At 42.8% G+C, this 144,179-nt stretch overlaps 2 protein-coding genes and 2 long non-coding RNA genes across 5 annotated transcripts; 2 read left to right on the top strand and 2 right to left on the bottom strand.

The window, feature by feature from the left end:
* Positions 1-31,152: 31,152 nt before the first annotated feature.
* Positions 31,153-31,434, top strand: smim36 (small integral membrane protein 36). Its single transcript, XM_072242668.1, has one exon. The coding sequence runs from the start codon at positions 31,153-31,155 to the stop codon at positions 31,432-31,434; it is 282 nt and encodes a 93-aa protein (XP_072098769.1).
* A 38,351-nt stretch (positions 31,435-69,785) lies between these two features.
* LOC140187347 (uncharacterized) lies at positions 69,786-79,857 on the bottom strand. Its single transcript, XR_011883071.1, has 3 exons — positions 79,533-79,857; positions 79,281-79,439; positions 69,786-69,988 (listed from the first exon to the last, which is right to left on the bottom strand). It is a non-coding gene; the product is annotated as an uncharacterized lncRNA (long non-coding RNA).
* Positions 79,858-79,933: 76 nt separating this feature from the next.
* LOC140187191 (monocyte to macrophage differentiation factor-like) lies at positions 79,934-136,432 on the top strand. Of its 2 annotated transcripts, none has more exons than XM_072242253.1 (7): positions 79,934-80,049; positions 114,650-114,731; positions 115,769-115,929; positions 121,206-121,280; positions 122,178-122,279; positions 124,928-124,997; positions 132,592-136,432. In XM_072242253.1, the coding sequence occupies exons 1-7, from the start codon at positions 80,018-80,020 to the stop codon at positions 132,793-132,795; spliced, it is 726 nt and encodes a 241-aa protein (XP_072098354.1). In that variant the 5' UTR covers positions 79,934-80,017; the 3' UTR covers positions 132,796-136,432. The 2 variants fall into 2 exon arrangements, with proteins under 2 accessions (XP_072098354.1, XP_072098353.1); XM_072242252.1 differs by lacking the exon at positions 79,934-80,049 and adding an exon at positions 88,281-88,415.
* On the bottom strand, positions 121,229-143,787 carry LOC140187192 (uncharacterized). Its single transcript, XR_011883028.1, has 3 exons — positions 143,577-143,787; positions 125,267-125,391; positions 121,229-121,314 (listed from the first exon to the last, which is right to left on the bottom strand). It is a non-coding gene; the product is annotated as an uncharacterized lncRNA (long non-coding RNA).
* Positions 143,788-144,179: the final 392 nt, after the last annotated feature.

Raw genomic sequence — 144,179 nt, 5'->3', positions numbered from 1 at the left:
TTAAATGGCAGGACCTCCAGGGTTGTGATCTCAAGAACACGACCCATGCCATGTGCTAGTGAGGCTAGAACCAGGAAGGTTATTTAGTTTAATACATGGCCAAGGAGTTGGTGTAGGAGGGAGGGCATAAAATTTTTGGATCATTGGGCTCTCTTTCAGGGAAGGTGGGACCTGTACAGAGGGGACAGTTTGCACCTGAACTGGACAGGGACTAATATACCAGTGGGAAGGTTTGTTAATGCTGCACAGTGGGTTTTAAACTAGAGTTGCAGGGGAATGGGAACCAAAGTGTGAGAACATTTGGAACACAAACAACAGGAATTCTTCAGATGCTGGAAATTCAAGCAACACACATCAAAGTTGCTGGTGAACGCAGCAGGCCAGGCAGCATCTCTAGGAAGAGGTACAGTCGATGTTTCAGGCCGAGACCCTTCGTCAGGACTAACTGAAGGAAGAAGGACGTTTCAGGCCGAGACCCTTCGTCACGACTAACTGAAGGAAGAAGAACAGTTGGAAGACAGGTTGTGAAGGCAGACATTGGTAAGACCTCAGACAAAGTTAGGAATCAAAAGACTGAGCATGGTGTGACAAAAATTGAAGAGGGTGAATACAGGACTGAGGTGTTGTATCTGAATGCGTGCAGTATATGGAAAAAGGTAGATGAACTTGCAGCATTGTTACAGATTGGCAGGTATGATGTTGCGAGCATCACTGAATCATGGCTGAAAGATTATAGCTGGAAAATTAATGTCGAAGGATACACATTGTATCGAAAGGATAGGCAGGATGACAGAGAGGGTGGCGTTACTTTGTTGGTAAAAAATGAAATCAATTATTAGAAGGAGGTGACAGGGGGTTGGAAAGTGTTGAATCATTGTGGATAGAGCTAACGAACTGCAAGGGTAAAAATACCCTGATGGGAGTTGTACACAGACCCCCAAACAGTAGTAAGGATGTTACCTACAAATTACAATGGGAGTTAGAAAATGCATGCCAAAAGGACAACATTACAACAGTAATGGGGGACTTCAATATATAGATAAATTGGGAAAGTCAGGTTGGTGCTGATTACAAGAGGGGGATTTTCTAGAGTGCTTACGAGATAGCTTTTTAGAGCAGCTTGTGGTTGAGCCCACGAGAGGATCAGTGATTCTGTATTGAGTGTTGTGCAATGATTAGAGAATTGATTAGAGAATTTAAGATAAAAGAACGCATTATGAATATGATCAAATTCACCCTGAAATTTGAGAAGGAGAAGCTAAAGTCAGATGTATCAGTATTACAGGGAGTAAAGGAAATTACAACGATAGGAGAGAGGAGTTGGCCAGAATTGATTGGAAAAGAACACTGGCAAGGATGACAGCAGAGCAGTAATGCCTGGAATTTCTGGAAGCAATTCAAAAGGCACAGGTAATATACATCCCAAAGAGGAAGAAGTATTCAAAAGGAAAAATAACAAAACTTCGTAAGAGAAGTCAAGGTCAACATAAAAGCCAAAGAGGGGGCATATAATAGAGCAAACATTAGTGGGCAGTTAAAGGATTGGGAAGCTTTTAAAACCCAACAGAAGGCAACTACTAAACAGGTCATTAAGAGGGTAAAGATGGAATACAAAAGTAAGTTAGCCAATAATATTAAAGAGGATACCGAAAGTCTCTTCAGATATATAAAGTATAAAAGAGAGGTGAGAGTAGATATTGGACCACTGAAAAAATAATGTGAGACAACAAAATACTGGATGAACTGAATGTGTATTTTGTATCAATCTTCACTGTAGAAGACACTAGCAGTATGCTGGAAGTTCCAGGTGTCAGGGGGCATGAAGTATATGAAGATACCATAATTAGAGAGAAGGTTCTTGGAAAACTGGAAGGTCTAAAGATAGATAAGTCACCTGAACTAGATGGTGTACACTCCAGAGATCTGAAAGTGGTGGCTGAAGAGATCGTGGAGCCATTAGTAATGATCTTTCAAGAATCACTAGATTCTAGAATGGTTCCAGAAGACTGGACAATTGTAAATGTCACTCCACTCTTCAAAAAGGGAGAGAGGCAGAGGAAAGGAAACTTTCAGGCCAGTTAGTCTGATCTCAGTGGTTGGGAAGATGTTGGTGTTGATTATTAAGGATGAGGTTTAACATCTGTCAGATGATGCTGAGGATGTTCTACGAGTCTGTGGTGGCCAGTGCTATCGTGTTTGCTGTTGTGTGCTGGGGCAGCAGGCTGAGGGTAGCAGACACCAACAGAATCAACAAACTCATTCGTAAGGCCAGTGATGTTGTGGGGATGGAACTGGACTCTCTGACAGTGGTGAATGAAAAGAGGATGCTGTCCAAGTTGCATGCCATCTTGGACAATGTCTCCCGTCCACTACATAATGGACTGGTTGGGCACAGGAGTACATTCAGCCAGAGACTCATTCCACCGAGATGCAACACTGAGCGTTACAGGAAGTCATTCCTGCCTGTGGCCATCAAACTTTACAACTCCTCCCTTGGAGGGTCTGACACCCTGAGCCAATAGGCTGGTCCTGGACTTATTTCCTGGCATAATTTACATATTACTATTTAATTATTTATGGTGCAACTGTAAAGAAAACCAATTTCCCCTGGGATCAATAAAGTATGACTATGACTATGAGGTCCAAGGTACTTGGAGGCACATGATAAAATAGGTCATAGTCAGCGTGGTTTCCTCAAGAGAAAATCCTGTCTGACAAATCTGTTGGAATTCTTTGAAGTAACAGCAAGACAAAGCAGAATTGGTTGATGTTGTGTACATGGATTTTCAGAAGTCCTTTGTCAAGGTGCCACACATGAGGCTGCTTAACAAGCTACGAGTCCATGGTATTACAGGAAAGATTCCTGTATGAATAAAGCAGTGGCTGACTGGCAGGAGGCAAAGAGCGAGAATAAAAGGAGTCTTTTTTGACTGGCTGCTGGTGAATAGTGATGTTCCGCAGGAGTCTGTGTTGGGACTGATTCTTTTTAAGTTATATCTCAATGATTTGGATGATAGAATTGATGGCTTTGTTGCAAAGTTTGCAGATGATATGAATCTGCAGACAGATTAGGAGAATAGGCAAAGAAATGGCAGACGGAATACACCAAAGTCATATACTTTGGTAGTGGAAGAAATGAAAGGGTTGACTATTTTCTAAATGGAGAGAAAATACAAAAAAACAAGACTTAGGAGTCTTGTGCATCATTCCCTAAAGGTTAAATTGCGGATTGAATCTGTGGTGAGAAGGCAAATGTTATGTTAATATTCATTTCTAGAGGACTGGAATCTAAAAGCAAGGCTTGGTGTTGTTGAAACTTTATAAAGCACTGGTGGGGTCTCACTTGGAGTATTGTGAGCAGGTTTGGGCCCCTCATCTTAGAAAGGACGTGCTGAATCTGGAGAGGGTTCAAAGAAGGTTCACGAAAATTATTCCAGGATTGAATGTCTTGACATACAAAGAGCGTCTGATGGCTCTGAGCTTGTATTCACTGGAATTCAGAAGAATGAGGGGTGACCTCATTGAAACCTATTGAATGGTGATAGATTAGATGTGGAAGACGTCTAAGACCACAGGACACAGCCTCAGAAGAGAGGGGTATCCTTTAGAATGGAGATGAGGAGGAATTTCTTTAGCCAGGTAGTGATGAATCTATGGAATTTTTTGCCACGGACAGCTGTGGAGGCCAAGTCTTTATACATATTTAAGGCAGAGGTTGATAGATTCTTGATGAGTCAGGGCATGAAGGGATGTGGGGGGAAGGCAGGAGTTTGGAATTAATAGGAAAAATAGATCAACCATGATGAAATGGCGGAGCAGATTCAATGGACCAAATGGCCTAATTCTGCTCCTATATCTTATGGTCTTATGAAACAACAAAGATTGATAATATGCTGAAAAAAGAGTAACTGAAATGCAAAGCTCAACAACAGCTGTAGAGAAAATGAAAGCACAATAGCAGCAGTTTAGGAGGTGTTAACAAAAGTCATCAGGAAAGAACTGCAATCCAGCTCGTACATTTTAAGCTCCCTCCACATCTTAAGACCTGTTCATTTCTACTTTCCCCTGATCTGTAAGAAGTCCATTGACTGAAAATATTAACTTGCTTTGTTTCTTCACAGATGCTGTCTGACTTTCTATATATTGCTAGTATTCACAGTAATTTAACTTTACCCTTTTGCTCTGATTTCTCCATTGCTATTGTTTACCTCTCAGAGGCAGTAAGGAAAGATACCACAGCAGAATCACAAAATTTGCAGATGACACCTTAGAAAGTGAAGAGGGTTATCAAAAATTACAAGAGAATTTTGATTACTTTGGCTTAGCAAAAGGCAGTCAGTCCAGGAAAATGCAAGGTGTTGCACTTTGGGAAGTCTAATTACTGTAGGCTTTCACAATGAATGATAGGATCCGGGTAGTGTTGTAAAGCAGAGACCGTGGAGTACAAGTACATAGTTCCCTGAAAGTGACATCATAGGTAGACAGGGTAATGAATGATGTGTTTGGTATGCTGGCTTTATCTGTCATGGTATTGCATATAGGAGTTGAGATGCCTTGTTCTAGTTGTACATGATCCTTCGTAAGACTGGAGTTAGAGGATGTGAAGTTTTGTTCACTATTTTCAGAATGACATTAAGCTGGAAAGAATGCTAAGAAAATATATGAGAATGTTGTCAGGGCTTAACAGCCTGAGTTATAGGAATAAGCTGGATAGGCGAGGACTTTATTCATTTATGCACTGGAGTCTGAGGGTTGACCTTAGAACATAGAACAATATAGCATATGAATAATCCTTTCTGCCCATGATATCTTGGCAGAAAACCATGCCAAATTAAACTAAATCTTTTCTGCCTACACGTGATCCTTATCTCTCCATTCCCTGCATATCCATGTGTCTATCGAAAAGCCTTTTAAATGTAACTGCATCGACCTTTACCCCTGGCAATCTGTTTCATGCACCTAACATCCTCTGTTTAAAAAACACGTCCTTCTTACTTCAGTGGTTGGTAAGTAGATGGAAAAGAACTTGAGAGGCAGGATTTATGAACATTTGGAGAGGCATGATATGATTAGGAATAGTCAACATGGCTTTGTCAAAGGCAGGTCGTGCCTTACAAGCCTGATTGAATCTTTTGCAGATGTGACTAAACACATTGATGAAGGTAGAGCAGTAGATGTAGTGTATATGGATTTCATCAAGGCATTTGATAAGGTACCCCATGCAAGACTTATTGAGAAAGTAAGGAGGCATGGGATCCAAGGGGACATTGCTTTGTGGATCCAGAATTGGCTTGCCCACAGAAGGCAAAGAGTGGTTGTAGACAGGTCATATTCCGCATGGAGGTCAGTAACCAGTGGTGTGCCTCAGGGATCTGTTCCGGGACCCCTTCTCTTCGTGATTTTTATAAGTGACCTGGATGAAGAAGTGAAGGGATGGGTTAGTAAATTTGCTGATGACACAAAGGTTGGGGGTGTTGTGGATAGTGTGGAGAGCTGTCAGAGGTTACAGCGGGACATCAATAGGATGCAAAACTAGGCTGAGAAGTGGCAGATGAAGTTCAACCCAGATAAGTGTGAGGTGGTTCATTTTGGTAGGGCAAATATGATGGCAGAATATAACATTAATGGTAAGACTCTCGGCAGTGTGGAGTATCAGAGGGATTTTGGGGGTCTGAGTCCATAGGACACTCAAAGCTGCTGCGCAGGCTGACTCTGTGGTTAAGAAGGCATATGGTGCATTGGCCTTCATCAACCATGGGATTGAGTTTAAGAACTGAGAGGTAAAGTTACAGCTATATAGGAGCCCGGTCAGACCCCACTTGGAGTACTGTGCTCAGTTCCGGTCACCTCACTACAGGAAGGATGTGGAAACTATAGAAAGGGTGCAGAGGAGATATACAAGGATGTTGCCTGGATTGGGGAGCACTCCTAATGAGAATAGGTTGAGTGAAACTCGACCTTTTCTCCTTGGAGGGGTGGAGGATGAGAAGTGACCTGATAGAGGTGTATAAGATGATGAGAGGCATTGATCGTGCGGATAGTCAGAGGCCTTTTCCCAGGGCTGGAATGGCTAACACGAGAGGGCACAGTTTTAAGATGCTTGGAAGTAGGTACAGAGGAGGTGTCAGGTGTAGGTTTTTTACGCAGAGAGTGGTGAGTGCGTGGAATGGGCTGCCAGTGATGGTGGTGGAGGCGGATACAATAGGGTCTTTTAAGAGACTCCTGGATAGGTACATGGAGCTTAGGAAAAAAGAGGGCTATGGGTAACCCTAGGTAATTTCCAAAGTAAGTACGTGTTTGACACAGCTCTAGGTTTTCTATGTTTCTTTGTTACAAATCTCCCTTAAATTTCCTTTCTCTCATTTTAAAAATATGTGTACTATTATTTAACATTTCCACTTTGGGAAAAGGTCTTTGTCTATCCACAATATCTATGCCTTAGAGAAATGTATAAATGTCTCTGTCTCCCCTCAGCTTCCAACACTCTCGAGAAAATGACCCAAATTTGTCTAAAATCTCCCTGTAGCTCATGCCCTCTTGTTCAGGCAGCAACGTGGTAAACCTCTTCTGTACGCTTTCCAAAATCTTCACATCCTTTTAATGAGGCAGCTTGAAATGCACAGGGTGTGGCCTAACTACAGTTTTATACAGTTGCAACACAACTTCCTGGCTTTTAATCTCAATGCCTTGACTAATGAAAGAAAGCATGCTATTGATCTTCTTTACAACCCTGTTCACCTACTCTCACTTTCAAAGTGATCTGGACTTGGATACCAAGGTCTCTCTGTACACCAATTCTGTTAAAAATCCTGCCATTAACTGTATTCATTCTCCTTACATTTAACAATCCAAGTGAAACACTTTGCACTTACCCAGATTAAACCCCATCTGCTGTGTCTGTGCCCATATTTGCAACTGGTCTACCGTTTATCCTTGTCAAGGCTCATCCCAAGCAGCCGCATAACAAAGGACACCCAGATTCTACAAGCTGTGCTGAGGAACGCACACCGAGACACATATCAGGTGCTGATAACCTACATGAGGAGCTCTCACCACTCAGTATAAGCTCAGTGGTTAGCGCAAACTTGACAGTCTTCCAGCACAAGAAGACGTGTGTGTAAGGGAAGGCTGCCACCTGTTTAATTCTGGCTGCAGGAGTCCATGCTGAACAATGCTCTGAAGCTTGGTGCAGCCAATATAGGTTTCCTGGGGAAGGACTGCAATCTAAAGTCCTATGGCCACTAGCCATTGAGGGGCTAAATCCTGTGATAAAGCCTCCCAGACAGTTGGAGTGTGTATCTACCATGGAGGCAACATGAGTGGCAATGATGCCTTGCATACAATATGTGATAATACTACAATAACTTTATGAATGTGGACTGGATGACACTATGGAGGTAAAGAAGCCCACACAACCCTTTTTTGCATTTCTTATATACATTCTTTAGGAATAAAGTTTATTATTTGAGATAAAATATGATCATATGTGGAGCAAAAATAATTTTGCTAAGGATATAAAATAATCAAAATAAATAAATACATTGAAATAAAAGACATTTGCCTTTTAGAATGGTATAATTTTTAAAAATTGTGTTAAATTTTGTGTCATTCAACCAACCACAGATAATGTAGGCTAGGTCAGATTTTGGCAGCTAAAACAGAAATTGGAGCCAACATACATTGCGTGACAGAAGCTTGTCGTCAGCAGCCTGTTCAGGATGTGTAGGAAGGAGATCCTACCTAAGTAATGATATCACTGTCAAAATAAATAAACACAGGAGTGACTAGTTAGGGCGTGGGCACAGACACATGCTTCTCATTCACTGCACATCACAAATACAGAGATTATTTAACTGCAGTTTGTTCAGTTTCAGGCCCAAGGCTCCAGACTGCACATTAGATATCTTTGGGGAACAATTAAGATGGTTCTCATTGACAAATCTGAATATAGCTTCTCAGAGTAGCAGCAGAATTCTGCTTCCACAAAAGATAGATGAATGAGATCATGAGAGATGCCTTAGCTACAATGCTGCCATTGGGTCTGGTTTCCTTCTCATTTCATTAGTTTAGTGGGTCGGGGAGGGGCAGTAATCCCAGAACCAAAGAATTGGGAACAATTCAAGTACCTGCTGCGGAAAGATTGAGCACATATTTATTTGAGACAGGTTATCTTTTTCCAACTAATCTGAAGGCGATGATTGGCACTGGCTGAAGCTTTGGTCACCATTCTTGCCCGTGACCAGATAGTAGGTTACAAAAGGCTGCTTCATTATTTGTCCTTACTCAATAAGTGCATTTACCAGTAATCAGAATTAGAAAGTTCATCTGATCCTTCACTCTGAAAATCAGCGGCAATGGTACCAATTGTAGAGTGTCTGTCTGGTCAGTTAGAATTGGTCATAATATTTTATCCAAACTGACCCCCAACGTGCTGCTCTGCAAGTCGGTATACTCACTCCTCTGGCCTCCATGTCAGCGACTGTCAATCTTTGCTTCTTCACAAAAATATGATCGCTGCTCAGAGTCCCAACTGCCATTTCAATCCTGCTAAGTAGTACTAGCTAATTACCCTACAAGGATATTGGTCGCTCTCCAGTTCAAATGCAACCCATCTCTCTTGTACAAGTCGCCTCTACCCCAGAAGAGACCCCAATGGTCTAAAAACCTGAATTCCTGTTCCCTCAACCAGCTTTTCAATCAGACTTTCATCTGGCATATTGTTCCATCATCTCACAAAGGAGGTGGTAGTCATGCATCTCAGAACTCCCTCTCTCACTCAGTGTGACATAGAAAGTTCAAAGCACAAAATTGGTTGTGTTCACAGAAACTTGGAGAATATCGGGAGGAGAAGATGGCGGCGCGCCTGCGTGTGCGCAGCCCTCCAGTGAAAAATGATATTGTATCTGTTAAATAGGGGCCGTGGACAATTCTAATTTGATGGAGACGGACGTGAAAGCACAGAGAAACACCTGGAGAAATTTCTGAAACGCCGGTTCACTGCTGTCGTTACTGTGTGGTCGGGAATCTTTCGGAGGGTAGGCCTCAAAATCCCCGGCCTTGCCTGCTTTTGGCAACCAAGAAGGAGGTCGAATCGTTCGGACAGAGATGGCGCTCAGTACTCGGTGTCAGAGAGCTGATCAGAGCTCGAAGTTTTCGGATGACTCAGAGTCGGATTGTGGTCGGCATGGCAGGGAGAGTTTTTCTTCCTTCTCCCGTCTGCGTGAGATGTGGGACATTTGAGAAACTTTGAACTTTACTGTGCTCATGGACTTCTTCATCAAGTTATGGTACTGTTGCACTGTTGTAACTATATGTTATAATTATGTGGCTTTGTCAGTTTTTTCATTCTTGGTCTGTCCTGTGTTTTGTGATATCACACCAGAGGAAATAATGTATCATTTCTTAATGCATGCATTACTAAATGACAATAAAAGAGGACTACGTGTCTTCATAATCATCATCAGATAAACCTAAACCACACTTTCTTATGAACACTTAACATGATAAATAAGATCAAATATATTCTTTCTTAGACACTGTCTGATTTAATCTTCTTAATTATCTAATTTTCTGTATGTGTGTCTTCAAAGTATCACTACTTATTTCCTTAAACCTTTCATAACCCATTCTGATTGCAATTAACACTATTGTTAGTCATTATTTGGAAGCAAAACCCTGGAGAAAGAATAATTTTAAGAATAATGGGAACAGATGACAATTCTTTGGGAAATAAGGGATTATCTCATTCATGTGAAAATAAAATGCAAAGATTAAATTTAGCATTTCCGTGCAGATAGAAGCAAGACTACTGGCAGCTAGCCATCTGCCTTAATGCCTTTCTAATTAACTTTTAGAAACTCAGTTAGGAAGTCTCATAAAAGTTTCACCAATCACTCAGTTATCTTCAACACAATGAAACATTAAAACTACTTGTAACAGTATTACACCTGGCACATCTTTTGTAGAACAAAATATTAAATTCAAAGTTGTCACATAGCAAAAATCTCATTGGTTCAAATGTTTAAACTGAAACAGTAACAATTTATGTCATCAAATAGGAAATTTCCAATAAATAGGCAATTTAAATGTAAATAAGAAAGGAAAGCAGTCATTTCCTGCTATTTTTCCTGACCTTGATAATATTGCTCTCTCTCCCAGAGAAACTAAAGGAATTACAATCCGGGGGTAAGCATCTCTCATTGACAGTATTCATCCTTCACATTGAAGTTACAGTACAGAAGCAAGTTATTTGAACCAATTGGCCTATATCACTGTGTATGCTCCAAACTGGGATCCTCCTACCCTACTTCATCTCATTCTATCAGCATCCTTCACATTTATCTCGTTTCCCTTTAAATGCACTTAAGCTATTTGCCTCAACAACTCCATGCAGTAGCAGGCTGGAAAGGGTCATTGACATTGCCATCATGTGGGATACACCCACCAATAATCACAATGCTTTGTTTGCATTTTGCACTGATCACTCATCTCCAGATCTCTTCACAGTCTTGGTTCAAAAATGGTCAAAAAATTTAATTCCCAGAGTTTAACAGAGTGCATGACTGCTATTTATAGCAAGAGAATATTTGACCGAGTTTGGCAAAAGGAGTCAGAGTAAAACTTAAAATCAATAATAATCCTGGGAAAACGATCCTCTGGCAAGAATTAGAATTTGCTCAAAGGGAGCTAATTGTAATTGTTGAAGGCCAATCATCTCGTTTCAGGACAAAGTGATAGGAAATTTTCAGGACGGTATGTCTTCAGCTTCCTGATCAATAATCAACCTTCCCTTTTAAGATCAGAAGTAAGGTAATTTGCTGAGCATTACAAAGCACAGTTCCATTCACAGGTCCTCAGAACATGGAACAGTCCATGGCTAAGTGCAGGAGAATCTACGCAACACTCAGTCTTGGACTGATAAATTATAGGTAACATTCTGGACACAGAAATAACAAGCAAGCATCACCTCCAACAAGAGGAAGTCAAAATACTTCCCCTTTACATCTAAAGATGTACTCATCTTTGGACATCTTGTCAGCAAGTTTCAGGAAGTCACCACTGAGCAGAATCATTACCTGAGTCACTGTATAAGTAAATGGGCAAAAAAGACAAAGCAGCAGCTAGGAACCCTACATCAAGTGAATCAGTCCTGACTGTCCAAGCCCCCTCTAGCCTCAAAACCTTACTGCTACCTACAGGTCAGCTGTGATGGAACACTCTCCACTTGCCTGGGCGAACACAGGTCCAACAATATTCAGGGAGGTCAATTCCACCAAAGCAAAAAGAGCTCGCTTGATTGGCAGTGAAAGTAGAGGGGAGAGGATAGCAGAATTTTATAAAAAATATCATAATACAGATTTGCTATGGTAAAAATCTTCCTGTATATATCAGATAATAACATATAGTGGACTAGAAATTTGAAGTATCCCAACAATCTTCACATTTATCTGTTGGATCCATTCCAATACCATTCCCACACATGACATTGAAGTTCAGACTACTCCAGCATTGATCTGGTAAGCTGTAGACAACTAATAAACGTCGGCAATAGGATATCTGTGAAGAGGAATCTAAAATTGGGCCAGTGAAATGTATGAGGTAGATTGTTAATATTGTAAAGAGGCATTATTGAAGACAGTTCATCACTAGGTTCCCAAGATGTGAGGAATATGGTTTATCTCTGGGTATTATATTAATAATGTTTTGTATCCACCTATTCTTATATTTCTGTTTCTCATGATTTGCAACCATCAAATTTACATCAATTTTTAAAAATTTCTACATGGGATGTGCAATTATTTTACCTCTAAAGCATAAATCAGTACAAACAAACAGTAGAGTTTTGTTTAGCTTCATGAATCTGCTATTTAATATCTTACCACCAGATGGAATTTTCAAATAACAAGCCTAAGAACACAACAGATACACTAATTGATTTGAAAAAACACATTTTAAAACAGTTTACATTTTAAAGCACAAACATTTCCTGTACATTTATTTTCTTTACTTGTGACAATAATTTTAAAAGAGTTTGTTTTTGATTTAATAAACAATTCAGCACTACTGACCTGACCATTATCTATCTTCAACCACTGGATGGGGTTGGAAAGCCCAGCTGTGATTGAATGGCAGGGCAGACCCAATGAGGTGAATGGCCTAATTCTGCTCTCAGTTCTATGTGGATCAATCCCCAGCTGGTCAGGTGTAATTGTGGAATGACGATTTACTTTCAGCCATGTCTCAGTGTTAACATAGTCAAAAGATGATGGTTTAAGTGTTACTCTGGAGACAAACTAAAAACCTAGGCTGAAATGTCAGCCTATAATAGAGTGAGAGCTGTCAAAGACAACGTCTTTTATATCAGACTGTAAATCGGAGTTTGCTCCCATCAGAAGAAGTGACATTAAAGTTCCCATTGTATTGTTTGAAGTACATGAATTATGACTACCATTAATCCTACAATTAACAACTACAAAATGGATGACCTGGATATGTATTTCATTAACATTTGCTATCCAAATCTAGAGGGGAGGAGAAGATGGCGGCGCGACGCAATGTGCACGGACGCTCCAAAATGATATCGTATTTGTTAAGTAGGGGCCATGCACAATCCTGATTTGATGGAGACAGACATGAGAAGTACAGAGGAATATCTGGAGAAACTTCTCAAGTGCCTGCTTCACTGCCCCTGCTATTGTGCGATCGAGAATCTCCGGAGGGGAAAACCCCAAATCCTCGGCTTTGCCTATTGCCTGTTGCCGGAGCCGGGGTCGAAGCGCCCGGCAGAGATGGTGTTCGGTGCTCAGTGTTGGAGGGCTGGTCGGAGGCTCAAAGTCTTCGGACAGACTCAAGAGTCAGCTGTGGTTGGGTGCTTCCAGGGTGCTGCATCGGCAAGTTTGTGGCGCTGGAGGTTCATGACAGGGAGAGTTTTTTTTCTTTCTTCTACCATCTACATGAGATGATGGGACTTTCGAGAGACTTTGAGACTTTTCTTTACCATGCCCATGGTCTGCTCTTTATCAAATTATGGTATTGTTTTGCACTGTTGTAACTATATGTTATAATTATGTGGTTTTTGTCAGTTTTTCAGTCTTGATTTGTCTTGTGTTTCTGTGATATCATTCTGGAGGAACATTGTATCTTTTCTTAATGCATGCATTACTAAATGACAATAAAAGAGGACTGTGTGTCCTCATAATCTAATCTAATCAAATTGCTCCTACATTTCCTACATCACCAAAGTAATTATAAGACAGAAGAACTAGAACACAGGAATTTCATTTGGCCATGAAACTGATACTAATGTATACAAAATCTCCTCTTGTATATCTCTCCATTACCTTTACATTCACGTGTCCATCTAAAAGACCGTAAGATATAAGAACAGAATTCGACCATCTGTTCATCGAGTCTGCTCTGCCATTTCATCATGGCTGATCCATTTTTCCTCTCTGCACCAATCTCCTGCCTTCCCCCTGTATCCCTTCATGCCCTGACAAATCAAGAATCTATTAACCTCTGCCTTACACAACCTCCACAGCTGCCTGTGGCAAAGAATTCTACAGAGTCACCACTCTCTGGCTAAAGAATTTCCTCCTCATCTCCATCCTAAAAGGATGCCTCTCTATTCTGAGGCTGTGTCCTCCAGTCTTAGATACTACCACCATCTGAAACATCCTCTCCACATCCACTCTGTCAAGGCCTTTCACCATTTGATTGGTTTCAATTAGGTCACCCCTCATTCTACTGAATACCAGTGAATACAGAGCCAGAGCTATCAAATGCTCTTCATGTCACAGGCCATTCAATCCTGGAACAACTTTTATGAACCCTCTTCAAACCCTCTCCAGTTTCTGCACCTCCTTTCGAGGGTAAGTGTCTAAAAACTGCTCATAAGACTCCAAGTGAAGCCTCACCAGTGCTTTATAAAGTCTCAGCATCACATTCTTGCTTTTATATTTTAATCCTCTTGAAATGAATGTAAACATCTCATTTGCCTTCCTCATCATAGACTCAACCTGTAAATTAACTTTCAAGAAATCCTGTACAAGGACTCCCAAGTCCCTCTGCGCATCAGATTTTTGTATTTTCTGTCCATTTAGAAAATAGTTAATGCTTTCACTTCTTTGAGCAAAGTGCATGACCATACAATTCCCAGCATTGTATTCCATCTGCCACTTCTTTGCCCATTCTCCTAATCTGTCTGAGTCCTTCTGTAGCCTCTCTACTTCCTCAAAAATACCTGCCCCTCCACCTATCTTCATATTGTCAGCAAACTTTGCAATAAAGCCACTAATTCCATCATTCAAATCATTGACATATAACATAAAAAGAATTGGTCCCTACGCAGACCCCTGTGGAACACACTAGTCACCGCCAGCCAATCAGAAAAGACTATCTTTAATCCATCTCTTTGCCTCCTGCCAATTAGTCACTGCTTTATCCATGCTAGAATCTTTCCTGTAATACCATGGGCTCATAACTTGTTAACAGCCTCATGTGTGGCACCTTGACAAAGATCTTCTGAAAGTCCAAGTACACAACATCAACCAATTCTCCTTTGTCGATCCTGCTTATTATTTTTCAAAGAATTTTAACAGATTTATCAGGCAAGATTTTCCCTTGAGGAAACCATGCTGACTACGGCCTATTTTATCGTGTACCTCTGCGTACCCTGAGACCTCATCCTTAATAATCGACTCCAACATCTTCAAACCACTGAGGTCAGAGTAACTGGCCTATACTGGCCTCCCACCATCCCACTAGGAATAGGGTTCCCCTTGTCCTCACCTACCACCCCACCAGCCTCCAGGTCCAACATATTATTCTCCGTAACTTCCGCCACCTCCAACGGGATCCCACCACTAAGCACATCTTTCCCTCCCCGCCTCTCTCTGCTTTCCGCAAGGATCGCTCCCTACGCGACTTCCTTGTCCATTCGTCCCCCCATCCCCACCAATCTTCCTCCTGGCACTTATCTTTGTAAGCGGAACAAGTGCTACACATGCCCTTACACTTCCTCCCTTACCACCATTCAGGGCCCCAGACAGTCCTTCCAGGTGAGGCGACACTTCACCTGTGAGTCGACTGGGGTGATATACTGTGTCCAGTGCTCCCGATGAGGCCTTTTATATATTGGCGAGACCCGACGCAGACTGGGAGATCGTTTTGCTGAACACCTACGCTCTGTCCACCAGACAAAGCAGGATCTCCCAGTGGCCACACATTTTAATTCCACGTCCCACTCCCATTCTGATATGTCTATCCATGGCCTCCTCTACTGTAAAGATGAAGCCACACTCATGTTGGAGGAACAACACCTTATATTCCGTCTGGGTAGCCTCCAACCTGATGACATGAACATTAACTTCTCAAACTTCCGCTAATGCCCCACCTCCCCCTCGTACCCCATCCGTTATTTATTTCTCTCTCTCTCTCTCTCTCTCTCTCCTTTTTCTCCCTCTGTTCCTCTCACTATACCCCTTGCCCATCCTCTGGGTTCCCCCCCCCGTCCCCCTCCCGTCCCCCTTTTCTTTCTCCCTAGGCCTCCTGTCCGATGATCCTCTCATATCCCTTTTGCCAATCAACTGTCCAGCTCTTGGCTCCATCCCTCCCCCTCCTGTCTTCTCCTATCATTTTAGATATCCCCCTCCCACTTTCAAATCTCTTACTAGCTCTTCTTTCAGTTAGCCCTCACGAAGGGTCTCGGTCCAAAATGTCGTCCATACCCCTTCCTAGAGATGCTGCCTGGCCTGCTGCATTCACCAGCAACTTTGATGTGTGTTGCTTGAATTTCCAGCATCTGCAGATTTCCTCGTGTTGGCCTATAGTTTCCCTTCTTCTGCCTCTCTCCCTTCTTGAAGAGTAGAGTGATGTTTGCAATATTCCAATCTTCTGGAACCATTCCAGAATCTAGTGATTCTTGAAAGATCATTACTAATGCCTCCATAATCCCTTCAGCCACCTCTTTCAGAACTCTGGGGTGTACGCCATCTGATCCTGGTGATTTATCTACCTTCAGACCTCTCAGTTTCACAAGAAACTTCTCTCTTGTTATGGTAACTTCACACACTTCATAACCCCTATAGTTAGAGCACACAATACTGATAATATACTGCTAATGGAAAGGAAACAAAGAATAGGAATAAGCAATTAATTTCATATTGGGAGACTGCATTCAGTGGGGTCACATAGGAGTTAGCACAGGGTCCCAGCTGCTTACAATCTATATCAATGATTTGGCTGAGGAATCCAATAGGCTCAGGTTTGCTGATTATGTTAAGCTATGTGGAAGTATTGGCTGTTAGGCAAATGAAAAAGGCTTCAGGGGATATAAATAGGTTCAGCCAATGGGCAAAGATATGGTGTAGACTAGGTTAAGGCTGGGGTATTGTGCATTAAACAAAACATTGAAAATGATAGGGAAACACCAGACAGGATTGTGTGAGGAATGTCAGGAAGAGGAGTCAGTAGAATGTGTAGTTTTGTGTTGCAGGAAGTATGGGATACAGAGAGAGATGATGAGAAATAAATTAAGGGAGTTGGGGATGCAGGAATTCACATTAAAAGGGTTGCTGGGCATGGGTGAGAGAGCACAAGTCTAGGTATTTTTAGTGTTTTTAAGGGGTACAGGGGTTTTTTTTATAGAATATGATGAATAAACAGGAATAGGATACTAGGATGGTCAAAGATGGGAGGGTGAAGTGTAGGGGTGTGTGTGTGTGTGTGATTGGGTGAAGGGATTTAGAATGTATGTCTAGTGCACATTCTGGAGCAGAGGGTGGTGGTAATGCACCATTAAGCTAGATGCCAACCACTGTAAAACAAGATACAGACAGACAGACAAAAATATGGTGAATGAAATAGAGTGCAGAGAAAAGCAGGGCCATCTACTTTGGTAGAAAGGCAGAGTATTTTTAAAATGAAAAGAGACTGAAAGGTGTTGACTTTCAGAAAGTCTTGGGTGTCCTTGTACACAAACTAGTGGAAGTTAATTTTCACATACAAATAATTAGAAAGCCAAACTAAACATTATACTTGATTGCAGGAGGGTTTGAGCATAAGAGTGAAGTGGTTTTGCACTGATTAGAAGGTTCACAATGGAAAGTTGGTAAAAGCTGGTCTCTCTAAGTAAGGAAGGATATAAGACCACAAGATCATAAGTTATAGGAGCAGAAGTAGGCCATTCAGCCCATTGAGTCTGCTCTGCCAATCAATCATGCGCTGATCCAATTCTTCCAGTCATCCCCACTCCCCTACCTTCACCCCATACCCTTCAATGCCCTGGCTAATCAAGAACCTATCTATCTCTGCCTTAAATACACCTAATGACTTGGCCTCCACAGCCGCTTGTGGCAACAAATTCCACAGATTTTCCACTCTCTGACTAAATTAATTTCTCTGCACCTCAGTTCTTAATCCTACTACTACTACATTGACTCGGGCCTAGGGGCCTTGCCTCACTACTAGCACCATGTAGTCCAGTACTACCTGTCTAGGGTTGGGTTGTCAGTGACTCAACCGGCACACCCCCGGTGCACTTCGGTTAACCAGGGAGGAGGGTGTGTAGGCACCCAGCAGGACTAAAAACAAAACCTGTCAAAGGGCGAATGAACTCTTTGTGAGTCAACAGCCACCTACTATCTGTGTGAGGAGTGGTACGCCACACATTCTTTCGTTTCGTGCTTTGTAAGGCATGAGGCTCTAAATGGATGTCCTTTAATCCTGAAGTTGTGGTAGATAAAGTGCAGCAAAGATTCACCAAATTGATTAATATGATAATATTTATTGTATCAGTGGAGATTTAGCAACTTAAACCTATCTTGAGTAAGCTCAACAAATCATATGAAATTTTGATGGGGCCTGATAGGGTAGGTGCAGAACTATGGGGTGACTAAAACTTGGGTCACAGATTCAAAATAAAGGGTCAAGATGAGAATGGGTTGAAATTTCTTCAGGATAGAAATTTCCCTGATGACTACATCTGTGGGAAGCACGCCCAGCTTCAGCACCTGACTGACCAGGTTGCACCTGAACTGGAGGGGAACCAATATCCTGGTCAGGAGGTTTGCTGATGCTATTCGGGAGAGTTTAAACCAGTTTTGCAGGGGGCTGGGAACAGGACCCCCAGGTCAGTAAGGGAAGGATTGAACCAGAAGGCAGATGTCAGAAACAGTATTGAAAGGCAAAATCAAAATAACAGGTATGATGGGTCAGATAGTTTGAAGAATGCATATTTTAATGCTAGGATTATTATGGGTAAGGGTGAAGAACTTAGAGCATGGATCTGTACATGGAACTACGATGTTGTAGCTATTACTGAAATGTAGTTGAGAAAGGGGCAGGAATGGGTGATTAATTTACTAAGTTTTTTAAGTTTTAGAAAATATAGTAAAGGGTGGGGGAGTTGTACTACTAATCAGGGACAATATCACAGCTGCACTCAGGGAAGACATAATGGAGGGGTCAGACACTGAGTCCATTTGGGTTGAACTCAGGAATAGGAAGGGTGCAATCACACTGATGGGATTGTATGGACAGACCCCGTCATAGCCACTTAGACATTGAGGAACAGATATGTAATCAGATTAAGGAAACGTGTAAAAATTATGGGATGGTTATCATGGCAGATTTCAACTGCCTTAATATAAACTGGGACCTTCTTAGTGTAAGAGGTTTAGACGGGGCAGAATTTGTTAAGTGTCTCCAGGAAGGTTTCTTAAATCAATATGAGGACAGTTCAATGAGAGGAGGGCCTGCACTGGACCTGGTGTTGGGTAATGAGCCTGGCCAGGTGACTGAGATTTCAGTGGTGAACAGTTAGGGAACAGTAACCACAACTCCTTAACTTTCGGGATAGCTATAGATAAGGTTAGGCGTAGTTCTTGTGAGAGCGTTTTAAATTGGAGTAGGGCAAATATTGAGAGCATTAGGCAGGAACTAAGTGTCAATTGTGAACACCTTTTCTCTGGCAAGTCCGCATCAGACATGTGGAGGGTGTTTAAAGATCAAACTGTACAAAGTACAGGAAAGGTATGTTCCTGTCAGAGGGAAGGACAGGGATGGAAAGGTAAGAGAACCTTGGATGTCCAGAGAGGTGATTAATTTAATCAAGAAGGAAAAGGTTGGGAAGTTGAGATCAAATGAAGCACATGAGGAGTATGAGAAACCAGAAAAGAACCAAGGAATGGTCTGAGGAAAGCCAGGAGGGGCCATGCAAAGTCCTTGGCAAGTAAGATTAAGGTGGATCCCAAGGCATTCTATACACATATCGAGAGCATAAGCATAACTAGGGGGAGGGTGAGACCTCTCAAGGATAAAGGGGGGAACATTTGTTTGGATGCAGAGGATGTGAGTGAGGTACTTAACTGGTACTTTACTTCAGTATTTACCAAGGAAAAGAATATGGAGGACCAGGAGATCAGTGTTGAGTGTATAAATACCTTAGGGTGTTTAGAGGTCAAGGAGAAGAAATGCTGAGCCTCCTAATGAGTATTAAGGTGGATAAGCCCACAGGGCCTGATGGGATTTACGCCAGGTTATTGAAGGAGGCAAGATTGCTGGGCTCTTGACCGGTATCTTAATGTCCTCTGTAGCCACAGGCAAGGTCCTGCCTGGCAAGAGGCTAATATTGTTCCTCTATTTAAGAAGGAAATAAGGGAAAATCCTGGAAGCTATAGACCAGTGAGTCTCACGTCAGTTGTAGGGTAATTTCTGAGAAAATTCTTAGGGATAGGATATATAAGCACTTGGAAATCCATGGCCTGATTAGGGAGAGAGGGCCAGCAAAGCTTTGTGCATGGCAGATCGTGCCTTACCAATTTGACTTAGCTTTTAGAAAGGTGATGAGAGAGATTGATGAGGGTAGAGCAGTGGATGTTGTCTACATGGATTTTAGTAAAACGTTTGACAAAGTCTCTCATGGGGTCTAATCCTGAAGATTAAGATGCATGGGGTTCATGGTGAATCGGCTGTTTGGATTAGCCCATAGAGGGTAGTGGTTAAAGAGACTTATTCGAGCTGGAGGTCTGTAATTAGTAGTGTTCTGCAGGGATTTGTGCTGGGATCACTGCTGTTTGTGATATATATAAATGACCTGGATGAAAATGTAGACGAGTTGGTTTGTAAGTTTGCAGATGTTACCAGAATTTGTGGATAGCGTAAAAGACATGCAAAGAATACAGAATGAATGTTGATCATTTGCAGATATGGGCAGAGAAATGGCAGATGGAGTTTAACCCAGATAAATGTGAAGGGTTGCACCTTGGTAGGGCAAAGCCAAGGAGACAGTACACTGTTAACAGCAAGATTATTAACAGTGTTTCTGAGCAGAGAGATCTTGGGATCCAAGTTCATAGCTCCTTGAAAGTGGCTACACAGGTTGATAAAATGGTTAAGAAAACTTATGGAATGCTTGCTTTTATTTGTCAAGCGGTTATGTTGCAACTTTAAAAAACTCTGGTTTGGCCACATCTGGAGAATTGCATATAATTCTGGTTGCCCCACTAGAGGAAGGATGTTGAGGCTTTGGAGAGGGTGAAGAAGAGGTTTACCAAGATGCTGCCTGGTTTAGAGAGCATGTGCTATCATGAGAGGCCAGATAAACCTGGATTGTTTTCACTGGAGTGCCGGAGGCTGAGGGGAGATCTGATAGAGGTTTACAAGATTATGAGAAGCATAGATAGAGTGGGCAGAGAGTATCTGTCTCCCAGAGTTGAAATGTCTAATACCAGAGGCATGAATTGGAGGTGACAGAGGGTAGCTTCAAGGGGGATGTGAGAGGTAAGTTTTTCACTCAGAGAGCCATGGATGCCCAGAATGCGCAACCTGGTAAATACATTAGAGGCTCTTAAGAGACAGTTGGATCAATCCGGTCATTATGAATACCTACTTTAAAAACCATCCAAGATGCTTGTGGACCTGGAAAAGTCCAGCTGATAACACTAGAAATCAAATTGTCATTATTACTATAAACCAAAGATTTAGAAACTCAGTGACTCAATGCAAAACATATCCAGGTGCAGACCGTAATAGTGACCATAACCCAGTAGTATGTCATGTAAAAGTAAAACTTAAAAAACTAAGGAAGCAAAAACCTGAACAATCCCTTGACTACTTGCAATTAAATAAAAAAGAAAACTGAAGACAAAAATTTACAATTGAAGTAAGGAATAGATTTCAAAGTCTAGAAATACAATCTGTTGAAGATGATAGCAATCATGTAGAAATGAAATTTAACTCTCTAAAGGATGTCTTGTTAGAATCAGCAAAGTCAGTGATTTCTAAAAAAGAAAAAAGCACAAAGAATAAATGGATGACAGATGAAATCAAAAATCTAATGGAAGAAAGGAGACGGAAGAAAGCAAATCCTATAGAATATAAGTCCTTAGATAATAAAGTTAAAAGCTTATGTCTAAAAGCCAAAGAAGAATGGTTAAACCAGGTATGTGAGCAAATAGAAAGAATCCCTATTACTGATCCAAAAAGGTTACATCAACAAATCAAGAACATTACTGGTAAAAAGCTCCTCTGTTCTTCAAGTGGATGTTTGAAAGCGAAGGATGGTACCATTATCATGGAAAAAGATGAGATTATGAACAGATGGACTGAGTATATTCAAGAATTGTTTGAAGACGATCGAGGTGAAAAACCAGAAATTAAGAAAAACATTGAAGGTCCAAGCATTTTTAAATCTGAAGTTCATAATGCAATAAATAAGATGAAGAAAGGAAAGGCAGCAGGTCCTGATGAATTAGTAATAGAACAAATTATCGCCCTTGAAGATTATGGAATTGAAAAACTTACTGATTTAATCAATGACATTTATGAGACTGGAATAATACCAGAAGAGATGAAAGGATCAGTATTTATCACTCTTCCTAAGAAACCTGGAGCAATAGAATGTGAATTACATAGGACCATAAGTTTAGTGAGTCATATCACCAAGATACTTCTAAGAATTTTGATGACAAGAACTAAAAGTAAGATACAAGCTGAAATAGGTAAAGAACAATGTGGTTTTGTGAAAGACAAAGGTACAAGAAACACAATATTGATGTTAAGGATACTAGCAGAACGAGCTATTCAAGTGCAAAAAGATGTGTTTGTTTGTTTTATCAACTACACAAAAGCATTTGATAAAGTGAAGCACAATAAGTTATTTGAAATATTACAGAAAACTCTAGATCTAGATTCGAAAGAGCTCCGCCTAATCAGAAATCTGTACTGGGAACAAACTGCCGCTGTAAGAATAGATGGAGAAGTGAGTCAGTTTACGAAAATCAAGAGAGGCATTGGACAAGGGTGTGTTTTCTCCCCTGATTTATTTAATGTGTACAGTGAAACAATATTACAAAAAATAAGAGACATCTTGGGAATCAAATTTGGCAGTGAAAACATCAATAATTTCAGATATGCAGATGACACTGTGTTAATTGCAAGTACAGAGGAAAAACTACAAAACTTAATTAATATAGTTGTTGCAGAAAGTGCAAAAATGGGTCTATCTATCAATTGCAAACATACAGAATGTATAGTAATATCCAAAAAGAAGGAGAATCCTATCAGCAGGCTGAGAATAAATGGGGAAGACATAAAACAAGTACAGAACTTTCGCTACTTAGGAAGCTGGTGACATCAGATGGCAGGTGTGACATGGACATCAAAAGAAGAATAGGGATGGCGAAAGACACTTTTACAAGAATGAAGAGTATACTGACCAATACAAAACTAGGCATGACAATCCACCTCAGAGTACTGAAATGTTAAGTTTATCCAGTTATGTTATATGGCTCAGAATGTTGGACAATATCTAGTAACATAAGGAAATAAATTGAGCAGCAGAGATGTGGTTTTGAGGAGGATGCAAAGAATATCATGGACGAAATGAATATTTAATGAGGACATCATGAACAGAGCAAACACAAAAAGAAAAATAATGTATGAGGTCATGAAAAGGCAATGTGACTTCATTGGACATGTGATTAGGAAAGAGGAGTTAGAATGCACGGTAATTATGGGAAAGATTGAAGGGAAGAAAGCAAGAGGAAGACAAAGACTAATGATGATGGATACAGCAGCCAGAGAACTGGAAATGAATACCAATGAATTGATCCACTTGACCTGAAACAGGAGTGTGTGCGCCATGGCAGTCAAAGCTCAAACTGGGCACGGCACCTGATGATGATGAGAGAGGAGTTGGCCAAAGTAAGGAAGGAGCTGCTGGCAGGGATGACAGCAGAGCAGCAATGGCTTGCATTTCTGGGAAAAATGAGAAAGGTGCAGAACAGGTGTATTCCAAAAATGAATAAATACACAAATGGCAAAATAGTATAACCATGGCTGACAAGGGAAGTCAAAGCTATTGTAAAAACAAAGTAAAAATTGGTGGGAAGATAGAGGATTGGGAAGTTTTTAAAAACCTACAGAGAGCAACCAGAAGTATCATTAGAAGGGAAAAGATGAAATATAAGGGCAAGCTTGCAAATAATATCAAACTGAGTAGTAAAAGCTTTTTCAAGTATGTAAAAAATAAAAGAAAGATGAGAGTGGATATAGGACTGCTAGAAAATGAGGCAGGAGAAATAATACTGGGGGACAAGGAGATGGCAGATGAACTAAATTTGTATTTTGTATCAGGTTTCACTGTGAAAGACACTAGCAGTATGCCTGATGTTGTGTGTGAAGGAAGAGAAGTGGGTGCAGTTACTAATACTAGGGAGAAGGTGCTCAAAAAGCTGAAAGACCTAAAGGTACATAATTACAGAAGTCTGGAAAATTGCAAATGTCTCTCCACTCTTTAAGAAAGGAGGAGGGCAGCAGAGAGGAAATTATAGACCAGTTATCCTGACCTCAGTGGTTGGGAAGATGTTAGAATCAATTGTTAAGGACAAGGTGATAGAGTATTTGTTAACAAAGGGCAAGATAGGACAAAGTCAGCATGGTTTCCTTCAGGGAAAATCCTGGCTGACAAATCTGTTGGAATTCTCTGAGAAGATTACAAGTAGGATAGATAAAGGGGATGCAGTGGATGTTGTATATTTGGACTTTCAGAAGGCCTTTGACAAGGAGCCACAAGGTACCAAGTTAAGAGCCCATGGTATTGCAGGAAAGTTACACAGATGGTTAGAGCATTGGCTGATTGGAAGAAGGCAGTGAGTGGGAATAAAAGGATCCTTGTCTGGTTGGCTGCCAGTGATTAGTGGTGATCCGCAGGGGTCAGTGTTGGGACCACTTCTTTTAATGCTGTATATCAATGATTTAGATGATGGAATAGATGGCTTTGTTGCCAGGTTTTCAGATAATATAAAGATTGGTGGAGGGGCAGGTAGTGTTGAAGGAACAGGTAGGATACAGAAGGACTTAGACAGATTAGGAGAATGGGCAAGAAAGTTGCAAGTGAAATATAACATTGGAAAACGCATGGTCATACACTTTGGTAATAGAAATGAATTTGCAGACTATCTTCTAAACAGGGAGAAAGTCCAAAAATCTGAGATGCAAAGGTACTTGAGAGTCCTTGTGCAGAACACCCTAAAGGCTAACTTGTAGGTAGAGTCGGTGGTGAGGAAGGCAAATGCCATGTTAGCGTTCATTTCAAGAGGTTTAGAACACAACAGCAGGGATGTGATGCTGAGGCTTTATAAGGCACTGGTGAGGCCTCACCTTGAGTGTTGTAAACAGTTTTGAGCTCCTCATCTTAGAACAGATGTACTGGCATTGGAGAGGGTCCAGAGGATGTTCACAAGGATGATTCCAGGAACGAAAGGGTTATCGTACAAGGAACATTTGATGGCTCTGGGTCTGTATTCACTGGAATTTAGAAGGATGAGGGGGGATCTCATTGAAATCTTTCAAATGTTGAAGGGTCTAGACAGAGTAGATGTGGAAAGGATGTTTCCCATGGTGGGAGAGTCTAGGACAAGAGGGCACAGCCGCAGGATAGAGGGGCGTCCATTCAAAACAGAGATGCGGAGAAATTTCTTTAGCCAGAGGGTGGTGAATTTGTGGAATTTATTACCAGGCCGCAGTGGAGGCCAGGTCGTTGGGTGTACTTAAGGCAGAGATCGATAGGTTCTTGATTGGACATGACATCAAAGGTTATGGGGAGAAGGCCGGGAACTGGGGTTGAGGAGAAGGAAAAAAAGATCAGCCATGATTATATGGCGGAGCAGATTTGATGGGCCAGATGGCCAAATTCTGCTCCTATGTCCTATGGTCTAATTTTTTCTTAAAAATCATGGGAGCCCTGGGATTACATGTACACTAAGGTTTTTACCTTTTGCAAGGCATGTACATATGATGTGGCAGCATAATGATGTATGCCATTTACATATTTTTACATGTATCCCATTATGAATTATGCAACAACAAAGAATGCTTAATCAAACAACATATTTACTATATTACTCAAATATTACTGAAATATTAAATACACAACAATCTTTCCTGTTTAGCTATAAACTCTAACTCAGTATAGAATGTATCTCAACTCACATATATAACATATTGCTCCCTAATCATTTTCTATATATACAGTGCCTATAAAAAGTATTCACCACCCTTGGAAGTTTACGTTTTATTGTTTTACAATATTGAATCATAGTGGATTTAATTTGGCTTTTTTTGACTCTGATCAACAGAAAAAGACTCTTTCATGTCAAGGTGAAAACAGATCTCTGTGAAGTGATTCAAATTAATTACAATTATAAAACATAAAATAATTGATTGCATAAGTATTCACCCCCTTTAATATGATACACAATCATCACTGGTGCAGCCAATTGGTTTTAAAAGTCACATAATTAGTTAAATGGCGATCACCTGTGTGCAGTCAAGGTTTTCAATTGATTGTCATAAAAATACACCAGTATCTGGAGGGTCCAACTGCTGGTGAGTCAGTATCCTGGCAAAAACTACACCATGAAGACAAAGGACACTCCAAGCAACTCCATGAAAAGGTTATTGAAAAGCACAAGTCAGGAGATGGATGCAAGCAAATTTCCAAGTCATTGAATGTCCCTTGGAATACAGTTAAGTCAATCATTGAGAAATAGAAATAATATGACACAGCTGTAAATCTACCTAGAGCAGGCCGTCCTCAAAAATTGACTGACTGTGCAAGAAGGGGACTAGAGAGGGAGGTCACCAAGAGTCCTATGACAACTCCAGAGGAGTTACAAGCTTCAGTGGCTGAGATGGGAGAGACTGTGCAAACAGCAACTGTTGCCCGAGTGCTTCATCAGTCGCAGCTTTATAGGAGTGTGGCAAAGAGAAAGCCACTTTTTTAAAAAAAACTCATCTGTAATTTCAGCTAGAGTCTGCCAGAAGGCATGTGGGAGACTCTAAAGTCAGCTGGAAGGAGGTTCTATGGTCTAATGAAACCAAAATTGAGCATTTTAGCCATCAAGCTAAATGCTATGTTTGGCATAAGCCAAACACTGCACATCATCAAAACACACCATCCCTACTGTGAAGCATGGTGGTGGCTGCATCATGCTGTGGGGATGCTTCACTGCAGCAGGCCCCGGAAGGCTTGTGAAAGTAGAGGGTAAAATGAATGCAGCAAAATTCAGAGAAATCCTGAAGGAAAACTTGATGCAGTCTGCAAGAAAACTGCAACTTGGGAGAAGATGCCTTTTCTAACAAGACAATGACCCCCAGCATAATGCCAAAACTACGGAAGGAATGGCTTAAAAATAACAAGGTTATTGTCCTGAAGTAGCCAGGTCTGAGTCCAGACCTCAATCCAATTTAGAATTTGAGACTGGACTCGAAAACGGCCCATGCAATCTGACAGAATTTGAGCAGTTTTGTAAAGAAGAATGGGGAGTAAATTGCAGTGTCCAGATATGCGAAGCTGACTTGAATACTAAATACTGACTTGAAAGGAGTGGATGATACTTCAATCAATTATTTTCTGTTTTACATTTGTAATTAATTTAAATCACTTTATAGAAATCTGTTTTCACTTTGACATAAATGAGTCTTTTCTGTTGATCAGTGCCAAAACGGCCAAATTAAATCCACTGTGATTCAATGTTGTAAAACAATAAAACATGAAAACTTCCAAGGGGAGGTGAACTGTGTGTGTGTACACAGACATTCATAGCACAGTAAATTTTAATTAGTCTCATTCAGGCTGAAACATTTAATCACTGTGGGGAGTATTTCTTACTCTTGTGGGGTAACATTTTCCTAACAAGGTGAATCACTCTGCTTGACAGGGAGACTTGTGCCTGATTGTTGTATCACCTACACTACTCTGATAGCATCTCCCAAACCTGTGACTTTTGTCAAGGGAAAGGGCAGCAGGGCCAAGAGACATTACCCCCACAGACTGGCAGATACAATAAATGATCGCAACAGACTCTCAGGTAAAGTGCCACCTTACCTGGAAGGACTGCTTGGGGCTCTGAATGGTGCTGGTGTAGGGGCAGCTGCAGAATTTATTTCATTTTTGGGAATCAGTGCCAGGAGTGAGATCACTGGGAAGGAACAAGGGAGTCACATACAGAGTGGTATGGGGTGGAGAGGAAAAGTTGAGCTTAATGGCAGGATCCCATTGGAGATGGGGGAGGTTATGAAGAATGATGTGCTGGATAGAAAGGCTTGTGTGGTGGTAGGTAAGGACAAAGGGAACTCTAACGCTGTTCTAATGGCAGGAGAAGTGGTGAGGGCAGATGTGTGGGAAATATTGGAGATTCAGTTGAGGACAGCAACAATGGTTGTGGAGGGGAAACCCAGTTCTTTGGGGAAAAAAAAGGAGACATCTCAGATGTTCTGGAATTGAAAGGCTCATCATAAGAACAGGTCAGAATCAGGTTTAATATCATATGTTGTGAAATCTGTTGTTATGCAGCAGCAGCAGCACATTGCAATATATAATAATAAAAACTGCAGATTACAGTAAAATACATATTTTAAAGTTAAATTAACTAAGTAGTGCAAGAAGAAATTTTAAAAAAGCAATGAGGTAGTATTCATGGGTTCATTGTCCACTCAGAAATCTGATGGCAGAGTGGAAGAAAGTGTTCCTGAATCATTGAATTTGTGCCTTCAGGCTTCTGTACCTCCTCCCTGAAGGTAGCAATGCGAAGACAACATGTCCTGGGTAATGGGGGTCCTTATTGATGGTTGCATCTTTTTTGAGGCATCGCTCCTTGAAGATGTCCTGGGTGCTGGCGAGATGGAGCAAACTGCGTTCACAACTTCCTGCAGCTTTTTTCGATCCTGTGCAGTGCCCCCCCCCAACCCCATACCAGACAGGATGCAGCCAGTTAGAATGCTTTTCACAGTACATCTGCAGAAATTTGTGAGTATTTTTGGTGACATACAAAATCTCCTCAAACCCCTAATGAAATATAGCTGCTGTCATGCCTCCATTGCAGCTGCATCAATATGTTGGGCCCAGGATAGATCCTCAGAGATGAGGACATCAACTTACCCTTTCTGAAATCCACAATCAATTCTTTGGTCTTACTATCATTTAGTACAAGGTTGTTAATGTGACACCACACAACCAACCAATTGATATATCTCGCACCTGTACACCTTCTCGTCACCATCTGAAATTCTGCCAGCAATAGTTGTGTCATCAGCAAATTTATAGATGGCATTTGAGCTATGCCTAGCCACACAGTCGTGGGTGTAGAGAGAGTAGAGCAGTAGGTTAAGCACACATCCTTAAGGTGGAGATGTTATTTCAGATATGCACAGACTGGTCTCCTGCTGAGGAAGTCAAGTTGTAGATGGAGGTGCAGAGGCCCAGGTTTTGGAGCTTTTAAATCAGAGCAGTAGGAAGGATTGTGTTAAATGCTGAGCTGTAGTCAATAAACAGCAGTCTCACTTAAGTATTAGTATTGTCCAGGTAATCTAAGGCCGTGTGAAGAGCCAGTGAGGCTGTATCTGCTGTAGACCTATTGTAGCGACAGACAAATTGCAATGGGTTCAGTTCCTTACTTAGGCAGGAGTTGATTTGAGCCATAACCCAATCTCTCAAAGCACTTCATCACCATAGATGTGAGTGCGATTGAATGATTATCATTAAGGCACCTCACCCTGCTCTTCTTGGGCACTGGTATGATTGTTGTCCTTTTGAAGCAGGTGGGAACTTATGACTGATGCAGTGCAGGGAAGGAAATAAGGGAAGGAAATAACATTTTTACAAATGACAGGGTGGGAAGAGGTATAATCAAGATAGCTGTGAAAGTCAGTAGGTTCGTAAAAAAAATCAGTAGATAGTCTGTCTCCAGAGATAATATGCGAGTTGTGAAATAAGCTATGATCCACTGCAAGGAGCAGCAGCTGAAAGAATGCAGAGGAATGCAAAAAAAACATAATCTAGGAATTAGATCAGCTCTTTCCTAAATCCATTAATGCCTGCCTTCTTGTTACTTTGTTGCAGTCTAGAACCTTCAGTTTATTTCCTAGCTAATTAACCCACTGATATACTATACTTTTCAATAAAGCTTTTTGAGTTATTTTACTGAATTAGGAATTACACTGTCACTCAATCCTTTCTTCACATACGGACATAGATGGGCTGCCTGATATTTCCGATGAATTATCCTGGATAAATTCAGGAGTCCAAGTATTTTCTGTTCACTCCTGCACTTTTTTTCCTCACAGTTAAAGGAAACTGAATTCAGCCTCAGTCAGATCCTGTGTAGTGGGACAGGATACTCCAGTGGGAGGAGGTGCTTTCTCTAATTATCTCAGATTGGTTTGAGAATCTAGTGTCATTTCCCAGCTCTCTTCCCCATGGGAGTCATTAACATGCTGTTGGAGTCCTGAATGTGAGGACATCTGGAGGAGAGAATTGATTTATAGGTTGTCCAGGAACCGGGCAAAATTTTCCGATCAGATCTGAGCCATACATTTCAGTATTTCTACAGTCCGATCTAGTTTTTCTTTACTTAGTCATCTTCTGCAATCAAGGCATCATTTATTACCTAACCCTAATTATTCTTGAACCACCTTTTCAAATCACTGTAGGTTCAAGTAAATGTACTCCCACAGTGATGTTGAGAGGGAGTTGTAGAACTCCGATCCAGTGACAGAGAAAAACCGCTGATATTTTTCCCAGTCTGGATTGTGTTCAACTTGGAGGGATAGCTGCAGGTGGTGGTATTCCCTTGTCCCTGCTGCCCTTTCCCTTTTCCTTCAGGAAAGTCACAGGTTTGGGAGATGCTGGCAGAGTAGTGTACGTGGTACAACGATCAGCCAAAGTCCCCATCTCTAACCTAAGGGTAAAGAGGAAGGCAGCAACAAAGGAACTGAAGGTGATGAGGCAAAGGCTATTACCTTGGTGTAATCCCTAATCAGTAATGTTCCAGGACTGAACTGAACTGAATTCTTTCTAACAACTAAAACTATATTTGGACTTTATCTAATTCAGATGGAGGGATACAGTCAAGAGCTGGGAATGAGGTTCACTGGTTTGCTCAGGCTCAGTAAGCTGATATGAACTCAGTGAACCAATTTTATTTTCGTCAATAATTCCAACTTCCTTTGTGTTAAGTATTAATCCTACCAGTGAACAATTTCCATTGAGTCCTAGTTTTACTTGGACTCCTCAGTACTGCTTTGATTTCAAGAACTGTCACTCTCAAATCACCAGTGTAAATGAGATCTTTTGTCCACCCTTGGACCATGAATGAAATGAGGTCTGGAGCCCAAGGTGGAATCCATCTCAGGTTCCTCCATGTTTCCCTCTTCACTTTATTTATCTACCACTCGCATTCCACAGACCACTCATCAAAACCAAACACTACAGTAAGCTCCTGAAGGTTACAAAAGCAGAGGACATGCACTTCCCATAGTCCTAAAACACCATCAACAAATGGTCGTAATCTGTTTAACAATGGCTGATGCACTCTCTCTGGATTACATTACAACACTCATTGCGATTATTTAAAATCTTTCTATCCTGATGGATTCTGTCTTTTTAGCTCACAGTAATCAGATTTATGTTTGCTGATGGTATCCTCTTTTGAAAAGACTTAAGTTATTAAACTGAACAGTTTAAATCCCTTCCGTTTACGTTGAGTCAGAGATTAGATAATTTTATCATAAAGTCAGCCTGCTCCTGCTAGTTCAGGTACTTGCGATTACCATGTTCCCAAACTAAGTACTGAAATACAGGGAGAGCAAATGGAGTTTTATTTGGAGATAGACCCTGTAACATTGAACCTGATAATACTTGTTGCAAGTTATGTGATTCTGCTTTTGCTTTTCCTTATTTCATGCATTTTGTATGACTGCAGAGGCAAAGACCCCAGTAAGGAGTATGGTCCTGAAATGGACAAACCCGTCCAATCTCCAATTCAGTTGGTGGTGATGCAGAACACAGTGGATGCTCGCCTCAGTGACAATAAACCTACCAACACCGAAAATAAGAAACAACTACCAGGCTCACGAAGCACTTTGGTCTAGAAGAGAGCAGTAGAGGACAGCATGATGGCAGCCACCAATTTTTCACCTTACTGTGATGAAGGCCAGCAGCTATTTTAAAACAGCTCCTCAGGTAGGTTTCGAAGGTGGCTTACTCTTATGCATCAGAGATAATAGTGATATGGACAAGATGGGCCATAATGTCGTTTATCTGTGCTGTACATTTCCATGCTTCTCTTAGGACTTCATTTAATGAATTAGGTTAACATGCAAGTTTAGCCGTCCCCTGTGTAGAACAAGAGTCATAAAATGCAATGGACTTCTCTACCAGTTAATAGATTCTGTTGTGTTGAGTAAAGGATGAAAATATGTTAGAGGTCCAGGGGAATTCTGTTTTATTCTTTCAATGCTGTTGCAGATTTTGCATTCACTTGATTCATAAGCAAATCCACTGCTTAGTTTGAGCAAATACAGAACCTCTGGCAATACCTTACCTCAGTAATAAACTGAACTGTCAGTCTCCCTGATTTGTGTAAGTCCTGCAGACCACAACCTTCTGACTCAATTAAAACTGAGATGACTTGAACTAATGGCAGAACTGGGCACTATGACTATCAAGGTGAAATACACGTTCAGTCTCAAAAGAAGAGCTGGCACGAGGTAGTAAATCTGTCTACTGCATTTCACCAGTATTCTACTTCAGCTTAGGGCACATATTTCCAGCATTTGTTTTGATGTGAACCACTTCTGAGAGATTTCTTTTCTGTTCCCCCGATTCATTTGCTACCATAATTATAAATATTGAATAAAGTATGTTTGGCTTTATAAGTGTCTCCCCTTTTAATTTTACCTCATTTCCAGGGGGTTTCTGCATTGTGGTTTGAAACCTAGGCTTTTGGATGATATATATTCTGAAAGTTAATGAATGACTGGGAGAAATGCTCCATTTCTAACTTTGACTGTTGTCTTGTTGAGCATTAATTCTTTTTAAAATCCTGATAGAAGTGAAGGGATATAAATCTAACACCATATCTGCTCTCATCATTTCATAGAATAGTTCAATTTATAGCATCAATAATAGCTGCAATCAATATGTCTTGCATTCTGAATGCGGATGATTGAATCTCTCATATTTCCTTACAACATAGAAAGGCCATTTGGTTCATCATTGTTCTCAGAGTAATCCCAACAATTCTATTCCACTACTTATTTCCCCGAAACCTATTCTCCTTCATATGCACATTCGTACTCTTCTGATTTTCCTACCACTCACCTAAGCTAATGGTAATTTACAACAGTAAAATTAACCTGCCGATTGGCATTTGGTATATGGGAGAACACCGAAGCATTCAGAACAAAATCCCATCATCACAAGTACCATGTGCAAAGAACATGAAGACAGCCCCAGAGGTTGGGTTAAGCTCAGGTTGCTGAATTAGTGAGGTAGCAGCTCTACCTCTGTGCCACAGTGACTTTTTAGAAATCAATTCAAAATCCTAAAATATAGTAACAATTTCAACAATACAAAAACATATATTATACTCTATTGCAAATGCAATGTGATGTACACATTACTGCACATATTAAGTGTGTGCGATATTAAGCACAGTGTGCTACATTCAGTTAAAACATACAGAGTATAGAGCAAAAAAACAAGACATTTAACCCACAGTCCATGCTGTCACTTAGGCTCTAGTTGAGTATCTTCCCATCTTCCTGCACTTAAACATCAGTATAACTCTCTATTCTCTTCTCCCACATGTGCTTGTCCAGTCTGCCATTTAATATCATGTGTATTATTCACTTCACTATCCCAGTGGGAGTGAGTTCCATTCTCTGCTTAGCTTCATTCTGAATTAATATTGCTTTTGGTTATTATTTTATGATAATGAATTCCTGTTATGCTTCTTCCCCGCAAATGGTAACATTCTCTTTATGTTCACTCTACCAAAACCCTTCACAGTTTTTAAATCCCTCTGTGGTCACGCTTTTCTTCAAGGTTACGGAGACCCAGACTCTGTATTCTCCTGATATATACTGTATATCTCCAAGCCTCTGGTACTATCCTCTCGAACCCTCTCAAATGCAGCAATGTTTATTTTGGCCAAAAAAGAGTAATCTATGTTTCAATACAGTTTGAGCACAACTCTCTATTTCCTAATTCTTTCCTTTATAAACACTGGTGTTTAGTTTTTTTTTAATGACCTTACTAGTCAGAGTGTAACTTTACATGATCCTGAGATCCCTGTGTTCCTCTATTCCATCTATAGTCAAATTGTAATATGACCTCTTTATTATGCTCAGTAAAACATAATACCTATGATCGTATGGATAGTCAGAGGCTTTTTTTTCCAGGGCTGAAATGGCTAACACAAGAGGGCACAGTTTTAAGGTGCTTGGAAGCAGGTTCAGGGGAGATGTCAGGGGTAAGTTTTTTATGCAGAGAGTGGTGAGTGTGTGGAATAGGCTGCCGGTGACAGTGGTGGAGGCGGATACGATAGGGTCTTTTAAGAGACTCCTGGACAGGTACATGGAGCTCAGAAAAATACAGCGCTATGAGTAACCCTAGGTAATTCCTAAAGTGTTCAGCACAGCATTGCGGGCCAAAGAGCCTGTATTGTGCAGTAGGTTTTCTGTGTTTCTATGTTTCTACCTCACAGCCTCAATTGCCAGTCCTGGATGTTTATTCATGTCCTCCTGTAATTTGTTGCATTGCTCCTCAGTATTGATGGCCCACCCTGTCCAATTTGCAAATATAGCATTTATGTTTTAGATTTGCAGAGCCTAAATCAAAATCAAATCAAGTTTAGTTATCATTCAACCATACATAGGTACAGCTGAACAAGACAGTGTTCATCTGGGGCCAAGGTGCAAAACTTTCCAAATAGCAAGCAAACATTCAAAATAGTGAGTAATATTTAAAATAGCGAGTAACGTAATTCAAAATAGTGAGCAAAGAAGCAAATTCACTCAAAAAAAATTCATATATATATATATATAGACCAAGACGCTAAGCGACAATGTCTGGCAATTGATGGTACAGTTACCCGGTGGTGCACAGATGCATGCGATCCAGCCTGTCATTACTCCGCTCAAACACTGGAGGGCAGCACCGACCGAAGAGGCCAGCCCCCAGATGAGCGCGATTGCCATGTTGTAACGCTTCCATGTCTTCACACCTGATCTGTAGCAGCAGGCAAGCCCGAGGCTTGAGGCCTATTCCTCGCTATACCTGAGCTTATACAGCTCCCGTGTCAACTATTCTGCCAGCAGGCAAGGGTAACAGGCCCGCGGCACTATCACTGTCCAACAGAACTTGTGATCGCAATTGAAATGTCCGAGACAGTCTCCCTCGGTTATACCGCACTAACTTTGATGCTCCCAAGTAGCAGACAGCAACACAGTCTGCAGTGAGGTCAGCTCCTCTGTACCAAAACCGGCTCCTCCGACATCCCGAGAGTTTCGTCTGACATCCTGACCGGCTCTGTTCCTGACATCCCGACCAGTTCCTTCACCAGCATCTTGGTCAGCTCCACCACTGATGCCAGTCCACGTCCTCCAATCAACGAGCAGCTCATTGATGGAGTAGCCCTACGGAGCCCAAAGTTCTTGGAGTAGAATTGCCTTTGGATCATAAAAAAGCAAATCTTACAAAGAAAAAAAACCTTTGGTTGGCTTCTGAGAGGCCACTGCGTTCGCACACGCCACCATGTCACCGGAAATCTAGGTTATTAGCGTAACGGATATTTGTGGATCATCACCCTGTCCCACTGCCAGTGCAAAGAAAACTACATTAAAAAGCCTGGAAAAAGAGTAGGAATAAACAGATGATTTTCAGATCAGGAGACTGTGGTGAATGGCCCCAACTGTTCACAATCTAAATCAACATTTATGGACCACGTGTTACAGATCCAGATTTCCTGATGTACAAAGCTAGGTGGCAGTGCAGGCTATGAGGATGCAGGGAGGCTTCAAGGAGATGGGAACTGGTTAAGTAAATGAGCAATGATATGACAAATGGACTAAAATGTAAAATCATCCTTTTCAATTAAAAAATGTAAGTGGGGAGCAAAATAAACAGTGACAAATGAAAAACGTGGAATTTCAAAAGGCATGTAGTTGTAAACAAAATACTGGAAGTTAACATACAGATAAAGGAAACCATGAGGAAAGAAAATGGTATATTAGCCTTTATTGCAAGAGGATTTGAGTACAATAGTACATGTGCAATGTTTTAATCAAAGAGGGCCCTTGTGAGCCAAAACTAGCAGTATGCTGCGCAGATTTGATCTCACTAACTAAGGAAGGAGAATTTGTAAACAAAGGAGTGGAACAAAGGTTCATCGGATCGTTTTCCATGCCATCTAGACTGATCATGCCATACAGAAAATACATTGGAGTAGGAAAAAGAAAACAGAATGCAGAATATACTGTTGCACATGGAAACAAAACAGCTAAATGGACACTACTAAAATCTTCAGCTCCAGTTTGAAGCTACTCAGAATGTGATAGCATCTTGTCATCTCAGGGATATCACCCATGTGCAAAGGCTAAGTATCATAAGCCTTTAATCTAAATACTATAAATATCTTCAGCAATGTAGCCATATTCTAAACTGCCTTCCATTACACAAAGTGTAATTTAAAGCTCCATTAAGAGGACCAGCTCTTTTACTGTCCACGTATGCCAGCATTTTCTACTTAATCCAAGTCACAACATATGTGTGCAATGGAGAATATTTGTACTTTGGTCCTAATAACCCTTGCTCCTCTAATATGCTAGGCTGAATTTATCATACCATTTCATTATTTTTTAAGTAACGTTAGGCCACACCTGGAGTGTAGCATACAGTTCTGGTTGCTCCATCATAGAAAGAATAGCGCGGCTTTGCAGAGAGTGCAGAAGAGGTTTACCAGGATGATTCTTGGATTGGAGGGCATGTACAGTACTGTAACGAGAGATTGGGCAAACTTGGGTTCTTTTCTCTGGTGGCAGAGGCTGAGGGGAGATCTGATAGAGGTTTATAAAGTTATGAGAAGCATGGATTAGACAGACAGTATCTTTTTCCCAGGGTTGAACTGTCTAAAACCAGAGAGTATGCATTTAAGGAGAGAGGGTGTTATTTCAAAGGAGATGCGAGGGGCAAGTTATTTTACACAGACAGCGGTTGGTTCCTGGAATGCACTGCCTGGGGTAGTGGTAAAGGCAGATGCATTAGAGACTTTTAAGAGACGTTTAGATAGGCACATGAATGTGAAGAAAATGAAAGGATATGGACATTGTATAGGCAGATTGTTGTAGACTGAAGTGTCTGTTCCTGTGCTGTACTCTACGTTCTATATAAATACCACAGCAACATAGAAATTTTATGGCAAAAAGGAAGTCATTTAGCCTATTGTACCTGTGTGAACCAGATTAATATGAACTTCTAGCACCAAAGGTCTTCAACCAGTCATTCAAGTACTTTGGTAATCTGATTAGGGTTTCTCCATTTCTCAGACATGGAGTTCCTGAGCCCTACTATCCTTTGCATAAAGAAAAAAATCTTTCTCTCTCTTGTCATTCTACCAAGTATTTTGATGCCCCTTTTTTGTCCCCTCTGCTACAGGAAATAGGTCATTCTTGTTGACTGCATCTTAGCTGTTTGTAATTTTATTCCTCAATGAAGCCTCTGTTATGAAGAAAACAATCCCTGTTTGGCTAACTTTTCTTCATATCTACTTACATATGTTATAACTGAGGAAATTCCTATTCTGTATGAAGACTCAATGAGTGGGAAAGTAACTCTCAAACATCACAATGACAACAGGTGTCATCAGGAGAAAGCAGGATGCTGAGATAGTTGAATGCTGAATACCTACTGAGTCATGCAGACAATCTCACATCAAAATCTTTAACAGCTCACAGCCAAGATTTTTGTTTCTCTCCATGAATATGCTGGCATGGTGTTCAGTGTTGTCCAAAGTAGCTTTTCACTGACTCAGACAAATCAGTGAGTGGCATTGGCAGAGAGCATGTGACAGAGCAGTCCAATCTGACCTCCCACAGCATCCAAGCATTTTTTCAGCAATAGTCTGTGAGTGACAATCATAATATTTGAATTCCACATCCCATTCCCATCCTGATCTATCATTTTTGGCCTCCTGCACTTACTACGATGAGGGCCAATTCAAGCTTGAGGAACAAAACTCACCTCCTGTCTGGGCATGTTGCAGTTCTGGACGTAAGGTAACTCGGTTTCTCTGTCTGTATCAGAATTGGCCATTTCTACTGTAAACCATCCACCCATGATATTGGCTCCATTTCTGTGGACTGCGGATAATACTTCTAAATATATTTTTAAATATACCTGTTTTGAATTACTCTCACTGCAATCTGCAGTATATAATTTCCTTCTAAGCAATATACTTTTAAATCAACTTAATGATCTACAGATTTCATGATCGTCTGAAGGTCTTAGTGGACCATGGGGGGGAAGGAGGGACGGCTCCAAGCCAGGCTGAAACACAGAGGGATGAGATTTCCTCTACGCAGCATTTTGTTAACAAATGTGCAGTCGCTGGAGAATGAAACTGAGGACCTGAGGGCAATTGCAGTTCAATGTATTGAATTGAACTGCTGCTGCTAAGTTAACAAATTTCATGTCACATGCCAGTGATAATAAACCTGATTCTGAGATTGCTGTATCAGAGAGAAATGAGGGACTGTTGTATTCTATGTCTGAGTGAAACTTGGCTGACTCCCAATTAGAAGGTTCCTTGATTTACCAAATGGACCGAACTGCTGACTCAAAAAAGGCAAAAGCTGGAGGTGTGTGTTTCATGATAAACTCTCGGAGGCGCTCTGATGTGGCAGTTTTGTCGAACACATGTTCTTCCGACCTTGAACACCTAATGGTCAAATGCCACTGGTTCTATTTACCTCAGAAATTCTCCTCCATAATCCTGACCACAGGTTACATACCACCAGCGGCCGACTATAATCAAGCGCTTCAGATACTGCATGATGCCGTTACCAAACAAGAAACACTCCATCCTGACGCATTTCAAATCATAGATGAGGACTTCAACCAGGCTTGTTTGAAGAAATGACTACAAGACCAAAAGGCATAGGAGCAGAATTAGGCCATTCACCCCATCGAGTCCACTCCGCCATTTCATCATAGCTGAGTGCCATTGCTATTACAAAGAAAAAAGTGCTAGGTGAGCTCAACGGTCTTAAGGTGGATAAGTCACCTGGGCCAGATGGACGACATCCCAGAGTCCTGAGAGAAGTTGCTGAAGAGATAACGGATGCATTGGTCATGATCTTTCAAGAATCACTTGATTCTGGCATGGTCCCAGAGGCATGGAAGATTGTAAATGTTACTCCATTCTTTAAGAAGGGAGGAAGGCAAAAGAAAGGAAATTATAGGCCAGTTAGCCTAACCTCAGTGATTGGGAAAGTCCATTATTAAGGATGAGGTTTCAAGGTACTTGAAGACTAATGATTAAATAAGTCAAAGTCAGCATGGTTTCTGTAAAGGGAAATCTTGCCTGACAAATCTATTAGAGTTCTTCAAGGAAGTAATAAGCAGGGTGGATAAAGGAGAGGCAGTGAATGTCATTTACTTGGATTTTCAGAAGGTGTTTGATAAGGTGTCACACCTGTGGCTGCTTAACAAGATAAAATCCTATGGCATTACAGGAAAGGTACTGGCATGGATAGAGGAATGGCTGACAGGCAGGAGGCAGTGAGTGGGAATAAAAGGGGTCTTTTCTGGTTGGCTGCCGGTGACTAGTGTTGTTCCGCAGGGATCGGTATTGGGACCGTTGCTTTTCACATTGTTTGTCAATTATTTGGATAATGGAATTGATGGCTTTGAGGCAAAGTTTGTGGATGATATGAAGATAGGTGGAGGGGTAGGTAATGCTGAGGAAGCAATGCGGTTGCAGCAGGAATTAGACAATTTGGAAGAACGGGCAAAAAAGTGGCAGATGGAATACAGTGTTGGGAAATGTACGATAATGCATTTTGCATTAACCCTAACCCTAAAAGGAACAATAATGCACACTATTATCAAAATGGGGAGAAGGTTCAAACATCAGAGTTGCAGGCGGACTTGGGAGTCCTCGTGCAAGACTCCCAGAAGGTTAATTTACAGGTTGGGTCTGTGGTAAAAGTGGCAAATATAATGTTGGCATTTATTTCAAGGGGAGTAGAATATAAAAGCAAGAAGATGATGCTGAGGCTTTATAAGACACTAGTCAGCTGCATTTAAGAGTATTGTCAACAGTTTTGGGCCCCATATCTCAGAAAGGATGTGTTGTCACTAGACAGAGTCCAGAGATAGTTCATGAGGATGATTCCAGGAATGAAGGGATTAACATATGAGGTGCGATTGGCAGCTTTGGGCCTGTACTCACTGGAATTAAAAGAATGCAGGGATCTCCTTGAAACCTACCAAATGTTGAAAGGACTAGATAAAGTGAAAGTGGAGAGGTTTTCCCTCTGGTGGGGTATCCAGAATTAGAGGGCACAGCCTCAAAATTGAGGGGCGTCCCTTTAGAACAGAGGTAAGAAGGAATCTTTTTTAGCCAGAGAAAAATGAATCTGTGGAATTCTCTGCCACAGACAGCAGCGGAGACCAAGTCTGTGGGTATATTTAAAGCGGAAGTTGACCATTTCCTGATTGGTCAGGGCATCAAAGGATATGGCTAGTAGGCAGGTGTACGGGGTTGAGTGGAATGGGGATCAAGCATGATGGAATGAAGAAGCAGACTCGATGGGCTGAATGGCCTAATTCTGCTCCTATTGTTTATAGTCTTATGATCCCTAATCTCATTCAACACCATATCCTCTGATGCCCCAACCAATCAGGAATCTATCAACTTCCACTTTAAATATATCCAGAGACTTGTCCTCAATGACAGTCTGTGACAGAGCATTCCACAGATTTAGCACTCTTTAGCTAAAAAAAAATTCCTCCTTACTTCTGTTCTAAAAGGTTCCCCCTCAATTTTGAGGCTGTGCCCTCTAGCTTTGTATACCCCCACCACAGGACACATCCTCTCCACATTCACCTTATCTAGTCCTTTCAGTATTCAGTAGGTTTCAATGAGATCTCATGCATTCTTCTAAAATCCAATTTGTCTAAGTCCTGCTGCAATCACATTGCTTCCTCAGCACTACCTTCCCCACCTCCTATTTTCGTATCATCCGCAAGCTTTGCTTCAAAGCCATCAATTCCATTATCTAAATTATTAACAAACAATATGAAAGGTAACGGTCCCATTACTGACCCCTGAGGAACACTACTTGTCATTGGCAGCCAACCAGAAAAGGCCCCTTTTATTCCCTCTTGCTGCCTCCTGCCTGTCAGACATTCCTCTACCCATGCCGGTATATTTTCTGTAACACCATAGGATCTTATCCTGTTAAGCAGCCTCATGTGAGACACCTTATCAAATGCTTTCAGAAAATCTAAGTAAATGACATCCGCTACCTCTCTTTTGTCCACCATGCTTGTTACTTCTTCGAAGAATTACAACAGACTTGTCAGGAAAAATGTCCCTTTACAGAAATCCTGCTGACTTTGACTTATTTTATCATTAGTCTCCAAGTGCCCCGAAACCTTGTCCGTAATAATGGACTCCAACACCTTTGCAGCCACTGAGGTTAGACTAACTGGCCTATAATTTCCTCTCTTTTGTCTTCCTCCCTTCTTAAAGAGTGGAGTAACATTTACTATTTTCCAGTCCTCTGTGACCATGCCAGAAAACCCTGCCCAAGTACCATCAGCATCTAACATGTAGCAGCAGAGGTCCCAACACACTGAACCACTGTTATACTAAGATAAGGAATGCCTACCATTCCATGCCCAGACAGTATTTCAATAAATAGGATCAATTGCCCGTCCTAAAGAGCAAAGCTCCAGAGATTAGGATAACAAAGAGGTAGTCATGGGAGGCGGGGGAGAATCTATGGGATTGCTTCCAGTCAGTGAACTGTGCTGTGGGAGTTCGTGACTCACCTGTGGATCTGAATGAATATACCATGGTTGTAATGAACGTTATTAAAACAGATATAGAAAAATGTGTCTGCACAAAATCATTCTAAGTCCTCCCTAACCAGAAGCCCCTGGATGAACCGTGAGATCTGCAATCTGCTGAGAGCAAGATCAAAGACATTCAAATCTGGTGACCAAGAAAGTTACAAGAGGTCCAAGTACAACCTCCGGAAAGCCATCTCATGGGTGAAGTGGCAATTCTAGACTAAACTTGATCAATGAAGGATGCTCCACAGTGTGGCAGGGCTCGAATACTATCACTTCTTATAAAGTTAAATTAAGCAACATAGTCAACAACAGGGCTTCATTTCCAGATGAGCTCAATGCCTTCTATGCTCACCTTGATTGTCAAAACATGGAGGAGCCATTACGAACTCCCACAGCCCTCGATGATCCTATGACATCAGTCTCTGAGGCTGACATACGAGCAGCCTTCAGGAAAGTGAACCCATGAAAAGCATTCGGCTCACAGGATACCATAAGACCATAGACCATAAAACAAAGGAGCAGAAGTAGGCCATTTGGCCCATCGAGGCTGCTCCGCCATTTTATCATGAGCTGATCCATTTTATCCTATTTAGTCCCACTGCCCCACTTCTCACCATAACCTTTGATGCCCTGGTTACTCAGATACCTATCAATCTCTGCCTTAAATACACCCAATGACTTGGCCTCCACTGCTGCCCGTGGCAACAAATTCCATAGATTCACCACCCTCTGACTAAAAAAATTTTTTCGCATTTCTGTTCTGAAAGGGCGCCCTTCAATCCTGAAGTCATGCCCTCTCGTACTAGACTCCCCCATCATGGGAAACAACTTTGCCACATCCACTCTGTCCATGCCTTTTAACATTTGAAATGTTTCTATGAGGTCTCCCCTCATTCTTCTAAACTCCAAGGAATACAGTCCAAGAGCGGACAAACGTTCCTCATATGTTAACCCTCTCATTCCCGGAATCATTCTAGTGAATCTTCTCTGTACCTTCTCCAATGTCAGCACATCCTTTCTTAAATAAGGAGACCAAAACTGCCCACAGTACTCCAAGTGAGGTCTCACCAGTGCCTTATACAGCCTCAACATCACATCCCTGCTCCTATACTCTATTCCTCTAGAAATGAATGCCAACATTGCATTCGCCTTCTTCACTACCGACTCAACCTGGAGATTAACTTTAAGGGAATCCTGTACGAGGACTCCCAAGTCCCGTTGCATCTCAGAACTTTGGATTCTTTCCCCATTTAAATAATAGTCTGCCCATTTATTTTTTCTACCAAAGTGCATAACCATACACTTTCCAACATTGTACTTCATTTGCCACTTCCCTGCCTATTCTTCCAATCTATCCAAGTCTCTCTGCAGACTCTCCGTTTCCTCAGCACTACCAGCCCCTCCACCTATCTTCGTATCGTCAGCAAACTTAGCCACAAAGCCATCTATTCCATAATCCAAATCGTTGACGTACAATGTAAAAAGAAACGGCCCCAACACTGATCCCTGTGGAACACCACTGGTAACCGGCAGCCAACCAGAATAGGATCCCTTTATTCCCACTCTCTGTTTCCTGCCAATCAGCCAACGCTCTATCCACGTGTGTAACTTTCCTGTAATTCCATGGGCTCTTATCTTGTTAAGCAGCCTCATGTGCAGCACCTTGTCAAAGGCCTTCTGAAAATCCAAATATACAACATCCACTGCATCTCCCTTGTCTAGCCTACTGGTAACTTCCTCAAAAAATTGTAACAGGTTTGTCAGGCAGAATTTTCCTTTAAGGAATCCATGCTGAGTTCTGCCTATCTTGTCATATGCCTCCAGGTACTCTGTAACCTCATCCTTGACAATCAACTCCAACAACTTCCCAACCACCGACGTCAAGCTAACAGGTCTATAATTTCCTTTTTGCTTCCTTGCCCCCTTCTTAAATAGCAGAGCGACATTTGCAATCTTCCAGTCTTCCGGAACCATGCCAGAATCTATCAACTTTTGAAAGATCATCGCTAATGCCTCCGCAATCTCCACAGCTACTTCCTTCAGAACACGAGGGTGCATTCCATCTGGTCCAGGAGATTTATCGACCTTTAGCCTATTCAGCTTCCTGAGTACTTTCTCTGTCGTAATTGTGACTGCGCACACTTCTCTTCCCTGCCACCCTTGAGTGTCCGGTATCCTGCTGTCTTCCTCAGTGAAGACTGATGCAAAATACTTGTTCAGTTCCTCTGCCATCTCCTCATCTCCCATTACAATTTCTCCAGTATCATTTTCTATCGGTCCTATATCTACTCTCACCTGTCTTTTACTCTTTATATACTTGAAAAAGCTTTTAGTATCCTCTTTGATATTATTTGCTAGTTTCCTTTCATAGTTAATCTTTTCTCTCTTAATGACCTTCTTGGTTTCCTTTTGTAAGGTTTTAAAGACTTCCCAATCCTCTGTCTTCCCACTAATTTTTGCTTCCTTGTATGCCCTCTCCTTAGCTTTAACTTTGGCTTTGACTTCTCTTGTCAACCACGGTTGCATCCTTTTTCCACTCGAAAATTTCTTCTTTTTTGGAATATATCTGTCTTGCACATTCCTCATTTCTCGCATAAACTCCAGCCACTGCTGCTCTGCCGTCTTTCCCGCCAGTGTCTCTTTCCAGTCAACTTTGGCCAGTTCCTCTCTCATGCCACTGTAGTTTCCTTTACTCCACTGAAACATCGACACATCAGATTTCGGCTTCTCTTGTTCTAATTTCACAGTGAACTCAATCATGTTATGATCACTGCCTCCTAAGGGTTCCTTCACCTCAATCTCTCCAATCACCTCCGGTTCATTACACAATACCCAATCCAGTACAGCCGATCCCCTAGTGGGCTCAACAACAAGCTGTTCTAAAAAGCCATCTCGCAGACATTCTACAAATTCTCTCTCTTGAGATCCAGTGCTGACCTGATTTTTCCAATCTACTCGCATGTTAAAATCCCCCACAATTATCATAACGCTGCCCTTCTGACAAGCCTTCTCCATTTCCAGTTGCCAAGTACTAAAGACCTGTGCAGGTCAATTGGCTGGAGTGTTCACTGAGATCTTTAACCTTTCACTTAGGTAGTCTGAGGCACCCACCTGCTTCAAGCAGACAAATTATATTGGCGCCCAAGAAGACCTGCCTCAATGACTATCACCCAGTAGCACTTACGTCCACAGTGATGAAGTGTTTTGAGAGGTTGCTGATAAAAGACCAACTCCTGTCTGAGAAGTGACTTAGATCTGCTCCAATTAGCCAATTGGGGAACAGATCCTCAGCAGACACCATCTCATTGGCTCTTCACTCAACCCTGGAGCATCTGGACAGCAAAGATGCATACATCAGGATGCTCTTTATTGACTACAGCTCAGCATTTGATACCATCATCCCCTCAAAACTATCAATAGGCTCCAAGACCATGGACTCAATGCCAACAACATCTCCTCCACAATCTCCGTCAGCACGTGCACCACAAGGCTGTGTGCTTAGCCCCCTATTATACTCAACTTACACTTATGATTGTGTGGCTAAGCACTGCTCCAATGCCATATTCAAGTTTGCTGACAATAGGTCATTGGCTGAATCAAAGGTGGTGATTAATCAGCATATAGGAGGGAGATTCAAAATCTGGCTGAGTGGTACCATAACAACAATCTCTTACTCAATGTCAGGAAGACCATGGAGCTGATTATTGACTTCAGGAGGAGGAAACCGGAGGTCCATGAGCCAGTCCTCATTGGAGGATCAGAGCTGGAGAGGGTTAGCAACTTTAAAATCCTCTGATATTTTTTCAGAGGACCTGTCCTGGGCCTCATAATTACGAAGAAGGCACAGCAATGTCTCTACTTCGGTCTGCGGAGATTCGGAATGACATCTAAAAGTTTGACAAATTTCTGTAGGTCTGTAGTGGAGACTATATTGACTGGCTGCATCACAACCTGGTAAGGAAACACTAATGCCCTTGAATGGAAAGCCCTACAAAAAGTAGTGAATACAGCCCAGTCCATCACGGGTAAAGCAGCACTACCATCTACATGAACCCCTGTCACAGGAAAGCAGCATCCATCATCACAAACCTCCACTACCCAGGACATGCTCTCTCTTCACTGCTGCAACCAGGAAGAAGTATGATACAAGAGCCTCAAGGCTCACACCACCAGGTTCGGGAACAGTTAATACCCTTCAACCATCAGGCTTAACTTCACTCAAATTCACTTGCCCCACCTTTGAAATGGTCGCACAGCCAAAGGACTCACTTTCAAGGACTCTTCATCTCAAGTTCTCGATATTTATTGCTTATTTATTCATTATTATTATATTATTTAAGCATTTGCACAGTTTGTTGTCTTCTGCAATCAGGTTCCACGTCCAAGTGGCCATTTTTTTCATTAATTATGTTATGGTTATTATTCTATAGATTTACTGAGTTTGCCTGCAAGACAATGAATCTCATGGTTGTATATGGTGAGATAGATGTACTTTGATAATAAATTTACTTTGAACTTTTGAACTTTAATTTTTCTTTTGGACCTGCTGAGTTTGTCCAACAGCTCTGCTACTAGCAACACATTAGTCATAAAACAATAAAGTTTAAAAAACAGATACTTTGACCCATACATCCATGCTGATTATTTTGTCTATCCATGCTAATCAGATTTGCCTGCATTAGCAATCCTTTGATGCCTTGTTGTCTTTTTTCAAGAGGCTGTCTAAATGTCTCTTAAACTTAGTGATTATATCTGCCTCCACCACTTTATCTGCCAGTGGGTTCCAGATTATAATCCAGATAATTATCAGTCTCTCTCTGTATAGAAAAATATCCCCTGAAATTTCTTTTAAATCTTCTTTCTCACAGCTTAAACATTTTGACACATCCTTTCCATCCAAATTTCTAATTATCTCCACTATCCATGTCTCTCATGATTTCATCTAGCTGTAGCAATTTTCTACACTTCAAACCCACGAGCCCACCCTAATTCCATTCTGCCTGAAGGTTGGTGACTAGTGGAGTTCCACAAATATCTGTTCTAGGACCTTAACTCTTTGTAATTTTTATAAATGACGTGAATGAGGAAGTGGAAGGGTGGGTTAGTAAGTTTGCAGATGATATGAAGGTTGATGGCGTTCTGGATAGTGTAAAGATTGTCATAGGTTACAACAAAATATAGGCAGGATGCAGAGCTGGGCAGAGATGAGTTATTAACTTCAAACTTTCTGCATAATCACTCAGAGTTGAACTGCATGTGCATGTAATGAGAGCTGTATAACTCATCTCCTTCTGCCTTAGGCCACAAACTTATTAATCACCCCTGCTGTGGACCACTTTCTGGAGGTCCAAGATGCCGACTTCTGCAAAGAAGGGATCCATATGCTCCATGACTGCTGGACTAAGTGTGTAAATGTAGGAGGGGACTATGTTGAAAAATAAATGTGCTAGGTTTCTAAAATTGACTCCTTCTACCTTAGGCCATGAACTTATCAATCACCCCTCGTAATAGAGTGGATGTCAAGAATATGTTTCCTATGGTGGGTGTATTTCAGGCCAGAGGACACAGCCTCTGAGTAGAGGGGCAGCCTTTTAGAATAGAGAAGAGAAGGAATTTCTTTAGCCAGAGAGTAGTGAATCTATGGAATTCTTTGCCACAGGCAGCTGTGGAGATCAAGTCTTTATTTAAGGCAGAGGTGATAGATTCTTGATTGGTCAGAGTATGAAGGGATATGGGGGGGAGGGGGAGGAAGACAGAAGAGTGGGGTGAGAGAAAAACTGGATCAGCTGCGATGAAATGGTGGAGCAGACGCAATAGACCAAATGGCCTAATTCTGATCCTCTATCTTATGGTCTAATGGCAACATGCCATCTGAGAGATGAATGCTGCTCTCAAGCTAATGTGTGTTTCATTGGAAGCATACAAAGTCAGAGAGCGGAAAAGAATAGAGTGAGCTCAACATCAGGAATAAGCTAGACTGACATCTCAGCACCTTACTCTGCAGAATTAGCAAATGTCTTTTCGGCTTTCAGTTCACTCTTATCATGAAACCAGCAAATGATATGGTGGTGCAATAGTCTAACTCTTCAAGCATTAGATAAGTTGGATTTCTACTCTGACTGAGACCACATTGCAATGGGAGACAAACTGATCCTTCTGGGCAGCACTATGGTACAGGAAAAGTGATCCAGCCTTTCTGACAGGAGAAGTTACAGTTTTAGATCAAAGGAAAATGAACTGCTGTGCAAAAAAAAAACAGTAAGTCTGAGAATTGAGAACATTTCAGAACTCCTCAAGGCCAGACCTCAACCTGGCACAAAACCCAGTGTACTGGGAAGAGTGATCCCTGCCCTCATTTATACTTACCTGGCCAGGTCAATTTATAGGAGGCATGTTGAAATACTAAAAATGCTTCCATTAATCCTAATAGCCTAACTCTGCTCATATGTTTTATGGTCTAATTCCTCCAAAATCACTTGAAGGACACATTAGCTGAGGCTGGTGTCCTCTGCCAGGCTAATATACTGTTTACTAAGGCCTTAGTTATACTCAATTGCTGTTACTGACCATACCACGTCATTCACAGACATTTGCACGGATGGGGCAGATGGTTGTAGTGATAGCTTGTTAGGTGGTTCATTCCTTCCATCATTTACATGGACACCCATCATTAAAAATCCTCACCATCCAGGTCAAGCCCTCTTCTCGTTACTACCATTGGAGAGGAGGAACGGGAGCCAGAAGATCCACAGTCAAGTGACTCATAAACAGCTTCCTTCCATCAGATTTCTGAACTGTCTATGAACCCATGAATATTACTTCATTATTCCTTTTATTTTGCAATATTTATTATCTGCACTGTACTGCTGCCACAAGACAAGAAATTTCACTCTATTCAAGTTAGTGACAATAAATTCCACTCTAATTCTGATTCCAAGATCTTCTATTCCAAGTTCTATCATGGGAAGAGATTGCCAGGTGGACAGAAAAAATGGTTTGAGAATGTGCTTAGAACCACCTTGAAGAAATGCAACACCCCTAGTGACACATGGAACTTCAGGATGGTAATGAGAACTTTGTCTTTGCATTGGGAGCTCACAAGCACCCCATGTAAATGTTGGAAGAACTAAATCATCTCAACTGCTTGACCACTTGCCACCACCTACACCATCTGTGGAAGAGTCCGTGGATGATGTGGCATGACCAGTAGAGTCAAATGGCCTCATCAGACTCTTCAAAGTCCACAAAAATGGACTGGAAATCAGTTGTTTTTTTTTCCAAAAATACTTTATTCAGAAATATTACAAAATAAAAATAATTACATACAGGAAAAGAAAACCATTCGTTGACTGTGAATCCTTATTCAATACAGTTATTAACAATAAAAATTTTGCATTGACTCTGTTCATTTACAAATGAAAGATGTTTACAGTAAATCATGCGTTTACTCTCAACCCTTGGTCAAGAGTTAAGACTTATTAACAATCAAAATTTTCAACAATAAAGGCAGGCAATGGCTCTAATACTTTCCCAAATTAACAATTCCACCCACTCCTTGGGCACCATGTTGATTATCTGTCCACACCGCTGATGAGGGTAGGTCTCCTCTCCACCCAACCTCTCCCCCTCCTACGGGTGATGAACGTTAAACTGTGGTCCTTCCCCACCGGGCCTTCGCGGTGGCTGCACCAAGTTTGAGTGCATCCCTCAGAACGTACTCCTGCAGACGAGAGTGTGCCAGTCGGCAGCATTCAGTCACGGACATCTCCGTCAGCTGGCAGACCATTGATCTAAGGGACTGACTAAGAAGAAAAATGCTCCCTTTTATCATCAATGCCAGGAACAAGTTGTTTAATACTCAAAGGCATGCATATAAAGGTGGGGGTGGGGGAGTTCAGAGCAGATGGGTAGGGCCGGTGATTTTTTTTTACACAGAGTAGTGGGTGCCTGGAATGTGCAGCCTGGGTGTTGGTGCTTTGAGGTGTTTAAGAGATGTTTAGACAGCCACATGATTATGCAGGAAATGGAGGGATGTGGATCACCTATTAGAGACATAGAAAACCTACAGCACAATACAGGCCTTTTGGCCAACAAAGCTGTGTCGAACATGTCCTTACCTTAGAACTACCTAGGCTTACCCATAGCCCTCTATTTTTCTAAGCTCCATGTATCATCCAGGAGTCTCTTAAAAGACCTATCGTTTCCGCCTCCACCACTGCCGCCGGCAGCCCATTCCACGCACTCACCAATCTCTGCGTAAAAAAACTTACCCCTGCCATCTCCTCTGTACCTACTTTCAAGAACCTTAAAACTATGCCCTCTCATGCTAGCCATTTCAGCCCTGGCAAAAAGCCTCTGACTATCCACATGATCAATGCCTCTCATTATCTTGTACACCTCTATCAAGTCACCTGTCATCCTCTGTCGCTCCAAGGAGAAAAGGCCGAGTTCACTCAACCTATCCTCATAAGGCATGCTCCCCAATCCAGGCAACATCCTTGTAAATCTCCTCTGTACCCTTTCTATGGTTTCCACATCCTTCCTGTAGTGAGGTGACCAGAACTGAGCACAAGTGGGGTCTGACCAGGGCCCTATATAGCTGTAACATTACCTCTCGGCTCTTAAACTCAATCCCACAATGGATGAAGGCCAATGCACCGTATGCCTTCTTAACCACAGAGTCAACCTGCGCAGCAGCTTTGAGTGTCCTATGGATTCAGACCCCAATTCTGTATTGGGTGTTGTGCAATGAACTGGAATTGATTAGAGCACTTAAGGTAAAAGAACACTTAGGGGCAAGTGATCATAATATGTTCAAATTCACCCTGAAATCTGAGAAGGGGAAGCTAAAGTCAGATGTATCAGTATTACAGTGAAGTAAAGGGAATTACAGAGGCATGAGACAGCAGTTGCCCAGAGTTGATTGGAAAAGATCACTGGCAGGGATGATGGCAGAGCTGCAATGGCTGAAATATCTGGAAGCAATCTGGAAGGCACAGGATATATACATCCCAAAAACGAAGAAGTATTCGAAAGGTAAGATGACACAAACATGGCTAACAAGGGAAGTCAAAGCCAACATAAAAGCCAAAGAGAGAACATGTAATAGAGCAAAAATTAGTGGGAAGTTTAGAGGACTGGGAAGCTTTTAAAAACCAACAGAAGGCAACTAAAAAAAAAGTCATTAAGAAGGTAAAGATGGAATATGGAAGTAAGCTAGCCTGTCTTATTAAAGAGGATACCACAAGTTTATTCAAATACATAAATGTAAAAGAGAGGCGAGAGTGGATATCAGACTGCTGGAAAACAATGCTGAAGAGGTAGTAATGGGGGACAAGGAAATGGCAGACAAACTGAATAAGCATTTTGCAACAGTTTTCACTGTGGAAGACACTAGCAGTACAGTGGAAGTTCCAGCTGTCATAGGGCATGAAGTGTGTGAAGTTACTATTACTAGGGAGAAGTTTCTTGGGAAGCTGATATGTCTGAAGGAAGAGAAGTCACCTGGACCAGATTATATAAACCACAGGATTCTGAAAGAGGTGGATGAAGAGATTGTGGAGGCATTAGTAATGATCTTCAAAGGATCACTAGATTCTGGAATGGTTCCAGAAAATTGCAAATGTCACTCCATTCTCCAGGAAGGGAGAGTGGCAGAAGAAAGGAAACTATTGGCCAGTTAATCTGGCCTCAGTGGCTGGGAAGATGCTGGAGTCAGTCAATTATTAAGGATGAGGTTTTAGGATACTTGGAGGCACATGTAAAACAGGCCATAGTCAGCGTGGTTTCCTCAAGGAAAATCTTGCCTAACAAATCTATTGGAATTCTTTGAAGAAGCAACATGCAGGATAGACAAAAGAGAATTGGTTGATGTTGTGTAGTTGAATTTTCAGAAGGCTTTTGACAAGGTGCCACAATGAGACTGCTTAACAAGCTATGAGCCAATAATATTACAAGAAAGATTCTAGCATAGATAAAGCAGTGGCTGATTGGCAGGAGTCAAAGACTGGGAATAAAGGGGGCCTATTCTGGTTGGCTGCTGGTGTGTAGTGGTGTTCAACAGGGTTCTGTGTTAGGATTGATTCTTTTTACGTTATATGTCAATGATTTGGATGATGGAATTGATGCCTTTGTTGCAAAGTTTGCAGACAATATGAAGATAAGGGCAGGTAGTTTTTGGGAAGTAGAGAGGCTACAGAGGGACTTAGGCAGATTAGGAGAATGGGCAAAAAAATGGCAGATGGAATACAGTGTCGGGAAGTGTATGGTCTTGCACTTTGGTAAAAGAAATGAAAGGGGTGACTGTTTTCTAAATGGAGACAAAATACAAAAATCTGAGGTGCAAAGGGATTTTGGAGTCCTTGTGCGATGTTAGCATTCATTTCAAGAGGACTAGAATATAAAAGCAAGGATGTAATGTTGAGACTTTATAAAGCACTAGTGAGGCCTCACTTGGAGAATTGTGAGCAGTTTTGAGCCCTTACCTTAGAAAGGATTTGAATGGATTGAATTGACTTTATTTCTTACATCCTTCATATACATGAGGAATAAAAATCTTTACGTTATATCTGTCTGAATATGCAATGTGCAAATTATAGTAATTTGTAATAAATAGTATGTACAGTAAGATATACAACAGAACAGTCAATATAGCTTAGAAATACAATTGTTTTCAAATGTTTTTATTGTGAAGCAACATCAGCTTAACCACAACTGACAATGTCCTAAAGTACAATGCTTCTTTTTTCTTTTCTTTCTTATAACAACATAATGAAAGTCAAATGAATGTATGGATAGTAAACAAGCAAAAAGCAAAGGAAACCCTACCACCCCATCTCCTTTCCCCTTCCCAGCCCTACCCTCCCCTCACCCCTCCCGTATGTGCTGTTTAGGTCCTACCGCCCCCCCACACTTAGTTCAGCTGTCAGTCTCTTCTAAATACAACAGTAATGGTTGCCAGGTTTTTTCAAATTCCTTGAGTCTGTCCTTGATAACGTATCTTATCCTTTCTAGATGCAGAGTATCCATTAGTGCAGCCAGCCACTGTCTGAGTGATGGAGTTTCCTCCTTTTTCCAGAACATCAGTATGAGTTTCTTTCCATTAAGTATGCCATAGGTCAGGAGTTGTTGCTGGGTAGCCTGGAATTTATTTGACCTCGCAAAAGTTCCAAAAATTATTAAAATGGGGTCTGGTATTATCTGAACCTTTAGCACCTTCAACAGGACCTCAAATATTTGCTTCCAATACACCTGTATCCTGGGACATAAAGCATAACTATGTAAAAAATTTGCCACCGAGGACTTGCATTTCTCACACATTGGGGATACCTCTGGGAATATTTTATGAATCCTTACTTCTGAGTAATATAATCTATGTAGGATTTTAAATTGTATTAAACAATGCCTGGCATTGATGGAACAGGAGTTAACATACTCCAAAGCCTCACTCCATATAACCTCCTCTATCTCTGTACCCAACTCCTTTTCCCACTCTTTTTTAATATTATCCATTGTTATATGGCATCATACAGATAGGCGATGATCTGTTCTACCCCTAAACATGATCTTAAATGATTATCTAATTTATCTGGTTCTGCCTTCTCAAAACCAGAAAGGTGTGATCTTATATAGTGTCTTAGCTGGGGATACCTGAAAAAATTACTCTTTTGCAATCCGAATTTGTCCTGGAACTGCTGAAATAACACAAAAACCCCTTGTATGCATAAGTCTCCAACACTGCGTATCCCTAATTCTCGCCATGCATCAAAGGCCCCAACTATACATGAGGGGATAAAAGAGGGGTTCACTGATACAGATACGAGAAAAGATAATGTTCTGAGTTTCAAATGCTTCCCCATTTGTCTCTACATCCGTATGGTGCTATGGATAATGGGATTGCCTCTATAACAGTCTTTATTTAACCGAATAGGGGACATAATGATTGCCCCTATGGAATATGATAGGCAATCCTCACGTTCCATCTCCAACCATTCGGGAAATACAACTGTATCATCTATCCAGTATGCTATATGGCTAACGTTAACAGCCCAGTGATAAAAAAATAAAGTTGGGCAGTGCCAGCCCCCCACTAGTCTTATTCTTGCAGAGATGTTCTTTCCTAAATCGATGGGCTTTATAATTCCATACAAAAGGTAGATTTATCGAATCTAATCCTTTAAAAAAGGTTTTGGTAAGATAGAGGGGCAGGATCTGAAATAGATAGAGCAGTTGGGGAAGAAAGATCATCTTGACTGCATTTACTCTACCCACTAAAGAAATTGGGAGTGTCTTCCAAAATTCTATTTTCTTTTTAAACTTTTCAATTAGAGGGATAAAATTTGCTTCAAGTAGAGAACTATACTTTTTGGTTATTGCAATTCCAAGGTAAGTAAACTTCTCAAGGGTTATTTTGAATGGAAATTGTTTAAGCCCCTCCTTCTACTCGGACCAGGAATAATTCACTTTTCCCCCAATTAATCTTATACCCTGAGAAAGTGCCAAATAAATGGACTATTTCCAGCAAAACTGGAATAGTAATATATGGTTTCATTACAAACAACAAAACATCGTCTGCATAAAGGGAAATTTTGTTGATAGTATATTCTGTATTGTACCCATAAGTTTCAGGGTGAGAACTTATAGTCTCCACCAGTGGTTCCAGGGCTAACGCAAACAAGGGACTTAATGCACAGCCCTGTCTTGTGCCCCTGTGCAAACTGAATGGTTCCGAGAAGGTCTGATTAGTTAGTATTTTAGCACTAGGGTTACGATACAGTAGTTTAATCCAAGTTATAAATTTGTCTACCATTCCAAATTTTTTCAAAACCTCGTAGGGGTATTGCCATTCCACTTGATTGAATGCTTTCTCAGCATCTAAACTTAATATTATAAGGTCTTCCTTAGGATGTCTTGGGGAATGCATTATATTAAGAAGGCGCCTGATGTTATGGAAAGAATTCCTTTTAGGGATAAACCCTGTTTGATCTGAGTGTACCAATTTATTTATCTGCTGACTGAGTCTCCTTGCCAGTGTTTTAGCCAAAAATTTCTGATCCAAATTTAGCAGTGAAATCAGCCTATAAGATCCTACCTCCTCTGCGTCTTTGTCCTTCTTCGGAATAAGCGTGATAATGGCCTCGTTCAGGGTTTGAGGTAACCTGCCAGTTTCAAATGACTTTCTGTACATCCTTACCATACAAGGTGCTAATAAGTCACTAAACTTCCGAACCTGGACTCTTGCCATTTTTCAGGGATCTTATTGTTCTTACTATTTCGTCATTTGTAATCTCTGCTTCCAAAGCCTGACACTCCGTCAGATTGAGTGAAGGTAGCCTACAAGCGTCCAGAAATGTGTGCCCGCTTCCCGTCGGTACATTAGATTTGAGACGCATATAATTTTTCATAATACTGACGGAATCTTTGATTAATGTCTTTGTGTGACATCAACGGAGCGCCCGAGTCTGATGTAATTTTATGAATGGCCCGATCACTTTCAAATTTGCATAGCTGTCTTGCCAGCAATTTGTGTGGTCAATCACCAAATTCAAAGAAGTTCTGTTTTGTAAACATAAAGGCTCTGCAGTCCTTTCTGAGAGTATTTGGTTAAGTTTGTGTTTTAATGCTGAAATTCTTTTGTATTTTTCAGCGGATGGTTGTCGCTCATTCTCCATGTCTAGTTTACGTATTTGTTCTTCTAGTTCTATTTGTTCTGCTCTACTACGTTTCTTTAGGGAAGACTGAAAAGAAATTATACATCCTCTAACATAAGCTTTAAATGTTTCCCATAGTAGTCCTGGGGGTGTTTCACTATTATCATTTTTCTCAAAAAACAATAAAATTTGCGATTCTAAATACTCACAAAATTTTGGGTTTGTAAGTAGTTGAGGATTAAACCTCCAATTTCTATGTATTTGCATCGATTCACCCAGCTCCAGTGGTCTGTGGTCTGAGATGACAATATTATGATATCTTATGTTATTGACTTGCGGCAGTGTTTTGCCATCAAGGAGGAAATAGTCAATCCTAGTATACACATTATGAACTCTAGAGTGGAATGAGTACTCTCTCCCTGTTGGGTTGAATAGTCTCCATATCTCACACAGACTAATATTGTCTATATATGTTTTCAGCAGGTTACTTGTCTTTGATGGTAATGCCCTCTGATTGGAAGATCTGTCTAAGTCCAGAACGAAATTAAAATCCCCTCCAATAAACAGGTTAGTGCTGGAGACCTCTGGTATCAATCCTAGAACTCATCTAAAAAAATTCTGGGTATCCCAGATTGGTCCGTAGATATTCAGTAAGGTAACTGGCAGAGATTGTATTTCCCCAGTAACTATAACGTATCTCCCATCCTTGTCCGCTATTGTTGTTAGGTGACAAAATGGAACGTTTCTGCGAATTATTATTGCCACACCCCTAGATTTCATTGGAAACTTTGAGGAATATATTCGACCTATCCACTTGCCCCTAATTTTACAGTGAGCTTCATTCTTCAAATGTGTTTCCTGCAAGAAGATCACATTGGCCTGTAGCGATTTTAGGTGAGACAGCACTTTACCCCTTTTCACCGGCTCATTAATCCCATTTACATTCCAGGAACAAAAAGTAATGCAATTACTTGTCCCCTGACCTCCTACCATCTCAGTATTTAACACCTGTATGATAATGTTTTTGATCTGTTCTGGACCTTGTAAATCTATCGGTCATTAGAAATGAATGGATCCTAAACAGCACTCCCTTACCCCTGTCCCTCCCTCCCCCCACAACCCCCAAAAGCTCGAAATAACAAATAAAAAAAAACCATATCTCCATACACAAATACACCTAGTCAAAACTCTAGGAATAACTTCCAGCAGAAATGGTTGAGGCAGGTTCGATGTTGTCATTTAAAGTTAAATTGGATCGAGATATGGACAGGAAAGGAATGGAGGATTATGGGCTGAGTGCAGGTTGGTGGGACTAGGTGAGAGTAAGAGTTCGGCACAGACTAGAAGGGCCAAGATGGCCTGTTTCCATGCTGTAATTGTTATATGGTCATATGACACACATCAAAGTTGTTGGTGAACGCAGCAGGCCAGGCAGCATCTGTAGGAAGAGGTGCAGTCGACGTTTCAGGCCGAGACCCTTCGTCAGGACTAACTGAAGGAAGAGTGAGTAAGGGATTTGAAAATTGGAGGGGGAGGGGGAGATCCAAAATGATAGGAGAAGACAGGAGGGGGAGGGATAGAGCCAAGAGCTGGACAGGTGATAGGCAAAAGGGGATACGAGAGGATCATGGGACAGGAGGTCCGGGAAGAAAGACGGGGGAGAACCCAGAGGATGGGCAAGAGGTATATTCAGAGGGATAGAGGGAGAAAAAGGAGAGTGAGAGAAAGAATGTGTGCATAAAAATTAACAGATGGAGTACGAGGGGGAGGTGGGGTCTAGCAGAAGTTAGAGAAGTCGATGTTCATGCCATCAGGTTGGAGGCTACCCAGACGGAATATAAGGTGTTGTTCCTCCAACCTGAGTGTGGCTTCATCTTTACAGTAGAGGAGGCCGTGGATAGACATGTCAGAATGGGAATGGGATGTGGAATTAAAATGTGTGGCCACTGGGAGATCCTGCTTTCTCTGGCGGACAGAGCGTAGATGTTCAGCAAAGCGGCCTCCCAGTCTGCGTCGGGTCTCGCCAATATATAAAAGGCCACATCGGGAGCACCGGACGCAGTATATCACCCCAGTCGACTCACAGGTGAAGTGTTGCCTCACCTGGAAGGACTGTTTGGGGCCCTGAATGGCGGTAAGGGAGGAAGTGTAAAGGCATGTGTAGCACTTGTTCCGCTTACACGGATAAGTGCCAGGAGGGAGATCAGTGGGGAGGGATGGGGGGGACAAATGGACAAGGGAGTTGCGTAGGGAGCAATCCCTGTGGAATGCAGAGAGAGGCGGGGAGGGAAAGATATGCTTAGTGGTGGGATCCCGTTGGAGGTGGCGGAAGTTACGGAGAATAATATGTTGGACCCGGAGGCTGATGGGGTGCTAGGTGAGGACCAGGGGAACCCTATTCCTAGTGGGGTGGCGGGAGGATGGAGTGAGAGCAGATGTACGTGAAATGGGGGGGATGCGTTTAAGAGCAGAGTTGATAGTGGAGGAAGGGAAGCCCCTTTCTTTAAAAAAGGAAGACATCTCCCTCGTCCTAGAATGAAAAGCCTCATCCTGAGAGCAGATGCGGCGGAGACGGAGGAATTGTGAGAAGGGGATGGCGTTTTTGCAAGAGACAGGGTGAGAAGAGGAATAGTCCAGATAGCTGTGAGAGTCAGTAGGCTTATAGTAGACATCAGTGGATAAGCTGTCTCCAGAGACAGAGACAGAAAGAACATCGACTTCTCTAACTTCCGCTAAGGCCCCACCTCCCCCTCGTACCCCATCTGTTACTTATTTTTATGCACACATTCTTTCTCTCACTCTCCTTTTTCTCCCTCTGTCCCTCTGAATATACCTCTTGCCCATCCTCTGGGTCCCCCCCCCTCATCTTTCTTCCCGGACCTCCTGTCCCATGATCCTCTCGTATCCCCTTTTGCCTATCACCTGTCCAGCTCTTGGCTCTATCCCTCCCGCTCCTGTCTTCTCCTATCATTTTGGATCTCTCCCTCCCCCTCCAACTTTCAAATCCCTTACTCACTCTTCCTTCAGTTAGTCCTGACGAAGGGTCTCGGCCTGAAACGTCGACTGCACCTCTTCCTACAGATGCTGCCTGGCCTGCTGCGTTCACCAGCAACTTTGATGTGTGTTGCTTGAATTTCCAGCATCTGCAGAATTCCTGTTGTTTTTATATGGTCATATGGTTAACTTCTTGATCTCTAACACTTCTCTGAGCCAATTTAGTAGCTCCCCAGTTATACAGATGGTCACAAAGCCAAATCTGGCATCGGAATGAAAAAACGAGAAAAACTAGCAAACAGAGATTATCAAGATGTTAAAGTAAGTGTGATTCTCAAAACTGTAACTCACTCTAGCACTAGAAAGTCTAGCACCATTAACAACATACTCCTCATACAACACCAGTTTAGACCAACTCTTATTACTACCTGTGCACTCATAGTACTCATAGGGCCTTAATCCGACATAGTACAATCCAAATATAACTCAAAGAGTCCTGTTTTCTACAGGGATGAGAGGCAGAGCCTCATTAATGTTCAAAATGTGCACAATTTCCTACGCGGAGTTTTACTTGGGGCATCTTCATTCTGTAAGGGATTTCTTCTCACTGTGCACAGTCACTTCTCAGCATTTCCCAAATGACATTCTGCATACTGGCAAGCTTCTTCTGGATCTGTAAACACTCCCTCGGTTCCATTAATTGTCACTTGTAGCTTCACGGGATAGAGGAGGCCAAACTTGACTCCAGGTTTATCCCACAGCAACCTCCTGACTGGTGTGAAAGCCGCACATCGTTTAGTCACAGTGGATGGAAGGTTTCTGAAGATCTGAATCCTTTGTCCTTGATATTGTAGATTCTTGGTACCTATCGACTTCTGCATTATATCTTCAAATACATGGCAATAATGGATTCTCACAATCAGGTGTTGCGGCGGCTTGTCGTCCCCTGCATGCTTCTGAAGTGCTCTATGTGCTCGGTCTATCACCAGAGCTTCTTCCAGGTTTAGAGCTTGTTTTAGCATCTGTGCCGCGAAATCTCTTGTCTTCTGCCCGTTTTCCTTCCCCTCTCGTAGGCCCGCAATTCTCAGATTCTGTCGTTTCAAACGTCCCTCTAAATCCAGGCATTTTTCAGAAGGTTGTTCAACTTGCCCACAAAGTCGTTTCAACTTGCTTTCCAGCTCCACAACTATGTCCGAAGCTCCATTAGCCGACTCTGCTATCTCTTTCAGAGTTTCATCTTGTGTATTCAACTGGGCTTTCAATGCGGTAATCGCAGCGTCATTTTCCGCTTTCAACGAAGCAATCTCACTTCTCAAAGAGACCACTACCTCTGCAACTTTTTCTTCAATTTTCTTACAGATGTCTGACTTCATCGTAGTTAGCTCTGCATGTAGCGACTCTATGGCCACCAATACCGCATTGTTGTCCATACTCTGTGCACGTGGCTCCATGTAGCCCTCACTCGTGAGCTCCGCGGTGTCAATTGAGCCTGTTTCTTCGTTCATTTCTGCCTTAGCCGTCCCTCTTCTCGGCATTTTGTAGCGCACTCCTTCACTCTCTCTCCTTCCGGTACGTATTGAAGAGCAACTCCCCTTCGTCTGCCACCCGAAACCTCAAACTGACTTTGTGCAAATGAAGTTTTAATAACAAATCTACCGGGGCTACAGGAGGCTGCGTCCTACTTGCTCATGGCTCAATAGCACCCCTCAGAAATACATTTGTGTCAGTGTGAATTAATCAGACTGATGGCCTGCTGGAAGAAGCTGTCCAGGAACCTGTTGGTCCTGGCTTTTATGGTGCAGTATTGTTTCCTGAATGATAGCAGCTGGAACAGCTTTTGGTTGGGGTGACTCGGGTCTCCAATGATCCTTCGGGCCCTTTTTACATACCTGTCACTGTAAATGTCCTGAATAATGGGAAGTTCACATCTACAGATGCGCTGGGCTGTCCAGACCACTCTCTGCAGAGCCCTGCGATACAGGCAGTGATACAGCCAGTCAGGATGTTCTCAATTATGCCCCTGTAGAAAGTCCTCAGGACTTGGGAACTCATGCCAAACTTCTTCAACTGTCTGAGGTGAAAGAGACGCTGTTGTACTTTTTTCACCACATAGCCGGTATGTACAGACCAAGTGAGATCCTTGGTGATGTGTACACTGAGGAACTTGAAGCTGTTCACCCTCTCAACCGCAGATCCATTGACGTCAATAGGGGTGAGCCTGTCTCTGTTCCTCCTGTAGTCCACAACCAGCTCCTTTGTTTTTGCAACATTGAGGGACAGGTTGTTTTCTTGACACCACACTATCAGGGTGATGACTTCTTCTCTGTAGGTTGCCTCGTTATTATTTGAGATAAGGCCAATCAATGTAGTATCATCTGTAAATTGAATTAGCAGATTGGAGCTCTGGGTGGCGACACAGTCATGGGTATACAGAGAGTAAAGGAGGGGGCTTAGGACACAGCCCTGAGGGACTTCTGTGTTGAGGGTCAGAGGTGAGGAAGCCCACTCTTTACACATGCCGGTGATCTGACAGGAAGTCCAGGATCCAGCTGCACAAGGCAGGATGAAGGTCGAGGTCTCTGAGCTTCTTGTCAAGCCTGGAGGGAATTATGGTGTTAAATGCTGAACTGTAGTCCAAGAACAACATTCTCACATAAGCATCCCTCCTCTCCAGGTGTGTAAGGATGGTATGTAGAGCTCACACCATCCTTACATACCTGATTAGATTAGATTAGATTATGAGAACACTTAGTCCTCATTTATTGTCATTTAGAAATGCATGCATTAAAAAATGATACAACGTTCCTCCAGAATGATATCACAAGAAAAACACAGGACAAACCAAGACTAAAACTTACAAAACCACATAATTAAACATATAGTTACAAAAGTGCTAGGACTGGAGAGGGTTCAAAGGAGGTTCACGAAAATGATTCTACAGTTGAATATCTTGTCGTATGAAGAGCGTTTGACGGCGCTGGGCCTGTATTCACTGGAATTCAAAAGAATGAGGTGTGACCTCATTGAAACCTATCGAATGGTGATGGGCCTTAATAGAGTGGATGTGGAGAGGATGTTTCCTATGGTGGTAGAGTCTAAGACCAGAGGACACTGCCTCAGAATAGAGGGACATCCTTTCAGAACAGAGATGAGGAGGAATTCCTTTAGCCAGAGAGTGGTGAATCTGTGGAATTATTTGCCACAGGCAGCTGTGGAGGCCATATCTTTATGTATATTTAAAGCAACCGTTGACAGATTCTTGATTGGTCAGGACATGAAGGGATATGGGGAGAAGGCAGGAGATTGGGGCTGAGAGGAAAATTGGATCAGCATGCTGAAATGGCGGAGCAGACTCAGTGGGCCAAATGGCCTGATTCTTCTCCTATATCTTATGTTTTTATGGTCTTATGTGCAAACAAAAGGATGAGTAATTATTAGCTTAATTAATTCAGCATGGACCGAAAAGCATGTTTCTGTGTTGTATTGCTCTATGTTTTATGAACATTCCCAAGTGATGAACAAGTTCCACTTTTATAGACATCCATAAGTCAAAGAATACACAAAATTCACTCAATATACTGAACTGTAATGTTTGGGACTAAAAGCATATAAGACTGGAAAGAAAGTGTAATTACTACAAGAGGAGAGAGAAGAAAGTAGTCTTGATATTTTTTGAACAAAAACAAATGTACATACAATGGATTTCTGAATTTTACATTATACAGCTAGATCATATGTTGAGGTGTCAATAATTCGGGCTTTTTTAATCTGGGGACAGCCTGTACCTCTGTTACAAGTGCTCTAATTCCCTGATTTATACCAGAAACTGCATTACCTCTTCTGTCTGACGAGTGTACGTATATACAGCAATCGCAAAGTCACTGTTACACAGCATGGAGAGACGCCCTTCAGCCCAACTCTTCCATGTCAACTAAGATGCCCGTGTAAGCTAGTCCACTTTACCTGCATTTGGCCCACATTCTTTTAAACCATTCCTATCAATGTACCTGTTCAACTGGCTTTTAAATATTGTTATACCTGTGTCAACTATATACCCCAGCAGCTCATTCCTTATACATCCCGTTGCATAAAAAAGTTACTGCTCAGGTCCCTTTTAAATCTTCCCTCTCTTACCTTAAACTAATGACCTCTAGTTCTGATTGCTTTTCCCTGGGAAAAGATCCTGTGTATTTACTCTTTCTATACCCCTGATGATTTTACATACAACTAAAAGGTCACCCATCAGTCTTCTACATGCAAAGGAATGAAGTACAACATTTCACCATCACCCAGGCAACATTCCTGTAAATCTCCTTTGCATTCTTTCCAGATTAATGATGTCTTTATTATAACAGGATAACAACATCGTACACAATACTCACAATGCAGTCTCACAAATGTCTTGTACAACTGCAACATGACATCCTAACTTCTCTACCCGGTGTCCTGACAGATGATAAATGCCTCCTTCATCACCCTGTCTGCTGTGACACCATTTTAGACATAGACATAGACATAGACATACTTTATCGATCCCGAGGGAAATTGAGTTTCGTTACAGCTGCACCAATCAAGAATAGAGTATAAATATAGAAATACAAAAACCACAAACAATCAAACAACAATATGCAAACTATGCCAGATGGAAATAAGTCCAGGACCAGCCTATTGGCTCAGGGTGTCTGACCCTCCACGGGAGGAGCTGCAAAGTTCGATGGCCACAGGCAGGAACAACCTCCCATAATGCCCAGTGTTGCATCACAGTGGAATATGGCCGGAGTCCAACAGCAAAAAGTTCAATATCCGGTCTACAAACACGTTCCTCGATCGTAACATGACCAGGATTGCACCATCCGTTGTTAACCAGAACAGCAAGCCCCCAACTCCTTTACGCTTACCGCTCTCAGTGTACTTCCGGTCAGCCCAAACAGTCTGGAAGCCCTTCATGGAAAAGTTTTGGTTGGGTATGTTTTCAGGGAACTATGTACTTGTACTCCTGGGTCCCCCTGTTCTATAACGCTCCCCGGGCCCTGCTGTTCACTGTAGAAATCCTACCATAGCTTAACTTCCCAAAATGCGGCACTTGGCATGTTTCTAAATTGAGTGCCATTTTCCATTCCTTGTCCCACTTACTGAGCTAATCAAGATCCCCCTATAATTTTTGATAACCTCCTTCACTGTCTACTAGACCACCTATTTTAGTGTTGTCTGTAAACTTACTAACTCTTGTACTTACTTATTTCTTACACATTTTCATACAAATCGAACAATAAACTACAATGGGCCCACACCAAACCCTGTGGCACAGTACTAGTCACAGGACTCCAGTCTGAAAAACAATCTTCCACCATCACTATCTGCTCCCTATCAACAAGCCAATTACTGTAGGCAGCTCTCCTATGCAATCTCACCTTCCAGACCACTCTTCCATGTGAGACTTTGTCAAAGGCAAAGTTAAAGTCCATATAGATAATGCCCATTGTCCTGTCCGCATCAATGCTCTTGGTTCCCTCTTCAAAATCCTTGACTAAATTTGTGAGAAGCAACTTCCCAAATGCAAAGCCTTGCTGACTATCCCTAATCAGTCCTTGTCTAGCCAAACACTGGCAGATAGAACATAGAACATAGAATATTACAGCACAGTACAGATCCTTCAGCCCACAACGTTGAGCTGACCCTCAAACCCTGCCTCCCATATAAGCCCCCACCTTAAATTCCTCCATATACCTGTCTAGTAGTCTCTTAAATTTCACGAGTGTATCTGCCTCCACCACTGACTCCGGCAGTGCATTCCACGCACCACCACTCTCTGAGTAAAAAACCTTCCTCTAATATCCCCCTTGAACTTCCCATCCCTGACCTTAAAGCCATGTCCTCTTGTGTTGAGCAGTGGTACCCTGGGGAAGAGGCGCTGGCTATCCACTCTATCTATTCCTCTTAATATCTTGTATACCTCTATCATGTCTCCTCTCATCCTCCTTCTCTCCAAAGAGTAAAGCCCTAGCTCCCCTAATCTCTGATCATAATGCATACTCTCTAAACCAGGCAGCATCCTGGTAAACCTCCTCTGTACCCTTTACAATGCTTCCACATCCTTCCTATAATGAGATCCTGTCCCGTAAAATACCCCCCAGTAACTTACCCATCAATGATGTCAGGTTCACTGGCCTGTCACCTACTAATACTCTGGTTGCCCAGTCAGCAGCAGGATCAGAGCACAGCGAAGAGGTTCCTCGCAGGTCAGTGACGTTTGTTTAAAAGGAGAGCTTCACAGGCGTTCATGCTCATTCTCATGGCCCAGTCAGCAGCAGGAGCAGAGCACAGTGAGGAGGTTTCTCGCAGGTCGGCGACGCTTACTTAAAAGTACAGAAGGGAGAAGCAGGCAGCCATTGTTAGGGGTAGACCAGTGGTGAAAGTAGGAGTGTCAGGCCTCAGCTCAAATGAGGCATTGGCTCTGGGTAAGTTTCTGTTAAGGTACCTTTTTTTTCTCTCTCACTGTAGCTAGTCTAGTAAATAGTTGTTGTCTGTTCTTCACGCTAGGTGTTGGAGTCCTGGGAGACCCAGAGTCTCCCAGGGAACTACATCTACATGAAGTGCATCCAGCTGCAGCTCCTTGAAGACCATGTTGGGAATCTGGAGCAACAGCTGGATGACCTTTGGCTTGCACAGGAGAGTGAGGAGATAATCGATCAGAGTTACAGGGAAGTAGTCACCCCGAAGTTGCAGGAGGCGAGCAGCTGGGGGACTGTCAGGAGAAATGGAAATGTGAACAGGCAGTTAGCGCAGAGCACACCGTGGCCATTCCGTTTTGGATACTGTTGTGAGGGATGACCTCCAGGGGAATGTTACTGGCACTAAGCATAAGTCCATGATGCAGAAGAGAAAGAGGAAGAAAAGGGATGTGAACGGGACACCCGAATGGTATGTTGCCTCCCAGGTGCCACGGTCAGGGACATCTCAGATTGCGTCCACAACATTTTGGGGGGAAAGGAGAACAGCCAGATGTTTTGGTACATATTGGTACCAATGACATAAGAAGGAAAAGCAAAGAGGTCCTGAAGAGAGTATTTAGAGAGCTAGGCAGAAAGTTAAGAAGCAGGACCATCAGGGTAGTAATTTCTAGATTGTTGCCTGTGCCATGCGCCATTGGGGGTAGAAATAGAATGATTTGGCAAATTAATGTGTGGCTGAAAAGGTGGTGTAGGGGACAGGTATTCTGGTGCTTGGATTATTGGGATCTCTCCTGGGGGAGGTATGACCTGTACAAAAGTAATGGGTTGCATCTGAACCTGAGGAGGACCAATATTCTTGTGGGCAGGTTTGTTGGAGCTGTTGGGAAGGGCTTAAACTAATTTGGCAGGGGTTGGGAACCAGAGTGAAGGGACTCAGGATAGGACAGATGGTAAAAAAGCAAAGGTAGCATGCAGTCAAACTGTTAGGAAGGGCAGGCAGATGACAGGACAAAATTGCAGCCAGTAGGGAGATTATCAGTGCATTGGGGATGCAGAATCAAAAAGGGTAGCAAATACAGTACTCAAAGTGTTGCATCCCAATGCACAGAGTATAAGAAATAAAGTGGATGAGCTTGTTACACTACTACAGATTGTCAGGTATGGTGTTGTGGCCATCATTGATTTGTGCCTGAAGAATGGTTGTATTTGGGAGCTGAATGTCCAAGATTACACGTTGTATCGGAGGGATAGGAAGAGAGGCAGAGGGGGTGGCATGGCTCTGCTGGTAAAGAGTAGCATCAAATCAGTAGAAAGATGAGACATGGGATCAGAAGATGCTGAATCCTTGTGGGTTGAGTTAAGAAACTGAAAGAGTAAAAGGACCCTGATGGCAGTTATGTACAGACCTCCCAACACTAGCTGAGATGTGGACCACAGATTGAATTGGATTGACTTTATTACTTACATCCTTCATATACATGAGGAGTAAAAATCTTAATGTTACGTCTCCATCTAAATGTGCAATGTGCAATTTATAGTAATTTATAACAAATATTATGTACAACAGGATAGTCAATATGCGTCAGCATGAATTAACCAGTCTGATGGCCCAGTGCAAGAAGCTGTCCTGTAGCCTGTTGGTCCTGGCTTTTATGTTGTAGTACCATTTCCCGGATGGCGGCAGGTGAAACAGTTTGTGGTTGGGGTGACTCAGGTCTTCAATGATCCTTTGAGCCCTTTTTACACACGGGAAATAGAAAAGGTATGTCAAAAGGGCAATGTTATGATAGTCATGGGAGATTTCAACATGCACATCAATTGGGAAAATCCAGTTGGTAATGGATCTCAAGAGTATGAGTTTGTTGAATGCCTACAAGATGGCCTTTTACAGCAGTTTGTCATTGAGCCTGGTAGGGGATCAGCTATACTGAATTGGGTGTTATGTAATGAACTAGAGGTGATTAGGGAGCTTAAGGTAAAAGAACCCTTAGGAGGCAGTGATCACAATATAACTGAGTTCAACTTAAAATTTGATAGGGTAGACTTTACATCAGTAAAGTCTGGTGTAGCAGTATTTCAGTGGAGTAAGAGAAATTACAATGGTATGAGAGGAGTTGACCAAAGCAAATTAGAAGGAGATGCTGGCAGGGATGACAGAAGAGCAGCAATGACATGAGTTTCTGGGGAAAATGAGGAAGGTGCAGGATAGATGTATTCCATAGAAGAAAGAAATACTCAAATGGCAAAATAGTACAACTGTGACTGACAAGGAAAGCAAAGCTAATGTAAAAGCAAAAGAGAGGGCATACTAAAAAGCAAATATTAGTAAAAAGTTTGGGCATTGGGAAGCTTTTAAAAGCTTACTGAGAGCAACTAAAAGAATCATTAGAAGGGAAAAGATGAAATATGAAAGCAAGCTAGCAAATAATATTAAAGTGGATAGTAAAAGCTTTTTTAAGTAGGTAAAAAATAAAACAGAGATAAGAGTGGATACAGGATCACTAGAAAATGAGGCCAGAGAAATAATAACAGGGGAGAAGGAGATGGCAGATGAATTCAATGAGTATTTTGCATCAGTCTTCACCGTGGAAGACACTAGCAGTGTGCCAAATGTTGAAGGGTGTAAGGGAAGAGAAGTGAGTGCAGTTATTACTACAAGGGAGAAGGTGCTCAAAAAGCTGAAAGACCTAAGGGTACGTAAGTCAACCAAACCTGATGAATTGCACCCTAGGGTCTTAAAAGAGGTAGTGGTAGAGATTGTGGAGGCATTAGTAATGATCCTTCAAAAATCATTGGACTCTGGCATGGTGCCAGAGGACTGGAAAATTGCAGCTGTCACTCCACTCTTTAAGGAAGGAGGAAGGCAGCAGAATGGAAATTATAGACCAGTTAGCCTGACCTCAGTGGTTGGGAAGATGTTGGAGTCAATTGTTAAGGATGAGGTTATGGAAAACTTGGTGACACAAGACAAGATATGGTCAGTATGGTTTCCTTAAGCGAAAATCTCACCTGATGAACCTGTTGGAATTCTTTGAGGAGATTACAAGTAGTATAGATAAAGGGGATGCACTGGATGTTGTATATTTGGACTTTCAGAAGTCCTTTTTCGAGGTTCCACACCTGAAGTGCTTACAAAGTTAAGAGCTCATGATATTACATGAACGTTACTTGCATGGTTAGAGCATTGGCTGATTGGTAGGAGGCAGCGAGTGGGATTAAAAGGATACTTTTCTGGTTGGCTGCCAGTGACTAGTGGTGTTCCGCAGGGGTCGGTGTTGGGACCGCTTCTACTTATGCTGTATATCAATGATTTAGATGATGGCTTTGTTGCCAAGTTTGCAGATGATACAAAGATTGGTGAATGGAATAGAGTTATGACTATATTCTCATCTAACTGTAGAATGCAGCAAGAAAAGGTTTAACCCGTTTCCAATGTTCCTAAGATTATTACTGTGATCCACCCAAGCAGTTTGAGCCTCTACTTTCAGAGGAGAGGGGAAAGGTAAATTTGATGGGAAGATTTCTACTACAAAGAGTAATCTTCTTTTCACTGTGCCATTTACATAAAAAATTTCCAAAGCTTACTAAAAAAATAAGACCATAAGTCATAGGAGCAGAATTAGACCATTCAGCCCATTGAGTATGCTCCACTATTCATTCAATTATGCCCAATTTATTATTCCCTCTCAACCCGATTCTCCTGCCTTCTGCCCTTAACCTTTGACATCCTTACAAATCAAGAACCTATGAACTTTTGCTTTAAGTATACCCAATAACTTGGCCTCCATGGCTACCTTCTGGTTTAAGATGGCTGCCTGTGGGTAAACAAATCTCAGGGTTGTATAATTTATACATATTTTAATAATAAATATACTTTGAATCTTTGACAATGAATTCCACAGCTTCACCACCCTCAAACTGAAGAAATTCCTCCCCATCCCTGTTCTAAATTCTACTTTATTCAGATGCTATGCTCTCTGGTTCAAGATTCACCCTCTATTAGAAACATCCTCTCCCACTTCATCCAACCCTTCAATATTCATAGATTTCACTGACATCCCCCTTCATCTTTCTAAACTCCGGCAAGTCCAGTCCATCTGGTCCAGGAGAATTATCCACCTTCAGACTTTTCAACTTCCTAAACACCCCCGCCTTAATGATAACGACTACACTCACTTCTGCTGCCTGACTCTCTCGAATTTCTGGCTTGTTGCTTGTATCTTCCACAGTGATGTCCAACATTAAATACTATTCAGTTCATCCACCACTTCTTTGTTCCCCATACTACTTCTCCAGCATCATTTTCCAGTCTGATGTCCAATCTTGCCTTTACTTTACTCTTTACATATCTTAAAAAAAACTTCTAGTATCTTCATTTATATTGTTGGCTAGCTTACCTTCATATTTCATCTTTTCTCCCCTCATTACTTTTATTATTGTTTTCTATCAGTTTATAAAAGCTTTCCAATCCTCCTTCCTGCAATATTGTAGGCCCTCTCTTTTGCTTGCATGCTGTATTTGACTTTCTTTGTCAGCCGCATTGGCCCCGGTCTGCGTCTTCCAAATTACTCCCAGAAACTACTGCCATGCTGCTCTACTGTCATCCCTGCTAGGGTCCCTTCCAATCCACTTTTTCCAAGCTCTCTCCCACACCTCAGTAGGCAGCCTTCCTCAACTACGATACCGATACAGCTGATTTAACTTCTTCCGAAATTGCAGGGTAAATTCTATCACATTAATAGGTCAATAGGTACATTTAATGTCAGAGATATGTATACAATATACATTCTGAAATTCATTTTCTTTGCAAACATCCACAAAAACAGTGGAGTGCCCCAAAGAATGAATAACAGTTAAATGTTAGAACCCCAAAGCCGCCCCCCAGCTCCCCAGCTCCCCCTTCCCACGCATAAGCAGCAGCAAAGCAACAACCCCCCCGCCCACCAGCAAAAATGCATCAGCACCCTCCACTGAGCAGTCAAGCATGCAGCAAAGCATCTATAAAAACACAGACTTGCAGTGCCCCAAAGACTACTCGTTCACCTGCTAATTCAACATACCACAGGCTCTCTCTCTCTCCCTCATAAGGGAAAAAGAGGTCTCCCTGTTTCACATCGAGGGGGGAGACATAACAAAATAACTCACTGATTTATGGTGTTAAAAGTCTGTGGCATTGCTTTTTCCGAGCTCTATGCCCAAATAACCCAGGTCCCTGGGCACACAGCCAGCAGCCAGCTGCTTTCGATATTCCATGTACTCCCACGACACATCAGGCAGCGGTATCATCCTTGAATCCGCCTGCCTCCAGAGCCACAAAAATCCAGCACCCTGAATGTGCGCTAATCTTCTAGGCCATGTCCTTGTCATATCAAAAAGTGGCCAGTCATGAGGCTCCGAGAGTGGGTCCCATTTCTGCAAAGAACTGAAGTCAGCATGTTACTCCAGGTCAGGGTCTTCAAAAGAACCTTGAAAGGGAAAAAAAGAGATATCAAAGATAGAAATAGAGCTGTTTCTGAAGATGCAAGCAAAGGGGTCACTGTTAGGTACCATCATCCTCTTAAGCTCCACTGAAAGGATCACTTCCTCCTAAGATTTCCTTTACCTTAAGTTCCCTAACCAATGATCACTTCCTCCAAAGAGCTCCTTTTCTCTCTCTCCCCCCCACCCCCCCCCGATCGCTTGCTCTCAAAAAAATTTGATTTCCGAGATATAATATATAATTTGCAGACATCAAGGAGCCGTTATCAATATGAGGGAGACTCCCGAAACTTCCGGGAGAGGTGGGATGTCTGCCAACGGCAGGGAAGTATTAAGGTCAAAAGATAGATAGTTACTTTATTGATCCCAAAGAAAATTACAGTGTCACAGTAGCTTCACAAGTGCACAGATATACAATTTTTAGAAGAGAGGTAAGCAAGAATAAAAAATAAATTACCTTAAAAATGAGATGCATAAGATTTACAAGTCAAAGATGACAAGATTTCCAAGGTCACACTGATAGTAGTGCAAGAATTATCATAATATTGCACAGTATTGCACAGGGTGTGGTAAACAGAGATAAACAAAGCTTTACCAGAGGTTGATAAGAGTCTAACGGGGGGGGGGGGGGGGGTGATCACTTCCTGGCTATAGGTTGACTCATTATAGAGCCTAACGGCCAAGGGTAAGAATGACCTCATATCACACTCTTTGGAGGACAGCAGTTGATTTAGTCTATTACCAGAAGTGCTCCTCTGATTAACCAAGATGGCATGATGGGTGAGAAATATTGTCCAGAGTTGCCAGGATTTTCTGGAGGGTCCTTTGTTCTACCACAGCTTGCAGTTTGTCAATTTTGACTCATATAACAGAGCCAGCCTTCCTAATCAGTTTATTGAGCCTGTTGGCATCACCATGTTGATGCCAATGTCCAGCACACCACCACATAGAAGATTGTACTGGCAACAACAGACTGATGGAAATGTGAAGGGGAGTCCTGCATACTCCAAAGGACCCCAGTCTCCTCAGGAAGTAGAGGCGACTCTGGCCCTTCTTGTGCACAGCCTCTGTCTTAAGTCTGTCATCCAGGTGCACCCCAGGTACTTGTAGGTCCTCACCATCAATAGTAACAGGGAGCAGTGCAGGCTTAGTCATCCTAAAGTCTATCACTATCTCCTTTGTCTTACTGATGCTGAGCTGCAGATGATTCAGCTTGCACTATTTAATAAAGTCTTCCACCAGGGCCCTTTTTTCATCCTCCTGTCCTCCCTTTACACACCCAACTATTGCTGAGTCATCAGAGAATTTCTGCAGGTGACAGAACTCAGTGTTGTATCTAAAGTCAGAGGTGTACAGGGTAAACAGGAAGGGAGCCAATACAGTCCCCTGCGGGGCCCCAGTGCTGCCTATAGCCATGTCTGACACACAGCTCTGAAGCCGCACAAACTGTGGTCTGTCAGTCAGGTAGTCTATCATCCAGGATACAATGGAAGTGCTAACCTGCATTTTCCCCAGCAATAAGAGTTGTATGGTATTGAAGGCACTTGAGAAATCAAAAAAAAAACATGATCCTCACAGTGCTGGCCTGCTTATCCAAATGGGAGTAGGCTCTGTTCAGCAGGTAGATGACAGCATTGTCCTCTCCAGATAGGCAAACTGCAGAGGATCGAGATCTGACCAAGGGTCAGTGGTGAGCCAGGTGAGCCCTTCTAGGGTCTTCATGATGTGCGAGGTCAGAAAAGAAACAGAGAATTTGAAATCTAGATATTGAGAAATATAACACTGATTTTAATTTTGTCCATGGGTTGTGGGCATGTAGGATGCTGAGGAAGAGGCATAAAAGTTTGTCTTCAATAGAAAGTTAAACTAGGTAGGTGAAAAATGGAGGCCCAATCTAAACCCAGCCTATTGCCATCTGGCAGATTAGGTAAAACTTAAAATAATATTAATAAATAACAGGAAATAATGCAGTGAGCTCAGGGATGAAAAGGAACAGGAAAGTGGTAAGTATGGTGAGTTTTTATTGTTGGCTAGCAGGGTGAAGTTAACAATGTAGATATGGAAATCTGGTGTTTATTCAGCCTCAGCACCCTTCAAACCCCATGCAGTGCCACTTCACACTTACACTCCACACCTCTTACCTACACTGACACAATCACCATCCTACAGTGTTTTCACATACCTGGAAGAGCTCCTCCTGGCAAGAGTCACTTTGTCACATTATCATTTCCTGTTAGTCACCTTACGTACAGATACTTCTGCATCTAGTGTCAATTTACATACATTCAATCTATCTATGTATATAAACTAATCTTACAGCCACGCTCAAACAGTTACTTTACATTGTGTTTTATAGAATTGCTTTTATATTGGTATTTATTGTGCTTTTTTGTTTTTTTATTGTGTTCCTTATGCTTAATATGTTTTTTATACTGCATTGGATCCGGAGTAACAATCATCTTGTTCTAATTTACACTCGTACTGAAAAATGACAATAAATAATCTTGAATCTATTCAGAAGGCTAAGATAATATCTTTGGGGCACAAAATATGAATCTGTAGAATTAACAGACTGTCTCCTGTGTGACAGGGACAGTTTACTCTTTTGGAATCTGGAATTTAAATAACTAAATACCAGCTGAGCTCTTCAATCCCCTCGAGTTCTTTGTGGCATTCTACAGTTACACAGGGGAAAGCTGATCACTAAACAGACTTCCTACAATTGCTTAATGATCCCTCCCAGAGGGGTTTCATGCAAGTTACAGCATAGATACAAGCTATTCAGTCAATCCATTTGGCATAGGGGTTCTCCAAGTCTAATACCATTTCCTTGCTCTCTCCCCACTCCCCCTATCACCTATGCTTTGCAATAGGTCACTTTCTAAGCAATTATCTAATTCCCTTCCAATAAAAAGCCAATGGGCTCTACTTCAACTCAAATTTGTGAGAAAGCATTTGCATCTGGTGTCAGATATCAGCCTTGGATCAACTACAGTTGGCTCTCTCTCCCTCTCTCTGAGCTAAGACATGGGTTTAAAATCTACTCCACAGTCTTCAGCATATAGGAATCATTTTGTCTTCAAGAACAAGGAGAATATATACAGCAAAAGTTCAGTTTAAATGGAGTTTATATACTGATGCATCAGGCTGTAAACGTAAGTCTTTGAAAGCACCACAGAAAATGTTTAACAATGTGATGCTATATTACGTAAGTAGTGGCACAAATCAGATAGATAGATATACTTTATTGATCCCAAGAGAAATTGGGTTTCGTTACAGCCGCACCAACCAAGAATAGAACATAAATATAGCAATACAAAAACCACAAACAATCAAACAACAAAATGCAAACTATGCCAGGTGGAAAATAAGTCCAGGACCAGCCTATTGGCAACACAAACACAATGAGGTTATGCTGAACTTCTGTAAAACATTGCTTAGCTCACAATCAGAATATGGCAAGAATTCTGTTACCATGTTTTAAGACAGATGTTTAAGTTTCTGAAGGAGATGAATAAAGATTTTCTAGAAAAGGTTCTAGGGCTTAAGTATTTCAATTAAGGGAGTAAAGTAAATAAATAACCTGGGTTATTCTCCTTATACAGAGAAATCTGGTTAAAAAAATTGTTCCACTTTTTGCTCCAAGAGCAATCTTTGATCCAAAGGCTCTTGGCCCAAAACGTATGTGTTTATTCAGTTCTATTGACGCTGCCCCACCTGCTGAGTTTCTCCAGCAATTTTTTGTGTGTTGCTCTGGATTTCCAGCATCTGCAGTCTCTTTTGTTTATGAAATACGATAGCCTGAACTGTTCAATAAAGAACTGGCACAGAAATAATAGATTCAAAGCTTTCCTTTCTATTATAATGACTCTATGCTCCTTCACTGTGACAGGTTTAAAATCCTGGAGCTTCCTACCTAACATGCATTATGGGAGTACTCTCACCAATAGACTACACTGATTCAGGAAGGTAAGCATCCATCAACTTTTTAAGGACTATTAAGGATAGGCAATTATTCAGACCTTGCTTACATTAATTCAATGAAAGAAAGCTGCATCCGTATAGTGTCTTTAATGTAGAAATAAGTCCCAAGGCACATCATATATAGTAGAGGCGTCTATGACCAAAGGACATGGCCTCAGAACAAAAGGAAGTCCCTTTAGAACAGAGATGAGGAGGAATTTCTTTAGCCAGAGGGTGGTGAGTCTGTGGAATTCATTGCCACAGACAGCTGTGGAGGCCAAGTCATTGGGTATACAGTGGATTCCAAGCAATTGGGCCATCGATTACTCGGGGCAGCCACTTATTTGGGACAACTCTTAAAGACCAAAAACTAATTGAGAAAATAGCTGGGATTCCTTTTGTTTATTTGGGACACAATGACACTTAATTGGGACAGAAGACTTGAGCATTGCAGTAGCATAGCAATTTGTGTGAAGTTATTACAGTTCAGGGTGTCGGAGCTTGGAGTTCAATTCCAGTATCCTCTGTAAAGAGACTCTGTATGCCCTCCTCGTGAAATGTGTGGGTTTTCCTCAGGTGCTCCGGTTTCTTCCCACAGTCCAAAGATGTACCAGGTAGGTTAACTGGTCATAGTAAATTATCTTGTGATTAGGTTAGGGTTAAATCAGGGTTGGTTCCTGAAGGTTCCTATTGCCCTTCATTTACCAAATGGTAGAAGTTGGAGATTGGGAAGGACTGTCAACAACAGTGTACTGCTGTAGTGCATCTTAAGGAGGGATTGAATTTAAGAGCAGGGAGGTTATGCTGCAACTATACAGGGTACTGGTGAGGTCGCATCTGGAGTACTGTGCTTTGGAGGCGGTGCAGAGAAGGTTCACCCGGTATATTCCAGAGGTGAGAGGGTTAGGCTATGAGGAGAAATTGAGTCACCTGGGACTGCATTTGCTGAAATTCAGAAGGATGAGAGGAGATCTTATAGAAACATATAAAATTATGAAAGTGATAGATAAGATAGAGGCAGGAAAGGCGTTTCCACTGGTAGGTGAGACTAGAACTCAAAATTCAGGGGAGTAAATTTAGGATGGAGATGAAGAGGAACTGCTTTTCCCAAAGAGTGGTGAATCTGTGGAATTCTCTGCCCAATGAAGCAGTGGACACTACCTCAGTAAGTATATTTAAGACAAGGTTGGATAGATTTTTGCATAGTAAGGGAATTAAGGTTTATGGGGAAAAGGCAGGTAGGTGGAGGTGAGATCAGCCGTGATCTTATTGAATGGCGGAGTAGGCTCGATGGACCATATGGCCTACTCCTGCTCCTATTTCTTATGTCCTTATGTAAGCATTGGTTATGAATTGTAGGATCAGCTACAGAGTGAGGAAACACTGTTGAATGGGAACTGTTCAAGCAGATTGCTTTATCCTGTTTGCAACGAGGATTTGGAATGTTGGCTCTGAATTCATTTGTGGTGAATATTCCACCATCCTCTTCATGGGGAAGAAGTTGCTGAATTAATCACTGTAGGATACCTAGTTTTGACCTACTCATATTACGTGGCTCAAGGACATTCAATGAATAGACAGATCATTAAATATCAACAGGAAGTGGTTGGAATCTCTTATTGGAACTGGCCTTTACCTGCCCCTTACATTGTCTAAATGCTATTTGTCCATGCCAGCGAATGGTATGCTGGCATTCATAGCAAGAGGATTCGAGTACAGGAGCAGGGAGGTACTACTGCAGTTGTACAAGGCCTAGGTGAGACCACACCTGGAGTATTGTGTGCAGTTTTGGTCCCCTAATCTGAGGAAAGACATCCTTGCCATAGAGGGAGTACAAAGAAGGTTCACCAGATTGATTCCTGGGATGGCAGGACTTTCATATGATGAAAGACTGGATCAACTAGGCTTATACTCTCTGGAATTTAGAAGATTGTGGGGGGGATCTTATTGAAACGTATAAAATCCTAAAGGGATTGGACAGGCTAGATGCAGGAAGATTGTTCCCGATGTTGGGGAAGTCCAGAATGAGGGGTCACAGTTTGAGGATAAAGGGGAAGCCTTTTAGGACCGAGATTAGGAAAAACTTCTTCACACAGAGAGTGGTGAATCTGTGGAATTCTCTGCCACAGGAAACAGTTGAGGCCAGTTCATTTGCTATATTTAAGAGGGAGTTAGATACGGCCCTCGTGGCTAAAGGGATCAAGGGGTATGGAGGGAAGGCTGGTACAGGGTTCTGAGTTGGATATCAGCCATGATCATACTGAATGGCGGTGCAGGCTTGAAGGGCCGAATGGCTTACTCCTGCACCTATTTTCTATGTTTCTATGCCAACCCATGATTGCATTTTTTTTAGATATACAGCATGGAACAGGCCCTTCCAGCCCAGCAACCCACCTATTTAATCACGGGACAATTTACAATGACCAATTAACCTGCTAACCAGTACATCTTTCGATTGTGGGAGGAAACCGAAGTACCCAGTGTAAACCCACCCTTGTGGTCATGGGAAGAATGTACAGACTTCTTACAGACAGTGCTGGAACTGAACTCCAACACCCTGAGTTGTAATAGCACCGCTTTGATAAAACAGCTGAAAGTGGATGGGCTGATACATTATCCTAAGTAGCCTCTGCATTGATCTGCTTTTGCTGAGCTGACTGGCCTCCAACAACAACAAACACCATCTTCCTTTGTGCTAGATGTGGATCCATACATTGAAGATTATTCCTCTGATGTTCAAAGGCTTCAGTTTTACTCCAGTTCCAAGATGCTGTATGCACTCAAATGCTGCCTTACTGTTGTGCGTACATGGACTCTTGTCTTGCCACTGGATCCAGATGGGATTTGGGAAGAGAGAGTGAGGCTGACGCTGCGCAACTCTCCCTCACTTAAATCCAAGTCAAGCACTAGTCTCAGCACCATCATACAACCGGCTGGTGACGCAGTGACATCAGCACCAGACTCCAGAGCGAAGGTTCCCAAGTTCGAATCCAGTCGGGCCGCTTTCCATCCGTGCCGGGTTGAGTGTCGAGCTAGCAACTCGACCTCGTAAAAAGTACTAATGGTGTTGAGGTCTTCATCGATGACGATGGAAGAACCTTACATATGGAATTTAGCACTTTTATTTATGTATAGGTTAATGCTGTAATGAGATCAAGTACCCAGCAGCTTGGGCAAAACCCAAACTGAACACCGGCGAGCAAGCTATGAACTAACTGATTGTACTGTTTAGTGCATGTTGTCAAAAATGGGAATGAGCAAGGAACTTCCTCCAGTTGGCTGTTTAATTGTGCACTATCTTTGCACAAGAGAAGATAGGACTGCAGACATTTGTTCTGATCCTTTCTGCTACAAGTATCACCTGTTATGAATCAGAATCAGGTTTATTATCACTGGCATGTGACGTGAAATTTGTTAACTTAGCAGGGGCAGTTCAATGCAATACATAATCTAGCACAGAGAGAAAAAAAATAATAAATAAAACAAAATATAATGATAAATAAACAAGTAAATCAATTACGTATATTCAATAGATTATTAAAATATGTGCAAATACTGTATATTAAAAAAAGTGAGGTAGTGTCCAAAGCTTCAATGTCCATTTAGGAATCGGATGGCAGAGGGGAAGAAGCTGTTCCTGAATCGCTGAGTGTGAATCTTCAGGCTTCTGTATCTTCTACCTGATGGTAACAGTGAGAAAAGGGCATGCCCTGGGTGCTGGAGGTCTTTAATAATGGACGCTGCCTTTCTGAGACACCACTCCCTAAAGATGTCCTGGGTACTCTGTAGGCTAGTGCCCAAGATGGAGCTGACTAGATTTACAACCTTCTGTAGCTTCTTTCGGTCCTTTGCAGTAGCCCCTCCATACCAGACAGTGATGCAGCCTGTCAGAATGCTTTTCACAGTACAACTATAGAAGTTTTTGAGTGTATTTGTTGACATGCCAAATCTCTTCAAACTCCTAATAAAGTATAGCCACTGTCTTGCCTTCTTTATGACTACATCAATATGTTGGGACCAGGTTAGATCTTCAGAGATCTTGACACCCAGGAACTTGAAGCTGCTCACACTCTCCACTTCTGATCCCTCTATGAGGATTGGTATGTGTTCCTTCGTCTTACCCTTCCTGAAGTCCACAATCAGGATAATATTTTTTGCCAATTAAATTAGGCAATATATTTTGCCAATTAAAAAAAAATCCTTATCTGATGAACATGGAACCCCTTTTTTTTGCAATTTTTTTCTGGCATTTCTGGCCAGTTAATCTTAAAGGGTGATCTACTGAAATCTCATGATGGTATGGTAACTGGAATCCCATTTTGAATCAGTCTACTTGAGGTCTGTTTGACAGAGCATTTCACTTAGAGCACTATACTTAGCAGGGGAGATGTGAATTATTTTTAAAAGTTGCTGACTTTGAAATGTGAAATAAAAACTCTCACTCAGCAAATCAGGCAGCATCTGTGAAAAGAGAAACAGAGTTAATGGTTCAACCTTTCATCAGAACTTGCAAAGAGAGATTAATAAAATTAATTTTAAGTTGCAGTCAAGGAGGCCAGGGGGATGGTGATAGTAATAATGATAGGGTGATGCCAGGTCAATCAGATTGTGTTTCTGTGTTTGCGTTATGTGTTGCAAACAGCAGGCCTATGGAACATCCCCAACAGCTCATGCTACATTGATGGAGATAAAATTGCTAAGCCAAAAGTGGAGAGCAAAGACTGGCAAAAAAAATACCAGTCCTGACACAGACAGAAAGAACAAATTATCCCAAATTGAAAATTTCAACTTTGAATCCAGGTGAATTCAATGCACCCAGAGGAAGGTGAGGCATTATTCCTTAAACTTCTGCTGGGCTTTGCTGTAATGGTGCAGGATGTCACAAGCAGAAAAATCCAAATGGAATTGGGATGGAGAATTAAAGTGATGGGTAGCCAGAAGCTCCGGGTACATGGACTAATACTGTTCTGCCAACTTCCTGACCAAGTCAATAATTTGTGTTCAATTCCACAGAATTATCCTCCTTCACCATGTAGTCAAAACTCAACACCCTTTCAAGGAGGTACCTAGTCAGCCCTACCAAACATTTTACAAGTTGCAATGCAATCACTCTTCATTTTCTATACTTTTTAACCTCTATTATCTACAAGTTCCTTACTTTGATTTCTACAAATATTTGCTTTAATATAGCCAATTCTACTAAAACTCTCCTTAATGATTCTTGTGGTGCAAAGCTTATTCAATCTAACAAATTTCCTAACCTTTCTATTATAAATGTGTCCTGCCTAGGGCAAGACCAAATTGCATTAATTATACCTGGTTAATCTTGATTCAGGCTCTGGACCTGAAACTTCTGCGTCCCCAGATGCCACTTGACCAGCAGAGTTCTTCGAGCTTTCTATTTTTGTTACAGATTCTACCATTATAGTCTCTTTTCTCTTCATTCTTTGTGGATTCTCACCAGAGCCATTATATCTGCAGGAAAGCATCACTGCCTTAATACACTCGTTCAATTGCAATAAAGGCTAAAATTTAATAAGTATTCATAGCAGCTTGGTGTTACTGCACCTTCACTTTCAGTGGCTTCAAGCTGGAATCACAAAGCATCAAAGGGGGTTTATTGTAGGTGTGGGCGGTCCTGTAGCTCTCCATAATTCACACACTCTCACCACAGCCAAATAAAGCTATCCTCTCAATTAAAGTTGCCTCTGAACCTGCTTTCACCACAGTTTGAAATAATTAAGACAGAACGGTACGCTGGTCAAAATATCATGGCTTATATTAGCATAAGTAGAGTCGAAAGTGGAAATTGATGCACCTGAAGTTATAGATCATTGGTACTTGTATGTGGCGAGACGATCAAAGCAGCGGGTCAGTAAGCGAAAGCCTCCCACTTCCCCATGGCGGGAAGCCGCCCCCCGCGCAGGCGCGCCCGGCTCATTGCAGCAGACATGCGCAGTGTTGAGGCGGAGAGCTGCCGGACGAGAGCCGGGAGGCTGGGAACTCTCGGCAGCAACGGCTTGGACGCGGTGACTGGGCTGCCACCGACCGCTATGGGCTACTTCAACCCGATGTCACAGATCAGGTGGGGGCCAACCCGGCCATAAAGAACTTCATTTCTTGCTTGCCAGTATGTCCAGCAGAATCTTAAGGAAATGGCTTTGTACAGGGGAGGTGGGAATCCGTGGGAGGAAAGGAAGGGGAGTGATCTGTGAGGGAGAGGAGGGAGGATAATCTCTGAGAAGAGGAATGAGGGGGTGATCTGTGGGGAGAGGAGGGAGGGGGAGATCTGTGGGGGAGAGGAGGGAGGGGGAGATCTGTGGGGGAGAGGAGGGAGGGGGTGATCTGTGGGGGAGAGGAGGGAGGGGGTGATCTGTGGGGAGAGGAGGGAGGGGAGATCTGTGGAGGAGAGGAGGGAGGATCATCTCTGAGAAGAGGAATGAGGGGGTGATCTGTGGGGAGAGGAGGGAGGGGGAGATCTATGGGGAGAGAGGAATGAGGGAGTGATCTGTGGGGGAGAGGTGGAGGGAGGGGGAGATCTGTGGGGGAGAGGAGGAGGGAGGGGGAGATCTGTGGGGGAGAGGAGGAGGGAGGGAGAGATCTGTGGGAGAGAGGAGGGCGGGGGAGATCTGTGGGGGAGAGGAGGAGGGAGGGAGAGATCTGTGGGAGAGAGGAGGGCGGGGGAGATCTGTGGGGGAGAGGAGGGGGAGATCTGGGGAGGGGAAGGAGGGGGCATCTATGGGGGAGAGGAGGGAGGGGAGATCTGTGGGGGAGGGGAGGGAGGGGGAGATCTGTGGGGGAGGGAAGGGGAGATCTGTGAGGGTGGGGAGGGAGGGGGAGATCTGTGGGGAGAGGAGGGGGTGATCTCTGAGGGAAGGGATGGAGAATGAGGTCTGTGGGGGAGGGGAGGGAGGGTGAGATCTGTGGGGGAGGGGAGGGAGGGGGGAGATCTGTGGGGGTGAGGAGGGAGAGTGTGATCTCAGTAGCTGAGGGGAGGTGTGATCTATGGGGGAGAGGAGGGGAGGGTGATCTGTAGGAGATGGTGGGGAGGGGAGGTATCTGCAAGGAGAAGGGGTAGCGAGAGTGAACTATGAGGTGGAGAAGATTGATTCATGGGTGAGGTTGAGGAGCGTCCATTATCAAGGACGCCCAATATCCAGGCCTAGCTCTCTTCTCAATGCTGCCATCAGGAAGGAGGTACAGGACTGGAAAAAGCTGCAGTAATTTGTAAACGGGGCCAGTTCCATCATGGGCACTGGCCTGCCCAGCATTGAGGACATCTTCAAAGGACGATGCCTCAAAAAGGATGCATCCATTGTTAACCCCGTCATCCTGGACATGTCCTCTTCTCATTATTATCATCTAGGAGGAGCTACAGGAGCCTGAAGACACACACCCAACCTGTCAGGGACAGCTTCTTCACTTCCACCATCAGATTTCTGAATAAACAATGAACGCATGAACACTACCTCAGTATTTTTTCCTCTCTTTTTGCACTGCTTATTTAATTTAATTCATATATACATAGCAATCAATCATTTTTTATTATTATGTATTTTTATGTACTGTTGCCACAGAACAACACATTTCACCACATATGCCAGTGATATTAAACCGGAATCTGATTCCCTCAGCCATCAGGCTTTTGAACCTAAGATGATAACTTCACTCTTCCCATCACTGTTCCCATAATCTGTGGACTCACTTTCAAGGACTTTTCATCTCATGTTCTCAATATTTATTTATTATTTTTATTATTTTTGTATTTGCACAGTTTGTTGTCTTTTGCACACTGGTTGTTTGTTCGCACTGCTGGGTGTGGTTTTTCATTGGTTCTGTTGTGTTTCTTATACTTCTCTGAATGCCCGCAAGAAAATGAAACTCAAGACTGAATGTAGTACCATATATGTACTTTAATAATAAATTTACTTTGAACTTTGGATTGTAATGGGGATATCCGGATAGGAGAAATCTGATTTGAGATGTGTTGGATATTGTGATGATTTAGTGATAAAGACCTGGACAAAGAGGAGGCAATTGGATAATAAAATGCTGAGAGTACCTTGGACTGTAATTGATCACTTCATTAGCATTTAACAATGCAGACGTGGTAGCTTGTGAAAGATGTTTTGCACTGAAACTATTTGTTTATAGTTCACTGCTGTGTTTCTAGACTAACTTGTTTCATGTCTGGTTTCCAACTTTCTGATTGTTTTCACGTTACCTGAGTGATAATAATACAAGAAACAAGTTGCAGAAAAGACCAATTTGACTGTCAAGTCTGTTCTGCCTTCTTACCTATTCTTGTTTCAAAACCACTTTCCTCTTTCCGTAATCCCTTGATTCTGTTGTAGCTTTAAATGTCTATCTTTAAAGGTCATGTTTAGTGACTCTACTTCCACAGCTCACTGGAGCTGGGAATTCTAAATAATCACAATCTTCTGACATCCCTGTTTCTTTCAGAAGTGGACAAACCCTTATTCTGAGACTGTGTCCCCTATAGATACCTCCACTGAGGAAAATAACTTCCCAGCATTCACTTGCCAATCCCTCTCAGAACCTAATAGTTCAATAAAATCACCTCGAATCGTAAAGGTCTAATCTTCTCAACCCTTCTTCATCAGAATCAGAATCGGAATCAAGTCTATTATCACCGGCAAGTGACGTGAAATTTGTTAACTTAGCAGCAGCAGTTCAATGCAATGCATAATCTAGCAGAGAGAAAAAATAATAATAAATAAAACTTAATAAACAAGTAAATCAATTACATATGTTGAATAGATTTTTTAAAAACATGCAAAAACAAATACTGTATATTAAAGAAAAGTGAGGTAGTGTCCAAAGCTTCAATGTCCATTTAGGAATCGGATGGCAGAGGGGAAGAAGCTGTTCCTGAATCGCTGAGTGTGTGCCTTCAGGCTTCTGTGTCTCCTACCTGATGGTAACAGTGAGAAAAGGGCATGCCCTGGGTGCTGGAGGTCTCTAATAATGGATGCTGCCTTTCTGAGACACCACTCCCTAAAGATGTCCTGGGTACTTTGTAGGCTAGTACCCAAGATGGAGCAGACGGAGCTGACTAGATTTACAACCTTCTGCAGCTTCTTTCGGTCCTGTGCAGTAGCCCCTCCATACCAGACAGTAATGCAGCCTGTCAGAATGCTCTCCACGCTACAGCTATAGAAGTTTTTGAGAGTATTTGTTGACATGCCAAATCGTTTCAAACTTCTAATAAAGTATGGCCGCTGTCTTACATCATCACTTCATCCCAGCAATCAACCTTGTGAACTTTTTCTGCTCTACTTCCAATGTAAGCACATACTTTTGAGTATGATGTTTGGTTGTTAACTCAGACTGAGCACAGTGCATTTATTATTGATAATGTGACCATGTATGAGAGAGCAAACATTTGCCCATTTTCAGAATCAGAATCAGGTTTAGTATCACTGACAGATGTGATGAAATGTGTTGTTTTGCGGAAGCTGTGCAGCGCAACACAGAACAACTACTGTCGGTTACAATAATAAATAGTGTAGAAGACAAATGAGTCCACATTCATGGGTTTATGGAGCATTCAGAAAAATGATAGCAAAGGAGAAGGAGCTGTTCTTAAAGTGTTGAGTGTGCGTCTTCAGACTACTGTACCTCCTCCCTGATGGGAGTAACTTGAAGCCCCTGATGGGAGTATGTCGTGGATGGTGAGGGTCTTTAATGATGGATGCTGTCATCTTAAGGCCCGCCTCTTGACAATGCCCTCAATGTCTGAGAGGGTTGTGCATGTGACAAGCAGCTGAATTTATAAGCCTCTGCAGCCTCTAGTGATCCAGTGCTTTGGAGGCTCAATGCCAATCTGTGAAGCAATCAGTCAGAATGCTCTCCACAGTACATCTATAAAAATGAGCAAGAATCTTTGGTGACATACCATACCTCCTCAAACTCCTCATGAAATAGAGATGCTGGTGTGCCACTTTCATGATTGCGGAGTCTGAGATGTTTCGGAGTACTTGGAGGCACATGATAAAATAGGTTAAAGTCAGCATGGTTTCTTCAAGGGAAAATTTTGCCTGACAAATCTGTTGGAATTCTTTAAAGATATTGTAGCCTAACATCTGTTTTGCAGTTGTACAGATACTTTAAAGCCTATTGGAGAGTCAGTGAGATTGCGTGTGTTGTAGACTTCCTGTGGCGATATAGGCAAATTGCATTGGGTCCAGGTCCCTGCTCAGACAGGAGTTAATTCTAGCCATGAATTAGAATCAGATTTAATATCACGGGCATATGTCATGCAATTTGTTCTTTTGCAGCAGCAGTACCTTGCAATATATATTTTTAAAGCTATAAATTAAAATAAAATTAAATCAAGTAAGTTTTGCCAAAAGAAAGCGAAAGAATAGTGAAAGAATCATGTGCCTCCAAGTACTCCGAGGTGGTGTTCCTGGGACTATTGTCCATTTGGAACTCTGGTGGCGGAGGGAAGAAGCTGTTCCTGAAATGTTGAGTGTGTGCCTTTAAGCTCCTTGATTCTAGCAATGCGAAGATGACATGTCGTGGATGATGTGTGTCCTTAATGATGGATACAACTTTCTTGAGGCATCGCTTTTGAAGGTGTCCTCATTGCTGGAGAGGCTAATGCCCATGGTGGAGCTGTCTGAGTTTACAACCCTCTGCAGTTTTTTTCAGATCCTCTGCATTGTTCTCTCCATACCAGACAGTGATGCAATCAGTTAGAATCTCTCCACAGTACATCTGTAGAAATCTGTGAGAGTCTTTGATGACATACCAAGTCTCCTCAAACCCCTAATGAAACATAACCGGCATTGTGCTTTCTTTGTAATCAATATGTTGGGCTCAGGATAGATCTTCAGACATAATGACACCCAGGAACTTGAAACTGCTCACCCTTTCCACTGCTGAACCCTTGATGAGGAATGGTGTGTGTTCCCTCAATTTCCCCTTCCTGAAGTCCACAATCAATTCCTTGGTCTTACTGATATTGAGTGCAAGGGTGTTGTTCTGCCACTGCTCAACCAGCTGATCTACCTTGCTCCTGTACGCCTCCTCATCACCGTCTGAAATTCTGTCAACAATAGTTGTGTCATCAGTAAATTTATAGATGGCATTTGAGTTGTACCTAGCCACACAGCATTGGGTTTGGAGAGAGTAGAGTAGTGGGCTAATCACATATCCTTGAGGTGCTCCAGTGTTGATTGTCAGCGAAGTGGAGATGTTGTTTCTGATCCACACAGACTGTGGTCTCCCAATGAGGAAGTCAAGGATTCATTTGCAAATGGAGGTACAGAGGCCCATATTTTGTAGCTTATTAATTAGAACTCAGAGTATGATTGTGTTAAACACTGAGCTGTAATCAATACACAAGGACACGGACCTGCTGCAATTTGCCTAATGCCACGATAGGTCTACAGCAGATGAAATCTCATTGGCGGTCCACTTGATCTTGGATCACCTGGACAATAGTAGTACCTACAACAGGTTGCTGTTTAAAAGTGCATATGATAACAGCACAATACACCTTCAGTTTGGTCTGTGGTGGGCTGATTCCTCTTCTAAAAGTAGGGCTGGCTTTTGCTGCCCTGTTGTTGACTTCATCATCAATGTTGACTGATCTTGACCGAGTGCTGTTAAGGTATGTGAACTTGACCACTGCTGAAAGCCTCTGCGTATTCACTAGATGTTTTGTTCTATGTCTGGGGTGTTTGCTACAGGTTAGTGGATGACTACCATTTTCTTCGTGATAATTGTGAGGCTAAAGTTATGTCAAGCATTGGCAAACTCGCCCAAGTTTCCTGCATTGAGTATACAGTCATCAGCAAAGGGGAAATCCATTAAGGTGGTTTCTTGTTCTTCAGTTTTGGCTATCACTTTACAAGGTTATTCAATTCATTATGTTGATACAAAACATACAAAATTCAAACATGTTTGAAGTACTCATAAAGGCTAATGAAATAGCTTGTCATTGGAGCTGGAATAAAAAGTTATGCAGCACGGTAGATAATGTAGATTTGAACAGAGAATTGTTGAGCGGCATTGATAAATTAAGCAAACAAGCAAAACTGTAACAAGCTATTCAGTGAAGGGAAATTGGAAGATATTTGGTCCATAGGAAGAAGGACCACGAAATATACCAAACTGGAAAGAGTTATGCAGAGAGATACAGAAATCAATTATAAAAAAAACTAATGATCAGCTTTCTAACAAAGACAATAAGAGCACTTTTACACTGTTGTCAACTTCGCTCAATTTTGTTTCATCTGTGAACCTGCTAACATCTGCATTGGCATATATTCCAAACATCAGGGATCTTAGCACCAATACCCATAGATCACCACAGGTCCCTCACAGCCAATCACAAAAACAACCCTCTATTATAACCTTCTGTCTCCTGTTGCTAATTTTGGATTCATTCCATGGACTGTTTGGACCAGTCTCCCTATTGGGACCGTGTCAAAAGCCTTACAGAAATCCATGTAATAAACATCTGCTCCTTGGCTCTCATCAATATACTTTGTTACTTACTCAAAAAATTCATTCAGATTGGTCAGAGTAGATACTGTATGCCCTTGACAAAGCCATACTAGTTATATCTGATTAGTCCCTGGCTTCCCAAGTAGTCAGTAATCCTGTCCCTCAAAGTTTTTCCTCCGATTAGCTAGGCTACTACTGATGTTAGGCTCGTAGATCTGTAATCCAGGGTGGAATGGTATTTAGTGGTTAGCACAATGCTTACGGCACCAGCTGTAATATTGGGGTTCAATTCTTGCCAGTGCTTGTGAGGAGTTTGTACATTTTCCCCTTGACCTCAAATCAGATTCAGATTTATCACATTTACATTGAAATGTACAGTGGAATGTGGTTGTGTTGATTACCAACACACCTAAAGGTTGTGCTGGGGGCAGCCCACAAGTGTTGCCACACATTCTGGTGCCAACATAGCATGCCCATCATGCTTGGCAGAACCACTCAGAACACAACAAAGTACAACAAAACAAGCCCCTTTCCTCTCTCATATTCTCACTCCTACCAGTACTTGGCAAGTGATAAACTGTGCGGGCTCTCTGATGAAACCATATGAATGACCGGATTGTTCTCTGTTCGCCTCCTGCGTTTTTGGACATCAAGACCAAGGCGCGTGAGGCTGCACATTGTTGCTATCATGATGTCAGGCTAATTAGGGGGAAAACCATTGGAGTCTTGTGTCAGGGTTAAAATTTTAAATCCAAGAAAATTATTATATAATTTATAGGCATCCGTTAGTCTCATGAGACCATGTAAGGTTTCCAGGGTGCAGGCCTAGGCAAGGTTGTATGGAAGACCAGCAGTTGCCCATGCTGCAAATCTCCCCTCTCCATGCCACCAATGTTGTCCAAGGGAAGGGCATTAGGATCCATACAGCTTGGAGTGCCTTGCTCAAGGCCACACACGCTGCCTCAGCCAAAGCTTGAACTAGCGACCTTCAAATCACTAGACGTCCGCCTTAACCACTTGGCCAAGCACCAACACATTGTATAATTAATCACTTGACTTTAAAAGAAGACTGGACTACCTTCAGAAAAAAATATTCAGTAATCAATATTGGTGAGCAATTTCACAACTACTTAATAGACAGGTTTTTAAATGTTACTGTTGGTGTTTCTTTTATATAATGACAGTGAATCCCTTGTGCATAGCTTGTTTCTGTCAACAAGTAAGCTTCATTAGTGCTGGAGGGACAATTTATTAATTACTGCATGGTCTATGTCTCGCACACAAATCACACAGAGAGCTACTATTGACGAGGTGCAAAGAAGTTGCTGTAACTCCCTATACGTAGCCTCAATGAGCAGAATAGCATGAACATTGAAGGAGCGGAGCGATTCCACATTGCCCAAGTTAGATTCAGAATAAGATTCAATCAATATTATCTCGCCAAATACTCCCTGAGTGGGTACAGCTCGGGACTCCTACAGCAAAGTTGAGCTCCCCTACTGAAGAAGGGTCTCAGCCTGAAATGTCAGCTCTTTATTCCTCTCCATGGATGCTGCCTGACCTACTGAGTTCCTCCAGCATTTTGTGTGTGTGCAAACATGAGGAAATCTGCAGATGCTGGAATTTCAAGCAACACACATAAAAGTTGCTGGTGAACGCAGTTACTCTGAATTTCCAGAATCTGCAGAATCTCTTGTGTTCTTGACATTGTCCCGTCAGATACTTTCCAAGATAGGAAAAAAAAAGAAAGCCCCTAACTCCGAGTGGAGTCATCGGGACGCCGTCATGACGGCGTTTTTTTTGTTTTTGCAGGCTTTCTTATCTTTACGAGGCCGAGTTGCTAGCTCAACGCTCAACCCAGCACGGATGGAAAGCGTGTAAGGGAGCCAGTTGGATTCGAACTCGGGAGCCTTCGCTCCGAAGTCCGGCACTGATGCCACTACGCCACCAGCCAGCTGCTTTCCGAGATAGGTACTTACTTAAGCCCCTCACCCCTACTGAGCCGCTACCAGCAGCTTTCTAGAGCCCTCAATCCTGAACCAGTCTTTCAAGTTGTCCCCAGGTGTAGCCCATCTTCTCAAAGATCCTTCCTCTCCCAGGGTTGAGGTCTTTTGTGCTTCTGTTGGCGTTTCTGTAGCTCTGTGTTCTTATGGGATGGGGTTGCTAGCCCCATGCCTAACCCTCCTCTTGCAGCCGGTCTTGGGACCATCTATGCAGGGTTCAAGATAGGTAAAGCAAAGGTTAAATGGAAAGGAAAACTGTTGTAGATCAAACACTTCCAGGTCAGCTATAATTTGGGTTAAAGTACATTTTTAACTGAATGATTTGAGAAGCATACATTCATTATCATTTGAAAGAGTTCCTATTCCTGCATTTGTTTAACTCTGCATTTTTTTTTCATTAGCACTACTAATGACTTCTGGTACTATTGTGAATTGAGCAAGCTTGGATTAAATTGACTGAGAAATAAATCCACTAAAAAGGGAAGGGCAGAAATGCTCTGAGGTGACTGGAGGATGTTGAAGTTGAGTTAACAGCGATTCATATTGATCAATAAGTAAAGTGACAGTGCCAGTGGATGGATGCCTAGTCTGATTGATGTATTGGAAATGTTAAGTGTAACTTCATGGCAATTGATTGTTTCTCTTTAAGAAAAATAATAAAAAGGTTGAGAGAGGGACTGGAATGGGTGTCTAATGTTCCAGGCTTTGATATTTTAGAAAAGATAGAGAAGGGGTAAAAGAGGGGGTATAGTTGTTCTATTAATCAAGGACAATTTCACAACTGCACTCAGAGGGCCATGATGGAGGGCTCATCCAAATAGCCTATATGGGTAAAACTCAAAAATAAGAAGAATGCAACCTCTGATGGGGTTATACTACAGGCCTCCATAGCCTTTAGAACATTGAGGAACTGAATTCAGGCAGATCATGAAAGGTAATAGGTGACTTCAATTTCTCTAATATAGACTGGAACCTCCTTAAAGCACGAGGTTTGCTTTAAGGAGGGAGAGAATTTGATAGAAGCATTCAGGAGAGTTTCTTAAATCAATATGTAGATAGTCCAACTGGGTCTAGTGTCGGGTAATGAGCCGGGTTACTGACCTTTCAGTGTGAGAACAGTTAGGGAACAGAGACCACAACTCTTAAGTTTTAAGAAAGCTATAGATAAGGGTAAGTATGGACCTTGCAGGAGAGTACTAAATTGAAGCAGGACAAATTACTAAAGTATTAGGCAGGAACTATGAAGAGTTATTTGGAAACAGCTGTTTATGAGCAAATCCACATCTGACATGTGGTGAGGGGTGTTTAAAGATCAACTGCTCAGAGTAAAGACGGGTGTGTTGCCGTAAGAAGAAATGACTAGCATAGCAAGGTCAGCGAACCTTGGATGTCAAGAGAGGTGGTGAATTTAGTTAAGAAGGAAAAGGAAGCATATGCAAAATTTAAGAAGCTAAGAAAAAGGGAGATAGGAAAGCTGCGTGAGAGTATTACATTCAGTTCTAATTCCCCTTGCCTTCATAGGAAGGATGTAGAAGGTGCGGAAGTTCACTAGGATGCTGCCTGGATTACAGGGCATATGCTGTAAGGACAGGTTGAGCAAACTTCAAACTTCACAGTAAATGTATTATCAAAGTACACATATGTCAACATATACAACCGTGAGATTCATTTTCTTGCAGGCATACATAGTATATCCAAGAAACACAATAGAATCAATGTAAGACCACACCCAACAGGACGAATAAACTGTACAAAAACAAAAAGAAAGAAAAAAAGTAAACAAGCAATAAATATCGAGAACATGAGGTGAAGAATCCTTGAAAGTGAGTCCATAGGTTGTAGGAACAGTTCAGTTATTTATTCATTATTTATTGAGATACGGCCTGGAGTAAGCCCTTGCAGCCCTTCAAGCCATGCTGCCCGGTAACCCCCGATCTAACCCAAGCCTAATCATGGGACAATTTACAATGACCAATTAACCTGCCAACTGGTACGTCTTTGGACTGTGAGAAGAAACCAGAGCACCCCAAGGAAACCCACACAGTCACAGGGAGAATGTACAAACTCTTTACAGGCAGCAGTAGGACTTGAACCTGGGTTGCTGGTACTGTAAAGTGTTGCACCTTGCAGTCCCATGGGCACCACGCCCCAAGTTGAGCAAAGTTATCCCCTCTGGTTCAAGAGCCTGATAGTTGAGGGGTAATAACTGTTCCTGAACCTGGTGGTGTGGGTCCTGAGGCTCCTGTGCCTTCTTCCTAATGGCAGCAGCGAGAAGAGAGCATGGCCTGGATGGTGGGTACCCTGATGATGAATGCTGCTTTCCTACAACAACACTCATATAGGTGTGCTAAGTGGTGGGGAGGGCTTTACCCGTGATGGACTGGGCTGTATCCACTACTTTTTGTAGGATTTTCTGTTCAAAGGCATTGGTGTTTCCATACTAGGTTGTGATGCAGCCAGTCAATATAATCTCCACTACACATCTATAGAAGTTTGTCAAAGTTTTAGATATCATGCCGAACCTTTGCAAACTTCCAAGGAAATAGAGGTTCTGTTTTGCTTTCTTCATAATGGCACTCACCGGGCTGAGGGTAGATACTCTGAAATGATTAACACCAAGGAATTTAAAGTTGCTGACTATTTCTGTCTGATCTCCTGATGATGACTGGCTCATGGACCTCTTGTTTCCTCCTCCTGAAGTCAATAAACATCTCCTTGGTGTTGCTGACATTGAGTAAGAGGTTGTTGTTGTGATACCACTCAGCCAGATTTTCATTCTCCCTCCTATCTGCTGATTCATCGCAGCCTTTGATTCAGCCTACAATAGCGGTGTTGTCAACAAACTTAAGTATGGCTCTGGAACTGTGCTTAGCCTTGCAGTCATAAGTATAAAGTGAGTAGAGCACGGGGCTAAAGCAGAGAGCCTTGTGGTGCTAATGGAGATCGTGGAGGAGCTGTTTTTGCCAATCCAAACTGGTTGGGCTCTGCAAGTGAAGAAATCGAGGTTCAAAATACACAAGGAGGTATTGAGGCCAAAATGTTGAAGCTTTTTGGTTAGTTTTGAGAGGAAAACTTGGGTTGTTTTCTGAGAAAACATTATGCACATTGTGTCATGGGATATTAAGCCATCTCACTGGTTTGCAAAAGAAAATGTTTTCATATACTCACAGAAAAGTATTGTTACTAAGCTTGTTTCTGATTAAAATGTGATTTAACTTCCAACACTCAATGCATTCCTGATTGTCATTGAGATCTCTGACCACCAACACTTTTAAATACAAATTTGTGCATGATCCAAATTCTTTGCCCTTGGAGGTCAAGACTGGAATCATTCTTGAGTTCCTAACCTCATGATTATTCCCAGCAATTTCTTCTGATCTCTGCCACATGTTTCCTCCAGGTGCAAGCATACCAAGACTAAATGTCCTTACAGAGATGTACCTGACCAACTCCTGGCAAGAGTGCTGAGCACCAGCCTTGGAAAGTCTCCATGGAATTTCTACCACGAGGCTACTCAGATCTCTTTGGTCTCCAAGGTCAAAGTTAACTGAATTCTCCCATCATTGCAGCTTTCAATCACACAATAGCTGTAAGAGTTTGTTCTGTATGGTAGGATACCCGATGCTGAAAACATTGAAAGCCTGTTGTAGATCAATATGGAACTGTGCCGAAACCAACAATGTCAATTCATTGCAGTGTTTCACTGAGAAAAGTAACAAACCTGGTGTGTAAACCTCACTATTTCTAGATCCAAATTAGTGAGTCAAAGTGTTTTTTTTGTTTAATATTTTTTTCAGTAAATGGTAAATAGGGTAGACAGTGCCATCGAGTGCATCGCTGTATCATGCAAGTATTACAAACAGTTGCTCTTCCCTCTAAGGAGAAATCTTCTCAGTACTCTAAATTAGACTGGTTTAGGCTGAGCATTGCTTTCTAAGGTGCCATTGCCAAGTGCTGCTGGTTATTTGTGTTTTCACTAGACACAGTACAGTGCAAGCCAGTTTTTGCTCTGTCTGTCAAACCACAAGGCTTTATTTTTTTCCATTTTAACATTTACCCCTTTGAAAAACCATTGGTAATCTTCTAAATATGTCTCAAGAAATCTAATTATTCTAGTATTGTTCTTCGGATGGCCCTTGGGATATTTGATCTACTAAAGGGGATGTATCAATACAAATGATTGCTCTGGTAATTTGGGTCTTGGCCCTGTTTCAAATTGTAACACACTTAACCTTTTGTTAGATAGCTCTGGGATTAAGTCTTGTTCCAGAGGCGCAAATGCAAAAACATCAGAAGATTGTAAGAATTAAGAAGAAGAAAACATTCAGCCCTATGAACCAGCTCTATCATTCACTAAGATGGTTGATCTGTTTGTGATCTCACTGCTTTTTGCCTACCTCTGCCCTCACAATGCCAATCAAAGACTTACCTACTTCTTTCTCAAAGCTATTTAAAGATACTCTTTCCACTATGATTCAAGGGAGAAAAAGTTTCAAGGACACTCAGAGCTCCTTTCGATGTTTAAACACTCATCCCTGATTCTAGATTCTTGCATAAGAGGGAACATCTCTGCATATCCATGTCCAAAGACCCTGAGAAGCTAGGCTAACACTCCAGTACAGTGCTGATAAAATGGGAGTTTCTCTCTGCCTGGCCTGGTTTGGTACCAATCAGGTAGGCCTCAGCTGATGAATAGATGGTCCTCTATTCACTATTTGAAATTGCACCATTAATTATTTGCGCACAGATTTGTTTCCAAAGTCTCTCTGGGCTTTTATTGCTCTTTGGTTCTGGGAGAGAAAATAACTTCATCATCATCATCATCAGGTGCCGTGCCCAGTTTAAGCTTTGACTGCCATGGCCCACACACTCCTGTTTCGGGTCAAGTGGGTCAATTCATCGGTATTCATTTCCAGTTCTCTGGCTGCGGTCTCCATCATCCTTTGTCTTTGCCTTCCTCTTGCTTTGTTCCCTTCAATCTTTCCCATAATTACTGTGCATTCTAACTCCTCTTTGCTAATCACATGTCCAATGAAGTCACGTTGCCTTTTCATGATCTCATACATTATTTCTCTTTTTGAGCTTGCTCTGTTCATGACGTCCTCATTAGATATTCGTTTTGTCCATGATATTCTTTGTATCCTCCTCAAAAACCACAACTCTGCTGCTTCAATTCATTTCCTCATGTTACTAGATAATGTCCAACATTCTGAGCCATATAATATAACTGGATAAACGTAACATTTCAGTGCTCTGAGGCAGGTTGTCATGCCTAGTTTAGTGTTGGTCAGTATACTCTTCATTCTCGTAAAGGTATCTTTTTCCATCCCTAGTCTTCTTTTGATGTCCATGTCACACCTGCCATCTGATGTCACACAGCTTCCTAAGTAGCAAAAGTTCTGTACTTTTATTCTATACAAAATAACTTCATATTTTGAAAAACAGGTATTACTGGCAAGACTAATATTTATACCCCACCCTAATTCCCTTTAAGGTGATGTTGAATTACTGTAGTTCTCATCATGAAGACTGATGATCCACTGTGCTTTTGTTTTACACATTTCCAGGATTTAGAACCAGCCGATTGAAGGAAGAACGAGATATTTCCAAGGTTGGCTTGTTTGCAGCTTGGGGGTGGTGTTCTTAGACACTGTCCTAAATACAAGAGATTCTACAGATGCCGGAAATCTTGAGCAACACATACAAAATACTGGAGGAATTCAGCAAGTCAGGACTGAGGAAGGGTCACAGCTTGAAATGTTGACTGTTTATTTCCCTCTATAGATGCTGCCTGACATGCTGAGTTCCTCCAGCACTTTGTGTGTGTTGCTGCCCTTCTTGATGGCAGTAATGGTGGGATTTGAAGGTGCTGTTGGATTAGCAAGGGCATCTTACTGCAGTGCATTGTGCTGATACAAAGGGTACGGGGAGAAGGCAGGGGAGTGGGGATGACAGGAAGATTTGGATCAGCCCATGATTGAATGGCAGAGCAGACTCGATGAGCTAAATGGCCTACTTCTGCTCCTATATCTTGTGGTCTAACATTGTTGTCACCATGCATGCAGACAAAGAAAATTGCAATTTGTTTGTATCATAGAAACATAGAAAAACATACAGCACGATACAGGCCCTTCGGCCCACAAAGCTGTGCTGAACATGTCCCTACCTTAGAACTACCTAGGCTTTACCCATAACCCTCTATTTTTCTAAGCTCCATGTACCCATCCAGGAGTCTCTTAAAAGACCCAATTGTTTCCGCCTCCACCGCCGCTGCCGGCAGCCCATTCCACGCACCCACCACTCTCTGAGTATATTAAAAAAAACTTACGCCGACATCTCCTCTGTACCTACTTCCAAGCACCTTAAAACTATGCCCTCTCGTGCTAGCCATTTCAGCCCTGGGAAAAATCCTCTGACTATCCACACGATCAAATGCCTCTCATTATCTTGTACACCTCTATCAAGTCACCTCTCATCCTCCGTCGCTCCAAGGAGAAAAGACCGAGTTCACTCAACCTATTCTCATAAGGCATGCTCCCCAATCCAAGCAACATCCTTGTAAGTCTCCTCTGCACCCTTTCTGTGGTTTCCATGTCCTCCTTATAGTGAGGTGACCAGAATTGAGCACAGTACTCCAAGTGGGGTCTGACCAGGGTCCTATATAGCTGCAACATTACCTCTCGGCTCTTAAATTCAATCCCACGATTGATGAAGGCCAATGCACCATATGCCTTCTTAACCACAGAGTCAACCTGCGTAGCAGCTTTGAGTGTCCTATGGACTCGGACCCCAAGATCCCTCTGATTCTCCACACTGTCAAGAGTCTTACCATTAATGCTATTTCTGCCATCATATTTGACCTACCAAAATGAACCACCTCACACTTATCTGGGTTGAACTCCATCTGCCATTTCTCAGCCCAGTTTTGCATCCTATCAGTGTCCCGCTGTAACCTCTGGCAGCCCTCCACACTATCCACAACACCCCCAACCTTTGTGTCATCAGGTAATTTACGAACCCATCCCTCCACTTCCTCATCCAGGTCATTTATAAAAATCACAAAGAGTAGGGGTCCCAGAACAGATCCCTGAGGCACACCACTGGTCTCCAGCCTCCATGCAGAATATGACCCGTCTACAACCACTCTTTGCCTTCTGTGGGCAAGCCAGTTCTTGATCCACAAAGCAATGTCCCCTTGGATCCCATGCCTCCTTACTTTCTCAATAAGCCTTGCATGGGGTACCTTATCAAGTGCCTTGCTAAAATCTATATACACTACATCTACAGCTCTACCTTCATCAATGTGCTTAGTCACATCCTCAAAAAATTCAATCAGGCTCGTAAGGCACGACCTGCCTTTGACAAAGCCATGCTGACTATTCCTGATCATATTATGCCTCTCCAAATGTTCATAAATCCTGCCTCTCAGGATCTTCTCCATCAACTTACCAACCACTGAAGTAAGACTCACTGGTCTATAATTTCCTGGGTTATCTCTACTCCCTTTCTTGAATAAGGGAACAATATCGGCAACCCTCCAATCCTCCGGAACCTCTCCTGTCTTCGATGATGCAAAGGTCATTGCCAGAGGCTTAGCAATCTCCTCCCTCGCTTCCCACAGTAGCCTGGGGTACATCCTGTCCGGTCTGGGTGACTTATCCAACTTGATGCTTTCCAAAAGCTTCAGCACATCACTTTCCTTAACATCTACATTCTCAAGCTTTTCAGTCCACTGCAAGTCATCCCTACAATCGCCAAGATCCTTTTCCATAGTGAATACTGAAGCAAAGTATTCATTAAGTACCTCCACTACTTCCTACACACTTTTCCATTGTCACACTTGATTGGTCCTATTCTCTCATGTCTTATCCTTTTGCTCTTCACTATCATCTGTCATTATCCACTCTTTTCATTTGTTGCTTTGTCTCTTCTCATCCTCTTTGCTCTCGAAGTCTTGCATCCACATCATATAAGGTGGGTGCGTTCAGATGAATGGATACATCTTATCTACTGTAATATCAGAAACCATATATATGGGTGTCACAGGGAACTGGTGGTTGGTACAACTGCCTCACATCTCCATGGTTCCAGGTTTAATCCTGATTTCAAGTGCTGTCCTTGTGGAGTATGCATTGCTAGTATAACTATTGATTCTGAGCTGCCCAATAGTGTAGATTAATGATAAAATCAATCAAAGTGTTTTGATGTTTGTATGTGTGTGTGAGAGAAAGAATAGTGGTACAAGAACATAAGGAATCACAAAAGGTTGCAGGTGCTGGAATCTGGACCAACACTTAGATGCTGTAGGAACCCAGCAGGTCAGACAGCTCTGTGGAGAGAAATGAACTTCACATTTTGGGACAAAAACCTTCATTTGGACTGAAAGATAGGAGGGAGGTAGCCAATAAAAAGGTGGAAGGAAGGGGTGGAGCAAGAGCTGATAGGTGATAGATGGATCCAGGTGATGGGCTGGGAGGGGAGAGAATGTAGATCCAAACTGAGAGATGTGATATAGGACCGAGGATGATCGAATCTGAAGGAAGGTGGAGTATGGAATCAAGGAGTAGGTGGGAGTAGTAAATGTGGGGAACCAGTGGGAGGAGTGTGTGTGATTGACAGATGGATCTGGAAGAGAGAGGAAAGGGATAGAGGGGAAGTACTTTACTAAAAGTTGGTGAACTCATTGTTCGTGCTGCAGATTTGTAGGTTACTCAGGCAGAATATAAGGTGTAGAAAATGGTGGGGGAAGGGGAATGTGACTAATGAGACTGTTCTCCTGGGAAGCAGCATGGAACTTCTGGGCTCCATGTCATTCCAGGTATATGATGAAATCTGTATGAAATTAGCAATATCCTTTAAATTATGAAATAATTTGCTTGGTACTTTTTATAATTAATGATAATTCTCAGTAACTCCAAGATAAGGCACTTCTTAATTTTAATTCATAACCGGCCTTGAAATTGAAGATGACTAGAAAAAAAAGTTAGTAAGATTGAAACCTGTTTCAAATTTAGCCTTTCCTTCATTAAAATCAAGACCAAAGCAAGAAGAGAGCTTCCTGCCTGTATGCAGCCCTTTGCCTTGCCGTTGCAATGCTTTATAATTCTACTGACTTGTATATTGATTGTTTCAAAGGTATGGTATTTTATTATGTACATTGCACCTGGAATTTGAACTAATGAGTTAAATTCAATTCAAAATACATTGCAAGTTTAAAGTACTGCAAAGAGAAATGTTAGTTAATGATTGTTGTTTCTTGGTAGATGGAAGTGACAGTCTAAACAGAGAATGCTCAGCAGGTCAAGGAGTTTCAGGTCATATTTTTCTTTCCAAAGATACTATCTGACCTGCTAAACATTTACAACATTCTCTGCTTTTATTTTCAGATTTCAGAACTTGCAGCTTTTATTCTTTTGTATCTAATTGAAGTGCTGAAGATTGCACTTCTCACAATCCCAAGTTGTTTGTCTTCTAGTTTTCCCTCTATATTTTGCATACAACTGTTCTTTATTTCTTAATATATCCCTCTTTCTGTTTATATAAGAAGTTAATATCACTGAGGACCTAACCTGGATGCAACATATTGATACAGCTATAAAGAAGGCAAGACCATAAGATTTAGTAGCAGAATTAGGCTATTTGGCCATCGAGTCTGCTCCAGCATTTCATCATAGCCGATCCATTTTCCCTCTCAGTCCTAATCTCCTGCCTTCTTCACCCCCTCCCTCCCGTATCCCTTCATGTCCTGACAAATCAAAAATTTATCAACATCTGCCTTAAATATACATAAAGACTTGGCCTCCACAACTGCCTGTGGCAACAAATTCCACAGATTCACCGCTCTGTAGCTAAAGAAATTCCTCATCTCCATTCTAAAAGGACGGCCCTCTATTCTGAGGCTATGTCTTTAGTCTTAGACTTTCCCACCATAGGAAACATCCTCTCCACATCCACTCTATCAAGGCTTTTCACCATTTGATTGGTTTCAATTAGGTTACTTCTCATTCTTCTGAATTCTAGTGAGTACAGGCCCAGAGCCATCAAATGCTCTTCATGTGACAAGCTGTTCAATCCCTTGAACTCTCTCTAGTTTCAGCATGTCCTTTCTAAGGGGCCCAAAAAATTGATCGTGTGGGTAGTCGGAGGCTTTTTACCCAGGGCTGGAATGACTAGCACGAGAGGACACAGTTTTAAGTTGCTTGGAAGTAGGTACAGAAGAGATGTCAGGGCTAAGTTTTTTATGCAGAGAGTGGTGAGTGCGTGGAATGGACTGCCGGAGACAGTGGTGGAGGCGGATACGATAGGGTCTTTTAAGGGACTCCTGGACAGGTACATGGAGCTCAGAAAAATAGAGGGCTATGGGTAAGCCTAGGTAATTTCTAAAGTAAGGATATGTTCGGCACAGCTTTGTGGGCCGAAGGGCCTATATTGTGCTGTTGGTTTTCTATGTTTCTGTGAGTCCTCACCAGTGCTTTATAAAATCTCACCATTACATCCTTGCTTTTATATTCCAGTCCTCTTCAAATGAATGCTAACATTGGATTTGCCTTCTGCACCACAGACTCCCAACAGAAAATAACCTTTAGGGAATCCTGCACAAAGTCTCCCAAGGTCCTTTTCAATTGATCTCAAGATCAGTTTTTTGTATTTTCTCTCCATTTAGAAAATATTTTCGTGATTTTTATTAACGACCTGGATGTGGGGTAGAAGGATGGGTTAGCAAGTTTGCAGGCAACACAAAGATTGGTGGTGTTGTGGATAGAGTAGAGGATTGTTGAAGATTGCAGAGAGACATTGATAGGATGCAGGAGTGGGCTGAGAAGTGGCGGATGGAGTTCAACCCGGAGAAGTGTGAGGTGGTACACTTTAGAAGGACAAACTCCAAGGCAGAGTACAAAGTAAATGGCAGGATACTTGGTAGTGTGGAGGAGCAAAGGGATCTGAGGGTACATGTCCACAGATCCCTGAAAGTTGCCTTACAGGTAGATAGGGTAGTTAAGAAAGCTTATGGGGTGTTAGCTTTCATAAGTCGAGGGATAGAGTTTAAGAGTCGCGAGGTAATGATGCAGCTCTATAAAACTCTGGTTAGGCCACACTTGGAGTACTGTGTCCAGTTCTGGTCGCCTCACTATAGGAAGGATGTGGAAGCATTGGAAAGGGTACAGAGGAGATTTACCAGGATGCTCCCTGGTTTAGAGAGTATGGATTATGATCAGAGATTAAGGGAGCTAGGGCTTTACTCTTTGGAGAGGAGGAGGATGAGAGGAGACATGATAGAGGTGTACAAGATAATAAGAAGAATAGATAGAGTGGATAGCCAGCGCCTCTTCCCCAGGGCACCACTGCTCAATACAAGAGGACATGGCTTTAAGGTAAGGGGTGGGAAGTTCAAGGGGGATATTAGAGGAAGGTTTTTTACTCGGAGAGTGGTAGGTGCGTCGAATGCACTGCCTGAGTCAGTGGTGGAGGCAGATACACTAGTGAAATTTAAGAGACTACTAGACATATGGAGGAATTTAAGGTGCGGAGTTATATGGGAGGCAGGGTTTAAGGGTCGGCACAACATAGTGGGCCGCAGGGCCTGTACTGCGCTGTACTATTCTGTGTTCTATTTAACACTTTCATTTCTTCTACCAAAGTGCATGACCATACACTTCCCAACACCGTATTCCATCTGCCACTTCTTTACCTATTCTCCTAGCCAATCTAAGTCCTTCTGTAGCCTCTCTATTTTCTCAATACTACCTGCCCCTATCTTTATATTGTCTGCAAACTTTGCAACAAAGCCATCGATTCCATCATTCAAATCAATGACATATAGCGTAAAATGAATCGGTCCCAACACAGACCTCTGTGGAATAATTGACCCCAACATCTTCCTAACCACTGAGGTAAGACTAACCGGCCTATAGTTTCCTTTCTTCTGCATCTCTCCCTTCTTGAAGTGTGGAGTGACATTTGCAATTTTCCAGTCTTCTGGAGCCATTCCAGAATCTAATGATTCCTGAAAGATCATTACTAATGCCTCCACAATCTCTTCATCCATGGATGTCCAGTCCTTACATACTTCCATCCCCCATCAGGAAGGTCTCAAAGCTCTACGCTTCTTTTTGGATTCCAGACCTAATCAGTTCCCCTTTACCACCACTCTGCTCCGTCTAGCGGAATTAGTCCTTACTCTTAATAATTTCTCCTTTGGCTCCTCCCACTTCCTCCAAACTAAAGGTGTAGATATGGGCACCCGTATGGGTCCTAGCTATGCCTGCCTTTTTGTTGGGTTTGTGGAACAATCTATGTTCCGTGCCTATTCTGGTATCTGTCCCCCACATTTCCTTCGCTACATCGACGACTGCATTGGCGCTGCTTCCTGCACGCATGCAGAACTCGTTGACTTTATTAACTTTGCCTCCAACTTTCACCCTGCCCTCAAGTTTACCTGGTCCATTTCCGACACCCCCCTCCCGTTTCTAGATCTTTCTGTCTCTGTCTCTGGAGACAGCTTATCCACTGATGTCTACTATAAGCCTACTGACTCTCACAGCTATCTAGACTATTCCTCTTCTCACCCTGTCTCTTGCAAAAATGCCATCCCCTTCTCGCAATTCCTCCGTCTCCGCCGCATCTGCTCTCAGGATGAGGCTTTTCATTCTAGGACGAGGGAGATGTCTTCCTTTTTTAAAGAAAGGGGCTTCCCTTCCTCCACTATCAACTCTGCTCTTAAACGCATCTCCCCATTTCACGTACATCTGCTCTCACTCCATCCTCCCACCACTCCAATAGGAATAGGGTTCCCCTGGTCCTCACCTACCACCCCACCAGCCTCCAGGTCCAACATATTATTCTCCGTAACTTCCGCCACCTCCAACGGGATCCCACCACTACGCACATCTTTCCCTCCCCCCCTCTCTCTGCATTCCGCAGGGATCGCTCCTTACGCAACTCCCTTGTCCATTTGTCCCCCCCATCCCTCCCCACTGATCTCCCTCCTGGCACTTATCCATGTAAGCGGAACAAGTGCTACACATGCCCTTATACTTCCTCCCTTACCACCATTCAGGGCCCCAAACAGTCCTTCCAGGTGAGGCAACACTTCACCTGTGAGTCGACTGGGGTGATATACTGCGTCCGGTGCTCCCGATGTGGCCTTTTATATATTGGCGAGACCCGACGTAGACTGGGAGACCGCTTTGCTGAACATCTACGCTCTGTCCACCAGAGAAAGCAGGACCTCCCAGTGGCCACACATTTTAATTCCACATCCCATTCCCATTCTGACATGTCTATCCACAGTCTCCTCTACTATAAAGATGAAGCCACACTCAGGTTGGAGGAACAACACCTTATATTCCGTCTGGGTAGCCTCCAACCTGATGGCATGAACATCCGCTAAGGCCCCACCTCCCCCTCGTACCCCATCTGTTACTTATTTTTATGCACACATTCTTTCTCTCACTCTCCTTTTTCTCCCTCTGTCCCTCTGAATATACCTCTTGCCCATCCTCTGGGTCCCCCCCCCACCCTTGTCTTTCTTCCCGGACCTCCTGTCCCATGATCCTCTCGTATCCCCTTTTGCCTATCACCTGTCCAGCTCTTGGCTCTATCCCTCCCCCTCCTGTCTTCTCCTATCATTTTTGATCTCCCCCTCCCCCTCCAACTTTCAAATCCCTTACTCACTCTTCCTTCAGTTAGTCCTGACGAAGGGTCTCGGCCTGAAACGTCGACTGCACCTCTTCCTACAGATGCTGCCTGGCCTACTGCGTTCACCAGCAACTTTGATGTGTGTTGCTTGAATTTCCAGCATCTGCAGAATTCCTGTTGTTTACAATCTCTTCATCCTCCTTTTTCAGAACCCTGGGGTGTACACCAACTGGTCCAGGTGACTTGTCTATCTTTAGACCTTTTAGTTTCCCAAGAACCTTCTCCCTACTAATGGTAACTTCACACACTTCATGCCCCCAACATCTGGAATTTCCATCATACAGCAAGTGTTTTCCAGAGTGAAGACTGATACAAAATACTTGTTGAGTTCTTCCCCCATTTCCTTGTCCCCAATACTACCTCTCCAGCACCTTTTTCCAGCAGTCTGATATCCACTGTCGCCTTTCTTTTATACTTTATTTATCTGAAGAAACTTATAGTATCCTCTTTAATATTCTTGGGTAGCTTACTTTTGTATTCCATCTTTACCTTAATGACTTTTTTAGTTGCTTTCTGTTGGTTTTTAAAAGCTTCCCTCTCCTCTAACTTCCACGAATGTTTGCTCTATTATATGCCCTCTCTTTGGCTTTTATGTTGGCTTTGACTTCCCTCGTTAGCCATGGTCGTGTTAAATTGCCTTTAAGAATAGTTGTTTCTCTTTGGGATGTATATATCCTGTGCCTTCCGAATTGCTTCCAGAAATTCCCATCATTGCTGCTGTGCTGTCATTTCTGCCAGTGTTCTTTTCCAATCAATTCTGGCTAATTCCTCTCTCAAGCTTCTGTAATTTGCTTTACTCCACTGTAATACTGATACATCTGACTTTAGCTTCTCCTCAAATTTGAGACAGCGGCTATATTTCATTAGGAGTTTGAGAAGATTTGGTTTGTCAACTAAAACACTTGGAAACTTCTACAAATGTACCATGGAGAGCATTTTGACTGGCTGTATCACCATCTGGTGTGGGGGCTCGGGGGGGGCGGTGGCTACCGCACAAGATCAAAGTAAGTTGCAGAAACTTGTAAAATTAGTCAGCTCCATCATGGGTACTAGCCTCTGTATTATCCAAGACATCTTCAAGGGGCAGTGCCTTAAGAATGTGTCACCCATCATTGTTGTTCGTCCATCGTCGACATCGATGAGGACCTCAACACCAGATGGTGCCGAGACTAGCGCGTGATTTGGATTTAAGTGAGGGAGAGTTGTGCAGCGTCAGCCTCACTCTCTCTTCCCAATTCCTGTCTGGATCCAGTGGCAAGGCAGAGTCGAGACAGCTGGAGATGGGATTAGGTACAGTGGATGACCAGGATGTCTTCTGTGTCTTGTCCTGCTCTACACATTCCACAACGCTTGCAAAGACCGCCTTCTTGACCATCGGACCTTCCATTGGTCTCATCCGCTCAATCTGCTAGAGTCTGTCTTCACATCCATTATTAAGGACCCCCACCACCCAGGACATGCCCTCTTCTCATTACCGTAGGGAAGGAGGTGCGAAAACCTGAAGGCACGCACTTAGCGATTCAGGATCGGCTTCTTCCCCTCTGCCATCCAATTTCTAAATGGACATTGGACCCATGAACACTACCTCACTACTTTTGTATTTCTGTTTTGTTGTTTGCACCACTTATTTTAACTTTACTACTTAATAGACATATACTTGCTGAAATTCAGTGTTTTTCTCTATATTTACGTAACCCCAGGTTTGGTGGGCTGTGTTAGTCTAGGGAAAGACACTCTCCGCCAAACTTATGAAATCTCGTTTGTGTAGATGCTGCGTGATGTTTTCTCCTGTTACAAATCAGTACCACGAAATAACAAACAGTACACCATATGCAATTAAATGATTTAGCTTTATACTCCTTAATTTGACTAGAGGGTTAGTAAAGAAAACAAAAAGAAAAGGGCCCATTTTAATGAAACAGTCTAATGGGCACATTGGAGCTCATGGCTTTCTCGTCCGTTTGTTCTCCTTCGATTTCTATGTTCTATGATTTCCCCCAGGCGCAGCTGACTCCTGACCCCATTCCACGTCCACTCAGTTCTGCAGTCTACGACCTGTCCATTCTGGCATCTTCTCTCTCCATCTTCCACCGAACAAGAGACCGCACATTCCAAAGCCCCGTTATCTCTAGTCATAACCCAAACACTGCTGGTACAGAGAAACCATTACATTAGCAGGGAAACCTTACAGAGCATTACATTTATATATCATGTGTTTCATTGTACTGCTGCCATAACGTTAACAAAGTTCATGATATATGCCGGTGATATTGAACCTGTTTCTGATTTTTACTATTTCTTCCTATCATCATTTTCACTCATAGAACAGTTACAGCATGGGAACAGAGTATTCAGCCTATAATATCTGTGTTAAAAATTATGCCAATTTAAACTAATCTCACTGTCTGGATCTTTGATATCTCTCCATTCACATGTCTACCACTCTGTTTTTAAAAAATATTACCTGGTAAATTTCCTTTACATTTTCTTCCTCTCACCTTGTGCTATATTATTTAACATTGCCATCCCGGAAAAAAGAGTCTGATTATCTACAATATCTATGCCTGTCATTTTCTAAGAACTCTCACGGGTTTTCTGCCATGGTTCACCCTGGTGCCTTCCAGATCTTTGTGGGGGACTTCAACCAGGCCAGCTTGAAGAAGTCTCTGACCAACTATCACCAACCAACATTTCGCCTGTGGAACCAAGGGAGCCGACTCACTCGACCACCATCAAGAGTACTTACTGCACCACCCCATTTCCGTACTTTGGCAAGTCCAATCACTTGGCCCACTTTCTACACCTGGCTTTTATGCAGAGACTAAAGACCAGAGCACCTGTGGTGAGAACCATAAAGTATGGTCAAAGGGGGCAAAGGAGCACTTACAGGACTGATTTGAATCAGTGGACTGGACCATATTCAGGGATTCATCTTCAAATCTGAATGAATCTGTCACAGTTGTCACTGACATCATCAAGAGCTGTGTGGATGTGTGTGTGCCTTTGAGAACATACTGGACATATCCAAATCAGTAGCTGTGGATGAACTGTGGGGTTCACAGTCTGCTGAGGGCTACAGTGATGCTTCACTCTCAGAGGAGTTCAACGCCTTTTATCCGTGCTTAGAAAGGGAGAACCATCTACACCTATACAAATTCCTACAACATTTAGTATTTGCTCATTTAATACTGTGATATCTGTCTCAGAGTCTGACATCAAATCAATTTTCAAGAGGATGAACCCTTGGAAGGCTACAGGCCGTGATGGTGTATCTGGTAGGGCACTGAAAACCTGTGCCAATTAATTGGCTGGAGTGTTCAAGGACACCTTCAGTCTCGCATTGCTGCAGTTGGAGATTCCCACCTGCTTCAAAATGGCTTCAATCATACCAATGCCCAAGAAGAACAGGGTGAGCTGCCTCAATGATTATTAGTACATTGCATTCACATCTACTGTGATAAAGTGCTTTGAAAGGTTGGTCATGGCTAAAATTAACTCTGACTAAGCAAGGGTTCGACCCTCTGCATTTTGTCTACTTCCACAATAGGCCTACAGCAGAGGCAAAAAAAAAACTCCAAAAGATTCATCAGGTATGACATCCCACGCAAAATAAACTATATTGACTATTCCTGATTTAGCCCTTGACTTCAAAATTCTTTCCAGTAAACTTCCATACAAGTGAAGTCAGATTTACCAGCCTGTGGTTCCCTGGTCTGTCCTTGCTACCCTTCTTGAACAATGGAACAATATTAGCCACTCTGAAGCCTTATGGAACTTCACCAGTGGCTAACAACGAAGCTGATTTTTCTACAAGGGCACCCAAGATTTCTAGCCTGGCTTCCCTTAAGGTCTGGAAGTGCACTTGATCAGGATTTAGGGATTTGCCCACCTTAATGCTCTTCAAGGAGAAAGAGAAATTAAAAATCAAGACCGACACCCATGGCTCCACACGTAGGTGGCCCTGATGGTCTTTAAAAGTATGTAGTCTCCCCATAGTCGCACTTTTACTGAAGACTTTGTAACTTTTGACAGTCTTCTACACTATCCACAATGCCACCAATCTTTATATCTCGAGGGTCTAGTGAGATGGAGGAACTGAGGGAAATACATGTTAGTAGGGAAGTGGTGTTAGGTAAATTGAAGGGATTAAAGGCAGATAAATCCCCAGGGCCAGATGGTCTGCATCCCAGAGTGCTTAAGGAAGTAGCCCAAGAAATAGTGGATGCATTAGTGATAATTTTTCAAAACTCTTTAGATTCTGGATTAGTTCCTGAGGATTGGAGGGTGGCTAATGTAACCCCGCTTTTTAAAAAAAGAGGGAGAGAGAAACCAGGGAATTATGGACCGGTTAGCCTGACATTGGTAGTGGGAAAAATGCTAGAGTCAGTTATCAAAGATGTGATAACAGCACATTTGGAAAGCGGTGAAATCATCGGACAAAGTCAGCATGGATTTGTGAAAGGAAAATCATGTCTGACGAATATCATAGAATTTTTTGAGAATGTAACTAGTAGAGTGGATAGGGGAGAACCAGTGGATGTGGTATACTTGGATTTTCAAAAGGCTTTTGACAAGGTCTCACACAGGAGATTAGTGTGCATTCTTAAAGCATATGGTATTGGGGGTAAGGTATTGATGTGGATAGAGAATTGGTTGGCAGACAGGAAGCAAAGAGTGGGAATAAGCGGGACCTTTTTAGAATGGCAGGCAGTGACTAGTGGGGTACCGCAAGGCTCAGTGCTGGGACCCCAGTTGTTTACAATATATATTAATGACTTAGATGAGGGAATTAAATGCAGCACCTCCAAGTTTGCGGATGACACGAAGCTGGGTGGCAGTGTTAGCTGTGAGGAGGATGCAGAGTGACTTGGATAGGTTGGGTGAGTGGGCAAATTCATGGCAGATGCAATTTAATGTGGATAAATGTGAGGTTATCCACTTTGGTGGCAAGAACAGGAAAACAGATTATTATCTGAATGGTGGCGGATTAGGAAAATGGGAGGTGCAACGAGACCTGGGTGTCATTGTACACCAGTCATTGAAAGTTGGCATGCAGCAGGCGGTGAAAAAGGCGAATGGTATGCTGACATTCATAGCAAGAGGATTCGAGTACAAGAGCAGGGAGGTTCTACTACAGTTGTACAAGTCCTTGGTGAGACCATACCTGGAGTATTGTGTGCAGTCTTGGTCCCCTAATCTGAGGAAAGACATTTTTACCATAGAGGGAGTACAAAGAAGGTTCACCAGATTGATTCCTGGGATGGCAGGGCTTTCATATGAAGAAAGACTGGATCGACTAGGCTTATACTCGCTGGAATTTAGAAGATTGAGGGGGGATCTTATTGAGATGTATAAAATCCTATAGGGGTTGGACTGGCTAGATGCAGGAAGATTGATCCCGATGTTGGGGAAGTTCAGAACAAGGGGTCACAGTTTAAGGATAAAAGGGAAGCCTTTTAGGACCGAGATGAGGAAAATCTTCACACAGAGAGTGGTGAATCTGGAATTCTCTGCCACAGGAAACAGTTGAGGCTAGTTCATTGGCTATATTTAAGAGGGAGGTAGATATGGCCCTTGTGGCTAAAGGGATCAGGGGGTATGGGGGGAAGGCTGGTACAGGGTTCTGAGTTGGATGATCAGCCATGATCATACTGAATGGCGGTGCAGGCTTGAAGGGCCGAATGGCCTACTCCTGCACCTATTTTCTATGTTTCTATGTTTATATGCTCTGTGAACTTACTAACGGAGCTAGCTACATTTTCTTCCAAGTCATCATTGGTCTCAATACAGATCTCTGCAGAACATCACTAATCACGGACCTCAACCAGAATAAGTCCCACCAGCACCCAATTCTGAATCCAAACAGCCAAGTCATTTTAATCTTCTGAATGAGCCTACCATGTGAGACCTTGTTAAACACCTTCCTGAAATCCATGTAGTCAACATCCATGGCCCTACCTTCATTAATCACTTTCATCACCAACTTGAAAATCTTATAATTTAGTAAGACATGACTTGACCCACACAAAGCTGAGGACTGTCACTAATTAGGCCATGGTTTTCCAAGTACAAATTCCCTTTCTTCTATCCATTCCTTCCACATCTTCCTTGCTACTGAAAACTAACCTGTTTGCTTTTTTCCCCGGATTTAATAAATGATCTTGCTCCTATAATATTAACTGTTGCTCTTTGCACAGAATGCTGATTGTTCCAGCAATTTTTCATTAAATTTAAGATTTTAGGCATCTGCGGTTTTGTTTGATTTTCAGCTTGCCTCCACTCTTTATTGTCCCTCCTTTAGTTGTACAATCCATTTACTCTCCCAGCTGAAATTTGTTATGGCAGGTGAAAAGGGGATTTGAACTGGGGTCTTCCTGGCATTTTCTGACTTGATTTCATAACTGAGATATTTATACTTGACTCCCTGAGTATTTTCTTGAATGTCCTGAAATTTATTTCTTGGGTATCACTAAAGGCACCTGATGGGAATTTAAATTAGTGTTTTGCTGCAGGCAATTGGATATTTTTGTGAACATCTCTGTTTCATGTTAGACTGGTGACACAACTAGTGTTTGAGTGCCTGGACTTGTTGCTGTGAATATACCTCAGGTGTTGCCCTAAGTTTCACAAGATATTACCTCATGCAGTCACGCAATCTTTGTGGCATTTAAGTAGCTTCCAAATCTGATAGCACCTCCTATTGCCAGTAAGAATGTGGTACAGTGACCCATTGAATGACATGTCTAACAGAATGAGGTAGGCAGGGCTTACCTACTGAACAGCTGTTAATTTGATACAAACACCTCACAAAGAACTTGGTTAGATTCCAACACACAAAATGATGGTGGAACTCAGTAACTTAGGCAGCATAAGACCAAAGGACAAAGGAGCAGAATTAGGCCATTCAGTCCATATAGTCTGCTCTGCCATTTCATTGTGGCTGATCCATTTTCACTCTCAGCCCATTCTTTTACCTTCTCCCCAGAACCATTGACGCCCTGCCTGATCAAGAACCCATCAACCTCCGCTTTAAATATACCCATTGACTTGGTCTCCACAGCTTCTATAGCAATGAATTCCAAAGATTCACTACCGCATGGCTAAAGAAACTCCTCCTCGTCTTTGTTTTAAAAGAACATCCCTCAATTCTGAGGTTGTGCCCTCTGGTCCTAGACTCCCCTACCAAAGGAAACATCCTCTCCACATCCACTCTATCTAGGCCTTTCAATATCAGTACGTTTCAATGTGATTCACCCTCATTCTTCTAAACTCCAACGAGTACAGGCCCAGAGCCGCCAAAAGCTCCTCATACATTAACCCTTTCCTTCCTGGAATCATTCTCATGAACTTTCTCTGGACCCTCTCCAATGCCAACACATCTTTTTTTAGATAAAGGACCCAAAACTGCAAACAATACTCCATACGGTCTAATCAATGCCTTAAAGCTCCAGCATTACATCCTTGCTCTTATATTCTAGTCCTCTGGAAATGAATGCATTTGACTTCCTTCCCACCAATTCAACCTGCCAGTTAACCTTTAGGGAATCCTGCATAAGGACTCCCAAGTTCCTTTGCATCTCTAATTTTTGAATTTTCTCCTCATTTAGAAAATAGTCTACTCCTTTATTACTTCTTCTAAAGTGCATAACCATACACTTCCCATATTCCATTTGCCATCACTTTGCCCATTCTTCAAATCTGTCCAAGTCCTTCTGCAGAGCCCCTGCTTCCTCAACATTATCTTCCTTTGAGGATGTAACAAAACACATTGATGAAGGTAGAGCAGTGGATGTAGTGTATATGGATTTCAGTAAGGCATATGATAAGCTCATGCCAAGCTCATTCAAAAAGTAAGGATGCATGGGATCCAAGGAGACTTTGATTTTTGGATCCAGAATTGGCTTGCCTGTAGATGGTTCATATTCTGTATGGAGGTCAGTGACCAGTGGTGTTCTGCAGGGATCTGTTCTGGGACCCCTCCTCTTTGTGATTTTTATAAATGACCTGGATAAAGAAGTAGAAGGCTGGGTTAGTAAGTTTGCTGATGACACAAAGGTTGTGGGGGGAGGGGGTGTTGTGAATAGGCAGGAGGGTTTTTAGAGGATACAGTGGGACATTGATAGGATGCAGAACTGGCAGATGGAGTTCAACCCAGATAAGTGTGAATTGGTTCATTTTGGTAGGTCAAATTTGAAGACAGAATATAGTATTAGTTGTACGACTCACAGTTCATCATTGAGATCTTGGACACTCAAAGCTACTACAAAGGTTAACAGTATTGTTAAGAAGGCATATGGTGTGTTGGCATTCATCATTCATCAACTGTGTGATTGAATTCAATAGCCATGAGGTGATGTTGCAGCTACATAAGAGCTTAGTCAGACCTCACTTGGAATACTGTGTTCATTTCTGGTCACCTCACTACAGGAAGGATGAGGATACTATAGAAAGAATGCAGAGGAGATTTACAAGGATGTTGCCTGGATTGGAAAGCGTGCCTTATCAGAATAGCTTGAGTGAACTTTGCCTTTTCTTCTTGGAGCCACGGAGGATGAGAGGTGACCTGATAGAAGTGAATAAGATGATGAGAGACATTGATTGTGTGGATAGCCAGAGGCTTTTTCCCAGGGCTGAAATGGCTAACACAAGGAGGCATAGTTTTAAGGTGCTTGGAAGTAGGTACAGAGGGGATGTCAGGGTTAGGTTTTTTATACAGAGAGTGATGGGTGTGGAATGCACTGCCAGCGACAGTGATGGAGGCAGATACAATAGGGTCTCTTAGGTAGTTACATGGATCTTAGAAAAATAGAGGGCTATGAGGTAGGGTTCTAGGCAGTTTCTAGAGTAGGTTACATGGGTCAACACAGCATTTTGGGCTGTAGGACATGTAATGTGCCGTAGATTTCTGTCCTATGTTCCCCTCTACCTGTCTTCGTATCATCCACACACTTGGCCACAAAGCCATCAATCCTGTTATCCAAATCATTGATATATAACATGAGAAGAAGCAGTCCCAACACAGACTCTGGGAAACATCACTGGACACCAGCAGCCAACCAGAATAAGCCCCCTTTATTCCCACTCTTTGCCTCCTGCCAGTCAGCCAATTTTCTATCTATATCTTTCCTGTAATCCTATGGGCCCTAATTTTGTTAAGCTATCTCATGTGTGGCACCTTGTTAATGGCCTTCTGAAAATCCAGATACACAACATCCGCTGACTCTCCTTTGTCTAGCCTGCTTGTTATTTCCTTAATGATACCTTTAGATTCATATAGCACAGTTATAGGTTCTTTGGCCCAATTGATCTATGCCAAACAAGGTATCCCCATCTGCCCGATTAGGCACAAATCCCTCTCTAAACCTCTCCTATTCATGTATGCTTTGTTAATGTACCTACCTCAACCACTTCCTCTGACAGCTCAGATATGGACCTTGTAGGTGGAAAAAGCTATGTCCTTTGCTTCTTGATTCCCCAACTCTGGGAGGGAAAGATTGTGCGCATTCACCCATCTATGTCCCTAATCTTGGAGATGTACTCCAATGATGGTGCCCTGAGGATGTACCTGGTAGGGCTCTGAAAACTTGTGCCAACCAAATGGCGGGAATGTTCAAGGGCATCTTCAATCTCTCACTGCTGCAGTCAGAGGTTCCCACTTGCTTCAAAAGGGCAATAATCATACCAATGCTCAAGAGCAGGGTGAGCTGCTTCAATGACTCACTCAGTTTCGCTCACATCTGCTATGATGAAATGCTTTGAGAGACTGGTCAACTCCTGCCTAAGCAAGGTCCTGGACCTGCTGCAATTTTCCTATCGCCACAATAGGTGTATAGCAGATGCAGTCTCACTGGCTGTCCATTGGGTCTTGGATCACCTAGACAATAGTAATACCTACATCAGACTGCTGTTTATTGATTACAGCTCAGAATTCAACACAATCATACCCTCAGATCGAATCAACAAGCTCCAAAACCTGGGCCTCTGTACCTTCCTCTGCAACTGTATCCTTGAGTTCCTCATTGGGAGACCACAGTCTGAGTGGATCGGAAATGATGAATCTTACTAGCTGACAATCAACACTGGTCCACCTCAAAGATGCGTGCTGAGCCCACTGCTCTACTCTCTCTCTACACCCACAACTGTGTGTCTAGGCGCAGCTATATAATCTACAAATTTGCTGACGACACATCTATTGCTGGCAGAATTTCGGATGATAATGAGGAGGCGTACTGGAGCAAGGTAGTTCAGCTGGTTGAGTCGTGTCACAACAACAACCTTGCACTCAACATCAGTAAGACCAAAGAATTGATTTTGGCCATCAGGAAGAGGAAGTCAAGGGAATATACACTAGTCCTCATTGAGGGACCAGCAATAAAAAGAGTAAGCAATTTCAAGTTTCTGGGTGTCAACATCTCTGAAGATCTATCCTGGGCCTAACATATTGATGCAATTACAAAGAAGGCACAACAGAGGCTATATCTCATTAGGAATTTGATGGGGAAAGAATTCAAAGTTCTGAGATGCAACGGGACTTGGGAGTCCTCGTACAGGATTCCCTTAAAGTTAACCTCCAGGTTGAGTCGGTAGTGAAGAAGGCGAATGCAATGTTGGCATTCATTTCTAGAGGAATAGAGTATAGGAGCAGGGGTGTGATGTTGAGGCTCTATAAGGCGCTGGTGAGACCTCACTTGGAGTACTGTGGGCAGTTTTGGTCTCCTTATTTAAGAAAGGATGTGCTGATGTTGGAGAGGGTACAGAGAAGATTCACTAGAATGATTCCGGGAATGGGAGGGTTAACATATGAGGAACGTTTGTCCGCTCTTGGACTGTATTCCTTGGAGTTTAGAAGAATGAGGGGAGACCTCATAGAAACATTTCGAATGTTAAAAGGCATGGACAGAGTGGATGTGGCAAAGTTGTTTCCCATGATGGAGGAGTCTAGTACGAGAGGGCATGACTTCAGGATTGAAGGGCGCCCTTTCAGAACAGAAATGCGAAAAAATTTTTTTAGTCAGAGGGTGGTGAATCTATGGAATTTGTTGCCACGGACAGCAGTGGAGGCCAAGTCATTGGGTGTATTTAAGGCAGAGATTGATAGGTATCTGAGTAGCCAGGGCATCAAAGGTTATGGTGAGAAGGCGGGGCAGTGGGACTAAATAGGATAAAATGGATCAGCTCATGATAAAATGGCGGAGCAGACTCAATGGGCCGAATAGCCTACTTCTGCTCCTTTGTCTTATGGTCTTATTGAGTCTTGGTTTATCACCAAAGACGCTTGCAAATTTCTACAGATGTACCATGGAGAGCATTCTAACTGGTTGCATCATGGTCTGGTGTTGAGGAGCCACTGCAGAGTTGTAAACAGCTGCAGAAAGTTGTAAACTCAGCCAGCTCCATTATGGGCACTAGCCTCCCCAGCACCCAAGATATCTTCAGGGAGCGATGCCTCAAGAAGGTTGCATCCATCATTAAGGACAACTATCACCCTGGACATGCCCTCTTCTCATTGCTGCCATCAGGTTGCCTGAAGGCACATGCTCAATGTTGCAGAAACAGTTTCTTCCCTCCGCCATCAGATTTCTGAACAGACAATGAATCCATGAATTCATCATGATGAAGGGTCCCATCCGGAAACGTTGACTGTTTGCTCTTTTCCATAGATGCTGCCTGGCCTTCTGAGTTACTCCAGCACTTTGTGTGTGTTCAATGAATGCATGAACATCACCTCCCTCTCTTTTTGCACTACTTATCTGTTTTCCGTATACATACTTACTGTAATTTATAGTTTTTAAAATTATGTATTGCAATGTATTGCTGCTGCAAAACAACAAATTTCATGACATATGCCAGTGATAATCAACCTGATTCTGATCCTGTTTAAGGCATTCCAACTCCATCAAGACCCACAGAAATCCTTGATTCTGAAAGACTGCCTAATAGGAAGAGAATCCTCCAGGCTGCTGGAATCATATTTGACAGCTAATTTTTTTTGTTGAAATTAGTAATGTTTGAATTACAAAGAACAGTTATTACCCCTCAACCATCAGGCTCTTGAACCAAAGGGGATAACTTCACTCATCTTCCCTTGCCCCCTTCTTTGAAATGTTCCCAACCTATGGACTTACTTTTAAGGACTCTTCATCTCATGTTCTCGATATATATTGATTATTTATTTAATATTATGATTCTTTCCTTTTGTATTTGCACAGGGTTGTATATGGTGACATATATGTACTTTGATAATAAATTTACTTTGAACTTTGAATTGACACAGGTAAAGTTTTGTTGCTTCTGACTGTCTTTGCCTTGAAATACTAGCAACTGAAAAAAGCTCACTCTTTAAAAAACAAGCTGAATTGATTCATGGCCTTTCACAGTTTTGCAAAGCACTGTTCAGCTAGTGAAGTGCTTTTGAAGTGTAATCAATATTGAAATGTATGGAATATGACAGCCAATTTTAGCACAGTAAACTCTCACTGATTTAATTAGCTCTTTTCTTTATAGGTTTATGAATAACAGACCTCCGGCTAATTCCCGGTACCAGCCCACTGCCTATGAACATGCTGCAAACTGTTATACACACGCAGTAAGTATTTCCTTTTCTGCCAGGGCTTTTCCTTGGGGGAAAAAGAGATGGAAGAGGAGTCTCTCAGGAATAAGATGAGATTTCCGGGCATTTCTATCTGAGATCAAAAGAATAGCCATCTTTATATCCCCTTCTGTTTGAGGAAAGCCTCAGATTACAGTTCCATGTGTGCAGCCCACCCTGATGCAGAGAGTAATCCTGGAATTGTAGTAAGCATTCTCTAACAGGAAATCCTTATCGCTCTCTATACTTCGAATATTCTGTTTGTACATTTCCTCAGGCAACAAGCTCCAGAACGAAGGGGTATTGTTGTATCAGAAAGAGTCAGCATCAAGGTCTGAGATTTTTAAAATTTTGAATATGAGGGGAATTGAAGGATGTAGAGATCAGGAGGGAAAGGAGAGTTGAGAGAGATCAATCACAATATTGAATGCCAGTACAGGATTGAGGAGTCTACACTATCTCCTGATACATTTCCCTTTCATCCTATTATAGCCAAAGTGGGCCCAACTCTTCCATGCTGACTGTGGTGCACACCAAGTTAGTCCTAATTGCCATGGCCCATACGCTCTGAACACCTCCCATCCATGTACTTATCCAAAAAGCTTTTGGATGTTGATATGGAGCCTGCCTCAAACACTTTTTGTACAGCTCATTCCCTATATATACCAGCCCCTACATGAAGAAGCTTCCCCTTGGGTCCCTTTTACATCTTTCACTTCTCTAGTATTCAACATTTCTACACTGGGGAAAAGATTTTGGCTGTCTATGCCTCTCATTACTTTATAAACCTGTCAGGTCTCCCTCAACCTCAGCATCTGGAGGAAACAATCCAATTGATTTGAGCTGAACCCAGTGCTATCTTCGTCTCACACACAAGCATTGCAGTGTCCAGGTGAGGTCACCAGACTCCATTTAGCGGAATCAGAAATCCACCTCCCAGGGAGGTAAAAGAAACCCACCCCAATAGCAAAGGTAGCCATCAGAGAAGTGAGAAAGTGTATAAACTGCTGAATTGGTTTATCTTTTCTTCCCAGTTTCTCATTGTTCCAGCAATTGTTGGCAGCACATTGCTTCATAGGCTATCAGATGACCGGTGGGAGAAGATTACTGCCTGGATGTACGGTGTGGGGCTATGTGCATTGTTCATCGTCTCCACTTTCTTCCACATAATTGCATGGAAGAAGAGTCACTTGAGGTAGTGTTTGCTAACATTCTCCAGTTTCTCAATGGGGTCAGTATTTGCTTGTACATCTACTGGTTACAGGAGCCACACACCACTCTGCTGCATTGCCTGTAAACGATCACCTAAGCAGATCCTATCCTCGTGTGATCGTCACAGTGTTAGTGGGAATTCCAGGTGGTCTCCTTTTTCTTTGGCATCATGATGACACTATGACTGACCTGCCCTAAATCAGCAAGGAGAACCTCAACCATAAACACCAACGTCGACTCCTTATTCCCCTCTGTACACTTGCTGAGTTCCTCCAGCATTCTGTCTGTGTTGCTAGAGAGATCAGTGGACCTGCTTAGCATTTTCAGAACAAATTAGAATGGTCATTATAATAGATCCAGGGGAGTCATACAGCAAATAAAAAAGGCCACCATATCGATGGCAAGATTCACATATATTACTCCCATTTGGTTTGCAGCCTGGCCAGCTCTAGTACTTGCCTAGATTCCTCAGTCTGTACTCTTACCTTTATTTGTCTTCCGAAAGTATATTACATCATATTTTTAAACCTTAACTTCCACCTATGATTGCAATGCCCACATTACCAACTGATCATTGCCATCTTGAACCTTATACCAATCTTTTCAAAATCAACACTTTTTTTGTGTCATTGGCGTAGTTACTAATCACAGCTCCAAATCATTAATGTAGACGACAAACAGTAAAGGTTCTAGCATCAGACCCTGTGGTATGGCACTTGTCACAGTCCTCCAGTCACAAAATCAACCCTTCACCATCGCACTTTGCCTCCTTTCACCAAGCCAGTTGTGGATCCAGTTTATCAACATGCCATGGGACAATGGGACATTGGGACCACATGAAACTTTGTCAAAGGGCTTAATGAATTCCACGTAAAGATAAAGATTAGCTTTATTTGTGACATGTACAGTACATAGTAACATTTAGTAAGTGCATTGTTCACATCAAATCAAATCAGTGAGGATTATGTTGGACAGCATGCATGAGTCACCGTGCTTCTGGTGCTAACGTAGCATGCCCACAACTCACTGATCTTAGTCCATACGTCTTTGGGATGTGGGAGCAAACCAGAGCACCAGTAGGAAACCCACACGGTCACGGGAAGAACATATAATCTTACAGACGGCGACAGGAATTGAACCACAATCTTACAGCTGGTGTTGTAAAGCGTTACACTACCATGTTGTCCTCGTACACCACAATATCCACACTGCTTCCATTGGTACATTGGTTACCTTTAAAAAAAATTCAGTCAAATTAGTCAGATAGGATCTTCCATACTGACTATCTTTGAGTAATCTCCAGTATAGATTCCGTCTTGGATTTTTATCTGTAATTGCCCTACCATTGATAGACAGATACAGTACGTGTGTAATTGCCTGAATTATCCCAGCTGCTCTTCTTGAATAAGGGTACCATGAATCAACCAAGCTTTTTTTTTTGAGTTGAGGATAAATTTGATGTTGAAAGTGTGATAACTAATTCCTTTACAACCAGATGAACAAATGATATGTTCCTTTTACTTCTTCTTACCTGCCTATTACTTCTCTCTGGGTCCCCCACCCCCGGCTCTTTCCTTTTCTCCTATTATCCACACTTCTCTCCTATCATATTCTTTCTTCTCCAGCCCTTGACCTTCCTCACCCACCTAGCTTCATCTATCACCTTTCAGCTAACCCCTTTCCCCTCCACCCACCTTTTAATTCAGCATCTTCCCTCTTCTTCTCAGTCCCGAAGAAGAGTCTTGGCCCAACTCGTCAACTGTTTACTCTTTTCCATAGATGCTGCCTGACCTGCTGAGCTCCTCCAGCATTTGATGTATGTTGTTCGCTGTAGTAATCCTGTTTGGTGATTAAAACACTCAAATACCATCTCTAAACAATGCACTAATTTCTCATTCTGTGAGTTGGCTTCCATGTAACTTCAGTTCTTCTGCATGCCCAACTTAACCTCCGCTCTCATTCGCCTCTTCTCACACTTCCACACAGTTGCGCTTGTTGGAGATCAGTCATCCCAGCCCCTGGACCCAGAGGAGTTCCTGAAGTTGCTGTCCTAGATTCATCCATTATTTCATGTTCATTTCTGATCTTTCCATTAGAAGGTCAGGAGAGGGAATGTGTGCTGATTGCGCAATGTCCATTTCCATTCACAATTTCTCAGCATGCAGCATGACCTGGACAACATTGAGGCATGGGCTGAAAGGGGGCAGGTAACAATGCTGACACAACCGTGCCAGACAATGGCCATCTTCAAAAAGGGTCCTACCCTTGACAGTCAGTGCCATTATTTTTAACAAACATCCATTGTCAGCACCCAGAGGTTCACCATTGACCAGACACTCAACTTCACCAGCAAGATGAATGCCATAGCTTCAAATGCAGATGAGAGGCTGAGTATTCTGCAGCGAGTTACATCACTGTGCTTTATAGCATCTATAAGGCACAAGTGGGAAAATTGATGCAATAATGCCCACTTGCCTGAATAAGAAACCTTGAGGACAGGGCAGAACTAAAGCAAAACCATCTGCAATTTTTGTGTGACATTGTACACCACTGACCTGTCCGACGTGTCTGTGACATTGTACCCCACTGACCTGTCCGAATTGTCTGTGACATCGTACGCCAATGACCTGCCCGATGTTTCTGTGACATTGTACGCCAATGACCTGCCCGATGTTTCTGTGACATTGTACGCCAATGACCTGCCTGACGTTTCTGTGACATTGTACGCCAATGACCTGCCCGACGTGTGTGTGACATTGTACGCCAATGACCTGCCCGACGTGTGTGTGACATTGTACACCACTGACCTGTCCGACGTGTGTGTGACATTGTACACCACTGACCTGTCCGACGTGTCTGTGACACTGTACGCCACTGACCTGTCCGACGTGTGTGTGACATTGTACGCCAATGACCTGTCCGACGTGTGTGTGACATTGTACACCACTGACCTGTCCGACGTGTCTGTGACACTGTACACCACTGACCTGTCCGACGTGTCTGTGACACTGTACGCCACTGACCTGTCCGACGTGCCTGTGACATTGTACGCCAATGACCTGTCCGACGTGTGTGTGACATTGTACCCCACTGACCTGTCCGAATTGTCTGTGACATCGTACGCCAATGACCTGCCCGACGTGTCTGTGACATTGTACGCCAATGACCTGCCCGATGTTTCTGTGACATTGTACGCCAATGACCTGCCCGATGTTTCTGTGACATTGTACGCCAATGACCTGCCTGACGTTTCTGTGACATTGTACGCCAATGACCTGCCCGACGTGTGTGTGACATTGTACACCACTGACCTGCCCGACGTGCCTGTGACATTGTACGCCAATGACCTGCCCGACGTGTGTGTGACATTGTACACCACTGACCTGTCCGACGTGTGTGTGACACTGTACGCCACTGACCTGTCCGAATTGTCTGTGACATTGTACGCCAATGACCTGCCCGACGTGTCTGTGACATTGTACGCCACTGACCTGTCCGAATTGTCTGTGACATTGTACGCCACTGACCTGCCCGACGTGCCCGTGACATTGTACACCACTGACCTGCCCGACGTGCCTGTGACTGTGACGTTGTACACCACTTTCCTGCCCGACGTGACCGTGACATTGTACGCCACTGACCTGTCCGAATTGTCTGTGACATTGTACGCCAATGACCTGCCCGACGTGTCTGTGACATTGTACGCCACTGACCTGTCCGAATTGTCTGTGACATTGTACGCCACTGACCTGTCCGAATTGTCTGTGACATTGTACACCACTGACCTGCCCGACGTGCCCGTGACATTGTACACCACTGACCTGCCCGACGTGCCTGTGACTGTGACGTTGTACACCACTTTCCTGCCCGACGTGTCTGTAACATTGTACACCACTTTCCTGCCCGACGTGCCTGTGACGTTGTACACCACTGACCTGCCCGATGTGTCTGTGACATTGTACACCACTGACCTGCCCGACGTGTCTGTGACATTGTACACCACTGACCTGCCCGACGTGCCTGTGACTGTGACGTTGTACACCACTTTCCTGCCCGACGTGCCTGTGACGTTGTACACCACTGACCTGTCCGAATTGTCTGTGACATTGTACGCCACTGAGCTGCCCGACGTGCCTGTGACGTTGTACACCACTGACCTGCCCGATGTGCCTGTGACGTTGTACACCACTGAGCCGCCCGACGTGTCTGTGACATTGTACACCACTGAGCTGCCCGACGTGTCTGTGACATTGTACACCACTGACCTGCCTGACGTGCCCGTGACATTGTACACCACTGATCTGTCCAATGTGTGTATGACATTGTACACCACTGACCTGCTTGACGTGTCTGTGACATTGTACGCCACTGACCTGCCCGACGTGCCTGTGACATTGTACGCCACTGACCTGTCCGACGTGTCTGTGACATTGTACGCCACTGACCTGTCCGAATTGTCTGTGACATTGTACGCCACTGAGCTGCCCGACGTGTCTGTGACATTGTACGCCACTGACCTGTCCGACGTGTCTGTGACATTGTACCCCACTGACCTGTCCGAATTGTCTGTGACATTGTACGCCACTGAGCTGCCCGACGTGCCTGTGACGTTGTACGCCACTGACCTGCCCGACGTGCCTGTGACGTTGTACGCCACTGACCTGCCCGACGTGTCTGTGACGTTGCACGCCACTGACCTGCCCGACGTGTCTGTGACATTGAACACCACTGACCTGCCCGACGTGTCTGTGACGTTGTACACCACTGAGCCGCCCGACGTGCCTGTGACATTGTACACCACTGACCTGCCCGACGTGTCTGTGACACTGTACGCCACTGACCTGCCCGACGTGTCTGTGCCATTGTACACCACTGACCTGTCCGATGTGTGTGTGACATTGTACGCCACTGACCTGCTTGACGTGCCTGTGACATTGTACCCCACTGACCTGTCCAATGTGTGTGTGTGACATTGTACACCACTGACCTGCTTGACGTGTCTGTGACATTGTACACCACTGACCTGTCCAATGTGTGTGTGTGACATTGTACACCACTGACCTGCTTGACGTGTCTGTGACATTGTACACCACTGACCTGTCCAATGTGTGTGTGACATTGTACACCACTGACCCGCCTAATGTGTGTGTGAAATTGTACTCGTGTGTGGCATTGTCCCCTGCTGACAGTTCTGCCTGATGTGTGTGTGAATTGACTGGAAGTAGATTATTAGTGACCATTTTTTTGTCCTGTTGACAGAACGATGGAACAGTGCTTCCACATGTGTGACAGAATTGTCATCTATTTCTTCATCGCATCTTCCTATGCACCATGGTGAGTGTTTAAAGCATCTTTCCGTCCATTGGACCTTGAAGAGAGCACAGAACCAATTTGTTCATTAACAATATAGAGACCTAGATTACAATTAACCGTAATGGAGCTGAACGAACTGGTAGTTTAAGGGATGATGGAGGCCTCCTGCTAGCTGTGAGAGGTAACTGAAGATGCAGCACGTTACTGTGCCACCTCTGGCTGGTACAATTTAACACAGCAGTGTAAAATTAATTTGTATGTGTAACTGGAGAATTGAAATTCACAACATAACCTTTAGTTTGACTTCTCTTTGCTGACATTTGGTGTATGTCAACAGGCCGCAACAAAGTTTGTCAGCTGAGGTGGTACACGTGAAGTGTTTAGACATGGGTGACTGAAGGAGAAAGCTGTCAGTGCCATATGCACTTGGTTCTGAGTCAGCTGCACGTGCAGTCCAAGTACCAGACTGCTGCTACATCCAGTCAGCTGCACGTGCAGTCCAAGTACCAGACTGCTGCTACATCCAGTCAGCTGCACGTGCAGTCCAAGTACCAGACTGCTGCTACATCCAGTCAGCTGCACGTGCAGTCCAAGTACCAGACTGCTGCTACATCCAGTCAGCTGCACGTGCAGTCCAAGTACCACACTGCTGCTACATCCAGTCAGCTGCACGTGCAGTCCAAGTACCACACTGCTGCTACATCCAGAGGGACTTGGAAGCAGTTTAACTCTGATTTTCCCCCGCAGACATTAGGTGCTATTGAAGTTAATGGGTGAAGAATTGTCACCATTGTAAAGTATTAGAGGTCTATAATAACTACAATAACTCAACAGATTTTGCTTTCAAATGAAGAGAGGAACCGTGAACCCCATCATTGACCATATTCTGTTTACAATTCCCTGTCATATCCTTTGCAGGTTAAATCTCCGAGAGCTTGGGCCCCTGGCATCTCACATGCGTTGGTTCATTTGGATTATGGCAGCTGCTGGCACCATCTACGTCTTTTTATACCATGAACAGTAAGCAGCTTCTGAGTAAAGTTATCTCCAACTAGGACAAAATGGTCAGCTTGATCGTTTGGTGTCTCTTCAGCACTCCAAGCTTGCAGGGTTGCAATAACTTGGCAGGTCCTGCAGCAGCGTCTCAGACCCCTGTCACTACAAGTTCAAGTATAGGGAGTGGGAGAGAGTAGTATCAGTTTCAATCCCCTCCAAGTCTCACTCCATCCTTACAATCCCTTCATATTTGCTAGATCAAAATCCTGGAATTAACTACTAAGTACACCAGGAGTAACTTAATCAACTGCATTTTGGTGATTCAAGGAAACAGCTCACGATCGCATTCCCGATCGCAATTATTGATAGACAATAAATAAAAATGGAATATAGCAGAAAAGTTCAACAAATCAGCCTGCAGCTGCAGAGATAAACACTCATTGACTGAAATCTAATTCTATTGCTGCTGCCTGACCAGCTGAGCATTTTGTGTTTTTAATTTCAGATTTCTAGCATCTGTACTGATCTACTTTTGTCGGTGGAATAAATCCTGGTCCTGCCAACAATACTCATGCAGAGAATAGGCATTTAAAGAAAACAGGGTTGCACAGTAGCATAGCGGATAGCGTAACAGGATTACAGTGCCACCAATCGCCAATTGGGATTCATTTCCACCGCTGTCTGTAAGGGATTAGTAGTTTCTGTCTGTGACCAAGTGGATTTCTTTCAGGTGCTCTGGTTTCCAACCATGTTTCAGAGATGTAAGGGTTATTGTTCATAGGTTGTGGGCATGCTGTGTTGGCGCCGGAGGCATGGTAATATATGTAATCTGCCCAGCACAATCCTCGCTGATCTGATTTCATTTGACGCATGATTGAAGTACTGTTGCAAGAAAAAGTATTTGAACCTTTTGCAATTACCTGGTTTTCTACATTAACTACTTATAAAATGTGGTCTGAGTTTCATCTGAGTCACAATAGTAGACAAATTACCTAAACTATTAACACACAAACAATTGTATTTCTTCTCATCAATACTGAGTACGTCCTTTAAACAATCACAGTCGAAGTTCAAAAAACTATGTGAACCTCTGGGGTAATGCCTTCTACAAAAGCTATTTGGAGTCAAGTCTTCCAACAATGAGATGAGATTGGAGGTCCAGGTTGTAGAGGTGCCCTGCCCTATAAAAAGACACACAAAGTCAGGTTACTGATAGGGCCTGCTCTTCTTAGTGGTTGGGAAAGTTTTGAAGTCTATTATTAAAGGATGAGCTTTCATGGTAATTGGAGACTAATGATAAAATAAGTCAAAGTTAATATGGTTTCTTTAAAGGGAAATCTTGCCTGACAATCTGTTAGAGTTCTTTGAAGAAGTAACAAAAAAACAGGGTGGACAAAGGAGAGGTTGTAGATGTCATTTACTTGGATTTTCAGAAGGCATTTGATAAGGTGCCACAACATGAGGCTGCTTAACAAGATAAGCTCCCATATCAAAAGCATTTCTAAGGACCTAAGTATTCATCAGTCCACAGTAAGAAAAATTGTCTCCAAATGATGAAAATTCAGGAGTGGGCGTCCTGTAAAGATCACACCCAAGAGCACAACATGTGCAATACTGAAGAAGGTAAAAACAAAAGAACCCAAGGATAACAGCAAAACACCTGCAGAAATGTCTAGAACTTGCTAAAATCTCTGTTCATGTGTCCACTTTAAGAAAATCGCTAAACAAGAATAGTGTTCATGGAAGGACACCACATAGGAAACCACTGCTCTCCAAAAAAAAATTGCTACAAGTCTCAAGTTTGCAAAAGACCACCTGGATGGTCCACAACACTTCTGGAACAGTGTTCTGTAGACAGATGAGACAAAAGTTGAATTTTTTAGCAGAAATGTACACCACTTTGTTTGGCGGGAAAAGGGCACTATACACCAACATCAAAACCTCATCCCAACTGTGAAGCGTGATGGAAGGAGCATCATGGTTTGAGGGTGTTTTGCTGCTCCCGAGCCTGGACAGCTTACAGTTGTTGAGGGGACAATGAATTCAAAATTGTACCAAGACATTTTACAGGAGAATATCAGGGTAGCAGTCCGTCACCTGAAGCTTAATGGAAGTTGGATGATGCAATGAGACAATGATCCAAAACACAGGAGTAAATCAACAACAAAATGATTTAAAAAGAAAGTTTATGTTTTAGAATGACCAAGTCAGAGTTCAGTCCTTAACTCAACTGAGATGCTGTGGCATGACCTGAAGAGGGCTATTTATGCAAGGTATCCTAAAAATATTCATGAACTGAAACACTTTTGTGTGGAGGAATGGTCTAGAATTCCTCCTCGCCATTGTGCAAGTCTGATCAGCAAGTACAGGAAACGTTTGGAGGTTATTGCTACAAAAGGAGGTTCTACCAGTTATTAAATACAAGGGTTCACATACTTTTTCCAGCCTGGACTGAGAATGATTAAACAATATGTTCAATAAAGACATGAAAAGTACAATTGTTTTTGCGTTATTAGTTTAGGCAGATTGTGTTTGTCTATTATTGTGGCTCATTAAAATCAGACCACATTTTATGAGTAATTAATGCAGAAAACTAGGTAATTGCAAAGGGTTCATAAACTTTTTCTTGCAGCTATATCTTTTACAGGTGCATTTGTGTTTCTTTTGCACAGGTACAAGATTATTGAACTGTTGTTTTACTTGACAATGGGATTTTCTCCAGCTGTGGTCGTAGCATCAATGGTAAGTGTCCCAAGTAATTCTCTCTCATTCCCTAAGTGTAATTCTCCAGCTCAGGTAGTTCAGCATTAAATAACATCCATGTACATAAAACATTAGATTCTTTCAGAAACAGTATATTTCTAAAAATTCATATGAACCTCCTTAACTGCCTTATGATTACATCCTATACAGATTCCTTTAGTGAACTTCCATGTTGCTGAATATACATTTTGTACATTAATTCTGTACATTTACCTGGTGGGTGACTCGTATCTTGATGATTTCCTCACCTGATTTGAAATCTTTTCTTAACTCCTTAGCATTGCATTGTTTATTGGACCAAGGTCTCTTGTTAATTTCCTCCCTGTCCCTCTCCGATCACTATCCGTCACCTAGTGTTCCATATTAGGTGATTCTGTGGATAGGAAAAGGAAACACGATGGTAGTTTGCGTCTCAGGTGCCAGGGTCCGCGATGTTTCTGAACGCGTCCACAATATCCTGAAAAGGGAGGGTGAGCAGCTAAAAGTAATGTTCATATTGGTACTAACGACATAGGTAGAAAAAGGCAGGAGGTCCTGAAAAAAGAATATAGGGAGTTAGGAAGGAAGCTGAGAAGCAGGACCTGAAGGGTAGTGATTGCAGAGTTGCTGCCTGTGCCACGTGACAATGAGGATAGGGATAGAATGAGGTGTGCAGATAAATGTTTGGCTGAAGAATTGGAACAGGGAGCAGGGATTCAGATCTCTGGACAATTGGGACCTCTTCTGGGGCAGATGGGACCTGTACAAAAGGGACGGGTTACATCTGAGTTTGTGGATACATGTCCCACAGAAGAAGTAGTTCTCAAATGGCAGGGATAGGCAGCTGTGGCTGTCAAGATAAGTTAAGAACCACCGAGGAAAGGGCATTTAAGGTAGCAAAAGTGAGTGGGATGTTGGATGATTGGGAAGCTTTTAAATCCAACAAAAGGCAACTAAGAAGCTACAAGGAGGGAAAAGATTAAATATGAGAACAAACTAGCCAATGATCTAAAGCAGGGTACTAATTTTTTTTCCAGTTATATAAGGAGTAAAAGAGGGGTGAGAGTTGATATTGGACCACCTGAAAATGATGCAGGTGAGGTAGTAATGGGGACAAAGAAATGGTAGATGAACTTAATAAGCACTTTGCATCAGTCTTCACCTGTGGAAGACACTAGCAGTGTGCCAGAGGTCCATGAGTGTCAGAGAGCAGGACTGAGTGCTCTCTGGAGTGAGGAAAAAGTGCTAGGTAAACTCAAAGGTCTTAAGGTGGATAAGTCACCTGGACCAGATGGACTACATCCCAGAGTCCTGAGAGAGGTTGCTGAAGAGATAACGGGTGCATTGGTCATGATCTTTCAAGAATCATTTGATCTGTCATGATTCCTGGGGAACTGAATTGATTTGACTTTATTATGTACATCCTTCATACACACGAGGAGTAAAAATCTTTACGTTTCGTCTCTGTCTAAATGTGCAATGTGTAATTTATAGTAATTTATAATCAATAGTATGTACAACAGGACAGTCAATATAACATAGAAATACAATTGTGTCAGCATGAATTAATCAGTTTGATGACCTGGTGTCCGCACCACTCTCTGCAGAGTCCTGCAGTTCAGGGAAGTACAGTTCCCATACCAGGCAGTAATGCAGCCACGAGGAAATCTGCAGATGCTGGAAATTCAAGCTACACCTTATATTCCGTCTGGGTAGCTTCCAACCTGATGGCATGAATATTGACTTCTCAAACTTCTGCTAATGCCCCACCTCCCCCTCGTACCCCATCCGTTATTTATTTATATCTCTCTCTCCTTTTTTCTCCCTCTGTCCCTCTCAGTATACCCCTTGCCCATCCTCTGGGTTCCCCCCCCCCTTTTCTTTCTCCCTCGGCCTGCTGTCCCATGATCCTCTCGTATCCCCTTTGCCAATCACCTGTCCAGCTCTTGGCTCCATCCCTCCCCCTCCTGTCTTCTCCTATCAGTTTGGATTTCCCCCTCCCCCTCCCACTTTCAAATCTCTTACTAGCTCTTCTTTCAGTTAGTCCTGACGAAGGGTCTTGGCCCAAAACGTCGACTGTACCTCTTCCTAGAGATGCTGCCTGGCCTGCTGCGTTCACCAGCAGCTTTTATGAGCAATCAGCCAGTCAGGATGCTCTCAATTGTGCCCCTGTAGAAAGGATTTGGAGCCCATACCAAACTACTTTAACCGTCTAAGGTGAAAGAGGTGCTGTTGTGCTTTTTTTCACCACGCAGCCGTTATGTATAGACCATATCAGATCCTCGGTGATGTGTATGCCAAGGAACTTAAAGCTGTTCACCCTCTCAACCCGCTGACTGGAAGATTGCAAATGTCACTCCACTCTTTAAGAAAGGAGGAAGGCAAAAGAAGGAAATTATAAGCCAGTTAGCCTAACCTCAGTGGTTGGAAAGTGTTGGAGTCCACCATTAAGGATGAGCTTTCGGAGTACTTGGAGATTAATGATAAAATAAGTCGAAGTCAGCATGGTTTCTGTAAAGGGAAATCTTGCCTGACAAATCTGTTAAGAGTTCTTTGAGGAAGTTACAAGCAGGGTGGACAAAAAAAGAGGCAATGGATGTCAATTACTTGGATTTTCAGAAGGCATTTGACAAGGTCACACATGAGGCTGCTTAACAAGATAAAATCCTATGGCATTACAGGAAAGATACTGGCAATAATAGCGGAATGGCTGACAGGCAGGAGGCAGCGAGTGGGAATAAAAGGGGCCCTTTCTGGTTGGCTACCAGTGACTAGTGGTGTTCATCAGGGGGTCAATATTGGGACCGCTACTTTTCACATTGTTTATCAATGATTTAGATAATGAAATTGATGGCTTTGTGGCAAAGATTGCGGATGATACAAAGATAGGTGGGGAGTAGGTAGTGCTGAAGAAGCAATGTCAATGATTTGGACTACAGTATTAATGAATTTGTGGCTAAATTTGTGATGATACAAAGATAGGTGGAGGAGTGGGTAGTGTTGAGGAAACAGAGCCTGCAGAGAGACTTAAGATAGTTTAGGGGAATGGGCAAAGGGAAGTGGGAAATGAAATACAATGTTGGAAAGTGTATGGTCATGCACTTTAGTGGAAGAAATAAATGGGCAGACTATTATTTAGATGGGGAGAGAATTCAAAATGCAGAGATGCAAAGGGACTTGGGAGTCCTTGTGCAAGATACCCTAAATGTTAACTTCCAGCTTGAGTCAGTGGTGAAGAAGGCAAATGCAATGTTGGCATTCGTTTCTAGAGGTATAGAATATAACAGCAGGGATGTGATGTTGAGGCTCTATAAGGCATTCACAAGACCACACTTGGAGTATTATGTGCAGTTTTGGGCTCCTTATTTTAGAAAGGATATACTGACATTGGAGAGGATTCAGAGAAGCTTCACGAGAATGATTCCAGGAATGAAAGGGTTACCATATGAGGAAAGTCTGGCAGCCCTTGGGCTGTATTCCCTGGAGTTCAGGAGAATGAGGGGGGATCTCATAGGAACATTCTGAATGTTAAAAGGCCTGAACAGATTAGATATGACAAAGTTATTTCACATGGTAGGGGATTCTAGGACAAGAGGGACGACTTCAGGATTGAAGGACGTCCATTTAGAAGTGAGGCGCGGAGAAATTACTTTAGTCAGAGGTGTGGTGGTAAATCTGTGGAATTTGTTGCCACGAGCGGCTGTGGAGGACAAGTCATTGGCTGTATTTAAGGCAGAGATAGATAGGTTCTTGATTAGCCAAGGCATCAAAGCGTATGGGGTGAAGGGATGACTGAAAGAATTGGATCAGCCCATGATTGAATGGCAGAGCAGACTCGATGGGCCAAATGGCCTATTTCTGCTCCTATATCTCATGGTCTTGTGGACTTGGACAAACTGGAAGAGTGGGCAAAGAAGTAGCAAGTGGAATACAATGCTTGGAAATGTATGATAATGCATTTTGGTAAAAGTCTAATATCTAAATGGAAAGAAGGTTCAAATGTTAGAATTGCAAAGGGATTTGGAATCCTCGTGCAAGATTCCCAGCATGTTAATTTACAAGTTGAGTCTGTGGTAAAGAAGGCAACTGCAATGTTGGCATTTATTTTAAGGGGAATAGAAAATAATAGTATTAATGGCAAGATGCTTGGCAGTGTGGAGAGATCTTGGAGTCTGAGTCCATAGGACACTCAAGGCTGCTGTGCAGGTTGCCTCTGTGGTTAAAAAAGCATATGGTGCATTGACCTTCATCAATCGTGGACTCAGTTTAGGAGCCAAGAGGTAATGTTGCAGCTCTATAGGACCTTGGAGCAACAGATGATGAGAGGTGAGCTGATAGAGGTGTATAAGATGATGAGAGACATTGATCATGTGGAAAGTCAGAGGCTTTTTCCCAGGGCTGAAATGGCAAGCACGAGAGGGCACAGTTTTAAGGTGCTTGGAAGTAGGTACGGAGGAGATACAGGGGTAATTTTTTTTTAATGCAGAAAGCGGTGAGTGCATGGAATGAGCTGCTGGCAACAGTGGTGGAGGCAGATACGATAGGGTCTTTTAAGAGACTCCTGGACTGGTATATGGAGCTTAGAAAAATAGAGGGCTATGGGTCACCCTAGGTAATTTCTCAGGTAAGGACATGTTTGGCACAGCTTTGTGGGCCGAAGGGCCTGTATTGTGCTGTATGTTTTCTATGTTCCAGCAAAAGCAAGGAGATAATGCTGAGGCTTTACGGGACACTATTCAGGCCACACTTGGAGTATTGCCAACAGATTTGGGCCCCATATCTCAAAAAGGATGTGCTGACATTGGAGAGAGTCCAGAGGAGGTTCACAAGGATGATTCCAGGAATGAAGGGGTTAACATATGAGGGGTGTTTGGCAGCTTTGGGCCTGTCCTCGCTGAAATTCAGAAGAATGCATGGGGATCTCATTGAAACCTACAGAATGCTGAAAGGACTAGATAAGGTGCATGTGGAGAGGATGTTTCCTCTGGTGGGGGTATCCAGAACGAGAGAGCACAGCCTCAAAATTGAGGGGCACCATTTTAAGACCATAAGACATAGGAGAAGAATAAGGCCATCTGGCCCATCGAATCTGCTCCGACATTCAATTACCGCTGATCCTTTTTTTTTCTCCTCCTCAACCCATCCATTTCCTGGTCTTCTGCCCGTAACTTTTGATGCCATGCCCAATCAAGAACCAATCAATCTCTGCCTTAAATACACCCAATGACCTGGCCTCCCCAGCTGCACGTGGCAACAGATCCCACAAATTCACCACCCTCTGGCTAAAGAAATTTCTCCACCTCTGTTTTGAAAGGATGCCTCTCTATCCTGAGGTTGTGTCTTATTGTCCTAAACTCTCCCACCATAGAAATCATCCTTTCCACATCTACTCTGCCTAGGCCTTTCAACATTCAAAAGGTTTCAATGAGAGCCCCCTCATCCTTCTAAATTCCAGCAAGTACAAACCCAGAGCCTTCAAACGTTCCTTGTATGATAACCCTTTCATTTCTGGAATCATCCTTGTGAACCTCCCTGAACCCTCTCCAGTGCCAGCCTAAACAGTACACAATACTCAATGTGAGGCTTCACCAGTGCCTTCTAAAGCCTCAGCATCACATCCCTATTCTTGCATTCCAGACCTCTTGAAATGAATGCTAACATTGCATTTGCCTTCCTCACCACTGACTCAACCTGCAAGTTAACCTTTAGGATGTTCTGCACAAGGACTTCCAAGTCCCTTTGCATCTCTGATTTTTGGATTTTCTCCCCTTTTAGAAAATAGTCCACACATTTATTTCTACTACCAAAGTGCTTGACCATGCGTTTACCAACACTGTATTTCATTTGCCACTTTCTGGCCCATTCTCCTAATCTGTCTAAGTCCTTCTGCAGCCTACCTGTTTTCTCACCATTACCTCCCCCTCCACCAATTTTCATATTATCTGCAAACTTGGCAACAAAGCCATATCTTTCATCATCTAAATCATTTATATACAGTATAAAAAGAAGTGGTCCCAAAACCGACTCCTGTGGAACACCACTAGTCACTGGCAGCCAACCAGAAAAGGATCCTTTTATTCCCACTCGCTGCCTCCTACCAATCAGCCAATGCTCTAATCATCTGAGTAACTCTCCTGTAATACCATGGGCTCTTAACTTAGTAAGCAGCCTCGTGTGTGGCACCTTGTCAAAGGCCTTCTGGAAGTCCAAGTATACAACATCCACTGCATCCCCTTTATCTACCCTACTTGTAAACTCCTCAAAGAATTCCAACAGGTTCGTCAAGCAGGATTCTCCCTTAAGGAAACCATGCTAATTTTGTCCTATCTTGTCCTGTGTCACCAAGCATTCCATCTCCTCACCCTTAAAAATTCACTAACATCTTCCCAACCACTGAGGTCAGGCTAACTGGTTTATAATTCCCTTTCTGCTGCTTTCCTCCATTCTTAAAGTGCGGAGTGACGCTACCTCTTTCAGAACCCTAAGGTGCAGTTCATCTGGTCCGGGTGACTTACGTACTTTTAGGTCTTTCAGCTTTTTGAGCACCTTCTCCCTTGTAATAGTAACTGCACCCACTTCTCTTCCTTCACACACTACAACATCTGGCACATTGCTAGTGTCTTCCACAGTGATGCAAAGTACTCATTTATTTCATCTGCTATCTCCTTGTACCCTGTTATTATTTCTCCTGCATCATTTTCTAGCGGTCCTATATCCACTCTCGTCTCTCTTTTATTTTTTTATATACTCGAAAAAGCTTTCACTACCACTTTGATATTACTTGCTAGCTTGCTTTCATACTTCTTTTTCCTTCTAATGATTCTTTTAGTTGCTCTCTGTAGCTTTTTAAAAACTTCCCAATCCTCTATCTTCCCACTAATTTTTGCTTTGTTTTTACATTAGCTTTGGCTTCCCTTGTCAGCCACGATTGTACTATTTTGACATTTGAGTATTTCTTCATTTTTGGAATACACATGTCCTGCACCTTCCTCATTTTTCCCAGAAATGCACGCCATTGCAGCTCTGCTGACATCCCTGCCAGTAGCTCCTTCCAATTTACTTTGGCCAACTCCTCTCTCATACCACTTTTAGAACAGAAATGAGCAAGAATTTGTTTAGTCGGAGAGTTGTGAATCTGTGGAATGCTTTGCCACAGAATGTGAAGGTGGATAGGTTCCTCATCGGTCAGAGCATCAAAAGATATGGCGAGATGGCAGGTGTATGGGGTTGAGTGGGATCTGGAATCAGCCATGATGGAATGGTGGAGCAGACTTGTTGGGCTGAATGGCCTCATTCTGCTCCTATGTCTTATGGTCTTATTTCATCAGTTGATGACCACAATGGCATATGAATGAAGAACATTGAATGGTGCAGCCCAGGCCCTTTGGCCCACAATGTTGTGCCAAACTTATAACCTACTCCAAGACCAACCTAACCCTTCCCTCCCGCAACTTTTGAATTCAGTCCCCCGGCTAATGAAGGCCAATACTCCGTATACTACCTTACGCACCTTGTCAATCTATGCGACAGTTTTGATGGATCTAGTACGTGCTATGTATAAAGGCGGGTTTAATGACATGTCTTTCTTGTGCAGCCCAACACCGAGGGGATCCAGGAACTGATGTGGGGTGGCATGCTGTACTGCCTAGGAGTGGTGTTTTTCAAGAGTGATGGGATCATTCCTTTTGCCCACGCCATCTGGCACATCTTTGTGGCTCTGGCTGCAGCAGTGCACTATTACGCCATCTGGAGATACCTGTACCGCAGCCCTGCATCGCCCATCTGGAAGGACTTCTAGCCCGTGTGCTTTCGGAGCTAACTGGTGAATTAGACATTGGGTGCAAACATCCCTTCGTGGCAGCAGGCTGAGAGGAGCTGCCACAAATGTTCAAACAACCTCCAGCTTCAAGTGAACACAAAGCTGTTGCCTGGAGGCTGATGGGCAGTGAGTGGCAGCAGTTGTTGGGTAGGTAGGGATCCTCTCGGTTTGCTCTTCACATTTGTTTTCGCAATTTACTTTCTCCCCCACCAATGTAATGGAGCTTGAAGATATCAGCTTTCTTCAACGATGTGGACATGGACACAATTGACTAGGTTTCACTGTGCTCTGTGGAATTTTGTATTTGGAAAGTGAAGCGCAGTGAATAATGCGAGGGCTGAAATGAACACAAACAATTCTGCAGGGTATCCTTTTTATAAATAACTAAGTGACTTTTGGTCTTGTGGGCATTATACAGTTTGACTCAAACCTCCACTGAAAATCAAACTGATACATTCCAGTTTAGTGTGGCATTTTATACCTCGGTTTTCATTGGAAAACCTTAGACTTGCTCAGTTGTTGGGGAAGGGCTTTGGGTGAGCTGTTCTTTACAATCTGTTCGCTGCTGACAGACTAATTGATACTATATTTCTGGGAGCAGCATGGGCTGCTGAAGGGGGTGGATTTTTGAGAATCTCCATCAGGGTTGTGTAGTGTGCATGAACAGTATTGTAAATTGGGTTCTCTTGGTTCCAGCGACAGGCTGGCAATGAGGAACACAACAAAAGCACTTTTGTTCTGATTGATGGTTCTTTGCAAGATGACAGGCAGCAAGCCACTCTCATATGTGGAAGCTGTTTAGCCACATTTCTGCAGATCTCTGCTACCAAGGCAGTGGGTTAACTGAAGCTGTCATCAGACTGTTGATCAGGAGAGATTCTGATTTACCTCATTTTTGTAACTGAGCAGCAGCCTGTTCTCTCTCGCTGTCTCCTGTGGATCCCACCACACTTTTTGGCTTTGTACACTAAGCTGGGCATTAGAACTTGATTTTCCTACCACATCAACTGAAAGAGTGAACTAAACTTAAATAATAAATGGTTTACATTTTGTGAAGACTTTTCCCAACAGTATGAAAGTATGTTTTTATATGCAGCCAACAGATTTTTGGAAAGTGGCTCTTTCTTAATTGCAGCAAGTTAGATAGGCAAGTTATTCTGGGCTGACTGCAGAGCTCAGTCTAATTGTCATTGAACAATTTCTTCCTCATCCTAATACAGGCTGCAGCTCAACTCACAACCTTCACTGTGCTATGGAAGGTGTGAGACCAGTTCAGGCGCATGCCAGGAGTGTTACCAAAGGAGATAAAAATCTGGTCATCATTCACCCTGCAGTGCGGAAACCCTTACAACATCAACACAAACACAATGCTGGAGGAACTCAGCAGGTTAGGCAGCATCTATGGAGTGGAGAAAACAGTCAACATTTCGGGCCAAGACCCTTCATCAAGCCCAAAATGTCGACTGTTTATTCCCCTGTATTGATGCTGCCTGACCTGTTGCGATCCTCCAGCATCTTGTGTGTGTTGCTCTGGACTTTCAACATCTGCAGAGTCTCTTGTTTTTTCCCTTACAACATCATCTGAATTGCAGACTTTGCTACCTGTCCTCAGTTGGTATTGTTTAGAGGGAGTGGGGTGAGGGTTTGTGAATCAGCTTCTCACTTGGTGAGTCCAACCAGCAGAGTGTGAACCTGTATGTGTCTCTGTTACACTGGCTCTGTGTGATGCATCAAATACCTCAACGGTTTTTAGATTTCAAAGGTGCTTTTTTGTCAAAACTGAAATCTAGATGGTATTTTTTAACAAACTCTGCTCGCTAAGTGAAATTACTAAGCTCATACAACTCGAATTACAGAAAGGATCCCTACTCTACTAGGTGCTGGGAGGGAGTAAGGAATTTAATGGGGCATTTCGCTCAAGGGGGTATGGGCAGTGGCACTTTAGCAGGGGTATGCTCTGTTGAGGTGGGAGTGGAATCTAGCACTGTTGATAGAGTGGAGGAATCATTAGTCTTTACATTATTTTCCAAAGTCACCCTGGTCATCACCAAATGATGGAGCACACAAGGTAGACCCAGGGAATTAGCCTGGGAAATACGGACCAAGCAAGAGAACAGGGTATTTTCATTCAGAAACCATCGGCTACAAAAGAGGATGCAAGTAATGGAACACACTAGGTAAAAGTACCTCTAAAGGTGCCTAGATTCAGCTCTGTGACCCCAGCGGTATCACCTCGACCCCCTTGTCACATGGCCTGATGCCAGTTCAATCTGCTGCATGTGTCTTTATATGAGTCCATGAGTGTGAGAGTGTGTGTGTGTGTGTGTGTGTGTGTGTGTGCACGCACGCGTGTACACATCTTTGTGTGTGTGTATGTGACTTTGTGTTTGAGAGAGTGTGTGCATGTGTGTCTGTGTGTGTGCGTGTGCCATGTGTCTTCAGACATAGTGAATCACTGCCTTTTGTGTGTGCTTTCCAAGCCAGGGGGAGGGAATGGATTTTTTCTATCCATTGCTGTCTAGCGGAAATGGGAAGCTACTGCACAAGGTTCAATCCACGAGTGCTTGCTGGGCGCAGGTTCACTAACTGCTGTTAGGGATCCTCACAACATTGGTTATACATGGAGGAAAAGGAGGGCTTGCAAGTGAGCTTGTGATGTTTCTGAGATGCTGGCTACTGAACAGTTTTCTTATTTTAATCAGAATTGTGTGTACAGATTTGTGGTTTATTTGGTATAGATTGGTGTATGCCAATGTTTTATGGACAGGGTATTCTGATTTTATATTCCTGATCCAGCTGCTGTGATCATAAACTGTGAAATGATTACTGAGTTTACAATGACTGCTGGACCTGGTGTCTATGTACAGTATGCTGTGTCGGTATGTGTACATTTTCTATACTTAACTAGTTCCTGTGGCTCAGTCATAGACTAGCTAAAAACCTCTGCTGTATACAGGCTTTTACATCAGCGTGCCCTGGATTGCTGGTTGACTGGGCTTCTCAGGTCCCTATGTGAATTTGGAAGGCTGGTTTGGGAACATTTGGGACAATGGGACTCGTAGCTTAAAGGTGGTGGGTGAAACTGTGAACGTGGAGTGCTTGCACACCTTGTATTGCAGGTACTGTGCACATGGGGCTTACCAGGGAGGCCCAGTCTGTAAAGGTAAGCTCCTGCTTCAGACAAGTGTTAAGTTGAAATTCTGTGCAATCATTCTGTGACATTGGAGGGTGACAGCAGCCTTAAGTCCCACAGCTGCCATTTAGAAAACAAAATCCCCTGGCATGCTCTAATATTGATGCAATGTGGACAATTCTGACCAGAGATGATCCACTGTACTTGAAACTGCACTGCTAATGTTTTAACTGAACTGCATTATGATCAAACCACTGATAGAGAGGGTGAGTGCCTGTGGCAGTGCTCTCTGCTATGGCTCAGAAATGTTAAACTCTCTGCTTCAATGCTGGGTTGTAAGTTTAATTCATATTCATGCCATTATTGAACTCCCATTGTAGGTCTGTGTAATGTGTAAGGAATCAATATCGTCTGCCTTTTACTGCGAATGTGTTGCATATTTTCTACGTACACCTAGTGTATCTCAATAAAACAGACTGCAGCTGACTTAAAAAATACATTTTGTGTATTTGTATTTTCTGAACTTTGCAAGATTATATAGGCACAGAACAAGTAAGTGCTGTTAGCTTTATAACTCCTGCCACAGCACACCCTAATGGGCAATAGATTGAGAGAAAGCCGAGAAAATGCAGGCATGATACCCCAGACAGGAGGATGCCATGTCAACTCTTGACCTCCTTCACAGCAGGGATAAAATATCCCAGTCTGTCCAATCTTTCCTGATAATTCCAGCTTTCTAAATCAGGCAACATCCTTGTTGCCCCCCCACCCCCCACTCAGTCATGTCATTCCTATACTGTGGCAACGAAAACTCTGCACTTTCCTCCAAGTGCAGCCAAATCAATGCTTTGTACAAGGACCAACTTTATTTCTCTTATACATTGACATGTGTTAGGAATCTACTGTAATGTGTTGGTCAGGGTGCAATAGAGGGTCATAGAAAAGTACAACACAGAATCAAGCCCTTCAGCCCATCGAGTCTGTGCCGAACCATTTAAACTGCCTACTCCAATTGACCTACACTGCAACCATAGCCCTTCATACCGCTACCATCCATGTACCTATTCAATCTTCTCTTAAACATTGAAGTTGAGCTCGCATGCACCACTTATGCTGGCAGCACGTTCCATACTTTCATGACCCTCTGAGTGAAGAAGTTTTCCCTCATATCAGGCGGTAGTAAATCAAAGCAACTGGACTTCCTGTGTTGTCTACAAGACATTTCTCCACTCATCTGAGAGGCTTCTTCAATTCTAATACATGGTGGGTAGTTTCCGGTTTATAAAGTCTGTGAGTTGTTTAAAGGTATAGCAATCGCATGAGTTTGTTAACAGTTGTAGAGATGATGCAAGGGTCATTAGTCTTATCTTTGCATGAATGAAGGTGTGAACTGTTGTGGAGACACTTGGGTAAAGATTTAAGGACTATATTGTAAGTAGCTGATCAGTGCTGTCGTACCCCACCCCCTCTGTTCAGGGATAGGTTTTCCCGTTTGATTAAGAATGCTTCTTTAACCCCTCTTTCAAATCACCTGTCCTCCCTGTCCAAAATGTGCACATTGTTATCAAAGTAGTGTCCATTGTCCTTTAGGGGTAGAATTACAGCTGGGTCTTGACCTGAAGTGTTAGCCCTCCTGTGTTGGCCCGTCCGTTTGTGAGGTGGTTGTTTGTCTCGCCAATATACAGACCTGTGCAGTTCTCATTGCACTGGATAGCATATACAATATTGTTCTGTTTATGTTTAGGTGTGGGATCCCTCATGTTCCCCTTAAACTTCACCTTTCACCCTTAACCCATGAACTCTAGTTGTAGTTCTACCCAAACTCAGAGGGGAAAGCCTGCTTGCACTTACCCTAACTATACCCTTCATAATTTTGTATACTTTTATCAAATCTCCTTTCAATCTACTACGCTCCAAAGAATAAAGTCCTAGCCTATTCAAACTTTCCTTATAACTCAGGTCCTCCAGACCCAGCAACATCCTTGTAAATTTTCTTACTCTTTCAACTTTGTTTACAACTTTCCTGTAGGTAGGTGACCAAATACTTCAAATTTGGCCTAACCAATGTCTTATACAGCTTCAACATAACATCCCGTCTTCTATCACCAACAAAGGAAAATCTGCAGATGCTGGAAATCCAAGCAACACATGTAAAATGCTGGAGGAACTCAGCAGGACACGCAGCATCTATGGAAAACAGTATAGTTGGCATTTCGGGCAGAAACCCTTCATCAGGACTGCAGAAAAAAAAGATGAGGGGTCAGTGTAAGAATGTGGGGGGAGAGGAGGAAGAAACACAAGGGGATAGGTGAAACCGGAGGGGGGGGGGCGGGTGAAGTAAAGAGCTGGGATGTTGATTGGTGAAAGAGATACAGGGCTGGAGAAGGGGAGTCTGATAGAAGAGTATAGAAGTCCATGGAAGAAAGAAAGGGGGACAAGTACCAGAGAGAAGTGATGGGCAGGCAAGGAGAGAAGGTGAGAGAGGGCAATGGGAATGGTGAAGGGGGAGCATTACCAGAAGTTCAAGAAATTGATGTTCATGTCATCAGGTCAGAGGCTACCCAGACGGAATACAAGGTGTTGCTCCTCCAACCTGATTATGGCCTTGTCATGATAGTAGAGGAGCTCATGGACTGACATGTCAGAATGGAAATGGGAATTACAATTAAAATGAGTGACCCACATTTTTCCGGCAGACGGAGCTTAGGTGCTCGGCAAAGCAGTCTCCCGATCTACATCAGGTCTCACAGATATATATGAGGACACACCGAGGACTGGATACAGTAGATGACCCCCAACAGACTCACAGGTGAAGTGTTGCCTCACCTAGAACGAATATTTAGGGCCCTGGATGGTAGTGAGGGAGGAGGTATATGAGCAGGTGCAGTACTTGTTCCACTTGCATTGATGAGTGCCAGGAGATAGAGCAATAGGGCAGGATAAATGGACAAGGGAAGCACATAGGGAGCAATCCCTGCAGAAAGCAGCAAGGTGGGGTGGGGGAGAGATGTGCTTGGTGGTGGGATCCTGTTGGAGATGGCAGAAGTTGTAGAGAATTACGTGCTGACATGGAGGCTGGTAGGGTGGTAGGTGAGGACCAGAAGAACCTTATCCCTGGTGGGGTGATGAGATTGATGGTGTAAGGGCAGATGTGCACAAAATGGAAGAGATGTGGTTGAGGGTAGCATTGATAGTGGAGGAAGAGAAGCCCCTTTCTTTGAAGCAGGAGGGTCATCTGTATGTGCAGTTTTGGGCCCCCTATCTTAGAAGGGATGTACTGATGTCGGAGAGAGTTCAGAGAAGATTTACGAGGATGATTCCTGGAATGGAGGGGCTAACATGAGGAGCGTTTGTCGGCACTTGGACTGTATTTATTAGGGTGTAGAAGAATAAGAGGGGATCTCATAGAAACATTTCAAATGTTGAAAGGGTTGGACAGGGTAGATGTGGAAAGGCTGTTTCCCTTGGTGGGTGAGTCCAGGACAAGAGGCCACAGTCTTAGAATTAGAGGGTACCCATTTGAAACAGAGATGAGGAGAAATTTTTTTAGCCAGAGGGTCGTGGATTTATGGAATTCATTGCCACATACTGCTGTGGAGGCCCGATCATTGAGGGTGTTTAAGGAGGAGATTGATAGGTATCTAATTAGTCAGGGTACCAAGGGATATGGGGAAAAAGTTGGAATTTGGAACTAGATGGGAGAATAGTTTAGCTCATGGTGGAGTGGCGGAGCAGATTTGATGGGCCAAATGGCCTACTTCTGCTCCTTTGTCTTGTGATCTTGGGAACTTCTTCGTAAAAAGAATGGAAAGCCTCATGCTGAGAGCAGATGCGGCGGAGATGGAAGAATTGAGAGAAGGGAATGGCATTTTTACAAGTAACAGGGTGGGAGGAGGTATAGTCCAAGTAGCTGAGAGAGTCCGTGGGTTTGTAATAGACATCAGTAGATAAGCTGTCTCCAGAGACTGAGAAAGGGGAGGGAGGTGTTGGAAATGAACAAAGTAAATTTGAGGACAGGGTGGAAGTTGGAGGCAAAGTTGATGCGAAGTCGACAAGCTCAGCATGGGTGCAGGAAGCAGCACCAATGCAGTCATTAATGTAGCATAGGAAATGTTGAGGAGTGATACCATTGTAGGCTTGGAACACAGACTGTTCCATGGAGCTCACAGGCCTAATTGGGACCAATGTGAGGACCCATATCTACACCTGTTTGAAGGAAGTGAGAGAAGCTGAAGTCTTCCAGAATCCCCTTTCTCCAGCCTTGTATCCCTTTCACCAATCAACTTTCCAGCTCTTTACTTCACCCCTCCCTCCCCCTCCTGGTCTCAACTATCTCCTTGTGTTTCTTCCTCCCCTCCCCCCACATTCTCACTCTGATTCCTCATCTTCTTTCCACCAGTTTTGATGAAAGGTCTCGGCCCGAAACCTCGACTGTACCTCTTCCTATAGATGCTGCCTGGCCTGCTGCATTCACCAGCAACTTTTATGTGTGTTTCCTGTACTCAATACTTTGATTTATGAAGGCCAATGTGCCAAAAGCTTTCTTTATGACCCAATCTACCTTTGATGCCACTTTCAATAAATTATGAATTCACAGATTCCTTTGTTCTACCACACTCCTCAGTGTCCTACCACTCACTGTGCAAGACCTACCCTGGTTGGTCCTGTCGAAGTGTAACATCTCACTTGTCTGCATTAAATTCCATCTGCTATTTTTTAGCCTATTTTTCCAACTGATCTAGATCCCACTGCAAGCCATGATAACCTTCTTTGCTGTCCAATACACCCCCAATCTTAGTATCACCTGCAAATTTGGATGATATTTGGTCCATCGAGTCTACTCCACGATTTCGTCATGGTCAATCTAAGTGTTCTCGTGCATTTCTCCATAAGTACCTCATTTGCTCCTACCTGCCTGTACCTGCAATGCACCTCTTTTTAGTTAACCAAGGCCTCATTGTCTCTGGAACACCAAGCTTCCCTACATCTGTTATCCTTACCTTTCATTCTGAAAGGCACATATAAGCTTTGGACTCTCAAAAGGTGGAGGAGAGGGTACTGTTGAGGAAACAGAGAGTCTTCAGAGAGACTTAAGTAGTTTAGGGAAATGGGCAAAGAAGTGGCAAATGAAATACAATGTTGGAAAGTGTATGGTCATGCATTTTGGTGGAAGAAATAAACAGGCGGACTAGATGGGGAGAGAATTCAAAATGCAGAGTGCAAAGAGACTTGGGAGTCCTTGTGCAAGATACCCTAAAGGTTAACCTCCAGGCTGAGTCGGTTGTGAAGAAGGTGAATGCAATGTTGGCATTCATTTCTAGAGGTATAGAATATAAGCACAGGGATGTGATGTTGAGGCTCTATAAGGCACTCACGAGACCACACTTGGAGTATTGTGTGCAGTTTTGGGCTCCTTATTTTAGACAGGATATATTGACATTGGAGAGGGTTCAGAGAAGATTCACGAGAATGATTCCAGGAATGAAAGGGTTACCATATGAGGAAAGTCTGGCAGCTCCTGGGCTGTATTCCCTGGAGTTCAGGAGAATGAGGGGGGATCTCATAGAAACATTCTGAATGTTAAAAGGCCTGAACAGATCAAATATGGCAAAGTTATTTCCCATGGTAGGAGAGTCTAGGACTAGAGGGCACGACTTCAGGATTGAAGCACGTCCATTTAGAACAGAGATGCGGAGAAATTACTTTAGTCAGAGGGTGGTAAATCTGTGGAATTTGTTGCAAGTGGCTGTGGAGACAAGTCATTTGGTGTATTTAAGGCAGAGATAGATAGGTTCTTGATTAGCCAGGGAATCAAAAGGTATGGGGAGAAGGCAGGGGAGTGGGGATGACTGGAAGAATTGGATCAGCCTATGATTGAAAGGCTGAGCAGACTTGATGGGCTGAATGGCCTACTTCTGCTTCTAAAATTTCACTTTTGAAGGCCTGTCACTAACCAAGTATACCTTTGCCAGAAAACAGCCTGTCCCAATCCACAAGTAAGAGAAAATCTGCAGATGCTAGAAATCCAAGCAACACACACAATGCTGGAGGAACTCAGCAGGCCAGGCAGCATCTATGGAAAAAAGTCCTGCCCAAGGATTTTGGCCTGAAACGTCACTTGTACTTTTTCTGTCCCAATCCACACTTGCAGGATCATTTCTGATACCATCAATATTGGTCTTTCTCCAGTTTAGAATGTCAACCCATAGACCAGACCTACCTTTTTGCATATTTACTTTGAAACTAATGGCATTGTGATCACTAGTTGTAAAGTGTTCCCTACACAAACTTCTGTCATGCAACAAAAAATAATGTTCAATAATTATAAAGAAAAAGCATTATATAAAAATAAAGAATTACTGTATATATAAAATCTAATAAAGTTAGAGGCTGAAGGATGGATATAGAATAAGGTAACATCCCAACTCCTATACACAGTGCCTAGTCCAAACAAGGCCAGCCTGCGAGGCAGCTTTCTTCACTCGTCTGCCAGCTGGTGAATAATGTACTTGTACCCCAAGGTCTGGGTGTTCAACAGCAACCTCTTGGCTCTGGGGATGTTCAGTGTTGAGTTCCATTCACACCTCAGCAGACGTAGCAACCCCCGCTGCTCGCAGCGAGTCCCAGAGACATTCACATAAGAACTGACAAATAGCAAGATGACATTCCTGCCATGAAATGCCATGTAATAATTAGCTGCAACAAGAGATGGTCTAGCCACCTGCTATTATCATTCTCAAGTCCTGCACCATCAACACGCTGGGAATCACCTGTAACCAGAAACTCAGCCAGAACAGCCACATGAACGGGTCAGAGGCTTAGGGTCCTGCAGTGCGTAACCCCCTCCAGAAACCCCAAGTTCTTTCCACCATCCACAGGGCACGTGTAGTATTTAGTGTAACACTTTACAGTGTCAATGATCAGATTCAAAAATAATTTATTTATCCCCTGTACATCAAAACATAGAGTGAAATGCATCATTTGCATTAACCACCAACACAGCCTAAGGATGTGGGTAAAACCACATGTTGTTCACTTCAATAGTTTGCATAATTTGTTTTTTTTTCTTTTTCTTGTGCAATGAGTGTTGGTCTTTTATTTTTTTTCTCTAATTGGCTCCTTTTGGGTTTCTTGCTTTGTGACTACCCGTGAGCAAGCAAATTTCAAGGTTGTATAATCTACACATTCTTTGACAATAAATGTACTTGACTCATTCCAGTGCGAACAAAGCCTATCCCAGCCTCTGTATCTTAATGAATTGGTAGGTTCTCCCTGCGACCTTGTGGGTTTCCTTCTGGTACAGTACTCTGGTTCCCTCCCACACGCCAAGCACGTACAGGTTCGGGTTGGTGAGTTGTGAGTATGCTATGTCGGTGCTGGAAGCACGACGACACTTGCGGGCTGCCCTCAGCACAGTCGTTGTCACGGGAGGCTGTTGGTCGTTGACACGGGAGGCTGCAGTTCATTGCACTCAGTGTGTCACTGCACTGGCCGGGGTGAATGTAGTGTCAGCAGCTCGGCAAGATTAACATTGCCCAGAACAAAGCAGCCCCCTCAACCCCTCTCCTCTCCCCCACCGGCTGAACTCCTGGCAGCAGCCCTCCCTTCTTCCTGTAGCAGCTCGCACCTCGCATTTCACTGTATGTTTCCATGTGTTATCCCTCTTATCTTTCGCTGATCGGAGGCGGGTATCTCCGTTCGATCAGTCAGCTCCGGGCTGCTTCTGCCGTGTCATCAGATGGGGCAGAGTGCGGAGGGAGACAGGAGGGGAGATTCACTGATCTGACTTGTTTTCTTTGTTGAATGATGATGCAATGCAGGTCAGACCGATCCGTAGTTCCAGAACTTCCTTTGTTTCGATTGTGCAGCTTTCAGTTGCTTCCTGTTTCTGACTGCCTGCTCTGTGAGAATCCTTTGTTTCGACAGAGTGCAGCTGTTGACTGTGTGTATGCGCAGGGGCCACAGCGAGAGAGCAGCTGTGAGGCGAGTTCCTGCCCCGAGTGTGGCCCAGGTCGAATCTGCTCAATTCATTCTCACCTGTTTGCAACTAAAACGCCGGCGCGGCGCTGCCCTGGGCAGCGGGCCGATGGACAACTGCTTCTCCTATCCCTTTCACAGGCTCAGGTCACCAGAAAGCATCTCACAGCCCAAAGCAGACGTGTGAGCTCTGACTCTGACTGACAGAGCAGCCATGAGCGCACAGCACGATCCCAGATTGGTGTGCTAGTGA

The sequence above is a fragment of the Mobula birostris genome, chromosome 24 (genome assembly GCF_030028105.1).
Source record: "Mobula birostris isolate sMobBir1 chromosome 24, sMobBir1.hap1, whole genome shotgun sequence".
NCBI classification, from domain to species: Eukaryota; Metazoa; Chordata; class Chondrichthyes; order Myliobatiformes; family Myliobatidae; genus Mobula; species Mobula birostris.
Note: the sequence above shows the minus strand (reverse complement) of the source record. Positions and strands in the feature narration are given on the sequence as shown.

What these genes read in the sequence shown, in the direction of transcription:
- LOC140187191 (XM_072242252.1), top strand. Translation starts at nt 88,378, where the DNA reads ATGCCACTACGCCACCAGCCAGCTGCTTTCCGAGATAG. An exon ending in TGGAAGAAGAGTCACTTGAG is followed by an intron (nt 115,930 to 121,205) that starts GTAGTGTTTGCT and finishes TCCTGTTGACAG; the next exon opens with AACGATGGAACAGTGCTTCC. An exon ending in GCATCTTCCTATGCACCATG is followed by an intron (nt 121,281 to 122,177) that starts GTGAGTGTTTAA and finishes TATCCTTTGCAG; the next exon opens with GTTAAATCTCCGAGAGCTTG.
- smim36 (XM_072242668.1), top strand. Translation starts at nt 31,153, where the DNA reads ATGGAGTTTTATTTGGAGATAGACCCTGTAACATTGAACCTGATAATA.